Here is a 142,653-nt window from a genome sequence, read left to right on the forward strand (position 1 = left end):
CGCTTTTTGAGCAATTTTTTATGTTATGGAGTTTGGTGGCGAAAATTCTTGAAGCCCTGGGGGATACATATTAGGGTCATATAATGATGTTTGGAACTATATATAACCGTTATAAGTTGTCTAAAATGTCTGTGGTAGGCTTCAATTCACGAAATCAATGCAAGTTTGGAACGCGTAAATTGATCGTTTTAAGCCATATTGGATGGTTCCACCCACCCAATGGGATGCCCGGATGGTATTAGGAACCATGGTAAATATCTCGGTAATATTTTTTTCTGGGCGAGAAAAGGTCAAAAAATTCCAAAATTTAAGGCTATTATCCACGCTTTTTGAGGAATTTTACATGTAATGGGGTCCGGGGGCGAAAAGTCTTGAGATCCTAAGGGATACATCTTAGGGGTCATATAATGACGTTTGGAACCATATGTGACCATTATATGTTGTACAAAATGTCCGTGGTAGGCTTCGGTTCACGAAATCGGTGCAAGTTTGGAATGGGTAAAATGACCGTTTTAATGCATATTGAAAGGTTCTACCCACCCAATTGGACACCCGGAGGGTATTTGGGACCATGGTAAACATCTCGGTAGTATTTATTTTCGGAAAAAAAAAAGGTAAAAAAAATTCCAAAATTGAAGGCTTTATTCACGCGCTTTTTGAGGAATTTTTTATGTTACGGACCTACGGTGCCGAAAAGTCTTGAGACCCTAAGGGATACATCTTAGGGTCATATACTGACGTTTTTTGGAATCATATGTGTCCATCATATGTTGTAAAAAATAACCGTAGTAGGCTTCAATTCACAAAATCGATGCAACTTTAGAACGGGTAAATTGACCGTTTTAATGGATATTGGATGGTTCCACCCACCAAATTGGACTCCCGAAGAGTATTAGGGACCATACTAAAAGTCTCGGCAATTTTTATTTCAGAACGAAAAAAGGTTAAAAAATTCTGAAATTGAAGGTTATCATACAGGCTTTTAGAGGAATTTTTTATGTTACAAGGTCCAGTGGTGAAAAGTCTTGAGATTCTAGGATACATCTTAGGGTCATGTAATGATGTTTGGAACCATATATGACCATTATATGTTGTCTAAAATGTCCGTGGTAGGTTTCATTTCATGAAACTGGTGCAAGTTTGGAACGGGAAAATTGACCATTTTTAAGAAATATTGGATAGTTCTACCCACCCAATTGGACTCCCGGAGGGTATTATGAAACATGGTAAACATCTCAGCAATTTTTATTTTTGGGCGAAAAAAGGTCAAAAAAATTCCAAAATTGAAGGCTATTATCCACGGTTTTTGAGAAATTTTTATGCTACGGGGTCCGGTGGTGAAAAAGTTTTGAGACCCTAATAAATACATCTTTGGGTCATATAATGACGTATGGAACAATATATGACCATTATATGTTGTCAAAAATGTCCGTGGTAGGCTTCGATTCACGAAATAAGTGCAAGTTTGGAACGGGTAAATTGACCGTTTTAAGGAATATTGCATGGTTTTACCCACCTAATTGGACTCCCGGAGGGTATTCGGGACCATGGTAAACATCTTGGCATTTAATTTTCGGGCGAAGAAAGGTAAAAAAAATTCCAAAACTGAAGGCTATTATCCATGCTTTTTGAGGAATTTTTTATGTTACGGACCTCCGGTGCCGAAAAGTCTTGAGACCCCTATGGGATACATCTTAGGGTCATATAATGTCATTTGGAACCATATATGACCATTATATGTTGTCATAAATGTCCGTATTATGCTTGAGTTTATGAAATCGGTGCAAGTTTGGAACTGGTAAATTGATTGTTTATAGGCATATTGGATGGTTGTACTCACCTAAATAGACTCACGGGGTGTATTAGGGTCCATGGTAAGAATCTTGGCAGTTTTTATTTTCGAGTCCAAATAAGTGGACAATTGTCTAAAATTGAAGGCTTTAATACATGATTTCAGATCAATTTTTGACATTTTTCAAAAAATGAACTGGATGTGTTGGATGACTCCCGTTGTCATATAAGGAGGTTTGAAACCATAAGATACCGACATAGATGTCCATATAAGTGATGTCATATAAGTATAATAATGTGATGTGATGTGACTTGGCTATAGTGCTGTCATTTATTTATAATGATGTCATATAGGTGTATTGGAATGATGTGACTTGACTATAATGATGTCATATAAATGTATTGAACTAATATGACTTGACTATAATAACATCATCAAAGTATATAAGAAGTGATGTGACTTGACTATAATGATGTCATATTATGTAAATAAATTTTTAATAATGTGATGTCATAATATGACATAAGTTGACAATAATGATGTCATAAAATCATAATTATGATGTATAAGTGATGTAATATGGGTAAAATAGTGATGAGATGTGATGTCACCATAATAGTGATGTGATTTGACAATAATAATGAAAATAAACACATTATATGATATGATAAATGATTTGACAATAGTGACATTTTATTGCTACTATTCACATGTGTGTGTGTTTTGATATGACGTGTGATGTATTATGGGCCTGTTCTCATTGATTGAACTCAGCTGAACTGAACTGAATTGAACTCAGCTGAACTGAACTGAAATGAATATTTTATAAGAGAAGGAAATTAAGAGCTGAACTGAATTGAACTAAACTGAGCTGAGCTGAACTGAACTGAACTGAACTGAATTGAACTGAATTTCAACGTAAGAGAACAAGCCCTATATTGAGTAGATTGATATATTTGAACAAACTCTTCATGTTCGATCTGCACATCTAGTCAAGTCAGTACGTTGTAACTTGCAAGCTTGTACTCCCTCTGTTTTTAAATATTTGCTCCACTTTACTTTTTCAGTCGTTTTTAAATACTTGCTCCATTTACTTGTTTGGAAAACTTTTACAATATTTAATTCATTTCTCACATTTAGTGGACCCAACTTAATATTCTCTCTCCTCATTATCTTCCACTACTTTTGCTTTTTACAATTTTTTATTTTCTCAACTACTCCACTACCTCCATAATTTATTACTTTCTCCGATTTCTCCTAAAACTCTGCGCATGGAAAAATGGAGCAAGTATTTAAAAACTGAATGAGTAACATGTTACATGTATATCTTTATTCTTTACTTCACTTGCCTAAATGGAAGGGTCCAAGATTGCTTCGTCGAATGGGCTGGTTTCAAGTGCACTGTATATTGATGTGGTTCCCCTGACATTTCTCTAGTCGGGATACTTGCCTACACGAGCAGTATTTCAAAAGTTGAATTGTTTGCCTTTTTTTTTTTGTTTTTCTTTTTTTATGTAAGCTTTTTGTCAAGTAGAATTGATAGAGGAAAATGTGGTATCTAAAATAATGTTTATGAGAAAAATTAAAGTCTCTTATGTACATGCATGTTGTGGAACAATTTTTTAGGGACGTATTAAAAAAAGGAAAATGGGGCCTTTCTGTTGTCATAGATTAGTATAAATAGAAATTACATAAATATGCAAAATATTGCCCTGTACACACTAGCTGACAATGGGGGAAAGACCAAAGAGATTCATTTCCATTTGGCATAAAATTTCTCATCACCACTCAATAACATTTTCTTCAATGAAATATGGACACTCCTTTGCATCAAATGCATATGCCTAGGAACTATTCTTCTTCTCAAGCTAAATGCGAAGTACTGAGGGAACTCTTTTAACTCGTCAATGCTCCTTTGCATCCCTTCTACCAAGTACTCAACCTTCGGCGCCATGTTATTCTCAATGCTATAGCCAAATATTGCAGGCAACCGCGCACATGCTTTTATTGACTCATCATGGGTAAACCCAATGCTCCTTAAGAAGTCTAGCTTAGTCTCAAACTTACTAACACGCGTATTAAGAAGGTGGGCGTTGAGATTAGTTGGTGAATTCAGCCTCTCAAGACCTATGCTTGTAAGAAAGGCGAGGGTTGGTCTCAAGCAGTAGTCGACATTGGAGAACAAGAGATCAGGACAGCAAAGAATAAGTCCACAGGATTCATGAGTAGACGCAGCAACATCAGTAGCCAAGAAATTGAATACAGGTCCAATATCAGCTGGTTCAAGATCAGACAAGAAGAGTTTAGGGCAACTGGAAGTAAGTTTTGGAATATCACTATCTGAAAACCCTTTAGATTTTAGGAATTTGATGATGGTGAGAATTTTATCCAAACTCGCATGAGAGGGCACATTGGTGCTTTTGGGATTCGTATCTACAATGCCCAGATTTCTTAGGTAGGCTAATTTTTCACGGTATGTAGTGCGGAAGCGGATGGCAGTGGCAGGGGAAGAAGACAGAGAGCAGATGGCACTGGCACTGGCACTGGCACTGGCACTGGCAGGAGGAGATGACGAGGACTGGTAGTTCAAATTTCGAAGGTGTGAGAAGCAGACCGTAGACGTTGGGCAGAAAGAAAGTAGCATCTCCAAAATTTCAGTAAGAGTTGAACATTGAATTCAGGGGTAAACAGGATATGATAAGATGATAAGATAATGGTTGATGCAAAAAATTTTGGGTGGCCCCAAATAAATTGGCATTTTATGAATTTTCCAAATTGCTTTGTACTAAAGCAAAATGATAGAAACATAAAATAGCTGCTTACATGAGTTGAAATTTATCTTATTATATCTGGCCAAATAAACTCAAACGAAATGCAACGGCTAGCAGAAGTACAGAATGCCCAAAAATTTAGCTGACAGAACATAATTAAACATAACAGAAAATAATTATGCGATTTGTTCTTATCATTTCTTGACATAAATTATAGCATTACTTGTGAGTTGTGACACAACTCAGTAGCCATATAACACGCAAACATTTCATTCAAAATAATTTTGCACTGTGATGCAAGCTAGAGATGCAATGAAAAATAAGAGAGCATATGAGAAATGATATCAGAAAGATTTTTCCATTAATTTTGTATGCAAGATATGCCAAATGCTGTCTGTAACCACAAGGTGAAATTTATTCGGCTACATAACTACAATTTCATTTAATATATTATTCAACAGTTCCATTGCATTAAAAACAAACAAATTTCAGAAGAGGCTCGGGTCAAAACAATGCAGCCTTGAGAAACACTTCTACTTCAATGACAACGCATTTTCTTTCTTCAATTCTGGAACCGGATAAGGACCCTACAGCAAAACACAAACAAGCTTAACATAAGTTGGTGCAAACCATAATTTATCAGTTTAAGCCGTGAGAGCTAGAATTACAGAGTAGGTTAAGCATCCAGCTAATTATTCAGAAAGGAATGCATTCCTTGACTCCCACAATGTTAGTTCAGCATAAGCATTTCAAACTGTAAACACAGAGAAGTGCCTACTAAATAGTAAGCCACCCTTCCCTTGTTCCACAAACACAACATCTAGTTAACTCAGAGATTATTATAATAAAGCATTGTCACAAGGATATAGGTTCCCTAGAGTTGTCATAAAAAACCATGAGAAAGTTACACTAGAACCAACAATATTTTTACTCACATTACTCACATTATCATTCCATTTTCACATCAGAGAAAAAGTCTAGATTAAAAATTTAAAATACATACCAATCTGCCAGATAGACTGCTAAAAGGAGAAGACAACATCCTAACCAAAGTTTATAATCTAAATGTCAAGGTATTTACAATTAGAATTTAAAATAATGTTCATGTAATCATCATGAATATGAGAATGGAGTATAATTTAACAATATCGAACAAACATGTGCACCCTTCAAAAACCCTTCATTCATGTCAATCAAAAAATTTGGCAAGATCATCAAGAAATTGAATAGTATTTAGTAATCACCAAGAAATAAATTTACTACCCAAGAAACATCCGAGCTAAGAAATTAAACCCACCCGTCAAAATCCATTCATTCATGTCCATCAAGAAAGTGAAAAAAGCTAAACAAGTTTACAAAATCATCAAGAAAATGAGTATACTGTAATAGTCTCCAAGAAACAATTTTACTACCCTAGAAATATCCAAGCTAAAGAATAAAATCCCAATGTAAGTATACTGCAATAATCTCCAAGGAACAATTTTACTACCCTAGAAATATCTAAGCTAAAGTATCAAATCCCCTTGTAACATCCCTCCATCTGCACCAGTCAAATCATCACATAAGCCAAATTAGTAAGCTGTAACGAGGCTAAATTACGAAGTTGATGAAACGTATTTTTAACAAATGTCAAGGTATTCGTAATAGGCATATGCTAAGAAAACAACAGCAACAACAAAATCAAACCACCAAATCCCAATTCCTACATGGATGGGGTCGGCTGCATAAACCAAGAATATACTATACTCCATACCTCCAATGGCTCCAATAGTCAGCAAATGCCAAGATTAATGAAGATAACATCATAAAGCAAATTCAGTAAAAATAAGCTTTCTTGAATGTTTATAATAAGCAAACAACAACTTCCATCTCAAATCATCTACTATCTTCTCATTCAAATCATCAAATAAGCCAACTATATTAATCAGCTAAATAAATCAAAATCAATGAAATAACATAACCTATCAACAACAAATATTCAACTCATTACAATATCATTATAACCCTAAAAATCAATTCTTTAAACTATATAACAATTAACAACCACCAAGGTAATTAAACAGAACAACTTCAAATTCAATAATAATTTCAAAATTCTGATAGTTACGGTACAAAACTAAAAATCCGTAACTCTACGAAATTGAAATCGTAATTGTAAAGGTAAAATCAATTAACATGATGAATTGATCAATCAAAAAGTCAAATCTAGGGATGAATTAGAGGAAGGAGGAGAAAAAGACTAACTTTGCGATTGAAGAGGAGATCTCCGAGGGCGACGGCACCAACGATTCCGACGGTGGCTACCGCGGTGCTGCTGAGCAAACTCCATTTTCTGTATATCATTTTTCTTTTTCTGTTTTTTTCTCTCACTCCTGATTCTTTCGTCCTGTTTCTTCCTTTGATCGTGGGATTTTATTATTTAAATCTTTAATTTATTGGAGCTTTTTCGAGTGCGGCAAGTAGGTGTTACTCGTAGGATGTTACTTGTATTATGGGTCTACTTTTAGGTGTTAATTGTTACAAGTAACCTCTGACTTAAACCAGTAACACCCATACAAGTAACCCCATAAACACCATACAAGTAACCTCTGACCTAAACCAGTAACACCCATACAAGTAACCTCATAATACAAGTAACCCCTGACATAACCAAAATCACCCTACAACCCCTGCCGCACCATGTGGCCAGCCGCATACAAAAATTTGTGTTAATTTATACACTCTCATACTCCGTATCTTTTTATAACATAGTTTACAGCATGACGTATTACAGTGCGTATTTATCTTTTTAGCCCAGCTTTTTAAACGAGGTCACCTCAGTTAATCAATATGACAAATAAATTTCGTTTATCATGATTATGGAGTACAGTAATACATTACTCCCTCCGTCCCTTAATTAAATGCCTAACTTCTGTTTATTATGTAAGTAATAAATGTTTGAAATAAACATTTAATAAAGATAAAGAGACGGGAGAAATTTAAAAAACAATAATCTAATGAGAGATATGGCTAGGTTTGTTAAAATTTGTTTCATTTGTTATCTAATGCATCATGAACTTTTTTATTCAAACATATGTTTTGAAGGTTGCTTAAGTATTGATCTATTTTGTATATTATTAAATGGAATATTGAATCAAAGAAATTTTGTTGAATAAGGGCCTGTTCTCATTTACTAAACTGAGCTGAGCTGAATTGAACTGATTGGAGCTGAACTGAACTGAGCTGAGCTGAAATAAATATTTTATGAGAGAGGGAAATTAGGAGCTGAATTGAACTGAACTGAACTGATTAGAGCTGAGCTGAACTGATTAGAGCTGAGCTGAACTGATTAGAGCTGAACTGAACTGAAATTAAGTAAATGTGAACAGGCCCTAAATCTCATTTTTTTCACAACTACTTACAGTTTGTTTATCAGATACCTCTATACTAATGTCAACATTACAAGATTCAACTTCAATTTTGACCAACTTTAACCAAATTTTAAAAAGCGTACAATTGGTTAACACAATGGACCAATGTACAGTTTAACGAAAGTAAGCTTATGGAATAGATTTTATTACGCATCACCAAAAAAAGAATTTCATTTATTTAACATGAAGGCCAATATGTCATCACATCAAACACAAAAAGTTCAAATACACACAACATAGATGCCTTAATCCAAATGACAGGGTTCAGATTCTTCAGAAACCATTGTTCAACAGTTTCAAGACTGGTAACCGTAAACATTTTGATCTCCTTATGCTTCTAATGGCGGGATTTACACAAGGCTGCTGTTGCAATTTTGTCAGTCATAAGTTCATAACAATTTAACAAGCAGAATGCATTCACGTCATATATTACTTCAACTTTATGATAATTGATAAACCAGGGATTCTTGCCATTCAAAGCTCATTGAGCAAATTTTCACACCAAAATTCGCATTGTTGTGACTAAAAGATAATTATAACTAAATCATTAGCATCTCCATGAAAGTTTACAAGAAAAGAGAAATACAAAGGATTAATTTACAATATATGTGAGAGTAGAATTGAACATGTTGATTCAAACAGTGACGATGAGTCTGATAATTAATGAGATCATTTAGCTGCCATTAGAGATTAGATCACCCGCCTATGACCACCAAAAGCCCAAATCTGCGGAAAAAACAAAAAAACAAAATTATCACTAGATTCAATTTCAGATGAATTAGAAGCTCAGTTAAATAAGAAACGAGATAAAAACAGATCTACAATTCTTAGTGATTAGGAGTTTTCAAACAAACAGAAACTAATGAACAATTTTGATTATCATTGTACGCAAAGAACATATAAACTGTAATAGCAAGAAATTTTTAATAACATGAAATCGATGATAATTAATGACCCAACAATTACAAGTACCCTTGCAATGACAGCAAAGATACAGGAATGGAGGAAGTAGGATATGTTGGGAAAACAGGAAGCACTCGTATGCTCTTTGGAGTATTCTTATATAACAGGCATGTACTTAGATTTCAGAAATCTCTCATACATGGTATGGTTTAAAAATGTAGCCAAGTAACTGGGGTTCTAGGTTTTTTTTTTTTTTTTTTTTTTTTTTTTTTTTTTTTTTTGGGTTGGTAAGGAGAGTCCTCTCATAGGTCCTCCCAGCCCGGGTTAGCGAGCTAGGCACTCTGGGAGTGGGGGGTGGTTGGTTCGTAAGGAGTCTCATAGGTCCTCCCGGCCCAGCTAGCGGGCCAGGCACTTTGGGAGTGGGTGAGAGGGGGGGGGTAAGGGGATCCCCTCCCCAAAGTGCCTCTAGTGGGGTTTGATCCCACAACCTCAAGGCTTTGAGATGCAAACTTTACCTCTAAACCAAGCTATGCTTGCTTGGTAACTGGGGTTCTAGTTGCTTAGTGAAGAATTTTGTGGAGTACTTTCTTTGTGGTAAAGTTTGGCTTAAAAGACTTAGTCTCCTCTCAGGGAGCTGAGTGGAGTCATGATTTGTCAGCAGCTAGTAGAACTAGTATGGTATGGACCTCAGATTCTAAGAATAGATCCTTGAGCGATTAGGATCTTTGTTGCTGTTCTAATCTATCAAAGAAATATAATTCAATACTTGTAGTGTTTTGTAATGTTATTGAATCTAGAACTAGGTATAGATTGCCACAGGCCTGATAGTATCTTAAAACAATATATAACATTCTGGCTGTTCTGACTTGGTATTCTCTATTTTGTTGCTTCACTTTTTCCAAAACTAAGCTTGATATAAATAGGTGCTGTAGTTATTTAACTCAATAAATAAATTCATTACCAGTACCACCATCAGTTACCTAGATCGGTACGGTTAGTTGTAAGACAGGAAAGCTCAAACATGTTTTCCCTCGTCATTGCAAATCAACTAATATCAAGGAGTTGGGTGGAGAGAGTGAACATAGTTGATGGATTCTCTAGGTGTTTGGTTCGGGTTATTACTCCCCATCCCCCTTTTCTCCTTTTTTGGGGGTGGGCGGAGGATAGGGAGGCTGGTATTTAAATCTGTGCCAGTTTTTTTGACCCCTGGGGGGGGGGGGCACTTCTATTTGGTATCTAGAATCTAAATCAGTATTTGGAGCAAACAGAACACTTTACAGCTCTACATGATGGAAATAAGAGCTGGATATTAAATAATTCTATAGGATGAACTAAATAACAACTTTACCCTTAATCAATCAAGAGTACCATCAAAAAAAAAAAAAAAAAAAAAAATCAAGACTCAAGAGTAGTGGATTGGGTTACAGAAATGACCCCGTAAAAATAAAGGGCAAATTAAGGTTCCGCAAACACACACACACACACACACACACACAGAGCTCTAACCTTTAGGTTTGTGTCCCAACTTCCAGTACAGAGGGCACTCCCATCCGCTGACAAGCCCAGACAACTGATTCTTCCACCATGCGTGTTTTGAAGAGACCCTAAATTCAGAACTACCTGTGATAACAAACGCATAACATCTGTCAATTATTACAATAGAAAGCTATTTATATCGCAATTAAATATAACAGGTCAGATCGCACTCAGAGTATACTGAGACTGGCCAAGTATGTGAAGCAGATAAACACATCTGCTCAAGGACAGCACAGGGATAGCAGACAATAGGCTATAATCTAACGCCCGGATTAAGAAATCTCTTCATTAATGGTAGATTTTCTGCCATGTATTTTTGTCAACGGTAGAATTTTTTTTTGTTCATATGGTTCAGTTTATGATCATTAATCTCTAATTTGGTTAGAGAAAACTAGCTATAAAACAATAGGTCCCAGGACCTCAGTTATGTGGTGCATCATGCTGGCTATCCCTATAAATAAAAAATGTAAAAACAAGGACAGCAGAACTTCATACCTCTGCCAGTAAAGTGTCCCAGACATAGCAATCACCATTCGAATACCCTGCAAACAGAAGTCTTCCTGAAACGGAGAAAGCAATGGTTTTCACCTGAGGAACTTCATTTTCATCACGTGGCTGGTGGTATACTTGCAGTTGATGCCCAGTACGAATGTCAAACAATCTACATGTGCCATCATCTGATCCAGTGCCAAATCTGTTACCATCTGGAAAAAACTTCACAGTATTTACATCTCCCTCATGGCCATAGAATGTTCGCACAGCGCGACTTGCAACACGAGTATCCCACAATCGAGCAGTTGAATCACATGAACCAGATACAAACATTTTACTGTTTGCTTTACTGATCGAAATGCTGAAATGTACACAGAAGAACAGGTTTCATCTGTAGCACTACTAACAATCAACCATAGCATTCTATTTCATAAAGTTTAGCAAACAGCAGGAAGATAAATAAACAATATACATGTCCAAAAGCAGACAACAAGGTAATAAAGCAAACGTTTAAAGTGACAAGAAATGAAGCCGTCATATTCACATGCTTTTTAGCAGGATATTTCATTTGCTAATTCTGTTTTATAAGAATCAATGCAGCAAAAAAATATCTAAACTTTTATACGATCAGGAGGTTCCATCAAATAAATTTACATAGGCTCTTTATATGTTTGTTTGTTAGCAGAAACTAATGGTTATAAAGTAATGTAGAAGAGAAGTTGTTAATTTTGATTCAGAACTAGCTTGTCTGACTTATTTTCTGTTTATTATTACATACAATAGAACTATGCATGTTCCACATACAATGATTATAATCTAAAGTGAGCTTGAAAATAGTTTATACTTTATAGTTGATTCTCTCAATATTTGAAAAATAAGAGAATGCCAGCATGAAAGCTAAAGCATAACTGCATGCCAATTGTGTACCGAGCATCTTTTATTTCTCCCACAGCTAGGATAGTAGGATACAAACCCATAAAAATATATAAGAAAATTAATTCTTAGTTAATGCCTTAATGGTGAAATTTCTGGTTTCTCAGCGTCAATAAATTCCAGAATCTATCTACAGCAATCAAACCACAAAAGGAAGCAGGCGAACAATTTGAACACCAGAAGAACACTAAGGCAGAGAAGGGCTAAGTAAGACTTCACGGTAAAAAGCACCACAAGCAACTATTTTCAGAAATACACTCTTTCCATGCCAACAAAGTGGAAAAGAAAGTCAAGCTTTACAGAATACAAAATTCAACTTCAAGTACCTCAAGACATCAGAAGTATGGCCAGATTGAAATTCACCTCCAAAGACTGATGTTCTTAATCCCGTAGTTGTATCCCATAGAATGCAGGTCTGATCACCGGAACTGGTAATCAAGTGGGTATCTTCATCTGGAATGTATTGACAGCATGACACATAACCCTTGTGCCCGCTAAGAGTTTTTGAGACAGGCAAATTCCCATCTTTATCGGTGGTAGAATTAAGGTTGAAGATTGAGCAGACACTATCAAGGCCCCCACAAGCAACTGATTGACCAGTAGGAGAGAAAGCACATGTCATCACCCAAGCACAAGGCAGCTTGATGGCATGAGTCTTTTGGCTAGTGAGGGCATTCCAGACAATTAATCGTCCATCTTGAGATGCACTAACAATTCGGTTTTTATCAGGGGTCCAATCTAGTGAGTAAACCTGGCATGCATTTTACAATTAATGGAAAATTCATGATTGTAAGGAGAAAAAGATATTCAATGAAAAATGCAATTCGCCAGATCTGGAAGCTATCTTTGTGAAATACAGATACAGTTAGTTACTAGCAGCGAATTTTACCAGCAAATTATGGTTGAATTGAATCAACAACTCACACAAAGAGAAACCTATATATGTCCTACATTAAGCTGCTATCACGGCATAAAATTTCCTCTCCTCACATTCAATTAGCCCCATATAGAGTTTGAAGTAGACTTTATATGACACTATGACAGTTTACAGCATCGAAAGGCAAAGCAACACTGTGAAAAAATTCTTTGTCCATAAATGGTTCACATAATAAAAAAAATATGGGATGTTTGAAAAAGCCATATCCTATCCTAAGATAGTAATCTATTACTTGTACGTAGTATTAAATTTTCCAATCGACTCCTACTTAAACTGAGGAGCGTTGGTAAATGGAAAGTATAAGAATGCTCCATCTTATATAAAGGATTTTCTAGTAAAAGTATTTTGTATGTCATTAAAGGGTAGGACAACGTAACAATCATTTTCTGATTAGAGTAGAATTAAGGGCCCTAGAATTCCCTCACAACATCATTTTCACTCTGAATAGCATTCACAGTGCATTACATGCATCCAAAAGAAACCACAAGTTCCCATGTTAACAGCATTTTGGCTAGAACTCTAGAAGCATGCATTACATGTCACTCAATAACATTTTTTTTTTAGGCAAATGTCACTCAATAACATAATGGTAAGATTATTTTCATATTATTTAATACACCATATTACCAATGCAATGATCAATGTCAAATTAATTTTCCAATACAATTACAATTGAATAATCCAAAGTTTTAATACAAGTAAAATTGGTTAAATTCCTCGCAATTTCTTCACAAAATCAGCATTATGCTCCACAAATTAGAGTACCAAATTTCATTTTGTTCAGATGCCAATCACTAAACCTTGAAATCAAATCAATCAACTTAATACAAGTATATTATAAAACAAAATTCCTCAATTTTATTTAAAAGGTGAAAAAGAAAGAAAAGGCGCTACCTTTCCGGTATGACCCTGCAATGTTCTACAGCACACAAGATCCGTCTGTCCAAAGCTCACCGCCGTCTTCCCTTGCGCCGCCGCAAAACTCGCAACTGCAAGAAAATCCACAACCAATACATCCTCAATTCACCTAAAAATCTCTTACTAAAAATAGAAAACTCACAATTTTTTTTCCAGTAATATCAGATACATCCATTTTTAAGAGAGAAAATTAAGGAACAAACCATCAGTATCAAGAAGAAGACGACGTCGTTGCTTCAACTGTTCTCTAAGAGAATTAACTTGCTCTATAGCAGCAACATGACGTTCCTTCAATTCCGTCACCGACATTTTCTCTTTCTTCTCCTCCGCCGTCGCTGCAACCGCCGCCATCTTCGTTGAATTCACACCAAATCAATCAAAAATCCAATCTCCACGACATTGAAGCAGAAATACCTCGAATTCAAACCCTAATCTACTAATAAATTGCTAAAATTAGGGCAATTTTCAAGATGATACTAAAAAAACAGCAGAATGATTCTGGAGCTGTAAATAATCTCACAAACCCTAATTAAAGCCAAAAATCGGTGAAATTAGTTGAAATGTAGCTAATAAAATCTGAAAATCAAAATGAGAGAGAATTGGGCGTGATTTTAGGGTTCTGGAAAAATGTAAGAAATGGAGGAGAGAGAAAAATGGAAGCATGTAAGAAGAAAAAAAGTGGAAATGTTAAGACAATGAAATGGGAGAAGAGAGAGAAGTTTGGTGTTTTTGTGAGAGATGATTAGCTGACAAAGTTGTGAAGAGGAAAGTTGACTGAAAACAGCCGCCGGGGCCCTGGTATTAGGCCTGTGACGTGGACATAATTAGGGAGGAATTGGATGACATGGTGTCAATACAAGTATGTGTAGGGTCGAGATTATTACAACGGTTATGCTGTGTGGATATACATTCTTTAGGGTTTTAAAGTCTTAAAAAATTAGAACTTTTGGAAAATGATTAAGTGAAAGTAACGAGTTTTTAGTAAATTGATTGGTTAATCGGTGATTTGGATGCATTATGTGGGATATACAACGGTTGCATAAAATATTTTGGGAGTTAATAACTTAGAAATAGTTATTTTTTACATACAAATAAGAAAGGATGGAGTAGTTGACATTTGACTTGGGTTGAGTTTTTTCATTGAATTAAAGCTCCAATGGGAGTAGTTTATTCAAAGAAAGATATATTCAAAGGACATATTATAAAAGTGTGAAAAGCCGAGGATAATTGTTTGTTGAATATGTCACGCGCTGATGTATGTATTTTATTACTTGCACTTAAAATATGCATTTTAAATAGAATCTCATTAGCACTATTATCATTTTACAATTCCTTATACTAGTACTCGTATTACTTTTGACAATCTAGTGCTAGTGAGTGAATAAAATTTATAATTACGCATATAGATATACTAATACAATTGTATGTAATCTCATTTGTCTAATTGATAATCTTCCAAAATTGGTATTCAATAGTCTAAATATGCATATACATAGTAGGGAAGGTTATTTCTCTAAATTTTGACCACTCTTCTTTGTTCTTCTTATTTCCTTTGACCTTTAGTATTTGTTTTTCTAGATTTAACTCCTACTAGGACGACTTTTATTTTCTTAAACCAATAATAAGTCAGTTTTTTTTCTCTTTATATAGGATGTTGTACCTTTGACACTATCAATTCAAATGATACAAATTAAAAAGTACGTAATTTTATATTCAATTCTGTTCAATATATTATACTTGGCATTTAACATCCACAAGAATGCACAACGAAATACTTAGTATTGTTTGATGATGCTATGGTGTTACACTGCCTGTTACACTTGGCAAAACAATATTGAAAATGAATTGATGATAGTTATACTAGGCATATAAGATCTTCAAGAATTTCAGCTTCAAAAATATATAAAATAAAAGAAGCAAACAAAGGTTACACATCCACAAATAAATCTAACATTAATTAGAAATTTTAGTTAAAACACCCATGAGAGTGGATATTAAGGAGCAAGATTAACCTGCATACAACTTTACAACCACAAGCTAGTGCAAAAACTCAAAAGTTTGTAACTAAATAAGTAAATATATAAAGATTATAAACCCTATAAAATATGTAGCTAGTGACTCATTTCAGTCACCAAATGTTCATCTCTTTGCTAATTAGCAGTGAATCCTTCCCAGTAGGCCTGGGGGTTGTAAAGGCGGTGCTGCCAGCTGCAAGGCTAGAGTGGGTAAGCCGCGAGCAAGAGAGAAGCGTGTACCAGGGAGAGGAAGGTAGCTGAGCTTTCAAAATTCAAGGAAGAAAGAGGAAAGAACGAAACATAAACACCACCAGCATGACCAATGCCAACTTCTAGCACTAGATTTACTTAAGCCAGCTCCCAACGATACTCTGGCATTCCCATCACTAGGATAAACACAAGAACCATAACCTACAAAAGTGTTAAGGAGAGCTTTAGGCTTGTTTATAAGTAAGCACAAAAGAAACTAAGAGTATCACAAAGTATTGAGTGCATGAATGATTTAAGTGAAATTCCGAAATAAAAAGGTGAGTATAAATTATATAGAGCTTACTAGGATTAGTGGATGTAACTGTAGCTGTCTGTGTGAAGTCACAGCTTCCGGGAGTCCTGCCAGCCTTCTGATACAGGAGATTCATGGCATAAGCTGCATGAGAAGCCACTGTGTTGGGCTCATAACAAGGCCCACCAGCTTGGATCTTGCTGCAGTCAATGCCCTGACTACAAGCGTAGTTCAGATTGGCCTGCAATTGGGTAACTGAGACGCCTTTCTTTGGCACACACCACGATCCTGAAGATTTTGGAGGAGTCCCTGGTACTGCTGTTGGAGTTGCTGAGGGAGCTAATGGAGTTTTTGAGGGAGCTGATGGAATTTTTGAGGGAGAAGTTGTAGTTGATGATGGAGCTGGGCTTGTTGAGGAATTTGCTGGACTTTTTGATGGAGATGATATTGGAGCCTAAAAGCCAACAATGCTCAATCAGTTTCTTAATCAACTATTTACTACTAATAAACACCGAAAGTTGACTACATTTCTATGCTACACAAGAATATTAAACCACAAAATCAGTAGGATGTGATTTCAGGACCAACTTTTGGGAATTTCTGACATGATTTTTCAGACTGCCTCAGCACTTGATAAATCCAATATAGAGTTTCATACTCTGATCAACATTGACCCCCTTTTAGTTTAAAATATTGAAAAACAATGTATAACAAAATCATATGGCACACCAACACACATGACTACAATACTGATGAATGCTATGTTAAAATTAGATAACATACTTCGTTACTGGTTCATGGACATGATACTTGTATTGGTTATATTCATATATCCAATTTCCAATGAATACTCACTTCCTTAATTAACCCACACAATGAGGCATAATAATCCATACGATGCATGATGATGTACTTTCATTACTGAGAGTGAACGAAAATATGTTCCTGTATATTTTTGCAATGAAAATGAAATTCTGTTTCTACACTAGTATATTTTTTATGACAGTAACTGAACAATTTACCGCCAAAGGATTAAGCTAATTCTCAAAACTCAGATTATATCAGAAACTGATGTGAATAAATTCTCACCTGGCTGCCGCCCTTGGTGAGGCCGATATCATAGGTCATCGACAAGTCAGGCTTAAACAGACCAAATGACTTCTCAGAAGTTGGGCCAGGCTTCAGATCCTCGTCATACAGAGCAAAAATGTATGTATCTACTGATTTTCCAGGCATCAGTGGGGTCCCTGCCATGGATCTGAGATGTGAAATCAGGCCTCCGTTATAAGCCTTAGCATTCTCAATGCTAGGACCAACTTCGTTGCTATCCCCACGGTATGGCCACCCAGTCTCAGCAACCACTATATCGATGTCTTTAAATCCCAATGCATTCAGGGCAGAGCGTATTGCATCAACCTGAAATTCTCAACTGGTAAGCCTCAACAATTTCAATACTACTAGAAGTATATTACTTCTACTACTAGCAGTGCTAAATTACTTTAAATACTCTATATTAATTCATCTGTCTGCACTTGATACTCGAAAAACTGACATAGGTAACAACACTTACAATTCATTTTTGAGGCAAAAAATATGCAAATTTTTTTCATAAAATGGGGCTTAGTTTGAGACCAGGACGCGAACTTGAATGCAACATCTGTATCCAAATCCAAGCAACATAAATTCAGGGAGAAAGAATAGTATTATGTCAATGAGTAAAATCATTATCGCTCATTCTTCAAATATTCTTAGTTTAGGAAGTAAAATCATGAAAATAAAATGAAAGGAGCAACTTCCAAAATTGCATGAACTGAGAATCAACTTTTAAAAAAGATGATTTACTGATATATATTTTTTTTCCCTAATTACTTTCCACTGATTTCCACACTGTATTTTCTTCTTTTCTTTTTCCTCAGATGGACAGCTTAGTAATCAATCACTTTAAACAGGACACATCAAAAAACACAAATGTTCCCAATAATAATGAGGTGAAAAGAACGGAGCCAAATTTCAGGGATACTTGCACATTAAGTCATGCCTAAAAGACAGATTCAGCAAATTATCATGTGGACGAGGACCACGAGGTGGAGCACAAGAGATATGTAGGTATTGCTGCAGGTATGGGATTACAGATTTTCATGTTAAAGATTAAATGATGGATATAATCTCTCTAAGTTTTTAAAGGGATATTCATTGAGTAACACTACTCACTAGTTTACCAAAGATAAAGGATAACACAGGGCTGTTATGTACTCTACCAGTCAATTTAACATCAAGATTAAGGGGAGTTAAAAGGTATTAGAGAAAACTTATCTAAAGTTTATGTTAATTTACATGTGTAACATCTTAAAATGGATGACACTAAGTTAAATACAGGATAGAAAGAGTGCAAATCATGCTGAAATATATATATATAGTCTCCACTTTTTTTCGTCTACTTTTGAGGTGTTACCTGGCTTTTTTGTTTTTTCTCAAATCACTATTATTCTTTTATTAGCCCATAATACCTCATATAAGTCAGTTGTTTAACAAAAGATTATGTAATACAATCAATAGCCTAAATAAACTGTTTTAAAGTCATGATTTAGATGATGAAAAAAGAAAAAGCAATGAATGTACAAGAATGCTAGCTTTTAGTTATCAATCTTTAATTACTTTAAAACTCTTTTTTATGCCAAAGAGGGAAAACAAATTTGAAGTGGAACATTGGTCCTAGTCCAAATCACAAATATAAAGTTTTCGTCTTTATTGCTATAATGCATATCTTCACATCATTCAAAAGAACAGATATGCTAGCCACAGAAACCATTCAAGCAAAAGAAAACGCTAAAACTCATTAGCCCAACTACGATAGTAAAGTGTGGTATGTTCGTCGCATTATCAGTGCACTTTGATACTACATAGAATCATTCAAAAGGACAGCCAGACAGTGAAGATGTTAGGCAATACTTCAAAGGAATTCCAAGACAGCGTATAGCTAAACCCTGGCATAATCATCTCAAAAGCAATTGATAAACTGATGCGACGTATAATATAATGAATGCTGCTATTACAGGATGTCAGGATATATGGATGATTTTCATAATTAATAACTACACGGTTATGCATACAGTACAATGTCATCATCATGCATGAATAATCAACTCTTAGATTAGATTCATAAACACATGATTAAGCATAAAATGTGTACGTGTCGTCTCAGTGTATCACAATTCTTTTCTTCCAAAATAAGCTATTCTGAAAAAACTAGACTTGTATGATATCATTTATATTAAAAGTCAAATACTATACTAATCAAACCTAAACATGATTGATGAAAGAAATTAATTAAATAGGGTCACTCTTGACTCTAGATTGGCTAAAATAAGCTTGTTGACTCTTGTCCTCACCAAATATGATTTTTTGGAAACACCACCTAACACCTAAGGGAAAAGTGTACCGTGCACATGGGTCTATACTGTATAGTAAACAACTTGTGCATGAAATATGAGACTTAAAATAATACTCCGTAAAAAGAACCCGTATGAAACAAAAACCTCACCTGGGCATCAAACATGTTCATGTACTTAATATTGGATCCCGGGTCAACCCGTCCAGCATTAGGTTGAAACAGGCAAAATGCAAGAGTGTCAGGCCTTGGATCACTCTGGTAGGCAAAAAACGGATACGGGTTAATGGTAAATGGGGACCCATTTTCTTTCTGAAACTCAAGTAATGCCTTCATGGTGTCTCCCAATTCTGAGACAAATGCCCCAGATGATGGCGGGTCGGACTGACCCATAACAGCCATGGAATGGACCGTTGAGACCTGAATCTTCCCACCTAGTTTAGCTGCAGTAAGAGCATCTTGAATATTCTGCATTGCTGGTACTAGCTGAGATATCAAGCCTTGGTCCCCTGCATATCACAAATTTTTATCAGTAAATAATTATTTAATTTCCACTTTATTTTTTATGTTAGGGATACTCCTAATACCATCTAAATTTAGTAATTTAAAAACTAAATTTAGCACACAAACATCTAAAGTTTAACAGTACAAACAACTAAAATAATTGCCAGATTCCCAGCACAAGTTATGGTCTTTCTTTGTTCCTTCCTTTCATTCTTTCTTTCACCTTTTTTCCAATTGAGGCTATAACTTAATTGAGTCACACAAGTTGTTAGCTTTATACTTTTACCAAGATTAGATTGATTAATTTGAATCATCATGGAATCATTCAGCTTTATAATATTACCAAAAGATTTCTTCTTTGTTTTTTTTTTTCTTTTAAATATTTTTTTATTCCCACCATGTCATACCAATATCTTCCCATTAATTTCCTAACAGCCATGAAATTTGAATTTTATCAAGCAATTAGAGACAATTAAGTTTGTTGTGTACAATAGGTCGTTAGTTCAAATTCTACTCTCCTTTTGTAATTAATAGTGCTCTCAAAAATCATTAGTTATTGTATATCTAGCATACAATGAACCCGTTGTATACAAGTGTAAATAAATAAATTTGTACAAACAAACTAATCAAAGCAAAACAACAAATAGAGTACCTGGCAAAATTGATCAACAACAATACAACATATATTAAAAAATTAAAAATCTACAACTATCCAGATTACCAACACATAGCATTATAATTAGTCTCTCAAATACTCGTCATGAGAAATTATATATAAATAATGATATTAATATTAGCATAAACTATACTTTAAGTACAAGAAAAGTATAAAAAAAAAAAAAATATAGAATTGAACCAAAGAACCAACCTGAGGAGATGACCTCATTACCGACAGTAATGAGAATGATCTTACTATCAGGGAAAGCCAAGACGTTGGAGTTAACCCACTGAGAAGCATGACTTGGATCAGAAGCAAGAGCAGGAATATCACCATTAGCAGCACCAATAACAATGCCAATTCCAGTATTACCAAGTGCTTTTATGATACCAGGGTCAGCTCCATAAAGCCTAACCTTTGTAAACGGTGTCGTTTTCAGCAGTTTCGCTGTCGCTTCCGGTGGCGGGAGGTTGTCCGCTAACAGCCCGTAGTTTATTCCTAAGTAGGATTCAGCCTCTGCTGTGAGAACAGAACAGAGGAGGAAGGAGAATATCAAGGGAAGTTTTAATTGAGGATGAAGAAGAAGATGGGTTTTTTGAGTTTTTTCCATGGTTTCTTTGGTTATGGGTTGTGGTGATGATGATATGTTGTTTTTCTTTTTCAAACTTGATGGCTGAATGTGGGTATATAAATACCTTGTTTTTTTGGTCATATAATACATGTTTTTTTTTTTTTTTTTCTTTTTTGTTTTTGAAAGATATGGTAGAGAGATTGAGAGAATGTAATGGTTGTGTAATCTTGGTGATAAAATGGTCATCAAGTCATAATAATGGTCAATTTTAAGTATTTTTTAGAGCTTTTTTTTTAAAAAAAAAAAGTATGCATAATCTAAGCATAACAAAATTAACACTTCTCGTGTAAGGATACCGATGAAAAGAAAGTTTTTTAAGGTAAATAATAAAAAAATTTACGCGTATGATCGTATAAGAGGCAAGGTCACAAGTACAAGCATTTGTCTCGCTTCTTTTAGTCTATAGTTAATCAATTTTAAATTGATGAGTTGTAGAAATTAGTGCAAAAAAATTTTAAACTGACTATTCAATTTTTTTTTGGTTTTTTATTTAATTTAATTTTGGTGCAGAGTACGGAGTATATAACTTTATGATGAATGAAATGGTGGATGATTTAAAAATAGGGGACCATATGGTGGCTAAGTTCGTTTTAAAGTGTTGTCGGGAACTAAAACTCAGAAACTCCAAAGTTAGAAACTTAGCCGTTAGCTGTTTTTAACAGCATATGAGGATGGCGGTAGAAAGACTTTTTGTATTCAAGTCTTTTAAGTCTACCTAGAAAAGGATATTGCTTGGATATTTCCTTAGCTACGAAGGGAATGGTAGTTTGTCATTTGGAAAACTCTAAATTATGAGTAGCTTTTTGACTAATGAGGTCCCTCTAAATTCTGCCAAGAATCTCCAAAGCAACCCCTATTTTTTCGCTAAATTCTTAAACATAAATTCTTATATTTGGCTGGTATGGCCAATCATCATAGAGGTTACTTCATTTGTGTTATAGGGGTTACTTGGACAGGAATTACTTTGTCAGTGTTATTGAGGTTACCTAGTCAGTGTTATAGGAGTTACTCGGTCAATATAATAGGGTTTAAATAGTCAATATTATAAGGGTATTCGGTCAGTGTTGTAAAGGTTACTCGTTTTTTACAAGTAGTTACATGGTGTGATCAGTCACACAAAAATGCACCGAAGTAGCCTAACTATTTTAGAGCAAAAAAAGAAAATGAACCTAACTCTCTTCTCTTTTCCTTTTCCTTATTTTTTTATAATTAAAAGTAAACCCAGTCAATTTCCTTAACATACTAAACTTTGAAGCCTACCTAAAAAAGGTCACACTATGCTTCCATTAATCAATCACTAAAATGAAATAAAGGTCCACATATGACCCTTATTCTGAGGAAATACACATATAACCTCAGATTTCAACCATAAAAACGTGGAAACTTACATCACTTAACAGATGTAAAGGGCATTCTAGTCAATATACTCTACATAAAGCCCAAAAGGCTAAACTAAAATCATACCAATACCTCTTTTTATTTACCTGCTTACTTTTGGGAAGGTGTCTTACAGCTTCTACCCCCTGCTTTTAATTCAAATTGGAGGCTGCACCAAATGTGCAGAATATCAAGTATTCCAAAAAAAAAAAGAGAGGATATCAAAGACAACAAGGAGGCGAGGCAGAGAGCTACGAATGAACAAAACTATTCCAAGAACTTTAAACACACCAAAAAGACACTATTAATAACAGCACTGAAGAAACAACGATACAAAGTATGAGTCCTTACAGCAGTGCGCTTGAAAAATCAAACAAAGGCACCTTGTACAAAGCAACAACCTCACCCACAAACAGCATGCATAATACAACAGCTGAATCAATAAAAGAATAAATTAGAGGAGGGGTGGGGGGTAAGAAAGCCGAATGCAAAACCCTTTGTTTCAAAAACCCAGTGGCAACATATTCAAAACAGACTGAAAGTATGGAATATGCACTTCTTAGCCTTGACAAACAAAAACTTAATCATGAGATGACTCAAGGATAACCTAAATCTGCAGCGGGAGATTATAAAGTTTAGCCACCAGAGTGGGAAACTGGAGATGTCACAAACTGACCATCCTTGAATGTGTGAATGTACTGCTGCGGAAGGGAGTGCTCTTCCTACAAGTTTAAAAATAGAGAAAAATGTTTAAAACTTTACATTTCAGATATAAACTTCCATTTAGTAACTTTATAAATAATTCAGTGTCTTCAATCACATGATGTTTAAGAAACAAATGAAGATGCTCAACCTTAGAAAGAATATGAAAGTCTTAGGCTCCGTTTATTTAGACAGAATACATTTCTTGAAAATTGGTTTTCCTAATTTCCATTGTTGGTTTGTAAAGGGTGGATAACAACTTTCCCAAAGGTGAAAAAATAATTTTTCCCATGAGTGAAAGCATTTTTACACAAAATAAAATGAAAGGAATGTCACATTTCATTCCCTACTACTAACATCCCTTTCCTCTTCTCCCATCCACCCTGTCACCCTTCTCCCTCCCACTCCCATTTTACTCTGTCTATAATTTCTCTTGTAAAGAAACAAAAGAAAACTATTTTTGCCTTGAAAATTGTTCTCCAACTAAACAAACGAGGCCTAACAGAAAAATTCCTCAGCAGAAAGTTGCTAAACCAACATCGTAGGCAAGTTTACCACTTCGACAGAAATGTTTTAATGGGCACTAGGAGAGCAAGAAACATGCAAGTCTCACGTACACTGCAAGGTTCCATTTATGTGTCCAGACTCTCTAGAGATCCTATAGGGTTGGGTAGGCTTTACATTTCAGCAGTTGGTCACTGCAATGTTCGCTTCCGTTGGCCATAGTCTTAGCATCTTTCTCTAGTACCCTCAGCTGACGCTTATAGCCTATACCAAGCTAAACTCTTAATGGGTTAATTTTATACTTTGTTTGGTAATTCTCAAAAAAAAAAAGTTTGATATGAGACGTATGCCAAGAATTATCGAGCAAATTAAAGGTCTCCTTTATTTAGGGAGCAAATTTGCAAACGGGATTCCCTTCCAATGTTATTTGTCACTACAAAGGGGTGTCTATGTCGAGTTGTCGACCTTGGCATGTTTGACTAATTTATTGATGTTATATACTTATATTAACAACCATCAATACTTGTCCTCTCTAACTACCAGGAATAGAGCACTAGTATCCTAAATTTAAACTAACCTATACAGCTATAACTCATCCCCACCCTAAACTCTTTACAACACAAACTAAGGTTTTTTTTTAAAAAAAAAAAAAAAGCACATGTACCAGACCAAAATTTACCAAAAAAAAGTACTAGACCAAAGAAGTAGATTTATGCTGCATACCCAATCACCATCAGCCTCAGAAGCAGGTACCATCACGTTGATCTCACTTGACTTGGCAGTGGTTATAGATGCCTCCAAAGAATCTTTGCTCAGATATAATTGACATCCAGCAGTATTGTCCACTGAAATTGATGGAGCTGAACCCTGCATTTCAAAATTACCAAACTCAGAATTCCCCACCACTTACGAAATTCATTTTTAGTTATGTCGAATTCTAGTCGAGCGATAAAATTACTATTGCTTTATGCCATCATCATTTCTTTATATTTCATTTTTATTGTGAAACAATTACCTGGCACTGGACCTCCAAACCATTACAGTTAACAATCTCACAGGCTGCTACAACATCCTGTTATACAAGTCATCACTTGCATAAGTCAACTCAGCATAGCCTAGTATGATGTAGAAAGATTTACACAAGCAAAGTTTTCAAAAAAAATCACAAACTGACCTTAAATAAAATCCCCGTCTTAGTGCATTTATCAACAGTGATATTGTTAACTTTTCCTGTAATAAATTAAAGATAAAATCTGAGCATACTACAGTTAATTAGATACAGATAAGAGTCCCCAAACCAAAAGAAAGTCAACTTGTAAAAACTCAGCAAACCTTGTATCTGCAAAACTGAATCTTTACACCCAAAAACATAAACTGACTGCTTTGAATCACATTCACTAATTATCAAATCCTTCTTCCCAATTTGATTTTCAACAGCCCACCTACCAAATCAATTAAAGATAGCATCGATCAGCAATGACTGAAAACAGTAAAAGGGACAGCACATGTAATAAAGATAGTAAGACACTCACTTACGACCCATCTGAAGCTCCAGCTTTGGAGGCCCTGTTTTGGAAAATGCTGAAGATTTAGCACGAGGTTCCTTATCCACAACAGGAACAACACCACTTCTGTCAGCCCGGTTCTTTGACTTCATATCATCTGTAACCTTTCGCAGGCCTAGAATTGAAAGAGATTGGTCACCAAATATTAACCAAAAAAACAGGAAAAGGGGAAAAGGAACATGCAGTAATGAGATACCTGATGTAGCAGCTCCACCTGAACTGATTTCTTGAAAAACAGCAGACATCCCTACCTTTGGTTGTGATGATGAAGGTTTTGCAGAATCAGAAGAGAACAGTGAAGCAGGAGGAGGAGGTGGTGGTGCAGGAGCAGCTGGTCCTGGAGCTTTAGGAGTAGCAGCAACAGTTGCTTTGCTAGAGGTACTCCAGACTGGTCCCAGTGGATAGAAACTCTTAACATAATCCCTCAAACCTGGTAAATAGAGCTCCTTCAAAGCCTTGGCCCATTCCACATGATTAGGATCCTTATTTTTGTACTCAATTAGAACCTGAGCATTAAAGAAACAGTAACAGAATCTCGAAAATCAGAAAATGCATACATAGTACTTCCTTAAAGCCCAACCAATTTGAATCAGATCAATGTGCACAATGACAAGACATCCCTTAAAAGCAGATTAGGCGAAAAAGAACTGGAAAAAGAATCTATATACAAACTCATCCAAAGATGCTCATTTGTTTTTTGTCATTATAGTATCATTGAGATACTTGCAAAATAATCTATATTCATAAACGCAAAAAAATCCCAAAAAAAAAAAATCAAGTAGTACCTTGTTGCTATAAAATTCAGCCATTTGCCAACTTTCTTCCACATGTGCAATAGGCATACTCATACCTATAAAGAATATATGATTTATGAGACCAGGAAAGGATGGAGGGGATAAAGAAATAAATCACCATTTAAAGGCTAAAGAGTATTAATTACTAACCACAGTCTTTGCCAGTATACGCAATCCATGCCAAAGCTGCAAGGCTGTCAGATATAGATTTCTGATGGTTGAAGAAATCAGACCGTCTCCCCTCCGTCAAGGCATTAGCTTTCATAATCACTTCATTCAGTGGTTTTAGAAACTCACCCAAACCGGCCATGTCAGGTTTCTGCAGTAATTAATAAAAAAAAAAAGTGCATTCAGTAAAACAAATCTTAGTACAGTGCACAAGTTGTTTTGCACCCCCTAGTCTAAACCTTCAACACAGTACCTAGTACAAGTTTAAGCCACATAAAGAATATGACACTTGGGCATCTCAAATCAAATAAGACCAGTCTCGGCAAAGATATCCAGCCATGCCCATATATGTTAATTGTAATTCTCTCTATTTTATATTTTAATACAACTGATATTTTAGGCTAGCAAGTCAAAAACAAGGGTGATGGTTAACATCTTCAATTTTTATCTTATTCAAGGATATTTGAATCTCTCCAATACTTTTTTTATTCTTTCCTACTATCCCTAATTATAACTGGAGATAATATGTTTCAGCTCTGAACACACAAAAGGAGAATCTCCTAGCTCTATAAAGTGAAAGTTGCAAATTTGAATATTACGACTGAATGCAAAATATCAATTAAATGACACCAAAAACCTCACTTATTAATGAATAAAGGGAAGACAAGTTTGTAACATAACACTTCCTTCCAATATTTGTGTCCACTAGGGCTACACATACATATAAAACGAGCTGTTAGTTACACTATATTGGAAAATTAACATAAAAAAGGCAATGTTGCATAAATATTTTACACAAACAAGACATAGTGCATTCAAACCGTAAGCAACAAATAACATGAAGTTAATCATATACACAGCTTGGAGTATATTATTATTGATCTCCAAAGAAAACCCCCGAGACAGCCTAATGGATTCAGCCTTGTTTTTAGAAGAGAAAAGTGCTTAGAAATTGTGAAAAAATCTAATGAGATCTCTAGATATACGACATGCTGAATTTTGATCCATTAACACATGCAAACTTCAACGCGCAATTTCTCTAATTTAGGGCCATTGCCATAATCACCTTACTATTTTAACAAACTCCATAACATTTTCTAGCATAATACATAAGATTAATTCATAGCTAATCATCTTTTGGGTCAATTTGACAATACACATCCCCTTATATTGATGCTAGTATGCTACTACAGCAATCTATATCTCTATGCTACCACTCTCCCATATTCTCATCATATTACAGGTCAAAATGTCAAATCCTTCAACTCCAAAGCTCATTGATTGTTAACATTTATCCTAAACAAATCTAACATGCATCAAAATTCCATGATGACAGTCCAATCCCCCTCACATAACATTCAACATTCAACATATATATTGTTCTGTATTTGCCTATAAACATTGTTGATAGTCCAAATTGCAAGCTTGGTGAAGAATATAAAGCGAGCACACAGCACAAGTAAGGTTCTTAAATTACTAATTTCAGATATTCATTACTCAATACAAAAAACAAGATCATTTCTGTAGAAATCAAGAACTTCGAAAAAAATCTCTCAGCTTCAATGATTCTTCATTGAGCAATTCAATACATTCAACACATTACTCATCCAAAATACGCAATATTCCAATTTAAATCAAAACAAACAAAAAAATCGATTTAAATCAAATCAAATCAAGCTTCTATAAATCTATAATTGTGAATTCCAAAATTTGAACTATCGTCCTCATTATCATCATCCTACATCCACATTACACAACAATTTCCAATCAAAATCAGCAAAAATGCGCTCAACCTAAATCTATAATTAAATTGTCAATTCCTTAAATCAGACAGTTCTCCACATTGCACCAAATTCACAAAAAATTCGCTCAATCAAAATCAAATCAAACTTCACAATTCAATCCAAAAATAAAATCAACAAAAACTCAAAAATAAAACATCAAAAATCCGAAATACAATTACCTGAGTCTGCTTAACTTTAACAAGAAGCTCACGCAAAGCAGAAAACGCATCACGAAGAATCTCCGTAGATTCCAACACTTTACCGCCGATCTTCTGAGCAGCGTCGTAAACCCTACCAACATAATTGGCGATCAGATCATCCAAAGCGACGATCGAAGGATCCAACACCGCATCTTCGCCGGAAAAATCGACGCTTCTAGAAGAAGATGATGAAGAAGAAATCGCCTCCAATCGAGCAACTGCCTTCTCCAACCTCTCAACAAGCTGCGCCTCCATTGATTTCTCTCTCTAAAATTGTTGATTATCAGATGAAATGTATGAATTTGTAGATCTGAAGGTTGAAAATTGAAGGATTTGGTATTTATATGGAAGACATTGTTGAAGAAAAAGTGGAGGAGAGAGAAAATGAAGAGAAATGGAAGGGAAGGGAAAGGAATGTATGTGTTCAGGTTAATTTTTGGGCGGGGTGTGTTTGGATTAGGGGAAATTGGAGAATTTTAAGGACACGTGTCAATTAAAGGATTTGATTCCTATTTTTATATTTATTAAAATTTGTGTAGACTTATTATTAAAGTGAATCCGTTGTAGTCTAGTTGGTCAGGATACTCAGCTCTCACCCGAGAGACCCGGGTTCAAGTCCCGGCAACGGAAATTTTTTTTTGGCAAATTTGTCAAAAAAAACCTTTTAAATGCGCCATTTTGCGAAAAAAACCTTTTAAACGCTTTTTTGCAAAAGAAAACCCGAATTTTAACATTTTAGCAAAAGGAAACCCGATTGAACTTAATGCGACTAATTCACTTAATTAAGTTCTAATTTCTTCTAATTATCTTATAACTCTCACTTAACTATTTATTAATCAACTTAATTTATAAATCTATAACCCTTATAAATATGGAAACTTTGCTACAGTTTTTTTTGAGGATATTACATTTTCAGCCCCGAAATTAATGAATTGCCTAAATTACCCTTTGCTCCCTTATATTGCTTTCTCCTTGCCACATAGCCCCTCTTTCTCATTCCCCAACTCTCATTTTCACCGACTTCCTTCAATCTCTCTCAGAAACCTAGAGAGAGAAACCTTCTACACCTTCAGCAATCACCGATCATCCATTCGATGATGGTTATGGGGCTTCGGTTCTTCATTGGGGTAAGATCTTTATCCTTTTTATAAGCATCTAATATCAATTTGACAATCTAGGGTTTAGCTTTAAATCCATAAAAGTCCACTAATCCTTTTTGGTCCTATGTTTTTTTTTTTTTTTTTTGGTAATTCTTCTTAATTAATTATCTGAATTTCGATTGACAATCAAAGGCAATTCTTCTTAATTAATTTTCTGAATTTTGATTGAAAATCCGAACTTTTTCTTGATGAAGGAGTGGTGATTTCGCCCTTTTGATTTTGACCTGAGAAAGGAGAAAAGAGGAGAGAACTGGCTGAGTTTATATCTGCCGATGAAAGGAAAATGCTGCTGAAGATACTTTGAATGCTTACAAAGCTGCTCAGGTTTGTGTGTTTTCTTTAGTTTTGTTTGATATTTTTTTTCTTCTGGTTTTAGGGTTTAGATGTTTTTTTCTTCTGAATAAAAAAAATTAATTCGATTTGTATTTTTTTATTTTGAATTTATTTTCTGATTTTGCTGCTCTATATACTGAGATATGGAAGAATAACTGAGATTCAAGCTAACAATCGCTAATTAAAACAAGTGCATTTTGTATAATTGGTCGAATGACTGAGATTTGATTCTTGAATATGCATATATTTGATGTATTTTGTATAATTAATAAAATTCCTTCAGTTTTATAGGGGTATTTTGATGTATTTTAAGATTCTGGCATTTTAATCGGGGTTTGGATGTATTTTAGATATTTGAGTAAATTTCTGCAGTTTAAAGTGAATTTTTGTGGGTTTCTGAAAATTTGAGGTTTTTGTGGTTTAATTTAATTTTGTAATTGAATTTTTCTATATATCCTCTCTTTAATTTAATTTTGTAATTGAATTGAGGAAATTTAAATTAGAAATAATCTGAGTAATCCATGAATGAAGGAGTGTTGATGAAATTCTAAAATTTTCGCCCTTTTGATTCAGGTTTTCTTTTTTTAATCTTATTCAGTTTAATTGCTTGATTTTTTTGGCTTGAACACTCCAATAGTGAGTCCATAATGGAAAATGGGTGTGGATTTTGGGATTCTTACCCTTGCATTTCTGATTCTGATGCCTACAGACTTAAATATGTTTGGTAAGCATTGAGACTATAATTGGGTGATACCTTGCAATTGAGTGGCATCCTAGAATTCCCCTTTTTTCCTTGGGGGTCTGTAGGAAATGTATAATCTGGAGCATATATATCAGGCTGCTTTTGAAATATATTTCTGAATCACCCTTCCTTTTTTCAGCTTGTTTCAGATGTATAATGTCACTTTATGAAGTCATGAGTATTGTTCAGCAAAAGTTGTCTGCATATTACAGTCTTGATAGTTTTGGTGTCAATAGGATCTCAGATTTCTTGAAGTTCTATTTACTGTTTATCATGGTGATATAAGCTGAGTGCCAGAATTCTTAGATTAATTTACTCACACGTTTTTATCACTACCACTCCTTAATTTTATTCTTGATAATCTTTTTAGACTCTCTTAAAAGTTTCATTTTTACTTGGGTGCTCTTTCTTTGTCGGACGGTTCCTTATAATGATTCATGTTAGCCGAACCCAAATTATTTTGGGACTAAGGCGTTGTGGGCTCCCTAATATTTTTTTCAATTTTTTCTTGGATAAAGGCTCTATATCTTTTCCATTTATGTTGCCACACATTCGTGTTAAATGGGTGTGTAGTACTCCTAAGTTAGTGTTTGCCTTTGAATGGTGTTTTGTTTTTATTATTTATTGTTTTAATTATTTTCTTCTTACTATTCCATTCAATAGCTATGCTTAGCCTGGCAGATAGTGCCTCAACATGTATTACAGTGGCTAAAGTAAATCATTGAGCTTACATTATATTAAAATTTAGAGATGTTTCTCTAGCTCAGACCAACTCCAAGTCCTTTTTGTTGCTGATGTTTTCTCTGAAATTGATTCTTCAAGCTGAATGTGCTTTTTTTTTCAACGGTATTTTGTGTTGTGCTGGATTATTCTTCCTATCAAGGACACATTTGGTTGTGAAATTCTGATGAAAGTTATTCAACAGAGATAATTTGGTGGAGGGAAGCAGGAATGATTGGATTACTGAAGTGACGTTGGTGGGGTTCACATCATTTGAAGTTTTTGCACCCCAACATAGTTCTTCAAAATCAAAGGAGGTTAGTGAAAGAGTAGATTCATCAATATATTCCTGTTTCTTAGTAGTTTCCTTGATGCATTGTTTTTGAACATCAACTATGGGGTGTGACCACCACTTCCTCCACCCTTCCTCTTGGAAGAATAAAGATTAACTAGGAAGAAATTTTGTGCATTGGAAAAATATATGACCCTTTAAATTCTAAGCATTCTGTGGAATTGTAGAAAAGAATTTAAGCAAGGTCCCATAATCCCATTATTGAGGATTTGAGCTGGAGAAGTTTATTATAGTGTTAAAAGTTTCCATGCTTTGTTTTTTCTTGTGGTGTCTTGTTGTAGCCTGTAGGGCTTTATTTCACTTTTTGGAAGCCCGTGGAGTCTACTTAAACTCAATTTAATACTACTCCCTCCGTCTCTCTAGGGTTGCCCCATTGGCCATTAGAGTATTTGATAGTTTTAGTTTTAGTTGGGCATTAGAGTATATATCTTTAAGCTTTAGTTGGGTGGAGTTGATGTGAGAGAAAACTGGTGGGTTCAGATGTATGTGAGAGTTATGTGGCGGTCACTCTTGACCATTTGTGGTACGGGCCAAACTTAAAGTAATACACCAAAAAGAAAATTGGGGCAATCTTAGAGGTTCAGAGGGATTACTATTATTTACTCTTAGGGACATAATTGAAATTACTTTAGTTATTGACAAAACCTTAAGCAGTATAGCCCCTGTGATTATGGCAGACTGAGTTAGTTGAGCATAAATTCCCAGGAATTTTTTTTTTGTTTAACCTTTTGATTTATGTTCCACGATTACATGGTATGCTCACTATGTTGGCATCATCCATTGTAACTACTAATCAATGTTGACATTTTGGCAGGAGGAAAGTCTAGAGTCTAGGCATGTTTGTTGCCTCTTATATTATTGCATGCTTCTTTGCGTAAGACATCTTTGTTGCTTCTGTTAGGTTGCTAACCTTTGATAATTCCGAGAGCATTGCATTATCATTTCCTTGAATTAATGGCATTGGCTGCTGTATGGTTTCTCTTTTGAATTGGGTTTGTGTGTGTTCTTATTAATACTTCATGTCCAAAATTTGTCTTATTTAACTTTGCAAATCCAAAATTTGTTAACTTTAACCATATATATATGAATACAAAAGTCCTCCACATGAAATCTTATTAGATTTGTGTCACATACAAGTATATATTAATATTAAAGATTTTACATATTTAATTAACGGTCAAAGGTGTTTTTTGTAAACCGCATAAAGTCAAATGTTAAAATTAATTTTAATTATATTAGTTATATTATGTTGATGTCGTAGTAGTCTTAATAGATATGATTGGCTGATAATAATAGACTTGTCAAATTATTTAGGAAATTTGCTTGTTTAGTGGTTGGAATTTATAGATGACCCGTTTAGATTCGTTGGTGGAAACTGGAAAGGTTCCTTGAGTCCTTTTCAATTTCATGTCACAATAATAAAATTAATATTTTGTAATAATTATCAGATTGAAGTCTGGTTGATAAATGATGATCCAGGTAATATCAATGAAAGGGAGACTCTTAAGTTTTTGCTTATTTTGAAGTTTTCAGCTGTTTTAAATGCTGTTGTCTTCCAAAGAGTTGGTAGAGTTAGACCAGGTATTTGCTTGGGAAGCTGTCAAATGGGTATGAATCTTGTATATACGGGCTCTAATGTACGAAGTATATGTAATTACCACGAGGAAGCTTATAACTATTTATTCTATTTTTTTTAAAGGGTATCTATATTCTCCCATTGCTAGAACAATATCTTATGGACTAACTTTTTTTCGATTTTGCACATTACTACTTCGTATTAATTTTGTTAGTAAAAGCAGGAATATCCGTGTTCAATTTTCACCCCTTTACAATTTCGGACATGGGTTTGCTATCTTACTATCTATGACCATATTAATTTGCCTCCTTGATTTTTTGTTTGTTGTCGCAGGTATAGTTGTTGGTATGCAAAATTCAGAGGCGAATGACATAAGAAACTAAATTTACGAGTATGAAATAAGAAATTGAAGACCATTGTAGAGGCAAATGAGATAAAATTTGGCATGCTAAAGGTTTGTAAATGGCATTGTTGCTGCTCTATTGATATTACTGTATGCCTGCACTCAAGTCACAACGTCGTCTGCAGCCACCTATATTCCCATACCCAAAACCACACCCTTACTACTTCAATTACCCATCTTCTGTATGCCTTGTATACCCTTAAATCTGTGGATTATACAAGGCACTAAACATGTTTAAAGGAGTTTCTGATGGTAAAGGGATCAGCAATTGGTACTTAAGAATTGGGTGGTAAGTGATCCCATCCATCTCTAATTTTGGTCTAATATTCAACCAATTGGTTTGGAATATTTGCTGTTAAATTTCCCCCTTAATTCATAGTGGTGGACATTGGTGTTTTGTATCAGCCTAAGATTTATGTTCAGTTATCACTTTGCTAATTCAGGTGTAATAAGCACCGTTATTATTTCCTCTTTTTTTTTTTTTGTATGCCTACTTGATCCTTTTGGAGCTTTCAGTATGTGACTTTGTATGTGTTCGTGTGTTTTGTTTCTGGTTAGCAGAGCCTTCGAGTTCTCATTTTGCTTTTATTAAATTTTGGTATTGATGGAGTAAAATTGATATACGAACAAACAATGATTAAGTACTCAAACTATCAATTTTGCAGGTAAAGGGTAAAGAACTATTTTAAAGAGATCTGCCATCACTTGATGATTCCCGTGCTGAACAGCTTCTGCCAAGATGTTCGACTTTGAGGAGGTAAGTTGTTTCAGATGATTATAGCTTGTGGTGGTTTTAGAAAGGAGATTCTAGATCATTATCTCTCTCCTCCGTTCCCTTGATATCTGAATGTTGAATTTCCTTCCATCTTGTTTGGGTTTTCATTGTGGCATACTGGCATTTTAACAAGGAGTTGGTGTTCATGCTGGGGTTAAATAGATGTTAGAAAATTGCTTTGTGGTTAACAAATTTCGGCCTCACACATCTAGGATTTCACTAGGTTTCTGAGTTGTGTACTTTGTTGTTTGATATGGGCTTTTCACGAATTGTTTTGAGTTAATGTAGGATTAATGGAAAAATGGTTAAGGATCTTATGTATGAACTTAAGCTGAAATTTGATCATTATCATTGAAGCCTATTGGAAATTTGGACTATGCAACTGCTAAGTGGTGTTTTGGACTTAGATTTCATGTTGGGAGTTCATATGGAGCTTTCGTGACTAGGTAGTGAATATGAGTGTTAGGTTTTTAATCGGCTACTTGCACTGTGATTTCTTTGTGTGCAAAATGGCACACCCTTGCTACAGTCTGCATAATTATTACAACCCCAAGATTATAAAATATACTTGTCCATTGCTATTGCCTATATCGATGAGTAAATTGTAGAAATTAAGGTTTAACAAAAAAATATAACTTCTAAACATTATTGTTGTTCATTTGATGGTTAATTACCCAACATTTGATTTATTTGGTTGATTGTGAAATGAGGTAGATGGGAATTTTTGTGGGTATTAAAATATTTGAGGTTTTTTGGGGTTTAGTTTAAGTTTGTAATTGAATTTTTCTGTGTTTGTTGAATTTTTTCTAAATAAATGAGGCATTTGGTGAAGATTTCGTGCCTTTTGAGATAGAAATTAATTATAGTGAAGTAGGTTTGAGAAGTGAGTATTGGTTTTGAACGATTTTTTATTTTCTCCACTTTTAAGATCTTAGACTTCCACTAAACCATAATTATCTTGTAGGTAACACCTTTATCGAATTCTGAAATGGATTATCATTTGACCTTCACATCCTTGCAAAACAATTTCATTGTAAGTGCCCAAGTATGTTCTGATAATATGTATCTTATGGGTGTTTAATTTCCATGTAGATAAATCTCTGATATATTTGTTAAGCATGTATAAAGGACCACATGTTACACAATTTGGTCCCCGGTATTTGGTATATTAATTTGATTGTTCTGTGTAAAGATAGAGTTACTACGGAGTATATCAAACTTGAGCATCTTTATTCAGTCTCTGTTTGGTATTTTTTAAAGCTCACTTTCAAGATTAATTTGAACTTATATTGTACTTCACATGTTTTGGGTAATCATGCTGGTTTCCACAAGAAGGCTATGGAAAATTCAGGTATTGCATATACGACATTCTTATATTTCAAAAATATGAGAGTGACATAATCATAATAAATCATTAAAAAAAATCATAATAAAGCAGGAATTAGATGTATTTGTATTTGTTCACTCCACCTGTGTGAAAGTAAAAACAACCCTAGCTTGATTTCTAAATTGTTTAGTAGCACTAATTTAGGCTTGGGTTTCACAGATTTGTTAGAAATTAGAGGTAGATTGGTGCTTATTGATGGTCTTATTTTCTTTTAAATGTGTGGCTTCTCATATTTGTCTATTTTTTATACAGCTTGGTAGGTTGAACTCTATGTTCGTTGTTGAGCATACTCTTTCTACACCACTAATTTCAAAAGTGCCCACAATAATTTGGGGTGGATGTATCTCATGGATGCTGCTGTAAATTTCTACACTCCCCTTTCCTCGTCATTTCCAAAAAATTGAAAAGGAAAATTTGCTATTACCATTAGTTGATGTTGTTTGTTCTTATGCTTTTTAGGTTAACTCCAGGCAATGGTCGTTGATTTCACAATATAGGGCATCTAAGGACTTAGTCTTTTAAGGTCGAAATGATTGACAATTTTGTGTCTTAGGTGAAAGCATCATGAGATATGTTTGCCGAAGATGTTACTCGTGTAAATGTTCTCTTAACCTTAAGCAATTCTAAAATGGGTCATTATAGGCTCTGTTTGATTTATATGTCAGTTGAACATATTATCATATTTTGGTATGCGTTGTTACTTGATTATTAGTTAAGCTCTTTGTTTGTTTTTTTTTTTCCAAAACCATTTAGGGTTGGCCATGACTATCATCCTTCGATAATTTTCAACTTTCGTAACCAAATATATTCCAAACTTTTAGCATGCGTCTTTGATGAGAAGTAGAACCCAAAGTTTGTGGTGATTGTGGCTCAGAAGAATCAACAAACCAAGTTTTCCTGCCTAATGCTCTTAAGAAATTAAAAGATGCTACATGTTTGGTTTTGTTGGTTCTATTCCAACACTTTAATAAAAAATAATTGGTTGTTGGCTTTGTAGATTATTTCGATATAGCTTCTAAATTATTACTCAATAAATGTAATTTTAATTTACTTTACATCATACATGTACAACTGTACCCAATACATATATATTCAAAATAAAATAAAGTTATGAATAAAGAAAACAGATCATTTTGCACCAAAATGATAAGTTATTACGGAGTGAAAAAGAAATTTGGGGTTTACATTTTGAAAGGTATGACCTATGAATTTTGTGTCCATAACTTTGAAATGCGGATGTTTTGATCAAATGGTTTTGCTTTTAAGCTCATTATAAATCTTGGGTTTATTTCCTATGTGTAATTTTTTGGTTCAAAATCTGTCAGTAATAGATAAATGTTATATCTTGTAGCTTTGTGCATTCAAAAATTTGAGATTTACGCTCTATTTGGATAGCAAAGAAGGAAGAAAAAGAAGGGAAGGGAAAAGAATGGGAGATGGAGTTGAGAGTCTTCGAGGAAATTAAAGGGAACGAGATGAAGAACTTTTTAATGACTATCTTTACTATGTAATGATTGTAATCAAGGAATACGTAAAATACTTTTTGATTAGATTTTAACTTTTTAAAACTTATCTATTATGAACTTGAAAAAAATTAGTCAAGTCATTGTAGTGGAGAGAGTTGATATCCTTGAAGAAGATAAAGTGGTTTTGGGGACGAGGTAACAAATACAAACAATATTTGGAAGAGAAAGAAGGACTGGGACAAAAAGAGAGTAGGAGATAGAGAAATAGGGAATGGGAGGAAAAGAGAGTAAGATACAGAGAGAAAGTGAGATGAACTAAGGAAAAAACATAGTAAGAGAGAGAGAGAGAAGGGTTGTAACAGGTGATTTTCACCCTCAGTTCCAGTTCATCTTACACTATAATATCAATTCTGAAGTGGCTTGGGCATCAACAGTGACCAAGAATGGAACTTATTTCTAATGAGTAAAATTACGAAACACGTTATGAACATGATGTTAGCCGTAAATAGTCATAGTTACATGAGTAAGGTGTTGATAAATTGATTGATTATTATTAAGTGCAAATTAATGAAGGCGTTGTGCTGAAGCTTAGGCTAGGGAAGGTTATTATATTTGATGTTTATCTGCAACTTAATAATGATTCTTGATTTACCTATTTAAAATCATTAATAGATGAATTTCTTTAGTTGATCTAATTCTGGAGTTACTTTTAGAGTAGTATAGGTGATTAAATAGATTTGAGATTTGTGGAATATTGATAATTTTTTCTATCATGTATGTTGATTTAATAAAATTGTATGATTTTGATGTTGAATTAATTGTGTGTTTACATAGTATAAAGTTTCCGGAAAAAATGGAAATATATTACAAATCTGTTTAAAATACTATTCCAATTTAAACTCTAAATATAATCTTTGGTAATGATGCTTTCTGTAAAAGCATGCCTTACTTTATAATGCTACATCTATTTAGTCAAAAGGCTGGTCTCCTAAACGAGCTATTTAAATTTGCATTGTTTTAAATATAGTATGAAGGAACAAAATCAAAAGGATTAAATCTAATCTGTGGGTTAGTGAATAGAAATCCGCTCTTTTAGCTTTTTGTTTGTAGCTCTAGAAACAACTGAATAAGCTTAAGCAAAAACGCATTTTTTTGATCAATTGTATATACAACGCTCTATTTTTACAGCGCAAATAAATCACATATAAAATTACTTTTAATAAACGGTTTGTAAAATATACTCTATAATAGTCTTCAGTATTTTATTACAAAACCGCAACATAATAACGAATACTACATGGACCATACAGATTCGCGAAAATTACTTATCTAACCGTCGAGGGGGCACGCGCGTAGCGCGTGCACCAACGACTAGTAAGTAAAAAAAAACCCAAAGACCACCACCCCACTCCCTCCTTTTTCCCCCTTCCATGGCAGCAGGCAGCAGCCCCACCCCCAACTGTACCGCCGCCTTAAACCTCCAACTTCCGGCGATCCTCCTCGACCACCAGCCGACCCTCCTAATTATCAACTTCGAGCAGGTTCCCTCATGCTTCTTCCCCCTCTTTCTTGTTCTCCTTGACTCACTCTCTCTCTTTCCTTCTTTCTCGCCCTTGCTGCCACATCCCGACCACTCTAAGGATCCTCCGCCACTTGATGTTGATTCTCTAATTGAAGAAAAAATCGTTGGTGTTTGGGTGGATGGTAGGGGTTAGGGTTTAGGGAAGGGGGAGGGTTGCAGCGGGGGTATGGTAAGGAGGAAAAGGAGAGGCCGGTCGGCGGTTCAGGGCGACTCAGTTGGGGGGAGGGGGGCTGCCGCCATGAGAGGGGGAAAAGGAGAGGGTGTTGCTGGCTGGTGGAGTGGTGGTAGGGATGGTGGGTTGAGTTTTTATTTTTGTTTGTAAATTAATTTAATTATTAAATGGATAAGAGAGAGTTAGGGGTAATTAGGAAAATAGTAGAGCTTAATTAGGTGAATTAGAGGCACACATTGTCTTCAACAAAAAAAAATTATCTTCGGGTTTTCTTTTGCCAAAAAGCTTTTAAAAGGTTTTTTATTCGCAAAATGGTCCATTTAAAAGGTTTTTTTTTTTGACAAATTTGCCTTTTTTTTTAAGGATTATTTTTTACTACATTTTTTTTTTCTATATATTTCATAATCCTATAAACAAATTGTTCGTTTAACTCCCTCTAGTTTGATTTTTTTTTTTAAAATCATAAAAGATTTTGAAAACGAGAACAAAAAGAATAATATGTATGTATATGATAATTTTATTTGAGATTACTACGTTTTTTTTTCCTACGTATGTCATAATCCTATAAACAAATTGTTCGTTTTACTCCCTCTAGTTTGATTTTTTTTTTTAAATCATAAAAGATTTTGAAAACAAGAACAAAAAGAATACGGTTCACATTTACTTAATTTCAGTTCAGTTCATCTCGGCTCAGCTCCTAATTTCCTTCTCTCATTAAATATTCATTTCAGTTCAGTTCAGCTTTTATCAGTTAGTTCAGTTTAGTTTATATGATAATTATATTTGAGTCTATCTTTTTAGTATTAGATAAAAAGATAAAATTTTATCATTGTTAGGATTCTATAATTTTATCTTTTTATGTTCAACTTAATTTAGGTATCATTGTTAGATAATTCTAAAACTTATGTTATTTACTTGTTACTCCGTATATGAAGCGCTTAATATTTGATCTAATCTTTTTTTTTTTTTTTGACAAAATATTTGATCTAATCATCATATCATTTATTTATAGTTTCGTCTACTCTTTAATAGTTAAATTGAGTCCAAGCTTTTGTAAAAGTTAGTTTCACATTACAAAATCAAGAGTAATAGGATTGAGGATATTATATTTTAGGAAATTATATGGTAATGTTTAGTTGTTATATATTGTGCTCAGAATATAATCTTTTGATATTTCCTAATTTTATCAGATCAGATTAGGTTAACCCTTGTATTATCTATTGGCTGTATATGGCCGTGATCAATGAAGTTTAAGCAATTAAGTTTATTCAATTTATCATATTCTCATAAATAATTTGTCAAATAGTAAGGATTCTAACCGATTCTTGAGTAAGCAATTATCGATACGACAAGATGGAAGATTGGGGCAGAGAGATTTGACGTGTTGGCCGGTATAATCAACAACGTTATAGAAGAAACAGACGAGTGTGTAATGTTTCAAAATGAAATAGAGAATAAAATCAAGAAGACAAATCTTGAACTTAAAGAGGTTGAATCGCAAAAATGGAACATGAATACAATGCTAAGGTACAACCTTAAGAACTTTGAACTTTTTACCAAACAACACGAGCAACTTCGTGAGGCACACAAGGATCTAAGTACCAAGTGTGTGAACAAGTTTAACGAAGAAGAGAAGGTAAAACATATTGATAAGCTGCGTTTTTTAGATAAAATAGTAGGGATGTTCGATAAGGAATTTAAGTACATCGAAAGGATTGTTAAGGAGGATGCAGAGTCTCTTGGCATGGTTGAAAAAGAAATTAAACAAGTTAAATCGAGGCTTCACCAACTCGAATTTCATCGATTGTACACAGAGAATATGATGGAGAAAAACATCGCAGTGTTGGTTGATTTGGTAAATAAACAACGACAAGAGATCTTCTTCATACGTAATTATACAGAGATGAATTGGAACAAGTCTTGATGTGTTGTGAGACTTCGAGTATGGTAAAGAACAGCAAAACCTACGGATTATAGTTTTAGATTATGTTGAGTAATTTGCAATAAGCTATTTTTTAATTTTACTTTGAATCTTAAATTGTTTAATTTGTCAAATTACTGAGAAATTGATTATCTTATTATGTTTCATTGTTCACGTTTTTTTTTATTGATGATTTGTATATTTATGTTCTTTACTTCTTTAAAGCTCGAATCATCATATTATTTGAGCAGCAGGATCTGTTGGAAATGGGAAGAGTGGAAGTAGGCACGTAGTGGATTGCAAAGTTGAGTATTATTGCATGAAGTGAATTACATTGCTTTGCATGGCTACACCTACTCCTTTTTATAGTGGGTGTATGTCGGTTCTTTGCCACCGCCATATACTACTCCTCTACTCTAGATTTCTCTAGTTACTTATCTAGGACTTTCTAGGCTTAGATTTTTCCTTAGATATTTTCATAAGCCTTCTAGAACATTACAAAATATCGATTAACTAGTTGACAAACTTTTAAATAAATCGGATGTACAATAAATATTGAACATCCGTTATAAAGTTACCCCTAAAATGAATAAATGTTACCCTAATATGAATAAAAGTTACCTTGACATAAATAAAAATTACGAAGTATTTATGCTTTACTGATAAAAGTTACCCAAAAAATTGTAAAAGTGACCCCCGATGTACAGTAAATTACTGTACACCGGATGTATACAAAAGTTATTCTAACTAGTTACTTCAAGATGTTTCTTGATTATCTTTTTTTAACAGGATCTAATATCTAGCTTCAGTACAGAGGTTGGGTTTGTATTGGGAATTAATTGTTCCTGATTCAGGTAGGATTCTTCCACATATATTGTTTATACGGAGTAACAAAGTAATACGAAGTACTAAAAACTAATTTCCGACAGAAGGAGTAACAAATTTGTTAAGATGTCGCAAGATAACTAGAAATCATAGCCTTGTAAGCATTAAAGTCCTTACTAATCGATTTAATCGACTTGGGAGCTTTGAGGTCAGTTGTACAATTATTTTCTAAGCTACTGCAGCTATGATCAAATAATACCAGAATTTTGACATAAACACTCGCATCAATTTCCTGTAAAATATTGAAACAGTTACAAATTTTCGAAAAAACAAGTGCAGAAAAAATTCTTACTTCTAGAAGTCGATAAATACTACTATATACTGTACATACAAGGCTCATTTTATAAAAGTTCTTTCTAACCAGATAAAAGATAATGTGGAAAAAAAAGAATAAACCAACAAAACATGCCACCCAAGGCTCATCACCTGTAATCTTGTTTGTATAAGCTAAATATACAAATTTATCTGCCTTACTTGTGTAATGGATACTAAATAGATCCTAATAAAACTCCTCGAGAGTCTCTGTGGATGATCACCTAGAGAAGCCTTTATCAGATATCTGAAGTTTCTCGGTAGCAGAAGTCAGAGGAGCATCCTGTCGTGTAGGTCGATAATCCTGCAAAGTCGCATAATCCAATCAGAATAATGCTGGCAGTTTGAGACAGAGCTTCATTCTTCTCTAGATTTATAATTAATTCACAGCATAATTGTAGCTTATGTAGCATGGTGGTTGTTTCATATATGGGATTTTCTCATTTTCAGGATAAGTTCTGGTGTTGTAGCTAAATACTATTTCGGACTAATTATTTAAATGATTAAAGTAGTCCTACTAATAGTCTTATTGATATTATCAGTGATATCCAATTAGAGTGATGTTAAGGCAAAAAATGGTGGTTGCACGTAAGGGCTGATAACTATTGAGTGAAACCAACTTTGATAAGACTAGCAGGATGGAGCTGTCAAAGCAAAATGGTTGTTGGGTAGATGAGAATATACACATTTACAAACGGAACACCCTACCAGTAACTATATAAAAACTTGAATATAGAATATGACTCACAGGACGAAAGGGAAATTCATCTGCCTCGAGCATATGCACAATCTGCCCCATCTTTGGCCGTTTATTAGCATCCAGATCTATACACCGAAGGCAGATCAATAAAACCCGCTTTAGTGCCCTAGAAGAGGGTTGAACAGTAATCAATGGATCCACCACTTCTTCTGCACGTCGAGTTGCTACCATTCCCTTGAACCAATCAACCAAGTTCATCTGAATATTTGAGCAATGTTAGAGAAGCGCAGATGAAGGTTTCACTTTACAGACTATGCAAACAATAAGTCAACAAACCTCTCCAGGGGGTTTAGAATAATCAACTGGGCACCTTCCTGAGATCAATTCCATAAGCAGAACACCGAAACTGTATACATCACTCCACTCACTAAGCATACCTGTGCTGGCATACTCTGGGGAGACATACCTGCACAATCAATTCCTAGGATTAGAAACCTAGAACTAGAATAAACCATTAATCGCATTCCTATCCCAAAGTGTTTAGTTCAGTTTACAAGACTACATATGAGCGAATAGAGGACGAACCCAAATGTTCCCATTACTCTAGTAGTCACATAGCTTGCTTCAGATCCCAAAAGCTTGGCTAGCCCAAAGTCGGATACTTTTGCATTCCAGTTTTTGTCAAGAAGGATGTTACTAGACTTGACATCACGGTGAACAACCTTGGGTTCCAATCCTTCATGCAAATATGCCAGTCTGTGGAAGAGATTAGTTACAAACTGGTAAAAGATGAAAATTTTCAGGTAAATTAATTACAAGGAAATTGTAGCTACCAAACACCAATGTCCAACATGCATTGTCCATCAAACAAATGCTGAAATGATTCAAATGAATCTTCGCATATATAGCTCTATTGTGCATGCAAGTCTTACATCATCACACAAATGCATAACATAATTTCAGCTGGGGAGCACTGCCTTTCCCCGCCTCACCCCTTACCAAACTTGCTAGTTTTTTATTACTTGAAAGTGATAGAGCAACTGTATTGTGGCGGATTAACTGCTGCATTAAAGAGTGACCGGCCATGAAAGTTGGACAATCATGCTGTAGTGAAATACTAATTCCGCCTGCAATTAATCGCTTTGTTCTGATCTTTCATTAATCATAATTACTAAGTTGACATGTTCTTACACAAAGGCCCTTAAAAGAAAGAATGAAAGTTGGGGATGAAATATATCTTCTCTTCATCACTGATTCTAAGTAGTGGCATATTTGAATGTCTAAACATAAACCAATTATATTTTAGGAACGATGGCAACTTGTTTCAGACATTCTAGAAAGCTATATCGAGGAAGGAACTCAAGTTAGCCCCAGGCTCACGCATCTAGATATTGAATTTGAGCACACAGTCCAGTTATTGGCTTGACAAGCTGAACAAGGGAAATGTTCAATATGGACATGAATATCTTACCCTTTGGCAGTTCCAATGGCAATCTTCATACGGATATCCCAGGTCAAAGGGCTTACATCCCCAACATCTCCATGCAACCATTGTTCAAGAGTGCCATTATCGACATATTCGTACACAAGAATCCTAAGTTGTCAAACAAAGAATATGTACGAGCAATACATTAGTCATTTACAAGAAATTACAACAGAGTGATGAAAGTGAAGTCAAATTGCCACATAGAATAAAGGGGCACCTTTGAGCTCCATCTGCACAGTAGCCAACAAGACCAACTAGATTCTTGTGTCTTACTTTTCCTATTGCTTCTACTTCCACCTTAAACTCCTTTTCCGCTTGCCCCCTACGTTTCAACTTAGTATAATCAGAATTACATTTGGGTTTACATTTTTATAACAAATGCTTTTAAGATATGCACACACATACTCGAATTAAGGAGGTGCTATCTAATTAGTTATTGCATTCATGCATTGTTAAGCCACAGCTTACATTAACACACATTTATTCGTAATAATTAAGGAGGTGCTATCTAATTAGTTATTGCATTCATGCATTGTTAAACCACAGCTTACATTAATACAGAACAAGAAAACTTTAGTTTATGGTCAGATAATGTTCATTGAGTGATCAATTGAAGGGAAAACAGAATCATATCAATGTCACTTGATCAATGTATTAATTTCGTCTTCATAGGTGAGTAGTTTGTTTCGTGTTCATCACTGCTGATTAGTTTCTTCACGGGTTTAAAGTATCACAGTAGGTCACAAAAGAAGGCAAGTAATAGTAAATGCAGTGTTCAGTTAATGGCATCTTTGAGCACCCTGTACTACTCTAGGAAACATGTCATAAATGCAACACCTCAATGGTCCATCTTTTTTTGAATTTTGAATACCATTAATTAGTAAAGCAATATAATTTCCAGCATTTGAAAATTTATTTTCAAGAACCATGTTTTGAAATTTTGCATAATCTTACAACAGATCAGGCCATCAGGGTACTAAATCGCATCACCACATCGTGATCATGATACATAACCCTGATAGACTAAACACCCACATTGCCCATAAAAGTGGTTCCATGGCTGTGACTACAAATTGCAAGCTGAGATCCAAAAACCACAATGCAAATAAAGTTCTTACAAGCCATAAACTGGTTAAAAAGTTTTCAGCCAATTATTCGGCCTATAAGCTTCACTACGCGAAAAATGTTCTCTAATTCTTAAAAGAAAAGAACTTTGTCAAGTAAAGAGTTCCATTAAAGTAGGAAACAACTAATTAAGATCAAATAACACATGTGTAAGAACAAATTAAAAGAAAAAGTACAAAGAAATTAAAAGAAGAGAAAGCAAAAGCTCCAAAAACCATATGATGAAGATGACAAAAAGGGGATTAAAGATCTCATACAGCATTATACTTTCTCAAGTAGTCAAGTCCAAATATGAACAAAATAACAAAAAAAAAGATAGATAAACATTATTTAAATTTTTTCAACCTGCTTTTCTAAATTTTTTCATGAAAAAATAAAATAAAGAAATTGCTATCAAGTACTGACACATGGAATTGCAAGTAGCACCGTTAGATCTAAGCAAAGTTAAAGAGTGCCCCATCAAAATCTTCAAACCGACATGATGACTTTGAGCACAAACATGTAAATAACTAAATATCTAATAATATTTCACACAAAAAAATTAAGACATAAAATAAAGGCCCACTAAAATTAAAAACAACAACATGATGATTATTTTGCATTAAAAAGATTGTGAAAATTTGTTTACTTTACCATAAACATTAATACAAACATATTCACATTAATATAAACATAATCTTGAATTCTACAAAATATATATTCATGAAATGATGAGAAAAGTTTGATGAATGTGGCACAAACAATTCCAGAGTTACTTGACAAAATTAGTAGTAATCCCTTCAAGTAAACTTCAGCCCAATTTTGAAATCAAACATTTTAGCTTAAAATTGGAAAGCAAGAGAAGAAAGATTTCACATTTTCTCCACCAAACACTTCACCCCCAATTAAACAAAGAAAGATGCTAGATGTAGCTTAAAGGGCTACAAAATTATCGCACATAAGTGTTTAATTACTCCGTACATTAATAACACTGATCGACACTTGATTTTATACCCATAAAGTTACAATTAATACTGTACTGTAATACGAGTAACCATTAATAACACTTATCGATGCATGATTTTAGAGCTAAATAGCCATACTCCTATCAAATTTCACACAATTACCAAAAAAATTCAAAGTTTTAAACGACCAAATTCATAGAAAAATGTGCAAATTAAAAACATACTTGTTGTTTAGAAGATTTTTGACAGCAACAATAGACCCATCTTCAAGAACACCCTTATAAACAATTCCATAACCACCTTCACCAATAATATTTTCATCGGAAAATCCACGTGTCGCAACCTCAAGCTCCCTCAAGCCATACCAACGACCCCACCCAATATTTGGAATATCCGATGAAACTACCGACGCTTTACTTGAAGAACTTCCGTCGCTACTTTCCGTCGATTTACTTCTATTTTTCTCTCCTTCAACCAAAATTCCAATTTCCTCTGTTTTATCTCCCTTTAAAATGTCCCCCATTTTCTTTGTAACCCCATTTTCATCATTCATTGCTTTAATTTCCGACGAAAACAGCGGAAGTATACCCGAATTTTGTCGCAAATAGACCCGATTTTGACCACCCAGTTTGTTTTTCCGTCTGATTAAACAGATGAAAATAAGAAAACAAGAAAAAATCGAAAAACCCACAAAAATTAAGATCAAAATGTAGAGTTTTATGCCGAGAATTGAGGTTGTAGTTAATGTTTGAATCATGGTTTTTTCTGGGTTTTCCGTCACCATTGTTGAAAACAGGGGAACTTTTAGAGAGAGAAAAAATTAAAAATAAAAACAAAAACAGGGGAATTTGTAGGTAATTCAGAGGGTTAATTCTTCTGCCATTGGAAATTCAGGGGAAATCAGAAGATCATTTGGGAGAAGAGAGAGGAAGATGGAGTCATTTGGAGGGTATCTCTCTGAGAAAGCAACTGAGCTGAGCTCAGAGAGAGAGAGAGTGAAAGGAGTAGTGAGTGAGTGAGACAGAGAGAGTGTGAGTGTGTGACTATGAGAGAGCGGTTTCAACGGATATAATAATGAAAGCTTTTGTTTTTTTAGTCACTTTGTCCCTAAATATTAAGTTGTGTGCATAACATTATTTTTGCTAAAATTTGCAATGTGGTTTGCTAAAATAATTAATAATGGCTTGTGTTCATATTAGATTGAGTACCAATTGAATGTTGATGTAGTGGTGATTCGGACTACACTAAGTAGAGAAAACCCGTGTTCAATCCTCCGCAACAACAATTGGGAGAGGACTGGAACCTAACCACGTAGTTATGATCCTCGAATCGAGATTATCCCAAAGGGTGAATCAGGTGGAACAATAAAAAAAAAATATTAGATTGAGCCAAATTAGTTTTCATTTGCTAGGATTTTTAGAATCAATAGACTTTACTATTGATATTATCAACCAACTAATTACTATTATTAGGAGTTGATTATGTCTAAAACGAACGCAGATCATTGTGGATTAAACCTTTCTCTAATCCTTATACCCTTTCGAACTTGTTACTTACCAACCGTGATGCTAAAATCTGTGACTCATCTATATATACATGTTTATGGATGTCATATGCGCCAAATGAAGATGAAATTGTAAAAGTGATAGAAGTCAAAGGCTACAGATTGAACTACATAATCGGTATTTTTGTAAATTATCATAGATCAACTATTCAATTTGTTACTTTAGAGTATTGTGTAAATTCATATGTTGTGTAAATTCATATGTACCAAGATTATTAGACTAGACCATTCACAATCTAAATCAAACAACTATATATTTTCGAAGAAGGGAAAAATTAATTTTGCATCCATTTTCAATTGTTCATACATCAAGAAAGAAAACCAAGGTAAGGTAACTAAATTTAGATTTGGCTATACATTAAAAATTAATCAATATAAGGCTAAATCCAATTCAAAGTACATTTGCATTTAGAAACATGGGTTGAAGAGGAGCAATCAATGAAGATAAACAAACATCCAAAGATAAATGAATCCAAAGTACTCTAGTCAGATCAATCAATGAAGGTAAACAAACATCCAAAGCTAGCTAAATCGATCAATTAAATAGGGAAAGCAAAGATCTTCCACTTACATAAATTAGAACTTAGTGATTTAAAATAAAATTACGCCATGTTTGCATCTATTTGTATAACTGTTATACATATAAAAAGGGTTTTTTTTTTCATACTAGTTATCAATTATCCTTACTTTTTTTAATGTATGATCAAAGCATAAACAATTAATAAAAGAGATCTAAACCAATCAACATGTACTAAATTATTGTTGTTTTAAATCTATAGTTTCCAATTCTTTAGTCATGAGTCATGACCGTTTTAGTCAGCTGAGAGCTAATGAAGCCAAGGAGGTCCAAATGGATAAAAGGACGAAAATGACCTTGGTTTACGTGTAGGGTGGTCCAATTAAGGGGGAGTATATCATGGCTAATCTTGTCTTTTTCCACGTGGCATGGGTAAATAGGAGCATTCTCTAACGGCATGTAAAAGTGGCACTTATTGACTAGTATGAGCTATCAACTTCTAAGCTTATGTAGTTGTGTCTTTACTCTTTATAGTCTTAAACTATGTCCCACCTTCGTAATCCATTCCTTAACAAATTTGAATTTAATTTTGTACGTGGCATAAATTATTTTGACATGTTAACAACGATTTGATGGAACCCTAACGTCTTAAACTACGTATTGCAATTGAATTCTTATAGCCTCTTAGAGCATTAGCAAATGGCAATATTAGGGTACTACTCTCCCCAACTTTTTCTCTTCTTGTTTGGGCTTGCTCGCTATTGTGACAAGCTGTCTAGTGATTAGGGAGTGAGTACCATAAAAGCATATGCCAACGTAATAACATTTGGAGAAAATGACGTGAGTGCAGGAAAAATTTCTTGTCGGCCTTAGCATCGCTGATGCTTTAATGTAGTATATGAAGTGGTAAGGTTTGCATCTCACAACCATGAGATTGTGGGATCAACCCCCACTAGAGACACTTCAGGGTGGGGATTCTCATAGTATTATGTTATTCGTTATAGATTCCTAGATGAACTGCGTGCTTGTTTAAAACTTCAGCAATTAACGAATTTCATGCGTGATGTAGGAGCTTTGGAAGTTAGCAATATAATCTTTGATTTTGACATTCATTTTTCATTAATATTCAACTTATTCTGCTGTTTACATGTGACAATCTGAATTTATTCTGTTCACCTAACACCCAAATTACCCTTATGAATTTACGTTGACGTATGCTAATTTTATGGGTTAGCAAGTTTCCAAATAGCTAATCTTATCTGATAAATAATTGAGATCGAGTTGAAAGTATTATCTTTCGAATACGGTATTGGTAATTACGCGAGCTCTACTATTTCAAAAAAAAAAAAATTTAATTCAACCGTGTTTTCTTTGTAAATTATAAGGTGCATTTAGGATTATATTTGTCCCTAATTGATGACTAATGAGTCGTGACTTGTACTTTAGGACCACTGTTAATTAAGATAAGCTATAATGTAACATCATCTTGGAAAAAATGTCAATAATGCTCCCTGAAGGTTGTGAGTGTACAAGGCCTGGTGTTATATGTCTAGCTTGAAACTTGATGGCAAATTCAAAAGTGCGGATTTATAAGCTTGCCTTGAAAAGCTCGAAAGTTTGTTTGGATAGAGTTAGGGAAAGGAAAAGAAGGGGAGGGTGCGCTATAATTTGTAGTCTTAGCATTCAAAATGAATGCGCCAATTATGCAAAACCAAAATTAGAAAACGAAACAAGTTTTCTCATTAAAAACCATGTCCAATTTACAAATGTACATAAGTGGAATCAATGCATCATACCACAATCTAGCTCATTATCAAAGTTATAATTACATCTATAGTCTATACAGGACTATCAACACACGAAATGAAATCCTAGCCAGTCCAGTCCACACAGAACATTAAGACAGGAGAAAAACATGAGCAAAGCATTCTATGAGAAACTTGTTGACAAAGATGGTCGGGTTGCACGGCGAAACCAGGTATTGAAGGCTGTGATTAAATGGGGACAGTCTTCTGAATCTCGGGTTGAGAAACTTAGGCATTGCTGCAATAGCTCTTGTGCATCGTCCATGGGCAATGTAGAGATTATCTTCAAGAAAGTCTCTTCAAGCTCCAAATATAATGTAGTAGAACTGTGAAGAACAGGCTTGTGGCTGGGAAGCACAGGAGAAGCATTGTCTTTGCATATAATAAGCACCGGAAGCCAATCTTTCACGAATTTCATTCTAACCTAAAAAGATAGTCAAGAAACATGTTTTAGTATAAAATATAAACATCAATGAGATATTGAACTAACAAATGAAAGCCATAATCTTTGAAAAGGGATGCAAATGAGTACATGAAAGTGCAATCCAACCCAAGAGCAGCAGACGTACTAAAATAGACCAGCAAAACAGAAAGCACACAAGTCTATTAGCACATAAAATCGATTACGAGTAGTTTGAAATCAATATGTTTAATCCAGCCAATCATCACATGTTACAAATTACTTTGACTTGCTTTCAGATACAAATTCTGATCTCTATTGGACGTTCTCACCTCAAATTTTCAAGATACCATCATCACCCCAGCCAGTTGCCATCAAAATTTCTCACGAATAAAATAAAATCAGAAAATCAGAACTTCTGATGTCCCTCTCTAGCAGATTAGTCTTATTTCCAAGGTTTAAATATACAAAGCAGTTTCAGCTTCAGACCCCATTTATTCAGAGCAAACAAAAGCACAAGCTGACAATTATGGAAATAGCCAAGGCAATAAGGATAAATCTAGGACTCAAAAACACAAAATCCGACGTTAATCATACCTCCTGTTACAATAAAGCAATAAAAAACAGTCACTCTATATAAACAAACCCATCATGTGCAAACTCCGAACTATAAACCAAAAGCATCACTAAACAAGGTTTGGAAAACTTCCATTCAAGCAGCTTCACCTCCAAATTACAGTATTGATCACATTAATGCGAACAGAAGCATAAGTAGTGAGTATGCCATTATAGATTTGACCAAATCGATATGTGCTAACTTCAAACTTGATCAACAACCAGAAGTAAGGGATAAACAAGGTCGGGAAAAATTAGAAACCAGTCTCAAAAAGCTAGAACCAGTCTCATCTCAATCCAACTACCAAAGGCATCGGATATACAGGGTCCAGAAAAGCAAGTATCACTAAACACTAAACAAGGTCTATTCATCTTAGTTCCTGCGCTTAATCTTCATATCACAATTTCGATGACGAATGATCATCTAATGAAAGTGTGTCATATATAGCTAGCAACAATATTCAAAAGAAAACAATGGATCAACCGATCAACATTAACATTATCAACTAGAGTGTATACCTGCCGAGCAACTAAAATGTTCCCTGAAGCCACAGCACAAGCAAGCTTCGATGTACATTTCAAAACAACAGTAGGAAGCCCGGGCACAATATTCCTCCAAGCATCATCGCGAAACGCCCTCTGTAAATCAGCAGCAAAAGAATCCTGCTCACTCCACTCCTTAACCGCCATTTCCGCAACTCGAAGCTCAATCATCCTCTCCACAAGCCACAACAAGTGTTTCCCATTAGTCAAAGCAGTATGCAAATTCAACCTCTGAATAGCCTCCGTCTCAGCATGATCCCCTCGAAAGTCGGGACTCGAATACTCCTCCAATGACCCCTTCACCACCTTCAAACTCATCAAAAACGCCTTCTCCAGCACTCTCCTCGCCGACTCCCTCGACGAAAACTCCCTCAACAACCTCGCAACAAACGCCTTCACCGGCGCCAAATTCGGATGACTCTGCTTCGCTGAAACCAGCAAATTATCAAGCATTTGCTCACATGAATCCGATTTCGATGTCGAAACCCTAGCTAATAGCTCCTTCGATTCCTCCTCACTCAAAAACGGCACCAAATTCAAAATCTCCTCTTCCTCCTCCTCACTCCAAGGAACAGCTTCCAAAAACCTAACACACTGCTTAACCAAATCATCAAACAACAATTTCATCGCAACCGGCAAAATCGAAATCGCAGTAGCAGCAGAATTAACCGCATTCGACAAATCCTCACTATACAGCAACCTTAGAACAATCAAATGAGCATTAATCGAACCAGATTTCGGCGAAACCGCTAGATTTACCTTCTGATAATTCAATTTCTTCCGATCATCATCGTTTTTGCTCCATCGATCGGAGAACAAAGCGGAGAAATACTTGGCCCTACAAATTGCAGAAGAATGAAGGTAAACCTGGAATTCATCGGAGGAAGAAGAATCGGATGTTTCAACAATGGAGGAGAGAGAATCGGAGTCGTGGAAGAGGCGAAGGAGGATGTCGGCGGTGGAAGAATCGTTGAAGCCGCCGGAGATCGGCGAAGAGAGGAGTTGAACGGAGGAATCGGCGGCGGAGGAGAGGGAGGAGAGGCGGGTGGAGCTGTTGATACGGTGTCGTTTCTTTGGGATTGGGTTGTTGCTGTTGTTGTTGTAGGGTGACATTTGGAGGGATTTGAAGAGGAAAAATGATTTTTTTGAGAAAAAATTGAGAAATGAAGATATGGTTTCGAACTTTTAGTTGGGTGCTGATAGCATTATCTAGAAACTGTATGAAAGGGTTACACGTGGAATAGGCCATGTTTAGTTCATTTTACGGTTATTGATTGTTAACTAAGGCGTACGAGTAGTATTTAGCCCGTGCCTTGCACCCTTGCACAGGTTAATTTATATAGGCCTAGCAAATGGCTTTTAATGACTTCTAATGATTGGCCGGTTCACTTGGCTTGTTTGACTAGTTAGAATATTGTTGATAATTTGTGGGCCAACAAGTCAAATCCAAAGAAAAAAGCTACTCATAACAGCTTTTTTCATTTTCGCTTGAAAGCCAGTTTTTTCGATGATTGAAAAGTCAATTACCAAACACTTTTTTTTTGCTGTTTCACCACATAAAAAAGCCAAAATTATTTTTTTTAACCCTAATAATCACAAGGTATATCGGATTTGGGGCTTCTATGCTTCTTAACTTAATATACGACTCCCTCCTTACCAATTTACACTTCCTCCTTACACTCTGACCATATACATCGGACCATAATTGAGGATAGATTACCATAAGTAATTAGTGTTTTTTTGTTTAACGCTAATCACAAGGTATGTCAAATTTCGGGCTTCCGTGTTTCTTAACTTAAAATACTTAAATACGACTCCCTCTCTATCAATTTACACTTCCTCCTTACACACTGACCACATATATTGGCTAGGCAGCTCATGTATTGGGAAAGTACTGCAGCAAAGAACTGTTTAAAGTATATGCCATATTTTGTGATCAAAACTATGAATTTGGCAAATTGTCATTGTCACTTCTATGCTGCAACATCTAATTGGATTTGTAAATCGTCAATGAACCAGCGAACATGAATTGTGAATTGATATCCAGACTGAAAAACCCCAGAAAATGCAAATAGTACAAAGGATAACAAGACTCTGTTTTAGGAGTAAGTAAATCTGTAGAAATTGATAATTCTGGACCATAATATACACACAACTAAGAAATCTACAACTCAAAAAACATGTCCATGGAATTTTACACATTTCCAATCTCATCAACAAAACTTGTCAGCAATTGCGTCTTAGAAGATAACTATGCATTTTGAGTGTTACACGACGAAACAAGCTAACACACCTATCCAAACCAAATAGTGTTTCATTAGCTGAGCCATAAGCTTAGAGCACTCAAAGCAGGTGGTCTTTTGTATGCAAGTTCTTGACGCGCGATTTACCATGTATTGTCAAAGCAGACACATTACTTGCTGCACGATCTAAAACATAAATTCACAGCAATTCAAAGAAAGGGCAGGTGAGAGAACAGCTATCACTGAGCATCGGGGTCATGGATCAGAAGAACCGTCTTCTGAAAGTGCGTGTTGTTCCTTGGTAAGTTTTAACCAGCAAACCAACGCCTATTCCAATTCCAAGGCAAACACTAAGGCCAATTCCAACACCAACCCTTACTCCTGCATTGAAAAATGAGAGCTCACCATCTTCACCTTCAAAATACTCGGTACCTGGATAATAGTTGCTGTATCCTTCATTTTCCACCTGTAAAAAACAATAAACACAACATGGAGTGATCTATCGTCTTAAGAAAGCAAATATTAAGCATGCTACAATCAGTATTTGCAGTCTATTTTCAGCTTCACAACGAGGAGAATAGAACCAGAAACAAAATCAATAGTTGAGGTCAACAAACATCCACCCAAATTACCAAAACATATAACCATCTAGCAGTATATGTTCAAGCTAAAAACGTAAAGGAAAAGGTTAAGTGTGGTTGACCCTCTTTTCTAAAGGATTAAACTATCCAATTTATCAGGGCCTTATGTAGGAGGCTATTAATAAAGTAATAGAGAACCTACAAGGTTTAAGAGGAGGTCAAAGTGCCAATGTTGTCATAATCTGAGGGAGGGAAGGGAAATAATCACCTTCAGTTTCGGATAGTGTAGTGGTGGCCTGGTGGGTAACTATAACCCTCTACCCTCCTCTCCACCCCCCCTCCCCCAAAAAAAAAAAACACCCTCCGTCTTACACAATCATTATCTCAATTCATCAGCCGCCATCTCCAAGTCCTTCATCCACCTTTATTTTCATAATGCGAGACAGGGAAGGAGGGAAGAAAAACAAGCACCCTCAGCTTCAGGTAGTGTAATGGTGGGTAGCTATTACCCTCATTCTGAGGGTAATATATTCCCCCACCCTCCATCTAACACAATCAATATCTCAATTCATCTGCCACCACTTTCATTCTCTTCACATATTCATGTATTAACCCTTGATACAATACCCTCACTCCAAGCACACCCTCAACAGCTATATAGTGTATAATTAGAAGGCATATATTCCCAATCCAACTAATAAGATAACATTTCATCCAAAAGGGACTTTTATCCCGTACTAGGTGGTACTTTTGTTGAACATATGAAGTGAAAGTTTTTGGGAAGTGAAATTTCATTGGAAGTAAAAAATGCCGTTTCGTTGAGAACAGGAAGTACAACTTCCAGTAAAAAGTTCCACATACATAGGGAGGGGGCCTAGTTTAGCAACTCTTCCATTTTGTGGAAAGTGTGACTTTCCATGGTTTTGCCAACCAAACAGTACCGCAATCTTTTGCTTCCTTGGAAAATCTACTTCTCATGATTCTTTTATACCAACCAAGCAAGCACTAGGTGTCTATGTATCATCTTATGACCCGTGATATTTGATTATGCAATGTCACTCACCCACAGTTACCAATAAGATTTCCGATTGGTTTTAAGTTGGTGACATGTCAAGGTAAGGAGGTGGGCCATGGGGCACAAGATGGAATATATGATCTCAAAGACCCAAACCCATGTAAACCAGGGTTCAACATGAAACCATGTTGCCATACAACCATTCCTATTCCATAGTACCCACTTCAAGTCACATAAAGTTACAACAAATATTAAGGAAAGAAATGTCCGATGACCAATGTCACAGAGAACAAAGAGTTTACTATACCATCCCTAATTCCCTATTTCATAACATGTGCTAGAAACCCATGTAAACTAAATTCATTATGTAACCGAAAAACCATATAGAACCATCCTATTCCACTCCACATTACCCACTTCAAGTCACAAAAAATTCTTTAGTTATGAAGGAAAAAAAATGTCCATTGTCACAGAGAACAAAGAGATTACTATATCATTATTACCATCCCCTACATCATAACATGTGCTAGAAACCCATATAAGCCAGGGTTCAACATGATACCAAGTTGCCATATACAACCATTACTATTCCACCATACCCAATTCAAGTCACAGATAGTTTATATAAATAACAAGGATTAGAAAAATGCCCATTGTCACAGAGAACAAAGAGAATTACACCATCACTATATCATAACAAATATAGCATGTGCTAGAGCCCATACCACATCGACACCTTAAAGATAAGGATTTTTATTTCAAGGACCGACATTTTTCTACAAGAGTAAACATTATCATGCAAGTATATGACACATTTGTAAAGTGATTACAGCAGGGTCATACTAAAATTCATGGAAAAAATACCTGAAGAGAAACATGTTCATTTACAAATCAAACCCTAAATTAGTCCAAGAAATACCTGCACAGGAAGCCGAGGTGGAGACTCTTTCTCGCTTTCAGTAGAGTCATTCTCAGGAATTGAATTTAGCATTGCCATTCTTACTTGCTTCCTCCGAGAATTAAGATGCAAGCTTTTAGTTAACATTATAGGTGTCCCCATGAAACATCCAGCAACATACACTTCTATGGTCGGTAAAGCTAATTCAGATCCGATTAACTGTTTCCCTTTTAAAAAGCCAGTCCCCACTGTTGCATCTGTTTCACAATTCATACTCCACATCCGAGATACATGATCAGATTCACTACCATCAATATAACCATTGCTCTCACACTTATTTAAATACCCAGAAAGGACAAGAGCATCCCTATCAAGTACCTCAAACTTCACGCTACCTGTTATCCTAATACTGTCTGTGCTCACATATGTAGCCTCTTCAGATTTCTTATCAAGTCGATCCCTTCGGAGAAGAGTTGATACTCCATCAGAATATATACTAGCTCTTACTCCATTTACTTCAAGAAGGGTGTTGGGATCCAATGGGATATGGTTCAAAGTGAGGTTCTCAGGGGTTGAATCATCAATCTCACACTTGCTAATTCTCACATAAAAGACTCGTAAATCAAGCCAAGATAGACGGGGTGAGTGTCTCGAAGTCAAGTGACCATTGTTGCCCAAGAACCCATTGCCATTCACAGTCACATCCATTAAAACCAGAGAGGTACTATCCTTCTTGCTATTTGAAATCCTTCAAGGATGTTGGATGGAATGACTCGAGATACACCATAAAGAGAAGATGAAATTTGTGAAAACATAGGAAGCCTGTAGGCTGTCGCAATACCAATAAAGGAAACCACAGTAAGAACACATATTCTATAATTAAAAACTAAGCATAACACCACCCTAAACCAAATATAACACCAAACAAGAAGAAAGTAAATTCATAAGCTCAAAAGAACAGCAACAACAATACCAACAATCCCATAAAACCTCTCAAATGCTTAGCGAGGTTTAAATGTACGCAACCTTACCCCCTAACCAATTCAGACTACAAGAGACAATTATTCAATTCCAAATTCAAACAACCCAAAAGGAGATGAAACTGGATTATTCAGCTCATAATACACAATTTAAATTGCAAGAATCTAGATAAATAGTGATATAGAGAGCTAGTTAAGCCCCAATTGCTAAAACCAGAAAAAGAAGATAAGAAAGCATGGCAACTGCAGAAAAAACACAATAAGAGGAAAAAGTGTCAAATTTTGATGTGGGGTTAAATCCAAAAATAGAGAAAAATGTAAAATCAACCTCAAATGGAAAAACCCGGATAATTTTCAACTGAGGTTTAAATAAAAACATAAATACAAATATACCCAGATAAATAAAATTGATTATTAACTAAATTTTACAGCAAGAAAATTGGTACCAAACAATTACTAAAATTTAATCAATCAAAATAAAATCTACAATTGAATTCAATTATATGATCAACAATTTTGCCGAGTCAGCCAGCATCATACAAAGAGACAAATTTCGTTAGGTGCATAGGTGTGATCAAATTGGTAAATCAAAACAAAAATTATAAAGCAAAAAAATCAGTACAAATTTCAGAAATTCCCAGATAAATAATATAAAAACTGACCAAAAATATCAAGGATTTGGGTGCTTCCTGAGCTATACCCACTCTTCAATTGACTTGTATTTGCGCGCAATTGAAGTATTTTGGGCAATTTATATTTGAAGAGTTAGGGTTTTTCAATTAAACAGATAAAGAGGGAATTGGATAGAAACTGCCCAGATCCTGAATTTGGTAATTTGGTTGTTGTATTTGTTGTTTTTAATTTTATGTAAATAAATATGTTTTGTCTAAAAAATAAAAATCATGTGTTTTACTTCTTTCTTTCTTTTTTTTTTTTTTTTTTTTTTTTTGTTTTACTTTGTACGTGCTCCTAGATTACGTACATGGTTGATATTTGACCCTTCCCCTTTTTGATAAAGTTTGACAAATGATTATTTTATTAATACACTAGTAGTGATAATTTTGTAGTTTGATTACACTTTGAGTTTTGTTAAATTAATGTAATACAACCTCTGGTTCATGTTACTTATTACGATTACATTTTTATTCTTTACTTTATGTTAAATTGTGCAAATAATATGAAACAAATGTAGTAAACAAAATACCCGTCTTTTTATAGGTTACACTTTTATTTCCTATGAGTAATACCCCCATCTTTTTACTTAATTTATCTCGTGTTACTGTACCAGACTCTTAATGTCACAAAACATCATATAAATATATTTTATATCTTATATAAGTCTAATGTAAATCGATTTTCCACGAACACAAGAAAAAAAATTACAACAAATGTTCACTAAAATAGTTTTTGTTGTAGATTAAGGGCATTGTGGACTAGTGGTTATTCCTTGTAATCAATTGGTACGTCCATAATTACAATGAAACACATATATTTATTTTCCGATATTATCTCTAACAAAGTTATTGCACTATTTTTTTGTTTTCTTTAACCGCATTCATTTTAATTATGTATCAATGTTGATTCATAGGATTTATGGTACGCATTTCAATATTTAACTAGTGTGTGTCCTTGGCAATGCCCCGGAGTGCTATTTTGACTTTGAACTTTTTTAATTTGATAATTATGTTCAACTGAGTGTGATTCGGGCGTTGCTTCGGACGTTACGGTTTTTTTATCTCATACGAAGTATGTATTTATTTTCTAATCTTGTAAAAAATAAATAAATTAAATAACCTCTAATTTGAAAGGAATATATAATGTTAATTATGTGAAATTTAAAACACTAATAAAAGTTGGTTAAGAAGGTAAGTGTACAACCTTTATTTGTTGGAGGTTGCAGGTTCAAATCTAGATCAAACCATAATTTATTTATTTTGTTAAATGAACTTGCAAGTTTAGACATGGTTTCATCTACGTTGAAGAGTGAAGAACGCCTTTTAATATATAGTCATTTCTTCATCCTATTTAAGCTCTTGGATACATTTTCACATATGGAATGGGGAGATTAGACGACAATTTTTGTTTGTCAAAATTGTCAACATCGCATTCTTCATTTCTTTGTTAGAAATATTAGGACTTTAGGGGGATAATCATGAGAATGATTGCTAAACATCCTCATAAGTTTTTTTTTTTTTTTTTTTTTTTTTTTTGACAAGTCATAAGTCATTATTAAAAGAGTGCATCATCGCATCATCTATGGTAAATCATCTTTCATTTATGTAAAACCCATTGGTTTGTATGCCTCAATTCCTTAAACTTAGTTTTTTTTCCTAGTGAAAGAATAAAGAATAAGTAACGATATATAAATGTAAAACCATTACTGAACATCAATTAAAACTACTTCGTTAGTTTTAGTATCAATATTATTATAACAGAATACATGAATAGTAACTTTCGTTCTTCCATTTTAACTTATGAAGTACTATATGTCTGTATATGATTCAGAAGTCAAGTTTATGCCAAATTTATTTTCAATACATATGCTCGCTAATTATAATTTAAAACAGTAATTTAATAGCTTAACTTGGACAGTGGGTAACATTTGATGAAAACTTAAGATTAGTACATACAACTAATACAATACATTTCAAATGCAAGGATGCAATTTTCTCATGGAAATGAAATTACAAGGAATTTTGGTAAATTGAGCCCATGCTTTCAGACAGTGATAATAGAGTTCTGTACTTTTAGCAGTAAAATCCTCGGAACAAAATTTCAGGGAAAAAAAATCCCTCGCCATGTCACGTGAAGTCCACGGAAAGTAACAGTAGTTCACGTGAGACATACATGGAGGTTAGAGAGGCCAAGCCTCTTTGCCCCCAATTTAGGAGCAAACTCTGCTTAAACACAAGCATAAACAGAGTCCTCAATATGAGGCCATAAACAAATCTGATAATGGTCAAAGTAACGTCTCGGTAAATGTGCCGGTCAAACTGATACATATAAAAAAACAGAGGGAGTACTATTTTTACTGATTATAGTAAGAGTTCAATGCAATATGGTACTTCACATAAATTGTCTAATGACAAAAGTCGTACTTCACTTAAAACCTCTTTATTAAAAAAAAATAAAATAAAAAATTAAAAAAAAAAAAAAAAAAAAAAAACCGTCAATTTTATATCTTCATATATAACCTCATCATAGACACCTTGACAATTTCGTATGTTGGTGAACTTATGAATTAAACTAGTTAAGATTTGGTATAAAAAGATGTTAATCACTCTGAAAATGACATTAAAAGCTTCTTAATCATATACAAACTACCCACTAATTACACCAGCTGAATTAGTCTTGCCAACAAAACATCTACTCCTTAGGCCTTATCCAAAATCCCCTACTAAAAATAAATAATAAAAAATATGGAGTACTAAAAAAGAGAAACAAAGAGGTACGAAGTAATATACTAAGTACTTCGTATTTGACAATGAGATTACTTGCAAAACCTTCTCAACCACAACTAAGTTTCCTTATAAACCAAATCTAGTGACCATTAGTTTCCTAACCCCACAAGATTTTGTACTAAATTCGTGGCTGAAGATTGTCTTTGTGCCTATTGGACTTTTCCATTCAAGTGCTCTAAATCATCCACTGGAAGTAATTGCAACAATAATACATCATACACGTTTGAAAGGTTGCGAGGAGTGCTTTCACACCTCACATAAACATGGTACAGTGAGCGGTAATGGTCGGTTGCATTTGTAAGGTCACAACGGGTGATTTCACACCTCACATAGACATGGTAAAGGGAACAGTAATGCTTGGTTACATTGTCACTCTCTTCTCAGTCTTTGGGATCCTCTACTGCACACAAGATCATATAGTATGCACGAGTGAGTCATAGGAGGACATGGACCCCAAAGACGGAGTTTATTTAGCCCTCAAGGGCCCTGGCCCCTCCTAAGAAAGGTTCCCGTATTTAAATTCAAAGGATCACACTTCATAGATTAGCCTTGGAAACAAAAAAAACTCAAATTCTGCGATTTATGGGGGCCTATTTTTGTACAAGACATGGCACAACATGCGCTGCTGCCATGCACAATTGCCCAGCAGAAGATTTATTTTCGAACTCTGGCTTTCCAATCTATAAAAAGAAAAGACTTCTAAGCCCCCACCATACCCCCTACTTTCTAATGTTTCTATAGAGATCTGAGGTCACAAATAAGTCTCATAACATAAATCCTGTGCTGCTCAGAGAACAAATTACATGCTCAAAGAACAAAATACATAAGTGTACAATGACCGACCCGCTTAAAAGGCATATTTGAAATTCTACAGAAAAGGGCTGCAGGCAGCCACACCCGCCCACCAGCACTAAGAAAATCACAAATAAAATATAATAGGTGCTGATAAAGATAAAATTAGGAGAGAACTATACATAAGTTTTCACCTAGCATTAACACTGTTATTTTGCATATACTTGTCGAGATCATAAAGAGGATAGATGTTAATACTAAACTGAAATGGACAAGGAAAAACGATGAGCAGAGAGTAGCAAGAATGGGAACCAGACATGCCTATTCTGAAAGAAGGAGGGGGGGGGGGGGGGGGGGAATATATCCATACAGCTGTAATTCTTGCTCCCAGCCTATAATAGAAAGAAGTTCAAAGGAGAAAAATGCAATGTTTAGCTTTTTAGCCAGCTTGGATGACTTACATTAATGAGCATGGGAGAACAGACATAAAAATAAAAAAACAAAATTGCTAAAAAGGTGGGAAAGACTGGGAACCTAAATAAATATTCGGAAAAGAGATTGAACCACCGGCAAGAGAAACAAACTAACACATCATCTTGATTCTGGTCACCGAGGAACTGCAAAGTCTATAAATCCGAAGAAAAGAAGAATAACAGAAAATTAGTGGACTGTTCAGACCATCCTATGGTAACATCTAAGAAAAAACACTATAACAGAGAAAAAAGGCAAGGCAATAACAAATAACAACGATCAAACACAGAACTTTTAAAGCATCAGGCTAATAAGGAAGTGATGATTAGTCGGTTAGATAATATATTGTGTCCAATTGAAAGGCTAATAAGGCCTAGTGCCACTCCTGCCCATGCAGTATCTTCACTGCAAACAGACTATTTACCCACAAGGCCACAACTCCTAGAGCAATAACTGAATGGTAATTGAAAAATGAGATCATATGATTCACTTGAACATCATGGTACTTCGTTACACATTATTAATAACCATGTCAGATTGTCAAACTCGTAAACTCCAAGCTCAACAATCTTTCCCACAATATTGTATGAGCCACATTCAGCTCAAACCTCAAAGTGCACATAGCTATCATATCCTGTTTTTTCTTTTCTTGTTTTTTTTTTTTTTTTGGGTACTCCTCAATCCTCATCCCTTACTCAAAAGACCAGCACAGAAGGTTCAACAAAATCATGTAATTCCTCAAACCTAAGAAATCAAGCTACCTAGATAGCAATCTATAGTAATATATAAAGTGAGAAGGGGTTTTGGGCGATAAATTTCTTTTTCCCAAAATACCCTTCTCATTTTCTTTTTTTCTTTTCTTTTTTTTTAAATTAAAAAAACTAATCTTTATAAAATAACTACCACCTTTTAAAAAAAAACTACCACCTTTTTTTTAAAAAAAAAAACTACTATCCATTTTTTTTTTTTTTTGAGATAATCACACTCTATTATTTAGCCTCATGAACTCATAGTCATATATTTTTTAATAATATGGTTTTATAATAGCTATTTCTTTTTTTTGACAAACAATTTTTAAATCGAGCTTGATAAATTTTTTTTTAAAAAAATATATTGCACACACACGCATCGCGTGTGTCTCTTAGCTTGTAAACTATAAAGTGAAAGGGGGTTTTGGGTAATAAATTTCACTTTCCCAAAATACCCCTCTCATTTTTGTCTTTTTTGTTAAGAAAAAAAATACCATCCTTAAAAAAAAATAAAAAAAAAATTACTCCCATCTAAAAAAAACTAACACAATACCATCATTTTGTAAAAACTACCATCTAAAAAACTAACATGTGAAAAAAAAAAAAGAAAAAGAAAAAGAAATAAAAATTCTACTTGAAGAAACCAAAGAATTATACTTACAGATTCACACGCACGAATGTTCGTGCGTCTCTAAACTTGTATATATAAATATAAAGCACCATAAGCATGACAAACATTGTTCATCGTACTCATCATTTCCTTCAGTATAACATGTTTCTGTATTTTGTAGAAAATAGTAAAAATATGACAAGCTTAAATCTATTGAAAGGTAATAGCAACATCATACAGTGCTCAAAAATTTTTATAAAAAAAGGGCAACATGTTAACTCAAGTAACAAGTCCAAAATTTCAAACAGTCCCTCACAATAATTTCAATTATTACAAGAAAAAATTCAAAAACACCTAATCATATAGTTGCTCCAATAAGGTCTTGTAGAGCTCGTCACAAAGGCAAAGAAAATCCTATAGAAACAAAGAGATGAACCAAGTCAGTGGACTAAAGGAAAAATGAACAACATCATCTTCCATCCATAACCAGCAAAACACACAGTACCATCACTAATTCAAACACACAAACCTTCACGCTAATTGCTAAGCCCCCTTCTTAGAATTCATGTAGAAAATAAATAATTTTCTTCTTCTTTTATTTTTATTTTTTTTCTCTTTGTCTTTTTCCATTTGCATAAAGTGATTAAACAACTTTTTCTACTGAAAATACTGGAATAGCGGCATTAAGTTTTTATGGTTAGTAGCTCAGCACCATAAACAATTATTCTTCCCCCAAATTGAACAAGGGCTCTACTTAGTAGGCATAGTCCTTAAAAAAGAAAAAAATGAATTTAAAAGCTTTGTTTAACTTCACAAAAACAATAATCTAATCAAGCCATGCAATTTTTATTTTTTTTAAGAAAAAAAAAAAACAGGCATATTCATATAAGGGTTCACCGGACAATCCATATATCTTCAGGATGATGTATGTAAACTTACGCACCCACAAGTATTTGACACTGCAGTCTAGTCTAGTTTGACCATTTTCCAGCCACTCTAATCAATAAGAACTTCCTATAAACAGGCCTTACAAATCTAATCAAATTGCTGCTATAGACAACAAAATTAGAAGCCAGCTGTAAATAATATTTGAACTTTCTAAAATTTAAAGAGCCATCGGTTGCGAGCCTGCAAGTGAGTATACAAAGTAAAGTTTAGGCTGATGGTTTCTTGGAAAGATTCAAATACAAGGTAGGATAGACTTTCATAGACTTTTTAGCCAGTGGAAGGTGGCTAGATGGCCATCAAAAGAACTCAATATTTTGGAGCCAAAAATGGTAGGATACTTCTTCGATTATAAGCGCCTTGTTACATGCCAATTTGTATGAAGAGGTTTTCATGGAGCTGCCACCTGGCCTAATCTTGGTTTTAGGAAGGGGGAAAAAAAAAGGCAGCAATGGTTTGCCAGGTATGTTCAGTCTAGATTTGATCACCACTAGCACAACTTGCCATTGGTTTGCCAGGCAAACTGAGCCCTTACTGTCACAAGTTATGTCCAATCACGAATTGATCACTGCTCTAAAATCTATTACAGAAAACTAGGTATAACGTATATGATGTTATAGCGACTGATTCTAATTTTGTACACATCTCAAGTGGGATCTTGATGTTCACCTTTAATACTTTGTATCAAACATATAAAGAGTCAATACATTATGCTCTAGGGTTAAAGGTTGGATACAATGGTATTATTAGTCACAGTAAGTTTGCTAGTGAATTAAATCACAACAATGATATCACAGAAATAGAATCACTTTGCACCCTCTGCTACCCGATCCCTCGTTTTGCTATTTCTTCACTTTCAGATCCTAGCCAATCAGCATGGTAACTAGAAAATTATATTCAACAAGACCATATCCCTCTTGTACATTGTACTATTCAAAGTCAATGTCAAATTATGCAAACTCAAAAAAAGTCAGACAAACTTATATTACAAGCAGGCTGGAGCTTGTACTGCCTCTATGAGGAGAAGGTACACTGATCCATTAAGGGGTCTATGGTCCAACACTCCAACTTGGAAAATCACCTCTCAGTCAGAATCTTGAGAATAAAAGTGCTATTCCCAAGTCTTCCACAATCACATAATATTGAGCTATGGTACACGGAAAAAGAATCCTAACAAAGTCACACATATTAAGATAGACTTCTTTCACTCGCTGCAAACCTAGAAGGTATGTTACAGCTACTCACTTACTGCCTACTAAAATGCTAACTAGAAACTCCACATAACTTCTTGTCCACTCTCTAGCAAATTACATTTCTAGTAATTAATTATGCTAAATTGCTAGACACTTATTCAACAGTTACGTCTTACATATAGCCACACTAATTAGTACAGTTCCAACATATAGAAAAACTTATTTCCAATCTTTTCCTTCCTTCCTCACTCCTCTCTTCAGTTTTCACTGTGCATAACGTTAACTACTTAACTGAGTGTCATTTCTACTCATTTCATCATCCATGGTATTTCACCACCGTACATGCTCTCAGTCTATCGCTAGACTTAGTTATTGGGCGGGTCGGTGCGGGTCGGTTGCGGGTCCGGGTCAATGAGGGTCACATTTTATAGGGTCAATATAGGATCGGGACAATGCGGGTCGCGGGTCAATAATGGGCGGGCCTACAAAATATCAATTAAAATAAATATTGGACAAAGCCATTATTAAATACATATGAATACAAATTAATCTATATAATTATTTTTACATTATGTATTTTCTTTATCAACTAAATTGGAAAAACATTCTAGCCCTATATGGACCCTATTATCATTGGGCTACCCTGTCCAATAACCACCTCTATCTATCGCCCAGCCTCCCCCGCCCCTCCCATCCTCCCCCTCCAACCTACCAAATAGAGAGACCCGAAGAACTATCGAGAATCAAGGCATTGACTATTAACACAATTGCAAGTTACAACAGCAATCAATCTTACCATACAATCAACAAGTATCGGGCAATTTTTAATCAAATGTATATCCCGGAGATCACACATGAATCAGAATCAAATTAGCAAATTACATTCATACAAACCTAAACCATAACTAACAACTTCCATAATTACACCATAAAATTTAAGATTAGCCCACAATCCCACATTTTAAAATCTATGAAAATAAACTCAATCATAAAATTTCAACAACAAATTCAACAGTTAAATCAAATCACCTAGAGAAAGGCAACTCCAGCAGCTTGAATCAAGAGCAAGAATCGACGTAAGACGAGCCGAAGCAATTGCACTATGAAGCGGCTTCTGTGACTCCACCATTCCCAACATTGATGCCAACCTTCAACAAAATAACAAACCAGCCAAATTAAATTTATAAAATTACCAAGAAAAAAAAACAGAAAATCCAATGAATGAACTGAAGTAATGGGGTACCTAGAAGCGGAAGAAATGGGTCTGTTTGAAGATGAGGAAGCTAAAAGCTGCTTTGGAGTGAGAGAAAAAGAAGAGGGTTTTGATCGAACCGCCATTAATCTAGCTCCGGAAGCCATGGCTGATCGTATTCCCGTTGTTGCCATTATTATTTTTACAGATTGAATAGAGGGAAAGAAGGGGCTTAAACCCTAAAAAAAGCTGAATTGAAGTGGGGTTTTGGATTAGCAAGAAGATGGTGTTTGGGGCTTGACTTCAGCCTAGATGTCAATTGGAAAGAGATGTCAATTGGAAACGACAGTACGGCGTCGTTTTGGTGGTAATGATAGTTTTTTACAAAACTAAAAATCAAATCAACTTTTTTTTTATTTTTGTTTAGGAAATTTAGGAAAAGGATCTGACCACACCTCGACCTTCATGGTTGTTTTGGAGTAATATTAGCGGATCAAACGCTTTGAGAGTGAATGGAGAAGGGTAAAGCTCTCCACCCTCAAATTATCACTAATGGAGATTGAACTTTCAACCTTTTCCACTAAATCAATCTTAGCTTGATAACTCAAATTGTAATTAGCAAAATACAAGTAGTATAAAAATTCCACTGATATATGTCAACAATGCTTTTGTAAAACTAAACAAACTCACTATTAATACAAAAATTAGTATAATCATCATGAAAATTGGTTATATTGTGTACATGGTACAACCAAATGTATTTATCGACTACATTTAAAAGAGATTTTCATATGACTTTGGGAGTAAACTCCACCCCAATTCGCATATACCAATAAATAGTAAATAGTCTTAATTGTACCATAAACTTTTTCAACACACGTCAGTATGTCATATTCACCTGGTATGAAAACAAATGTTATATTTTACATTTTCAAGTTTGTGTTAGTACAATTTACACTTTTTTTTAAGCATAAACTCTATAATATTTTACTACATTAAGCTTTCCACTATCTAAAGTTAGACACTATGCACTTCCGTTCTTTATTGAATCATTGACTCTTATTCTATGTCATTTCTTAGCCTAAAAGGGCACACTCTGTCATTCTTCGTCATTGTAAAATTGATCTAGTGGATTTTGCACAAGCGTGCACACTGCACAGACACACAATTCAAATTGTTGTTCACCCCTACCATCAATTAATTTAATATAGTGTATCACTTATATGCTCTCCCTTTGTAGATTCGGCCATTGAGTCACCACCATCAAATGTCGAGAACGAAACCGATAAAGGGCAGAGTGAAATTTAGCAACTAAGGTTAGAATGATCATTATGCAAATAGGTGCACGTGAAAAGAGGACAAGAGAGGGGAAAGGAGGTTTAAATTTGAGATGCATAAAGGGTGAAGAAATATTGCACCTCATAAAACTTTTGACTAGTTTTTATTTTTATGCTTTAACTTTGCAAAATTAAAAAAGTCAAAAAAACTTTTTTACTTCTCTTACACTAATGTATGCGAAGTAATCTAATTCATTTTCTCAATATCCTAAATAGTTGATCAAATGATCATACAAAGTGAGTCAAGCTTTATTTAACAACAATTATAATAGCGATTCAAAAAAAAAAAAATGCCATCACATACAATTCAAAAAAAAAAAAATGTATGAACTACTTGCAAAAAAATAAAATACTACTAAAAGAAATAAAAAATTGTAAATATTTAGAACCATAAGTAAAACGCAGCGTTTATAGGACAAACGCACCAAAACGCATCATTTGATGTTCCATTTCTTTCCTTGGTCCCAATCTCCGAGTCGGTTGCTGGATTGTCCCTCTTAACGTCACTCACTCTACCACCTTCAAAACCACCCACGTCCCTCCAAAGAGAGAAGCATCGAGTCGTCGATCAATCGATCGTAAATTTTCTCTCACCATTTCCTTCAATGGCGGCGATCTTAGCTCGGAAGTCTCTTCTCTCTCTTCGTCCTCGTCAGCTCGTAAGTTTCCTCCTCATTTTTGAAACCCTAGATTTTTCAATTGAATGATTCTCTTGAAACTGCTGAATTTATTCTTGTATATATTTTATAATATTCTGCATTGCTTTGTTTCACATTTATTTGTCTTCGAGAATTTGTAACTTAGCTCATTATTATGTGGAATGCTTCAATTTTGTGATAATTTATTTAATTTTTGGTTGTGATGTTGAATCTAGTTTGATTTATATCAATCAATTTAGGGCATAGAGGTTCAGAAAGAATTGAAATTTAAATCAAGAAATATGATTTTTGGAGTTATGATTTTAATGTCTTTGACCTTTATGTGTTGTAGTTGATTGGTGTGGAAGTAGTTGGTGCTTAATTTAGAGAATTATAATTTTCTGTAATTTAACTTGTTAACCGTCAATTCATTTGAAGATTGCTGTAAAAAGGCTCCATACGATGATGTTGAAGCTGGGATTGGGATAATTTTGTAATGAAGTAGTATCTGCAGCCTTGTTTCCGATTATTTGATTTGGACTCTTTGGAGGTCGTTACCCTAGTATTTCGGATCATCAATTGCCAAATGATTGGCATGTAATGATCGGCTATGAGTTTTTGTAACCTTTGTGCTAACTGTGTTATTCTTACTTCTCAGTTCATTTTGTTGCCACACGTATTGAATTCATCGATTTGAGTCCTGTTTATTTTCTTTAATTTTCAAGCATGTGGATATTATGAATAGATGGATTTTTCTATGAGATGTTTGAGGTTCGAATCGCACATTTTCATCAATTGCCTTCATTTCTAGGATGATATGGTCAGTTAACTCAGTTTGTGCCTGCTATCATGTATTATGCTATAGTGCTATACAATACTATGCCTTATGAATTTTCGAGTTATGGAAGGATAGTAGATGTGATTGCGAACAAAGGTGTACAATCACTCACCTCTTTGCCCTATAAGTAGCAAGTTACATATATCCTAAACTTCTGTTGCCCCTCCGCGAAAAAAAAATAATCTGAAAATGTATTAATTGATTTACTTAGATACCCTCTCCACTTTAGTCATGTATACTTCTTTGTTTTCTTTTGATGTACCCATTATTGTAGACTCATGTTTTTAGAAAAAAACTGGGTAAACTAAGAGATGTAGTAAATTGGTGGTTGAGTGTTAGAAAAAGGTTAATAAAGTAAGGAAGAATGAGTGAAAATGTGTAAATGTTATGGGGTCAAGGGGTAAGGTAGAATACACATTTGCCTAAAATAAAATAAAATAAAAGTGTGTGAATCACATAAAAACTACTCAAAATGAAAATCAATCAATCAAAGCCTTAATCCCATAAGTGGGGTCGGTTACATGAACCAAAATTTGATTATTCCGTGTGGTCATCAACAAAGATCCTCCTCCTCCATGACTTATGATCCATTGCCTCATCCTCATGCACATCCATATATTCATATCCTTCCAAACTCCTTCTAACCAAGTCATATTCCGTTTCCTTCTCCCTTGTTTAACCCCTCCATGGTCCCTCTTTCCACTCTTCGTACCGATACACCCTTAGGCCAACGCATGCGATTTTCCCTTAGTTTGTTTGCTTTGCCTACCACACCTACCTTCTTGTGAATAACCTCATTTCTGATTCTATCTCTTAGAGTGTTCCTGCATATCCAACTTTACATTCGCATTTCCGTAACCTCCATCTGTGGGTAATAAAAAATATAGAAGGAGTATTATATCAATATGTGGAACTCATCCTTAAGTTATTATAGTGATTGTCTTCTCCATAATTCTCTTATTAAAACTAACTTGGGGAGTTTGAGAATAATCACACGATCATAAAAGATCTCCTAGTGAAATTATGTTGTTATCTAAATAAAGATGGGTTGAGTTTTTTTTGGGATAGTTTGGCAATTAGTGCCATTTGCAGAAGTAGTTGGTATACATTGTCATTTGCAGTTGCTTTTTTTGTTGTTAGACTTGTGATTTTTGCTTATTTATTTCTTTATGTAAATGTAAACCTTTAACCCTTTTGCTTATGCAGGCTTTGACTGGACAAGCATTCCAAGGCTTCAACCAGCAGGATAGATCATTTGCCACCAAGCATTCGTTTTCCACTGATAAAGGTGTGTCGAATTATGTTTTGTATAAATTTTCCTTTAATTCATTTGATGAATGGAAATTCTTCTGAAATTAAATAAACGGTTGTTGAATATTGGAATCTTTGATGGAAAGTGACTGTAGGATAAAATTAAGGATCAATTGATGTTCTAATTGTACTTGGTATGCTATCATGCAACATAAGCTTTCAGGTCCTGGTTGTTTTGTTATCTTTCTCATTAGGATTGTGTTTCTTTTGTACGAGGATAATAAAGATCTCTCTACATTTAATAGATTTATGATAAAGTCATAGATGGGCTATGTAGTAGAAAAGGATACATCACACTTTTTTCAAGAAAGTTATTCCTCGGCCATTGAAATCCTCAAAGGTGTTTAATCTGCTTGCTCTCTATTACCTACCTACCTACCAAACATTGAGAATTGGGGGCCAAGGTGTAAATAGACCTTAGTGAAGGAGAAATTAGTACAACCATACTATACTTCTTTTGAGGCCTTCTACACGAGAAAATACTATGTTGAGATTAGGTCTGCAGTTTGTAAGTTTTAGCCTGTGGTGATTGATGCACATTAGTTGATCTGTGATGATTAGTTTTAGCCTGTGTTGATTGGTGCACATTAGAAAATACTATGTTGAGATTAGGTCTGCAGTTTGTAAGTTTTAGCCCTCCTCCCCTCTATTTGAAAATATCAAGTTAATCATACTTTGCTTGGACAGTCATGATGCCGTCCCTTTGGTTAGGAATTTGTTTAGAAAACTCAGATGAAGTGGTTTTTAAGTTATAAAGGAAATTGAAGCTTTTTATTTTATTTCAATTTTTTTTTTTAATTTTTTTTTTTATTTTTAACTACAACCCCATTGGGCCATTGCATATTGTTGTGACCACTTTGCTATCTTTGGATTCTTCTTGACCCAATTACTGCAATCAAAGTGATTATGTCAATAGGTGGTGAAATATTGAGTATCCCTTTGCCCTAGAAAATTGACTTCGTTCATTCAGGATTTTAGATTTTAGCTGTGTGAAAGGCTCAATCATAGGCAGGCATTCAAATTCTGTAGCAGATTTTCAGACATTTATGTATTGGGCCTCTGATAGGCTTGGATGCATCTGATTAAAATTTCCTGGTGGAAATTAACACTTGAATATGGACAGGAAGCATGACATTTAAAAAAAAAAAAAGAATTATACTAGATTGCCATTGTTTCTGACTCTTCTTATGATCTGCTTCTTACAGATGATGCTGAAAGACAGCAACTTGTTAAAGAGATATCAAAGGATTGGAGTTCCGGTAACACAACAGTCTCGACTCCTTATAATTTATAATAAGTTTGTCATTTGGCTTTGGCTAATGTATCACTTTTTTTTGTCTAGAAGGTTTTTCTTTTTTATTTTTTTGCATGTGTTAAGTCCTGGAAATTTAATTTTGCTTGCAGTTTTTGAGAGAAGCATAAATACTTTGTTTCTCACTGAGATGGTTCGAGGATTATCTTTGACTCTCAAGTATTTCTTCGATGACAAAGTGACTGTGAGTGTCTTCTTAGTGTTTTTTATTATATATTTACTGCTCAATTTTGGAATATGTTTTGTCACAGCTACTTTCAGATGGCAACATTTTTTATACACTTCCATTTTGCAGATCAATTACCCATTTGAAAAAGGCCCTTTGAGCCCTCGTTTTCGTGGAGAACATGCTCTACGCCGGTATCCAACAGGAGAGGAACGCTGCATTGCCTGTAAACTCTGTGAAGCTGTGAGACCTACAGATCTTTGTATTCTCTCCTTTAATGATATGTTATCTTTCTATGATATATTTTTTTCCGTAGGGTACTATTTAGTACATATCCTGCTGCATATTTAAAAAATGGAGTTCTGGACCTTGTATAGGGAGTGCATTCTCTATCATTTGACAGTCATTTATAATATAATTACTCGAAAAATATAACTGTCTTGTAGGGCTGTATGCCTTTTAGGTTTATGTGCTATAATGCCTGTACATCATACACCCTAGCTCGAAAACTATAAAAATTGATGTAGATGAAGGTTGAGACACAGGTTGAACTTTTTTGCTAATCTAGGCTTCCTGATTGTTCATATGATCAGGACAAATTATGAATCAGTTGAATGTCTATATTGAGAAAAAGCTCTTACCTGTCTCTTTTCTGTTTCCATAAGAATATAAGGTGCATTGGGATCTAGTTGGTTTGAAAATTCTCTCTTATTTGTGTTGTTCAGTTTGTACTGGAAGTTTACGCATTAGATGCGAAAATCTTGTAATCCTGTCTTCCAGTTATTGGTTCCTTGCTTCTGCCTTTCGCTGTTTTTGTCATTTCCTTCCAGTAATACATGATATAGGAATGCATATGGTTGTTGTAGTATGCGCTATGATTATGGTCTAATTGATCTATGATATGCTTACTAGCTTCCCCAATCATGAGCTGTTGGCTCTTTGATAGTTAAGGTGTGGTGAAAATTAAAATTCGAATTTTTGTCTAATCTTAGGTCTGCCCTGCTCAAGCAATAACTATTGAGGCAGAGGCAAGGGAAGATGGAAGTCGTAGGACTACCAGGTAAATACATATACTTATTCTGAAAATCTTATGTACTCGGAGACTTTATTTTTGAAGTGTCTCACTGATGATGTATTCATTGAAGGTATGATATTGACATGACAAAGTGCATCTATTGTGGATTTTGTCAAGAGGCATGCCCTGTTGATGCCATTGTTGAAGGACCAAACTTTGAATTTGCAACAGAAACTCACGAGGTGAGTAACTTCCTGATAAATTCCCTGTCGTGTACAACAGATTGCTCAAATGAAAGAAGCATTTAGTTGTCGACAATAAACCAAATCCTCTCCCTCCTTTCTTTTCTCTCATTGTGATGTTTAAAAGCCATCTCTGAAGCCTTCCGTTCATCAAATTGTTGCAGGAGCTTCTGTACGACAAGGAGAAACTGCTGGAAAATGGTGATCGATGGGAAACCGAGATCTCAGAGAATCTGAGATCAGAAAGTTTGTATCGCTGATCTCAGTTGGTTCCATGAGGCTATGATGTTTTCCTTTTTTGTGGCTTCTGAATCAAAACCAATAAATTTCTCTGTTTGGAGTTTCAGAGATCATTTTGTTGTTAATTGGCCCTTGTAAACATTGTTAAATTGCAATCTTGTAGATTTTGGTATATGTTTAGCCATTACTCCATTAGTTCTGGCTGCTAAATTACTCAACTTATATGCCAGGGTTCCCTAGGCCATTTTTCATTCCTTGCTGGGAAAACACATTGGGCCTATATATATTTTTAATCAGAGTCGGATTTTAGAAGTAACTTTCATTTTGGCATTATTAGACATGACCAAATTCTACCAGGCTTTTCTATAGGTAAACTTTTCATTTTGGCATTGTTAGACATGACCAAACTCTCCTCCCAAGGAGAATAACGGGTTGAGACCAATTGACAGTTGGTGTAGTGGTGATTAGGACTATACTTGGTAGGTTGAATTGCGTGTTCGATCTCCCACAATAACAATTGGGAGGGGACTGAAACTTTACCACTTAGAACTGATCTCTGAATCTAAATTAGCCCCAAGGGTGAACCGGGTGGAACACCAAAAGAAAGAATAAGAGGTTGAGGCGTGAATGGGTCCTATATTATTTTACCGGTAGATTTGTCCCATACACTTGAACTCTACCTCAAAATTAATGTATTAATTCGTTAGATTTGGTGAGTTTGGATTGGGTGATTAGAAAATACTTAACCATGAGGTTAAAAAAAATAGTATCCCCCTTGAACTGCACAATTGAATATAATAATCAAATTAAAATGGTACAAACTAGCAATCTGGGATATTGCTCTAATCACACACTAATTAAATTATTATACCATGAGTCGAAATCTAAATCGGATTTTTTTGGATTGGATTAGGGTCGGGACGGGTCGAAAACAAGACGAAGTTACGATTTGTATATTGTATCTATAAACGGAAAGCCACATTGGTAAAATGACAAGTAGAGTGAGCTCAACTAAACCCATGGCGCCACTTTATCCAAAATGAAAAAATCATCATGTTTTGCCACACCACCACTTCCACCACCTTCCTCCACCTCCCAACCCACCATAACCACCACCATCACCAATCTTCTCCTTTCATCACCTATTTTTCTCTCTCCTCCTCCCAAAATCCTCCACCTTCCGACCCCCCAAAACCCCCAATCTTAAACCCTAACACCCAACAAATTCTTCGGACCCACAACTCCAAATCCACCTCCTTCCTCCTCCTCAACCCCAACCAACAACAATGGCTTCCAACCCACGAGAAAAACGACGACGTTTTGTTATCAGAAGAAGAGAAAGCAAGAATTCTGGAATTGACCCTTGTTAGAAAACGCCCACCTCAATTTCCGGGTTCAATTTATACCCGCCCACCTCATGGAAATGACCTTTCTCTCCCTCCTTTGAATACCCTTTTGAAGGGAGATGATGATGGTGAAGAAGGCGAGATTTTGATGAAGGCTATTAAGATAAGGAGGGAAGTTTGTTTGGAGATTTTTATTGATTTTATGGTTAGAAAGGGTAAATTTGGTATTACTTATTCTAGGAATATGGGGTCTAATTTGGGTGATTTCATTGATTTGGTTATGATTGAGGCTGCTGCTTTGAAGAAAGTTCCTGAATTTTCGAGTTTTTCGTTTAATGCTCGAGCTCGAAAATTTATTGAGTCGTCTAATGTTGTTCCTCTTATTAGGTGAGCTGAATTTCTAACTGTTTTTTGAATTTTGGTTATGATTTGCTATTGAATTGCTTAATTGTATGTTTATGATCGTTTATGTACGGATTTAATATTTGTTACTTTGTACCTTTTTAAATTGCTAATTTTGGCGCAAAGAGAGATGCTAAGGGCGATAGTGTAGACGAGATTTGATTTCGAGTAACAATGTAACATCCTATAACAGTATAACTTTACCATATAACCCTGTTATTTGAGTGAGTAGGTGGATGGGTTTCATGATTATTTGTAATATTTGATTTTTTAAGGCTTATGTATGATTTGATAGTTGAGAATCTTGAGATGATGTTTTTGTACATTGTTGATTTTAGTTCCCTTCATAGGTTAGCAACTTCTTTGATTATGTTTCTGGAATAATCATAAGTTGCTCAGTAAATTCCAGAAGGGTAGTGTATTGCACTAGCAACATTAATTTGATTTGCAAAGTCTTATTGAAAAGTTCGTTTGCATACGAAAGGTCCCAATGAATTTGTAGTTGATAAAAGCTACCTTAGCTTGTTTAGCTGTAGTTTTGAGGAGGTTGATGTGAGAGAAATCAATGTGTTTCTTTAATTATATTGTAGGTGGTTGAAACACAATTCATTGTCACACCCTCAGATTGGTAGAATCATATGCATGGCAAAGGGGGGTGTCCCATTAATAAGAGAGCATGTAGAGTGGCTGAAGTCATTTCATGTGAAGGGAAGATACATAGGAGTTGTGCTCACAAGAATTGGAGAGACCATTTTGAGGCGTAGCATAGAAGAAATGGATGAGACTGTTGTGTATCTAGAGAACAAAGGTGTGAGGAGGGAATGGATGGGTTACGTCATCAGCCGATGCCCAGAATTATTGGCTTTTAGCATGGAAGAAGTGAAAACTCGTGTGAGTTTTTACACAGACATGGGCATGAACAACCATGATTTTGGTACGATGGTTTATGATTTCCCCAAAGTTCTTGGCTATTTTACTTTTGAAGAGATGAAGCAAAAGGTATAATGACTATGCATTTCTTTTTGTTAGTTCTGTAATAAAAAATGATTATGAGAGCCATATTAGGCTCATTAGATAATAGGAGTAGTAATTAACAGCCAAATGATGGTAAAATAGTGCTCAAAGATTAATAATGTCACCATGTTTCTTTTTTCAATGGAATAAAAATTCATGAATGGTTTCAGGTAAACTATCTGAAAGAATTTGGGCTAGCTGATAATGATGTTGGAAGATTACTGGCATTTAAACCTCAGTTGATGGCATGTAGTATTGAGGAAAGATGGAAACCTCTTCTCAAGTTCCTTTATTATCTTGGAATCGATCGAGATGGCATGAGAAGGATGCTCGTCATCAAACCAATGGTGTTCTGTGTTGACATGGAAGCTACTATTGTTCCAAAGGTAGTGTATTTATTTTCCTCCTCAAAATAAGTGAACATGCCATCTACGAATCGTATTGGATTAGTTCTACTATAAAAGTATTTTTTAGTTGTATACTAATCTATAGTACAGTATTTTTTATTTTCTTTTGCTGAGAAATGCAACTATAGTTGAATGCACCTGCTGTCATCTAGCTTCCTTGACAGGTGTCTTAATATCTTTTGTAGGTACGGTTTCTGCAAGACTTAGGTATCACAGATGATGCCATCGGTCGCATGCTTGTTAAATTTCCTCCGTTGCTGACATACAGCCTTTACAAGAAAATTCGGCCAGTGGTTAGTCCTCTCTTACATTGGTTGATAATGTTATACTTCCATAGTTCCATCTGCCTGCACTGTTTAGGAGTTGTATCATTGAAGTCTAGTGATAGAATACAGATGAGCTTTTCCTTTGTGCCGCTCAAACAACAAAATAATTCTATGCTGGAGTACAGTGCTGTTTAATACTTTAATTCCATTACTTGATAGTGTCAATATAGGGAAGACTGAGGGGTTGGTCCTGCAGTTAGACTTTTTGTCTCAATTATATGGAATGATACTCCTAATTTCGGCTGTTCTTTCTTCCTTTCTATTTTCCTCTCCTTTAAGCTGGGGCTAGATGATAATGAAGTTGAGCTTTGTTACTCTAAGTTCAAAGCTGTTTACTATGAGCTATGGAAAGTGTTGAAAACTGCTCCCATCACTTAGTATTAGCTTTACTATAATGTACCTTTGAATCTCGACTTAGTATTAGCTTCTCATGATTTATTGTGACTCTGGATGTTGATTTATTGGCATTGAAGGGCCAAATCTCTATCTTATGTATGACTAAGTCATGATTCACTGCCAGGTTGTGTTCCTACTTACAAAAGCTGGAGTCACACAGAAAAATATAGCGAAGGTAGTGGCTTTGGCACCAGAGCTATTGGGGTGCAGCATTGCACATAAGCTGGATGGCAATGTAAAGTATTATCTGTCGCTTGGGATTAGTCTTCGACTGTTAGGTGAGATAATTGCTGATTTCCCAATGCTCTTGCGCTACAATGTCGAGCTTCTCCGACCCAAGTATCGCTACCTGCGAAGAACAATGATCCGTCCTGTAAAGGATCTCATCGAATTTCCAAGGTAAAATCTTAATTATAGTTCTATATGTGAAGTACAATACTTTTGAAATCCTTACTTTTAAAGTAAACAAATTCACCAGATTGTAGATGACAAATGTTAGTTTCGCTTGCTTGCTCCTATTACTCCATTGTCTCCATAGAAGGAACTTTTATAAACAAAATTTGTCATCATTCTGTTGAAGTCCTCTCCAAACTCTCTTAAACATCCCCAGTCAAGTGCAAAACTAGAAAAAAATGGTTATGAATTGAGCAAACACTCCATCATATTGACTAATTCTGACGGCTGTTATCATTCAGGTTTTTTAGTTATTCTCTAGAAGACAGAATCATACCAAGGCACAAGGTTATGCTAGAGAATCGGGTGAATTTCAAACTCCGGTATATGTTGGCAAGCAGTGATGAGGAATTTAAGGAACGAGTCCAGGCTGCAGTTGAAAAGCGGCAGAGATTTGAATCAGGCGCTATTGCACTTCATGAAGAAGCTTCAGATTCTGAAACTATGGATTGTTCTTCTGTTAGTGAACTTGATTCTAGCTCATTCCGGAGTAATGATCCTAATATTGTGCTGTTTGATTCGGGTTGACTAGCCCTTGGTCCCAACCCATTGTATACAAACTAGCCAACACTTATACTCAAATAGACTGTACTATTGAGATGTATAGATCGTTAGATGGAGAAATTAGATTACATAATTACTATATAAACTTCATTCATTTGGAATTAATTGTCTAACACGAAGAATACTACAGTAGGTCCAAAAAGTTGTCACCATTTCTAAATTACCTTCGATTAATAATTAATTTTCTCTATCAATTTAAATATGTTGTAAATTTAGTATACATGATGAGATAGCCCCATGCTGCTCATGTAGTCTCGCTAAGATGTCGTGTTCATCGTTTTTTTTTTTTGGTGCAAAGATGTCTTGTTCATTGTTTTTTTTTTTGGTGTAAAGATGTCTGGTTCATCGTAATGACAGTATAAGAAATTGTGTTAGTAGCCTTTTTTTTTTTTTTTTTTTTTTTTTTGTTTCGATATAATACCACAGTACATGCACAACATTTTTTTTTACTCTGTTATAAAAACGATACTCTAATTTATGTGAAGTACTTTGTATGTCATAAGATATCGAGTTAAAAAATATTATTTTGAAGAAATTTAATAAAAAAATAAGGGGTGGTTTACTGGTTTAGGCAGACGCCAAACTCAAGAGCTAGCTTACTACTCACAAAAATCTTACTCGTATCGTATGTATTACAAGAGGGTGGTACGACATTCAAAATTTTAAAGTTAGCTTGATGAATTCAAATGGTTACGAAATTCTGTATCACTGCATGTATGATTAAGGATTCAAGGGAGATTATCAGGGAAAGTGTGGTTTAAAAAAAAAAAAAAAAAAAAAAAAAAAAATCAGGGAAAGTGTTCTTTGAAAGCAATAAATATATAAATAATCCATCATAATACAACAAAAGGGTCCTATGGTCTAGCGGTTAGGACATTGGACTCTGAATCCAGTAACCCGAGTTCAAATCTCGGTAGGACCTTATCTTCTTATTTTTTTTATCCTTTCCAAAATTCCAACCTTAAAAGAATAGTACAACAAAGATGAAAAGAATGAAAAGATTCATTGTGTACATAAGTACATTATTATAAACAAAGCTAACATATTTTCAATACCAGAGTTATTTAAATTAAACACTTCGTAGTAAATAAGAAGAATTAAAAAAAATGAAGTTATATTGTGTTTTCTTGTTTCTTTTCCACTTCTTTGCACCCATTGATCCCACCAAATTAGAAATCTAAAAAAATGAAAGAAAGCAGTCAAGAATTCTAAACATCTACTAATTACATCTTTCACGATGACGACCCGAAAATCAAATAGATCAATAACAGAAAAAATTGTAGCAGCTTGTTTTTTCTGGTTGACTGTCCACAAACAAGCTCAAACAAATGAGAATTGGCTGTCAGGAAGTGCTGCCTTTCTCTCATACAAGAATGCATCAATCAGTTAGCTCGATAGCAGTCGCAGCTCGTGAAATTGAGCACCCTTCCAACACATTTTAAACTATCATCACTGAATCACAGGTAACGGCTGTACACCTCTGAAAACTGAAATAAATCGACACCAAAACTGGCCCCGAAAACCCACTAACTGTAGAAAGCAATACATGATGCGCTAAACCAGTGAGTCGGGAAGAATGTGAACTGAACAATTCAATTGACTTTCTTACTCGAAATGTTCATCTTGTCTCTGGTCTCTCTATATCATGCACGTCTACAGGTTCTGGGAATATCTCCCTAGATTGCCGTCGTTGTGAGGACGAATTATCATTCCCACCAACTTGCCCACTGCCTTGAGACCCTGAAGTACCTGACCGTTTAAGACTGCCTGTTCCCTCGACTCGGGGAGCAGGAGGGGCAGCACCCACATCCAAGCTTTGCCTCCAACTTCCAAATACTGAAGCATTCCAAGATCCTCGGGAAGATGTTGTTCTAAGCCTTCCAGAACCAATATTTTCTTCTCTTACCACCTTTAATGGGTTTTCCAATGCTCTAAGAATATATCTCATGAGGGGCCGCCTTGAAGGTTTTGGATTGAGGCACGACCTAGCAACAATAGCCATTGCCCAAACTTCTTCAAGAAGGTCTTCGTCATATATCAAAGAGGGGTCCACAATTTTTGTTACGAGTTCCTTGTCATACATATTTATACATGGCAATGTTTGATCCATCCATTCCTTCATACTGGTATCGTTTGATGAGCTTATGCCAAGTTTGCCAGTGACTAGCTCAAGTAACACCTTTCCAAAGCAGTAAATATCATATGCACAAGTTGATGTCTGAGAACCTGGAACGAAAAATGTATGTTACTGTCGGAAGTCTCTTCAGATTAACAAGTCAACAGAAATTTCATGCAAATCTGATTAAAGGCAATTGTTCAATTTGCACATCCTCCCCCCATCACAAAATTGAACAAAAAGGCTCATGTGACTATCTTTTTCCTTTCCAACTATGCCAGACAACTAGCGACCTGCATTTCCTATTTATTATCCGATTGCATTGCGAAACTACAGTGGGTAGAAATTACTCATTTACAATGACCAAAGATAGCTAAGTGAAAATAAGAGAAGTATAGAATGCCACAACAACCGAGTATAGGAAACCATCAATGGCCCATAAAACCTTCATCTAACTACCAATGTTCACGAAGACTATTTGCTCTTCATCAAAAAAAAAATAATTGAAAAAGGCAAAAGACAATCGGTCTAAAAGATAGCAAATATTCCATAGGGATAGGGTCAAATGCAACCTCACTTTGCTCAGTATTCTTCTAAGTTTTAGATTTGTGAAATCAAATGTTTACTAATCATCCATCCTAACATCAATTCATTTCAATTGTGTTGTTCACTGGTCATAAGGCATAACCCATCTTGAAAGAACAAACCACAACAGCTAAGGAAGTAAGTCGAGTGATTTTTAAGAAAAAAGGAGTCCACGTAATTTTTATCATACGTGATAAAACTAATTAACTATCTGTTAGACCAAAGTGGCATACAGAAATCTCCAACAAAATCGTAGCTCTAATCTCCTATCTCTTAATAAACTGACAGCAGGGAAAACTAAAGATAATAAAAGTCAAATGCGGTTGACATACCTGATGGCCCTTGTTCAGAGGTCCTGCAGATAAATAAGCAAACCAAAAGTCAATATAGCTTCATCTTAAGTCTTTCAAAGAACACATAAAGCAGCAGATGAGGTCCATGGACACACACACACACACTTGATCTTGATTAGTAGGAAAAAAAAAAAGGATACCAGTTAAAAAGAAGCAATGACTGAAATGCTTCTGAAGAAGAGAAGACTAGTTTAAAAGAAGCAAAAAGACCAATTATAAGAAGCAAAATCTGCAGATCTTTTGTGACCCTAAATATATGAATTTTAATATTTCAGAAGAAGCAAAAAAAGAAACAAAACAGCATAAAAAAGGACATATAACATCATTTTTAAGTAGCCAATTCCCAGATGATTCCAACAACAGAATGTGACTTTGACTTAGGCCAAAGTCCATTGTAGTTTTGCATGCATATGTTTTGAAGTTCAAAAACCCTAGCATAAAAGCTGACAGCAGATGTGCTAATCACACCAAAAAGTATACTTACTGTGGTAACCGCAACAATCTTGTAATGACTCCAGGCTGACTATCTCCCTCTTGAATGCAAACATCATTGAGACTGCCAAGTCTTACTTCAAATTTATCATCAAGGAGTATGCTGCTTGCTTGTATATCCCTTAAAGAAGAAAGATTAAACAAGGTTACAGTTTGCAACAAATTAATGATATATTACCAGTACATAAACAGGACTGCCTGAGGTCAAGGCACAGAGACTGTTCTGATCTACTTACTGAAGCCTAAGCCTGAGGATTGAGGCACACCTCTGAACACCTAAAAGTTGTTCTACAAAATATATGTTGCTACTAGTGAAATTTTTAGACGAGTCAAAGGGAGTGAAAATGTAGTTATTCTAACCTCGTACAAACCATGATGAAAAATTCAGTGATTATATTGTGTATGATAAATATACAATCTTCATCTTTTTAGGCGCACTTTTTAGTGTATCTTTACAAAGAACTAAGGCTATTTTAAGTGATTCTATAATTTCTTGAATTATATGATGTTGATGAAGAAAACGGTAAAAGAAACAGTGGCTCTACAACAACTAAACCAGAATAACATATAGAGTTAAATTGCCACATGGCAATAGCAAAAGTGAATCCTCATAATGCCCTTAATTCAGAAAAGGTCCATTGATTTTGATGGATGTAGAGACACATCACCAAACAAGAGAGCACAGTCAACCATTGTGGCACCTAAATATAGTCATAGAGGTGAATAGATTGCTATGTACTAGTTTCTAACTACTAAAACCCAATCAAACAGATTGAAAAAAAGAACAAAATAATCAGGATAAAATCCTTTCATAACCGAATAGGATATGCTCATATGCCAGAAAGAAAACATAGAGGTGCCTAAAAGAACACAATCCGAGGAGATTAAAAAAATAGAAAAACAAGTTACCTGTGTACAAATGGCGGTGTACATTCATGATGTAGGTAACATAGACCCTCTGCTACTCCTATGGCTATCTTTAGTCTTGTTATCCAATCAAGGGATTGCAAAGTGTCATCGGTATTGACCTTCCTGAACAAGGAACTTGATAAATCTGCATTTGGCATGTACTTGTAAACAAGGTATTTCTCATTTTCCTGATCCAAGCAGTACCCCAAGAGCGGAACCAATCTGGGATGTGTTATTTTACTGAAAAAGTCCAACTCTACAAGGTACGACTCCCTTTTTACTGAATTCAAGTTGATTTTTTTAACCACCACAGAGATGCCACCTTCAAGTAGACCTCGGTACAAGTCACCAGAATGCCCATTTTTAATGAGATTCAAATCACTGAAGTTGCTTGTAGCATCAACCAGCTGCTGATATGTAAATGATTCTCCCAAACTTGAAAAATTAATAGCAACTCCTGGTGAAGGAGGAACAGCACCAGTAGGAGGAATTGGACCCACACCGTTCCCTCTTTGCCTTGTACCGTTCCTTCTTCGGGTGCATATGAACAGTATCAGTAGCAAAAGCAACACTAGCAATAGACCAACGCCCCCTAATACTGCAGCCAATATAATAGTGCGCTTGTGACTCTTTTTCTTAGAAACTTGTCCTGCCCCCGGGGTGACATCAGTACTTGGAAGCCCAAAGTTATCGAAAACCAAATCTTTAGAAGCATAAAACGAAGAACATTCCTCCGTTGACCTCTGACCTGTAGCATGTTGCAGACAATTGGCTCTAACTGATGCACCATCATTCACATATTCTGGTAATTTGCCCTCAAAATAATTGCTAGATATATCTATTGAACTAAATGTCTGGAGCACTAAATTCAGTCCCCCATAAAACTCATTATTAGAAAGATTAAGCACTGCAGCAGTGGCATTGCGACTCAAGGTAATGTTCGGAAGAATACCCGTAAAGGTGTTTCCAGAGATATCAATAAGCCGCAATGCAGAGATTGACCATAATGCATCAGGAACAACACCCGTAAAGTTGTTGTGGCTCAAATCTACAATCTCTAACCTGGTCAAAGCTGGAAACAAATCATCTGGCAGTGACCCTGAAAGTTTATTGTTCCCCACAACCATTGTTCTCAAACTCCGCATTCCTCTAAATTCCACAGGCAATGAACTCACCAAAGAGTTAAAGCTCAGGTCAAGGTCAACCAGACCTCTAAGGTCACCAAGTTGAGGAGGAATAACAGACATAAGACTATTATTGGATAAATTCAAAGTCCTGAGATTCTGCAAAACCCCAATACCACGAGGGATCGGCCTGGAGAGGGAATTTGACGACATATCAAGAAACGAGAGGTTCCTAAGCGAGGAAAAGGAATCCGGAATTGACCCATTAAGCGAATTGTGGGAAAGATCAAGGATGTTAAGTTTCACCAATTGACCCAAAGTAGAAGGAACATCACCACTAAGATGATTATTAGACAAATCCAAAGTTGTTAACCTACTCAACCTCCCCAAGCTCAAAGGTATACTACCATTAATAGAACAAGAATGAAGATCAAGCACCTGCAAACTACCCAACCTAAAACCAAACCATTCGGGTATTCGACCCGGGAGCTCGAACAACGAGGCATTAAACGACTCCAAATTGGTCAAATTACCAAGTGCATCAACATCAAATTGAGGGTTTAGACCCCCAATTCTAGTCCTTCTAAACCCTGAAATATTAATCCCAATAACAGAACCATTACTACTACATTCAATTCCTTTCCAAGATGTACATGGGTCTGGCTTAATCGGCCAGTCCCTTGCTCGGAGACCGAGTGACGATCTGAGTTGAATCAGTGCAACTCGCTCAGACGGCACAGTAACTCGTTGTTGCTGCTGTTGACCAACAACCAAAACCAATGTACTCCCAAATCTCAACAACCAACACCACAATAACACTAATTCTATAAAAATTAACAAATTGGGTTTTCTAAATCCACCCATTTTCAAGCAACCAACAACAACAACAATATACAAAAATTAAGTTTTAGTGATCTACACATCTTTTTTTTTTTCTCTTTGTTGTTGCTCAACTCACTCCCATTTTTATGCAACAGTTTTTGATAAACAACAACATCAACAACAATGCTCAATTACATAGAAAATGAACAGCAAAAAATTATAAAGATTTCAGCTTTTTTATTTCTAGAGAGAGAAATAAAAATTAGAAGAAAAAAAATAATAAATTATATAGGTGAGCTTCTTAAATTACCTCAATTTTGAGAAGCTTGAGTAGTGAAAAATCAAGCTTTACTTCTTTCCCACCAACTATTTTCTATCTCTCTCTAGAAAAAATTAATTAAATTCTTGGAATTTCTTGGTTGACAATGGGGTTTTGTGAGAGAAAGAGTATTTTCAGATCATATAATTATTTTAAAAAAATCAAAAATTATATGGGTATTAATATAAATATTAATGGGAAATTAATATTGTGGGAAGAGAGAGAAAGAGAGGAAGGAGAGAGATTTGGATGGCTTGATAACTTGATTTGAAGTTGGGCTGGTCAAGCCGTCTGTAAAAAAAATTAAGAAAAAATTAAGAAATTTATTTATTTATTTATTTATTTCATTTTATCAAATTTTTATTTTTAAAGAAGGTGTCACTCTCTAACACACAAAGGCACAGCCAACTTTTATTACCAAAAAGTTTTTTAAAAAAGAAGACTCTTTTTAAGATGATGACATGCAACTCTTTCGTTTATATACTCTTTGATTTTCTCTTTGCTTTGTTGTTGTCGTAATTGGTTGGAGGACTTTAGAAAAGTCAAAAACTAAATAGAAAAAATTTAAAATTGTGAATTTTTTTTTAACAAATTAGTAGTCATTATTTAAATTGGCAATTTGTTTTTAGTAGTATTGACAAGGTCTGTACTTAAAAAAATTTAACAAGTTTTGGGTTGTATAAAAATAATAGTGAACTATTTGAATCAAAATATATTATTGTAAGTGAACTGTAATAATCAAATTTTATTGTTTGCCTTTGACAGGGTTTATCTAAATTAGGGCTGCATAATATTTATTTTTTTTCTCTGTAAAATAATACTATGTAGTTAATTAGTGTGGTGCTAGCTAAAATTATATAGCCTTTACTTGCTATTATCGAAAGAAAAGTAATAATTTAAACATGTTTTCAACTAAATTAAGAGAGTTTGTAGTAATTCTTGTATGAGACGGTCTAAACAAATATTTTTAGTCATGAGAGCTAATTTCAGTAGTTACTACTAAGGACTTTCTTTCGTGTTTTTCATAAACTATATTTTTGACATCATTTCTTATCAAAAACAACATTTTGATTTTCATCCAAAGAATTCTATAAATAGAAACAAATAACAAATCAGTCAGGTAGTAAAATCATGCATATCTTTTTCTTAGGGAATGATTATCATATTAGATGTTTCCATACCTTTTAGCCAGAAAGATTTTGGAAACATATCCCTCAAAGACCACAATCTTATGCCCAAATCAATACTACTTAATGGTCATATACCCATTATATAATTGACCACTCCTAGAAAAGGGGTAGAAACTCAACAATTTACTCATATAATAAAAAAATAAAAAAATAAAAAAAAAAACACACAATATAAAGTGAAATAAATAAATTGATTATATTGGTTTTATACATAGTACTTGGTATTAGCATTTGCAGATGGCAATGAAGGAGTTATGTCTTTGGTGAGGACAAAAAAGTGGTGCAATATGCCTATTACGATGATGTACGGAGTAGTATGTTGTTTCATATTGTTTTGGTGTTTAGTCGTTTAGAGAGTCACAAATGACAATAATATTGCGAGATTGGGGTTGCTTGAGCTCCGGTAACTGGCATATGTTATGGCAACATATAGTTGACTTTCCGGTGATGCTGCTAAAGACAGCTAAGCTATGTTATTTGGATCGATCTAGCTAGTGATGGACCTTGTAATATTTTGATATGCTCTAAATAAAATAGTTTACTGTATAGTGGTACATATTTAATGCAAATCTTTGACAAAAATCATAACATTACATGCCTGAAAATTCATATAGGACCAGTAAACTTCTGCAGCATGTGTATTCCAAATTTCCAATTAATAATATTCAATAATAAGGTTGAAAGTTTGACAAAATATATTAAAACTGATGCATATTTGCCCTTCATACTCCTAACAATATTCAAGATTTCCAATTAATACTCCGTATTTTCTATGGCATGTGTACTCTTTTTCGGCATATTAATTCTTTCAAATACTTGTTTATGACGACCAAACAAAACATGTATAAATATTTGGACCAGCTACGGAATAAAAAAAAAACATGTATAAATAATTAAATATATATATAAAGAACATAATACTCCTAGTGTATTTTTATAATTTTTGGTGCAAAGAAAATTTCAAAGGCAAATGCATGAATAAATGTTATTCTAGCTGTGGATTTGTGGTAGACATGATACTTGACATCAACTACTTGTATATTCTATAATTTCTAAAGATACACATTTGTAAGAACAACATATCTTGCACTAATTTACACGAAACAATTTTGAATGAAAATAATGATCATATTCTACGGGGTAAATACTTATTATATGTCCTTTAGGCTCAAAATATAAAATCTTACAAATTTACAATACTTAGTGACTAATGTATGAGTAAATTATTACTAAAGTACTTCATATTTCGTAAGTGATAAACTAATACGTAGTAATTTTGAATGCAATGATCATATGTTCTTGCGCAACTGCGCAATAGATAATTATTTACATATTGTGGACATTGTGGTAAATTCTGATTTCTGATTTTATTTTTTCCTTCTCATAAACTAAAGCTTCTTAATTTCAATTTCATATTAATTAAAAAGGCAAAGGTTATTAATTTTTTATTTGCGTAATTGAAATTCAAAGGAGTACGTACTAGTGTACTACCAGTGCTGCAATGAATAAAGAGCTACTATCAGATTAGTCTACTGTATATGCTGTTGCAGTGTTGCTGCTTTGGTTGAAATAGGAGTCCTGCCAACAGTCTTAATTAGGATTTGTAAAAGAGAATTTCTTATGTGAATTGTTTGCCATTTTATCCATTTTAAATAATCTGTATTTCCCCTCTAAAAAGTTTAATTTATAACAATACTAATAACTTAATAAGCTACATATTTGTACTTTTAATTTTCTACATTTTAAAAATAAATAATTATTTGGAGACTTATTTATTACTGTAGTTTGTGTTTCTAATAATCAATAAATTAAGATATACTTCCTCCATTTCTTTTTATGTTTGGAGAAACTTACGACCATATTCATCACAAAGTAAGACAATAATCTTATTCTCAAAACACAAGAAAAGACATGGTCATATTGGTTTTGTAATCTGAATAAGTATTTTAAGAATATCAAGCTTTTACGATTTTTACATATACGTAATTAAGGGCCTGGCCTGTTCACATTTACTTAATTTCAGTTCAGTTCAGTTCAGTTCAGTTCAGCTCTTAATTTCCTTCTCTCATAAAATATTCATTTCAGCTCAATTTAGTTCAGTTCAGTTCAATTCCAATCAGTTCAGTTCAGTTCAGCTCCAATCAGTTCAGTTCAGCTCAGTTTAGTAAGGGCCTGTTCTCATTGACTGAACACAGCTGAACTGAACTGAACTGAACTGAACTGAAATGAATATTTTATAAGAGAATGAAATTAGGAGCTGAACTGAACTGAACTTCAACGTAAGAGATTAAACCCTAAATGTGAACAGGCCCTTAAAGTTTGAATGGTCAAACTTATAGGGAGTACACTAACAAAATGTACATAGCCAAACTAAGAGCATAAAACGAACATAAGAGGGAGTAATTGATTGCTTGGAGGCCTTGAAGCTATATACAAAGCTCTCTTTGCCCTCTCCTAAGAATTCTGCAATCTGCAACATCCTTAATCCTACCTCTATTTAATCACTCTTTTCCAATAATTTGAGAACCTATAGACTATAGTCAACAGTTTCAACACTCAACATAACAAACATTTACGAACAAAGGAAAGAGTTATTATGAAGTAACCCTTACTATCTTTTAAAATATCTTGAACAATTGTACAAATTATTTCTTAAAATCTCTGCTAATTCTACACATTGTAATTGATTTGTGATGATTATAGCGATAGAGATTAAGAAGGACAAATGAAGTATACAATATTTTGTATTAGATCTTGGATATCACCCCCTCAAAACCTTAACCAATTAAGCTAGTTAGAGTGTGTTTTTCACCTAATTTTCACTTATCTGAACTTAAATTGAACTTATTAATTAGACCTTATTAAAACTTATTTGTGTTGTAATTTGAACTTGATAACCTTTATAAAAAAAACATATTTTTCCTGAACTGAACTTATTTGAATTAAAATAAGTTAAAATAAGGTGAAAAGAAATGTCATTGTTCACATTTTTAATAAATACTTTTATCCAGCATCATATAATTATTAATTGCAGGCGAAACTCCTAAGATAAGAGGGTTTTTTTCTTATTTTGAAAAATAAGAGGGTATATTGTATACATATGTATAGGCCTCAAGTCCTCAACAACCAGTTGATGACAATTAGAATGTCCATTTTTTGTGTTTTCTATTGTTTCCAAAGTGCCCTTTTTTTTCTCTTCTTCTTCTTATTATTATAATTTTTTTTTACTAAAATGCATTTTTCATGCCAAATATTGACACTATCACATCAAAGAAATACGTGCATGGCATTTGAAAGGCATGACAAAGTCATACAATAAGTACTATTATTATACTAATAACTTTATACTTTGCTGCCATCAAAAAATTATTACTTCGCTATAAAAATTATATTATGACATACTCCCTCTGTCCCAGTTTACTTGCAACATTTTGACTGGACACGCTTGCCGATGCACATGTTTGACCGTCAATATCTTTTATTATATATTTATAAAATCTATAAAAAGTTTATATTAAAAAACTATACATTAAAATAGACCGAATAACATCTTACATGATTACATTAACTTTCATATAATAGCTAAAAAAGATGGTCAAAGTGAAATGAATGAATAGTGCAAAAAGTCAAAACGATGCAAGTAATTTGGGACGGAGGGAGTATCAATTATCCATTGCTAGTAAATAAAATGTTTTCCAATATATCCCTACCTTATAAAAAGTAGAAAGTTACTCTTATGAATAGTGTAATGCCAAGTATACCCTTTAAAATGTGTATTTACATATATACCCTCATTAATGTATACAAGTTTTTTTAATGAATAGTGTTTGGACAATTATTATACCCTCTAAAATATTTAATTATGTACTTATTTGCTCTCATGCTTTAATGTTAGTTGTCTTGGACATTTATATACTCATAAACATAGTTGTTTACATATTTTTTTGTCATTAAATATGTCAACAACTAAATTTATGATTTTAAGACCAAGCCGAAAGAGTCTCTAGATTTGACTAGCTATGTGCGCGCATCGCGCGCGTTAGCTACCCTAGTATGCTAAAAAGTTAAAATAGAAATTTGTGAGAAAATCAAACTTCATTCATTATAATCTATACTTAATACACTATTTTTAGTCGTTTTTAACTTCTTATTCATGATCGTTCAAAACATTCGATTGATACGGAATTTTAACCAAACGTCCGGACATGTAAGGGCCTGTTCACATTTCCTTAATTTCAGTTCAGTTCAGTTCAGTTCAGCTCCAATCAGTTCAGTTCAGTTCAGTTCCAATCAGTTCAGTTCAGTTCACTTCAGCTCTTAATTTCCCTCTCACATAAAATATTCATTTCAGCTCAATTCAGTTCAGTTCAGTTCCAATCAGTTCAATTCAGTTCAGTTTAGCTCCAATCAGTTCAGTTCAGCTCAATTCAGTAAATATGAACAGGCCCTAAATCCTATCATGTCTCCTATTTCTACTACTAGTAACAAAAGTTTCATAAATTACAAATATTGACTTCTTCACCTTAGCTAGCTAGTAAATGATGTTAGATAACAGTTGGTAATTTTTGCTCTCAAAAAAATCTAGAAAATTCATGAATGGTCCAAAACAAGCATATTGATTGTGGAATACCTACCAATAGATGAATCATAAATCTCTCCTGAACTGCCATTGAATGTTATAAGAGGATTTCAGACAGAATTCATGCCCTCTTCTTTCTACTGACTTTTGTGTTGTATGTGTCATGGAAATAACTAGCTAGGAATTAACTTTTGCCAAATAAGTGGAATACTTTTTTAAATGAATTAATGTGGTTCTTTTTTCATTTTATGGTACATTGTTCTCCACTAAAAAGAAATTCCCACTTTTGAAGGTAATCTACCACATACATATGGTGCTTGGTGTCAGTACATACCTAGTATTGTAAGGGGTTTTATTAATCGTTCGTGTATATATACTTTCTCTATTATCTTATAATTATATTATAAATAGAGGAATTCAATCATTAGTATGATTGTGAAACAAGATTTCCTTAATATTGAATTAACAAAATGTGAAGTTATGTAAATTGATCTAACATTTCCGGCCTACATCATATAACTATTTTCATAATCATAAACTAAATTAATTTTTTATAAGAAGTAACAATACATAACCTTATGAATGTACATACGCTAGACTTTTCAACATATGCCATCATACCTTAATAAAAATAGTAGCCAGTCATTCACTACCAAGCAAAGTTTACTTCTAAGCATGCACACTTGACGATCGATAATAAGTTTCTTATCTCAAATCTCATATACATGAGAGTTCGGACCTTGTCACAAGAGAGTGAGCTTGTTGATAGGATCATAGGAATGCCTACCTTTTCTCGGCCCCTACTTCTAATTGTCTGGCCCGTAAAAATTAAAATAAACATTCTTTTAGCTTAAATAATTCAATGATAAGTGTAAAACCTTATGCATGAATTTTACTCTTTAGGTCATATATTTCATTGTAATGTCTTTTACTTAACTCTTACTTTATAATACTATACATGCATGTATATGTAAATATGTTGGTCTTCTTCGAAAATAGTAACCTTCTGCTGTAATTCAAACCAATATTAATATACGAGTAGAAGTATATGTAGCTATCCTTGGATTCTTAAGATACTTAAGGAAGATCCTCTTTTTCTTTAAGCACAATCATTTCCAAAAAGCAAAACTTTGATGAAATAAAGGAGCATTATTACTAACCTATTACTTTTATTCATATAAGCACTATATTTTATTGTTCAAGGAATCTTTTCTTTTATTTTTATTATTTTTGGTGAACCATTGCTTTTCCACGCTTTATCAAATTATTTGTCACTTATCTAATCACACCACATAATTGTTGTATATTATTATTAATAGATGCTCAATTATATAGCATACTTTGATCATGTCTTAACATCCAATAATAATACATACTAGGCCTAAGCTAAGTACCATTATTTCTACTTTAGTTATTCATTGCTTATTATTTATAATTTTATATTAATGGGCAGTACTTGAAAGCCAACTTTTAGCTAGTCTAGCTTTGCTAGGAAAAAAAGGCCTTTGGTTCATTTTGTTACACTAGCTTTGTCGTTAAGTAATCCTTGTTTCTCTTCCAAGAGATAGTATGATATATATGCATTAAAAGAAAAAGTTTTTGAATTAGTACTTCTAACAAGTTGCATCATGTAAGAGAAAAAGTATAATATATAAAATGTTGCATCATGCTGTTGTTCTAACAAGTACTTCTAATCTTCGAAAAAATACAATTATATTAATTGATTTATATGGCGAAATACCATCATAATATTCATATATGTAATGCTTACGGCGGCATACCCAGTAAGCGGTATTGAATATGATAAAGATAATAAATGTATATGATATGATTTTGCAAAGAATATAAAATCGCCAGTGCGTCTTGTGTGCGGCTGGCCACACCATGTAACCACTTGCTAAATAATAAAGTGACTCTTATAACACTTACCCGGTAAGTCGGTAACCCATTGTAATATTGACAAAGTAATTTAATCCCTAAGTAACCTCTATAACACTAGCAAAGTAACCCTCAAAATGGATGACCACACCGTATGGCCAGCCACATATAACACTTTGTGTAAAACCGCATACTATATCTTGTATAAATGTAATAATGTTTGTCGTCTGCCACTATTTTTTTTTTTCTTTTTCTTGAAGTCTTATTTATTATTCATGAAGAAAACTACGCCCATACACATTTTTTTTTTAACACATACATTGGCAAAATATATACTTTCACATGAAATTACATACAATAATAATTTACCAGTTCAATTTTAAGAAAATCAATAGAAAAAGTCCTATATATTAGGTAGTACGTGGTCCTCTATAGTTTTGTCTTGAAATAATTGGTTTTCATGCCATTCCATTTGTCTATAGAAAGTACAATTCCTAAGGACAAACACGAACTAATAAAAAATTAAAGGGAACATGCATTCCACTTAATCAGTATCAAATCTCTTTATCACCAAAAGCCTATTTAATTTGAAAGAAGAAAAAGGACAATCTTAATAATATAATAGAATTTCACAAGACAAAACTCCATTAATTTTTTAATGGTAAATTGTTATTCCTGTGGACTGCTCTCTTTTCAAAGTAAAACTTCATAAATCTATGAACATACTTATATTCCTAGATCACAATAACTAATCCCTATTCACTGCCAAGGGGTAATATAATGATGATTTTTTTAAGGTTTAATTTTGTATTGTCTTTTTTTTACCGTTATTTTTATAGATAGCAATGAACTGTTATAATGATGGCTTGAATTTATGTGTAATTTGCAAGGAACGTCTTATAAATATAAGGGTAATGCTATACATAGCCCTTAGGGCTATATATAAGCATTGAATTTACTCTTGAAAAATGTATAAAGTTGGGAATTCATGACAAAAACACGCGCAAATCGGTGTAATTAGTGTGTTTTTGTCATGATTTTATAAATTTAAACAAATTTCAAGAGTAAATTAAATGCTTATATGTAGCCCTTAGGGCTATGTATAGCATTTTCCTAAATATAATTTAATGTTTATGACAATGTAATTTTATTTATTCTCGCGTTCTCGGCCTCTCATTATGCTGTTTTTTTTTCTTTTTAAATTTATATCATCATTCAATAAGCTGATTAGTTGATAGACTCAAATCTTATCAATAATCTATTGTTCTACCATCAAATATTTTTCCACGATTGTAGACTCAAATCCAAACTTATAATTAGTTGGGATACAATGTGACCACATGTGAGAAAATAATTATAATTAAAATATACCCACGTGCATCCAACTACTCACAAACTCAAAACTCCACATACAAATTAATTTATTAATTGTTCAAAAAAATAAAAATAAATTAATTTATTAAAGATCTAGCTACAAAGTGAGATTTAGTACTCGTACTATTTTATGAAACTAATAAAGTCCAAGAACTTTAGGGTAAAAAGTAATAAGCTCAATGATTAAAGGAAGCTAACCTAGATACAAGTGGATTTCCATAAACCACTTAATTATACGAATAATATTGCATTATAGATGACATGTACATAAATTAATGTTTTAAAATATGATGTTACATATAAAAAAATGATGACAGAAGAGCCAACTAGACTAGTGGTTAGCCTTTTTGCTAAGCTAGCTCTTTGATTATTCTTCTACATTGATTGCTAATTATGCAGGTGACTTATTAGTGAACCTTCCTTAATCAGTGATTGAACATGGAGCATTTGGTGCTTCTGACCCAAAAGTAAATTAATGGAGTATAAACACATTAAACTTATTATCTTTTTTGCCATAACACAACTTGTTAAGCTAGTACACTATTGCATAATGTGCCCTATAATCGTGTTTTTCGATCACATTAAAGGTTTTTTTTTTTAATTTAGAGGAGGATTTTTTTTTTAAAAAAAAAAAAAATGCCACATTAACAATAAGTTTATAAGTAAGTGATATATCGGTCAAAAATGATACGAAGAAAACTTCAAATATCACTTAAAAGGATAGAAAAACTACTAGTATTATATTCCTAAAAATAAAGGAAAGATATCCAACTAACTAAAATTGATATTTTTTGAAAAATTGACATAAATAAATACGTTTAATAATGAAAAAACAAGGATGCAATTCAAAGTCATGGAAGTGTAGTAATCAAGTTTGATTTCAAACAGTCAAATATTATTTATACTTATAAATTTTAAATCCATCGATTGTATTTCTTCACACTACTAATTCATGTGCATTCATAAATCATAAATTACGATTGATCTTCGTTCTCTTGATAGTACAAAAGGATTAATTACTCTATTCTAATAATAATTATTTAATAATACTAATTCATAATGATCACTTTGTATGCATCACTTGTTGAATACTTCAATTCGTATGTAAAATGTCGAAAATCTTGACCTTAAAATAGTTTAATTGATAAGTAGTATATATGGGAGTACCATCATTATGATTTATGAGGTTAAATGAAGTACTAGTATCACTTTCCATGAATCACTTGTTGAATACTTAGTATGTAATTAACATTATATTAAACTTGACCTTAGGATAGTTTAATCGATAAGTACATACCGTCATTATGATTTATGATGTTGAATGAAGTAGTACTATTGTACTAATGAAAAAAATTAAACATGGTGACAAATTTGTAGATCAAAAGGGCCTCTATTAAACAAAATTAAAGTATTCACTTGCTTACTTGCATTAATTTGCAGACTATAAAATTAGATTAATTAGTTTGTTAGTAATTTAAATTGCATGTATACGTGGTCCTTTAGGGGACATCGATAATATTGCAAGAAAATGACATCAAGTTATTAATGCTAGCTAAAATATCTAGTGTAGCTATATTGTACAATTTACATGGTGTAAATGTGTAGTTAAGTAGTAGCCCTAGTAGGTATAAAGTCATTGAAGTTTTCAAACTTAATTAATTTTTAACTTTTATAAAAACAAAATTGAAAAAATTGTTAGAAATTATATATACTCCATATATTTTCACTTGCCTTTTTCATTTCAATTCACCAAATGTGTCTATATTATAGTACAATTTACTTAACATGTTCAATTGTTTGTTTACAAAGAGATCTCTGATTTGAATGTCACCTGACTTATTATAACAAGTCTCTTTTTCTTTTTTGTAGTAGTAAAAGTTCAGTCTAATGGTAAAAACTTTAACCTTGAGGTCAAACACCATTATTTGCTTTTTGAAAATATGATTCTTTTATCCTCCTCCGCCACTTTTAACGAAAAAAACTACGTAGTAGTAAAAAGCTCGGCAATTGGATTAACCTTTTGTAGACATGAGAGATGTGAATGCAACATAGTATCAACCGATCAACGAACATAAGGTAAGTAATTAAATAACTAAAACTTAACTCAACCTTACACTAACTTGAATCAAACTCTGATAAGCTAAGTACATGACTATCATGAATTCATGAAACCCTAAAAAAATTTTAAAAAATAATAATAAATAACTAATAGGAAACTTCAAATCTACCTAGTTTTTTCCTATTATTTCGATAAGTCAAGCTTTCATCAGTAAACGACTTCATTCAAAAGGGTGGAAACTAAAAATATCTTTATCTTACACATTTTAAAGTTTTCATCATGCCAAACATTATTGTTGAACAAAGATATTTTGAGTAACATAAAGTCAATAAGCTGAAAGTATCTAAGATAAATGTTGGATTAATATTTAACACGTTTACTAGAAAAGGAAAGGTTTGACGACCTATTCTATAGAAATAGATGGACTAAAAAACTGTCAAAATCTTTTAATAAATCCTTTTGATTTTTCTTAGCTTTTTAAATACTAATTTGAATTCTCTTATAATATACGAGTACATACTCGTATATATTATAGAATACGAATTCGTATACGCTGATATCAAACCTGAGAGTCTAGAAGAGCCCAACAAAATGAATGTTGCTACGTAATAATAATTATTATCTATCTTAGTCAAATACATGTAGTTAAGTTTTAATTTCAAGCCGTTATATATATTATTGTTCTTCCAGTTAGGTGAGAAATAAGAAAACATACAATTGTTGGTTGAGAGTGATGTGCCAACAGCCTAGTATTGTCTATTTGGTTAAGAATTTGAAGCAATCTTAATATTTGTATGACTACTACAAGCAACCTCTAGTATTCAAACATTGGCCCAACAATCCTTTTTGGAGCTTATAGTTTGGAACAAGGAAAAGAAATAGCATATCAGCATAATATGCACACATAGTGCCTACTACAACTTTGCCCAATAGCAACATTTTCGAGTGTGCCCTAATTAGGTTATGTGATCACATATTCCCATCTAATCGTAAATCAATTTCATATCTATATTTTGAATAAAATTTACATGAAAATAAATTTTGATTTAGTATAGGTATCTGTCAAGATCTCATGTTAAATCAGGTATATATTTACACAAAATGACGACACACAATTTTTTTCCTTGGTGGATTCACACGATGACACAAATACATAAGCTATTCTCATAGTTGTCCTGATCACGAAGTTCTACTCATTTCATATACTACTGCAAAAGTCAAGAGTAACTTCTTTACTGATAACATTATATGGTAAATTGGTAATAGTTTCTCCTGTTTTTTCAATGTGTGAGCCAACTCACATGTGGATTTAAGTAATCAAGTGTATGTTCAAACACGAAATGGATGCTAATTTACTACATATATAACTTGTATTGTGTAGATGGTTATTATTGATTTATGCCAATGTAAATCTGTCACAAGCTCACAACTCACAAGTGAGAAATTGTTGATCAAAACAAAAAAATCCACTGAAGGCCCACTAATACAAAAACCCACTCAAGGCCCACAACTGCTTCATATTTCTGAGGCCCAAAAGGACTACGTCAATGACCCAATAGTTATAGACTCCACGATTTTTGAAGATGATTTCCATTTCGATTGTCATTAACCATTTGATTATTCAAAAATAAAATCATAAATGCTTAAAAATAATAAAATCTTGTCTTAAGACCGTAAAATTGGAAAATGATGATGTCATCTAGAATCTTAAGACCTAATAACGCTGACATCATATTATTTTAAAATTAGACACATCACACATTCACACATGTCATGGTGTCATTAAAATTTTTCACTCCAAACCTATAAATGATGTCATCATTTTGTAAATAATTATAGTACTCTTTCATTTTATTATAAAATTGGTGTTTGGTCTCTTTCATTTTTTTTCTTTCATCCTTTATAGATTTTTTTCCCTACATTTTATTAGTGATGGCATGAGTTTGAATTTTTTACTCTTTATTAATCCTTCAAATTTTTTAAATAATGAAACAAAAACCACTAAAATGATATAATGCTAACATTTCATATATTTTATTTTAATTATAAAATTTATTAGAATATTAACTTTTTTTTTGAGCTCAATATATCTAATAAGATAGATCATTATTTATTATGTTTTTCCTTAAATTATTTATATTACGCACATAAGAGCAAAAGTCATATTGCTAAAATCGTGCACTGCACAGGACTAACCTAGTTATAGGGTAAGTTACACTTTTATGGGGATTAACTTTAAATATTCTGTCAATTTTTTATACAAACCAAAGGTACACAAGATAATAAAACTTTTATACTTGGGTCCAACGCTTATTTATTTATTTTATGACAAGAACCACCATTCAAGTTTTGAATATATACTCCAACCATCATCCTAAAAGGTCGAGGCTCAATTTTTGCATTTTGTATTTTTATCACTAATGAATTATATTATGAACTTTCATTTTCTAAATAATAATGTGCACATACTTGCACCAAAATAAAAAAATAAAAAAAAGAGAGTTATTTGGCTTCCCCTTAACAAATTTTGGATAAATACTATGCATGAGATTTTTTTTAAAAAAAAATTATGTTTAGAATAGCAATGATTAGGTTTTGGAAGCTATTGGTAAAAAGTAAAGAAATGAATGTTGAGGAACTATTTTTCTTAAGTAAACTGGCCTATTAAGGCCATCATTCTTCTTTCTTTTTTTTTTTGACGAGAAAGCCATCATTGCTCACAATAACATAAGTTCATTAATCAGCTACATAACATAAGTTCGGATGTTCCCATACTGATCCACAATTCCACACGGACACATGCCGCACAATATAGGCCTACGGCCCAAATATTATCAGGGTTGCTGCTTTGACAAGATCCTCCAAAGCCCAATATTCCGGCCCATGTGACTTCATTATGTATGACACAAACTTTTAAATAAAACGGATGTTCGATAACTGAACATCCGTTATAAAGTGACAATAAAATGCGCAAAAGTTACACTAAAACGCACAATAGTTACTCAACATATAATCATATATAAGAGTTATTTATGCTTCGTTAATAAATTTGACAAAAGTGACACTAAATTTGACAAATGTGCACCCGAAGTACAGTAAATTACTGAAAACCGGGTGTATAGAAAAGTTTTCCCATGTATGATGTTGTGATACATCTTACACTAGGGGGGATTTTTTGTGTGACCGGCCACACCGTGTGGTCTTGGTCACCCAAGTTTCTCATTCAAGGGTTACTTGATTTGCTCATGACCGATCAAATAACCCCTAATCGAACCCTTCAAGTAACCCCTTACCGAGTAACTAGAGAAACTTTCATTTTGACCAAATAACCCCTGACCAAGAAACTTTAATCTTAACCGAGTAACCCATGACCGATTCCCTTAAGCAATCCCTGACCAGGTAACTCGATTAATCCCTAACCGAGTAGCTCGAGTAATCTCTGTCATACGGTGTTGCCAGCCACGTATAAAAATATGCCAAAAAAGTTATTTTTGTGGTTGTCATTTTTTATCATTCAAAATAGTTTTAAAGCTTAATATTTAAAAACAATGAATAACGAGAAGTTGATTTTCACCCGAGTAAAAGACAAGACTGAAAATTTCAATTTTAACATAACTTATGTATTAACTGAATATGACACCAATCGGTTACGTTTAGTTCACCTACCTGCTATATTTTGAGACAATATACAATGGGCCTGAGCAACCCGAACAATGAGGGAAAAGTTTGGTCCGAATACTACTAGGCTAAAGGGATTTCTATACTAAAATTAAATTAATTGGTAATAATAGGAGTAGCTCCCCTACCTTATAGAATGTAACCATCTCTCCTCATTCTTAAATTTATAGTAGAATGTAACCATCTCTCCTCATTCTTAAATTAATTATAAAAATTAATTGGTAATAATAGTAGGACGTCCACAAGTGGTGTACAATAAATTTTAACATGTAAATATATAAAATTTGGTGATTATTATGAAATAAATTTAGAAACTTATTTTTTTTGTAACAAAAACTTATTTTCCTGATTTTATTTGAAATAAAGTGAATTAAGGACTTGTTCTCTTCATCTGAAACAATGAGATTTAGTTTGATTTTAATAAAGTCTAATCTGATCTAATCTGAATTTTTATTATTTGGTCAGGTCTGATGTGATTTAATAATTTGACTAAACTTTGACCGCTTTTTAATACTAATATTTCAATAAAAACATTATCAAATGAATCTTGTTAGATTTGTCTCATTATAAACTTTTCAATTATGTAATTTTTATATTTTTTATACGCAATTAACTATATTTTCGATAAGTAAATGATAATTAAAAGTTTTGATTTGGTCTAATTTGAATGTTTCTGTTTAATCTGATCTGAATTTATTAAGGAATAAGTAATAGGAAACATACACTTTAATAATCTCAATTATTGTCGATTTGCTTCTAATAATCAATTAAGGTATATTTTTTAATAATTCGAACTATGCCCTTCATTTGTCTCTACTGGTCCCAAAAGCCGGCTACCTGTTGAAAGGGTAATTATTTATTAAATGCCACATGTCAGCACATAATTGGTCAATCCAACCCCACCATGGCACTGTGAAACCCCAGCCAACCGCCCCCCGGGTGACCACCTCCCTTGCCCCTTGAAATGGCTGGCTGGCCCTCCCAACTCCCAAAACTCACAGTATTCGATCCACCCGAACCCTCTAAACCACTCTCAGCTCCTCCCTTCCCTCCCCCTTCGTCGAAATACTGAAACAAAAATTACAAAATCAATGCCGCTCCTCCTCTCTTCCCACACCCTCGAAATCGGCTAGGGGGTCCAATTGTGGGGTTAGGGAACATCTTTATATATATATACAGACCAATCACGTGATAACACATGTATTGGTTACCTATTACAACAAGTCATTGATTTGGTGTTGACTAGTTGGGACCATTGGAGACAAACTAAGGGCATAGTTAGGATTATTAAAAATATTGTAAACCTTAGTTGGGATTTATGATTATTAAAAATAAATTGACAATAATTGAGATTGTTAAAGTATATTTTTCCTAAATACTTTTTTCGTTTCTTTTTAGTTGACACGTTTCTTTAGTTACGTTTGCCAATGCACTTATTCAATCATTAATATCCTTAATTATCAATAATAAAAAGTTATGAAAAGTTGATATTTAAAAAGTATATAACGTGACGAATTCAACAAGATCTCATATGACTATATTTTTCATTACGTATAAGCACAAAACACGATTAAAGGAAAATGTGTAAATAGTGCTAAAGTCAAAACGTGTCAACTAAATAAAAACGGAGGTAGTAATAAATATCTAAAACAAATTAAAGAAAATATGTCAACCTTTCATCGTCAAAAATATCTCTCAAGTCTCAACAATCCCAACGGCAAAAATGGTTTTTTTTTTTTTAAAACAAAAAACAAAACAAAAATAGTGAGACATCACAAACCTCTAGATCCCACGATCACGAGCAAAAAGCCAAATAATATCACGAGATATTTCCATTTTCATGTAAAAGAAAGAAAACAATAATCACAAGATATTTTATTCCAATCCCCCTAAAAATATCTTCTCTAACCATAGTTACTTCCAACTTGCACTTTTTCTTAACCCTAGTAAACCCCCAACCCAGCGTAAACGGCTAACCCACACTCCCCCAAACCCTACCTCATCTCTATATAAACACCACTCCATCAACACTCTTTTCATCGTGCTCTCTATTTTCCTCTTTCTTCTTCATTTCTCTCAATCAAATTTAGGGTTTCTTCATTTCTCTCATTAAAAATGGCAGCAGAAGTTGAGTACAGATGTTTCGTCGGCGGCCTTGCATGGGCCACCGATGACCAAGGGTTGGAGACTGCTTTTGCTCCATACGGACAAGTCATTGATACGAAGGTTTCGTGTTACTAAATTTCCTGAAAAGAAAAAAAATCGATAATTCTGTTACTTTGATTCGAAATTTTCTGCTACTACTTTGATCTGTTACTATTGCTACTATTGTTACTTGATCTGTTGTTTTTATGATGAAATCCGGAAACGGTATGTTCTCGAAAGATGAACGATCAATTTCAATTCAATTTTTCCTGTAATTTGAGTTAATTCTCGTAGATCTGGATCTAATTTTGAAATTTCGATCGATTTTCAGGTAATCACTGACAGAGAAACCGGCAGATCCAGAGGATTTGGCTTCGTTACATTCGGAAGCAAAGAAGAGCTTGATGCTGCGATCGAAGGAATGAACGGACAAACACTCAACGACCGTCAGATCACTGTTAACGAGGCTCAAGCTCGCGGCAGTGGTGGCGGCGGTGGTGGCTTCCGCAGCGGCGGAGGTGGCGGTTACGGTGGTCGCGGAGGAGGCGGCTACGGTGGTGGCGGCGGCTATGGAGGTCGCCGTGAAGGCGGCGGCGGTGGTTACGGAGGAGGCGGCGGTTACGGTGGTCGCCGTGAAGGTGGCGGCGGTGGTTACGGAGGAGGTGGTTACTCCCGAGGTGGTGGTGGTTCTGATGGCGGAAGCTGGAGGAACTAGAATTATGACGTGATATATGACGTCATAATTTTATATTATTGCTAGTGATTTGGTTATCGTTTAGTTAGATGTGTTGCGATCGAGTTAATGTTACTGGTACTGTTATGGTTGAGTAATTTTGATCTATGGTTAATTAAGGTGTTCTGGAAAAATGTGGTATGGTTGAGAGGGATGTTGGGTGTTACTTGTTGTAATTAAAACAATAGTTTCAGCCTTTGGATTAATGAAAAGAGATTGAATGCCAAATTTTAATTGTGTTAGTTTTTTGATTTGATTCGGAGTATATTGTGGGGATTTATGACATTTGATTGATGAACATGAATAATCAAAAATAGGAAAATGAAAAATTACCAATAAATTGGATGATAGTTGAATTTTTGTTGAATTTTGGGACAGTAAAAATACGGGTTATCGCATGTCAGAGATAATCACTGACCGCTTTCCAGTTACTATCTATTTCATGTGCACATGTGCATTTCACTAAAAAAAATTACTCCGTCAGATGCACTACTACTTGTATAATCCATTTAATCAAATTCGAAAGATGCCAATCCAAAATCATGATACTCTTCTGATCAATAAAATAAAAAATCATGATACTCGATACTTTTTGGAATCCGTAATACGGAGAATTTTGATTAATATCTTTGTTAATTGCAACTTGTAAGGTCTTAATTTGTCCTTTTCGATAAAGAGATCCAGATGTGTACTCCGTATAATCTTTTTAGGCTTGTAGCTGAGAATAATTAAAAAGGATCATAATCCAAAATCTAAACCTTTTTTAAAGTTGTAATTGATTTAATTTGTTTTGTTTGATTTGTCCTCTTTAAAGTTAGTACTCCATTCTATTGGTATGGGGTTAAGTAAATGGATCACTAAGAATACTCGGCAGTCGAATGAGTAAGAGTCATATACTAAAGGGGACTCCCATGGATAGATGGAAATAAAGAGCATGAAGCAAAAAAAAAAAAAAAAATTGCTGTGATTTAGAGCTAGGTAAGAATCTCCTTCTTAAACCTGACTTTGCAATTCTTACAGGACTTTAAAAAATTTAAATGTACAAATGGTTTTCATATGCGTTGAGCTTTAAAGCTATCCCTCAAAAATTAAAGCACATGATGTATTGTGTTGCACTATTTTTACGGAAGGATTATGAAGTATTTTTAAAGTTGAAGGTTCGAAGACAATTATATTAAAATCGAGTCCAAACTTCTAAAGCCCAATCCAAGGTGATAGATTTGAATTGAACTTTGGGGTTTTCTTAGTCCACCTACACCATTGGGCTGAACCTTGTTATTCTTTTCCAATTTTTGCTTTTGAAATTAGTGGGCCAATACGCCAAGATACGAGTTCTGTGTTTTTTAGGCATCCTAGAATCACACATTTTTAGTTAAAACCTAGTTCGGAAAACGCTGAAAACCCCGCTACTTTTTTGCGGGTTTGGACACGAAGATATGAGTTAAGGCATGGCCGTCCCAAATTTTTAATTACCTTTAATATGAATACATCTTCTTAACTCTTCAATACTTTTTTCTCACTAATAACTCTATCAACCATAAGAAAATCACCGTGATAGTCTAATTTAAATGCTTGTAATGGCATAAAATTCGTGTTTATTGCCATGGTTTCAATATTTTTCAAGATTGCAGTAAAATTTTCATATCATTGATACATTATACATGTAACTTTTTTAGTTTTAGGTATGTGTGGATGATTATGTGATACTATCACCGGTGAATTTAAATAGATTGTATTAAGACGTCTTTTTCCCAGTTTAGAGAACAAACCTTAGAAGGACATTTCTCTCCAAGGCTACTATTGTCTATATTCAACCGTTTAACCATATTAAATTAAATGCACCAACATGTTAGATGACTTAGATCGATGTAGACTAAGGTTGACAAATATGACGACGTATATGTATATAAAATGGTATGAAGTAACTAGCATCATATATACTATCGAAGATGAGCTATTATTAATGGACACAATGTATTATTTTTATTTTGTACAAATGTACCTAAGACTTCTATTCACCCTGTTCTTGTTAAAATAAAAAACGTTCATATTAGACCATGCCGTTTAATTACTTGTTTTTATGTATTTTTAATTTTGTATATGTCAAATTAATAAAAATTAGATATTTAAATACAATAGTTGATTAATCTTACCAGATTTCACTTAAACAAGTTTTTTTTTTTTTTTGCTCCATATTATACATCAACATACAAGTAGTGTCAAAATCCATACAAATCAAACAATTATATTAAAACAAATAGCCCCAAAAAATTCTTACAAGTATCATCATACTTTAAAAAGTTCCAACCAAAAGCCCTTAATTTAGGATAATTAGCCGTTCGGAATCTCACTCCCTTTGAATTTCAGGGTATATGTTCAAATGTTCAATTTTAAAACAAGGCTAGTTTCCTAGATCCCCTATAAAATAAAAATAATCACCAAAGTTCACTAAAATACGGAAAAATCACTTTCCTCCAAAATATCTCAACTTTACCTTATTAATCAAATCATATAAACAAATCAATCACTGAAGCCCACGATTAAAAAAAGGCCCAAATTCTGAAATTCACGAATCACGATACACAATTCACGAGCAGTCTCTCACTAGCAAACAAGATAAGATCACAAGATATTTTCCACATCCCAGAATATCCTCTTTAACCATAGTTAACTTAACCTCACCTACCCTTAACCATAGTTAAATGCACTCCAAATCTCCAATAGTCCAGCTTCACTAAACCCACTCTCCCCAAAACCCTACTTTTCTTTCCTATATAAACAGTCACATCACCCCTTTCATTTCACAGTCGCTCTCTATTTCCTCCTTTTTCTTACAAATCGAAATCTAGGGTTTCGTAATTTTCTCCTTCCTCCTCAAAAATGTCTTCCGATGCCGAATACAGATGCTTCGTCGGTGGCCTTGCATGGGGCACTGACGACCAAGGTTTGGAGGCAGCTTTCTCTAAGTACGGCCAAGTGCTTGATTCGAAGGTTTCTCGTTAATCTCGTAAAAAAATGATGAAAAAAAATTGAATATAATTTTGACTGATTAAATTGTTACTTTGAAATGAATACTATTCCTGTTACTTTGATCTGCTACTATTGTTACTTGATCTGTTCTTTTTATGATGATTTCCGGAAACGGTATGTTCCTCGAAAGACGAACAATCATTTTTTTTGAATTTCAATTTTCGGTTGATTATTGTAGATCTGGTGTTGATTTTTGTGATGAATTTTTCCCTCAGGTGATTAACGACAGAGAAACCGGAAGATCAAGAGGATTTGGATTTGTGACCTTCGAGAGCAAGGAAGCTCTTGACGCTGCAATTGAAGGCATGAACGGTCAGACACTTGACGACCGTACAATCACCGTCAACGAGGCTCAGTCTCGCAGCGGTGGAGGCGGCGGCGGAGGTGGCTTCCGATCCGGAGGCGGAGGAGGATATGGAGGAGGAGGCGGCCGTCGTGAGGGCGGTTACGGTGGAGGCGGTGGAAGTTACGGCGGCGGAGGTGGTCGTCGTGAGGGTGGTGGTGGTGGTTACGGTGGCGGAGGAGGTCGTCGTGAAGGTGGTTACGGTGGAGGAGGTGGTGGTGGAGGTTACTCCCGTGGTGGTGATGGTGGAAGCTGGAGGAGTTAGAATTTCCGATGGTTTTAAACGCCGTCGTTTATCGTGTTTTGTTGACCGGCTATTAAAATAGGCTGGGTTAAAAGTTGTGGTAATCGTTCAGTTTAGATGTTATGGTTTAATTAAGGGTGTTCTAGAGAACGAATGATAGGTTGGTTACTTTGTAGTGAGGATGTTACTGTTAGTTTGTAATTAAATCAATAGTTTCAGCCTTGAAGGAGTAATGAAGAAAAAAAATGTGAAATGAAATTTGAATGCCGTATATTCTGTGTTGAAATTATGTGCGTTTTGTTTTTGTTTGGTATTACTGATTTTGGATAAAATTGGGTTTTAAAAAGTGCATTAACTTTCTACCTAATATGAGTAATTTTTGGTGCAAGAATTTGATGACGTTAGCTTTTGGTTTAAAAAAAATTGGTTATACGAGTTTACATGATAATTTGGCTAATCGGAATATTTTAATGTACAAGAATTACAACATGATTTCGCATGATAATTTGGCTAATTGGTTTTTTTTTTAATTTTTTTTTTTTTTTTTTTATTAATGTTTATAGAATTATTATAGTACTAACTGGAAGATTGTGCCATTGTATGTAAGAAAGTTCTTTGGGACCTAAAATGTATTGTACCAGTAATAATGTTTGTATAAAAAACCTCTATAATTTTTACATAGTTTGTAGTTTCTATGTAACCACTAATGCATGTTCGCCCTAACTTAACACCGTCTCATAGTCATTAAAATTAGACTAATTTGTAGTTTTCCCTCTTATAATTTTATTTGTCTAAAAAATAATATTGAACAAATGTGAAATTATTTATGAAAATTAAACCATTACCTCACCATCATTCAATAAAAAGCAGTCGGAATGGGGGTACTAAATTTGGCTCGTGAACAAAAAATACAAAACTTGACAAACTAAAATATCATATCTATTGCTTATTTTCATCATCTAATTACATCGAATACATCCCTTACTCCGTATGTGTTCTCCATAATTAGTCCAAACAAATAAAACTAATAAAAAGTACGGAGTAGTATAATTAAAGGCCATATTTTTACACTATTAAAAGACTTCTAGAAGAAAGGCCATATTTTTACACTATTAAAAGACATCTAGAAGAATTTTTATTTTGACAAGTCAACGATTGTATGTAAAAATAAACTAAAAATATACTTGTAGTAATTTAAAGTGTAACTAATTATACTTACTTTAATTCCTTGTCACAATCTAATATATGAATATTCGGATTGAGGCATACTATATTACTATCTACAGTATTAATTATCAAAAGTAATTAAAATATGTATTCCGTAAGTTTTATTCAAAGGAAAAAAAAAAATAAAAAGCATATAACATACTTCCTCCGTTTTCTTTTACTTGCAACACACCTTTTAAGCACACAGTTTTAGGAGATGATTAGTGAGGGTAAACGAGCGATTTTATCAATATAATTTTTACACGAAAATAAGAATAGGGTTAAGTATCATTTGTAAAAATTATTATGAAAAATTTGTCCATTTACATTACATAAACACGACCTCAAAACACGTGCCATAAGGCTGTATTGCAAGTAAAAGAAAACGGAGGAAGTACTACATTTAGAAGTTATAATGCGCAAACTCTTTCAATAAGATATATCTTAAGTAAGATTATTTGATAGTATAGTAGTGTTATATAGACTTATAGCAGTAAAAACTACTTCCTCCGTTTTCTTTTACTTGCAACACAGCCTTCTGGCACGTGTTTTGAGGTCGGGTTTATGTAATGTAAATGGATAAATTATTCATTATAATTTTTACAAATGATACTTAATCATATTCTAATCTTTGTGTAAAAATTATATTGATAAAATCGCTCGTTTACCCTCACTAATCATCTCCTAAAACTGCGTGCCTAAAAGGTGTGTTGCAAGTAAAAGAAAACGGAGGAAGTATATAAGTAGTGAAGTAGGCATAATGAAAAACAATTAGTATTATATGCTCCTGGATCACGGTATTCCACTACTCCATATCTAATATACTTGTGTTATTTTGCTAAAATATTATGTTATTCACTTATTTACTTTAACACTATGTGTATATATATATATGTATATGTATATATATATATATATATATATATATATATATATATAAAATGCATTTATTAAAATAACATGTACTTATATAATAAATAACATATATATAAATTGAAATAATAAGAGGTTCACATCAAAATAACATGAATTTTATAAAATTAGAGTACATCGAAAGGATCAATGTTGAAGAAAAAAAAAACAACTTGCAAATATAAAATAACATATACTTATTTTAAAATAACATATATATAGATTGAAATAACAAGAAGTTCATATTAAAATAACATAAATTATATAAACATGGAGTACCATGCACATGGTACTCCAGGAGTAGCATAGTATTTGCGGAAAAAAGTACTACAGGTATGATATATAGTTTTTTTGACAGGAAGCAGGGCATTTTATTCAATCAAACATCATGGCTCTGATCAGCCAAGACAAAGGAAAGGAAAGGAAAAAATAATTTAAGTGTTTTGGATAAAAACAAATAAAAAAAAGGAAAGGAAAAAAGAAATAAGAAAAAGGAAAAAAAAAAAGTCTAGCAAAACAAATTCTTCGTGTATTTGGTAAAGTAAAAAAAAAAAAGAGAACAGTTGTTTTAGTAGGCGGTCGCTTTTCATTTCATATAATCTACAAAATCAACATGTCAGTCTGTCAGACACTCAGACCTGTTGTCAGCGTGGTAGTTTGTATGACAATACTTAAAAGACCGCCTGTTACAAAAACAGGTCTCTTTTCTCAACAGTTTTTTTTTTTTTTTTTTTTTTTTTTTTTTTTTTTTTTTTTTTTTTTTGGTGAGAATGGGGGTACAACTGTAACTCTATGTACCCCTGGATCCGCCACTGATAATTGCACTGTTCAGTATGAGTATTTACACATAAAATAAGATATTGGATTTTTCAATCAAATATTTTTCATAAATTGTGAGTGAATGATAATTAAAAATATTACTCCGTATTGGAGATCACAAAAGACGTCAATGATGAAATTATTGATTAAATTTTGCATTTGGGATTTTGGACAATAAAAGAGATGTTAGATGTGTTGGGTTACATACAAGAAAATTTTTATAAGTCAAGTTTTGTTGCGGGTGATTTTTGTCATAGAACATTGCCTCTTTTATACTAAGTAAGTATGTGCTAATGTGTTATTGCTATACTATTTTGTTTGTTAGTATTTCTGCAGAATTTGCCTATGATTTTTTCAACTGATATTTTGGTATAGAAGAATCTCCTTATTTCTTCACCGCGGGTTCTCGCGTAATTTTCTTGAAAAGATATTATATCATCGTGGGAAACTTGAAAATGACTAATGTTGACTATTCCATTATTCACACACACTTTTCGATGACTTATTGGCTGCCTTGCTTGAGGAAAAGTTTCACAAAAATGGAGACGAACCAAAATAACGTCCAATCTTGTTTCTGGGTTGAGTAGAAAAGGGATATATGAAGTGAGTTTTGTTCTTCTATGCATCTTTGTGATGGGTAAATTACCATGAAAAAGGGACAACTTTCATGTAGTTGAGTTAGATATACAATCATGCATTCATGCCACCATTGCCATGTGAGAAAATGAGAAAAAACACAAGTGGCCCATGTGGTTTAATCGAATAGCTCTGCATTTGGCACTCCCACTTACAACTTCGCCTTCCAACCATGTGTTAAATAAAGCAAGTGGCCCAATTGGGCTGACTGAGTCCATCAATGCAAGGAGGATATCTATCCAACAAAGCCCACTTTCGTCTAACAACAGCTAGCCAACTTGTTTGGTTTTTAAGGCTCGTGTATCACCTATTCAACTTTGGCCCAAAACCAATAGTAGCCGAGGGAGCACCATTTATACGTAGTATGATAAAATGGTAAATAATTTTTATTTTTTTTTAAAAAAATATTATATGACATTTTTGTAATTATATCAATTATAATATGATTAATTTTTAATATTAAAAAAGTTGTTGATTCACTTTTTGTTTATAATTTTATATTTTCTCATAAGAGTCCTAATTGATTTATAAATTGTCACAGTTTAACAAAAAAAGTGATAAAACAAAGGTTTAGGACGGATTTTTAAAACTAACTACTTTGCTAACTTGTCTTTTTTTCTAAAAAAAAAATTTATAATCTTTGGATAGATGTCGGTGTATTTCCCATGGAGCCTATAATACTTCGTGAAACCATGCATTGGGAGGTTGTAATCTTCCACCTTGTTTTTCAATTGACAATTTAAGCTTTAATGCACACGACACCCTTAATTAGCTCAAATTCGCCACAAGTTAGTTTCTATGTGACCGATTAGTGTGTCATATGATTCAAGATGCATCCCTTATCATTCTAGAGTTTTTGACACGGGTCCTCATTCCTCAAACCTTCAAAACTGCTCTCATTTCATGTATTACAACTTTAATTTTTGAACCGAAAATAGAGCTGATTCTCGTGGACCTCGTAATATTGTTGTGCGATGCCTTATTTTCATTTTTCAATAAAAAAAAAAAATATGAAGGATTATATACTACATGTCATAGACGATAGCGTGAGTTGTGCCATTTTATATTTTTGTGTGTTTGGTAGGAATTATATAACTCAAATGGTTGGAGTTTCCTTTCGTTTTCAAGAGATTTTGGTATTAATTTAAACACCAAACACGACATTTATGTGTGCTAGTCTATGTTGTTCAAGTCCCTATTCATTTCAATACTTTGATCAAAGAATCATACCAAGTCTTTAGTACGAATACGAACAATATATTAATGAAAATTTACAATCAAATAAACTATATGAAATAATTTATACGCAAGATAATAATTAAAAAAAAAAACCTTAAAAAAAACAGAGAAATTATTTTTTGAATGAAAGTGAGTATCTCTTGTAAGTGGTGAAAGGGTCAATTCCAATATCCCATCACTAAAGATGATGATAACGATTCATGGGTGACGAGCGTAAAGCCAAAGCTATGATAAGATAACCTAGATATTTTTATTCCCCCATAATAATAATATCTTCCTTAAACCATAGTTAACACAACTTGCGTCACATCTTAACCCTAGCCAACCTAGCCCTCTAACCCTATTCTCCTCCTATATAAACACCTCTTCATTCTCCTCCTTTCTTCGTGCTTTCATTTCCCCCTTTTTCTTCTTCTTCAATCAAAATCTAGGGTTCTTCATTTTCTCTCTCTAAAATGTCTGCTGATGCCGAGTACAGATGCTTCGTCGGTGGCCTTGCGTGGGCCACCACTGATCAAGGATTGAGCCAAGCTTTCTCTCAATTCGGAGATATCGTTGATTCGAAGGTTTCGTGTTACTATATCTCATCAAAAAAATAGGCAAAAAAAAAAAAAAATGAAAAAAATCGATGATTCTGTTACTTTGATTCGAATAATTCTGTTACTTTGATCTGTTACGTTACTATTGTTACTTGATCTGTTCTTTTATCATGATATCCGGCAACGGTATGTCCATTGGATGATGAACGATCAATTTTGATTTCTGGATCCAATTTCGATTGAATTGTTGATGTTTTCTGACATAATTTGATTTGATTTTCCAGGTGATCAATGACAGAGAAACTGGCAGATCTAGAGGATTTGGATTCGTCACATTCGACACCAAAGAAGCTCTTGACGCTGCGATTCAAGGAATGAACGGATCTGAGCTCGACGGCCGTCAAATCACCGTCAACGAGGCTCAATCTCGCAGCGGCGGCGGCGGAGGTGGAGGCGGTGGATACCGCGGTGGAGGCGGCGGAGGAGGATACGGCGGTCGTCGTGAGGGCGGATACGGCGGAGGAGGCGGCAACCGTGGTTACGGAGGCGGCGGCGGTGGATACGGCGGAGGAGGTTACGGCGGCGACGGCGGTTACGGAGGCCGTCGTGAAGGCGGTGGTGGTTACGGCGGAGGTGGTGGTGGTTACGGTGGAGGCGGTGACCGATACTCCCGTGGTAACTCTGACGGAAACTGGAGGAATTAGGGTTGATTTTTAAGATGGTTGTTATGGTTTTTTAGTTTACAGTTTTTTTTACCTTTTGGGGTAAAAAAAAGGTTGATCTGTTTTACTGTGACTGTTTGGTTGTTATGAGTTACTGTTCTTGGATTACTTTGTTACTGTTTCTGGGTACTTGATTTTGATTGGTTACTGAGTGAGGGTGTTACTGTTAGTTTGTAATTAAAACGATAGTTTCAACCTTGGAAGTAATGAAAAGGATTGAATACCAAATTCCATTGTTCGTTCAACTTTTTTGCTCCTTTATTTCCACTATTTTGCTCTTAATGTTGATCAAATTACAATTATTTTTATGTTTCTCTTTTGTAGAGATACAATTTTTCCAATTTTTACTAACTTTTAGCAATAATAATCTTAGAATTTAATTTTATTATATGTTCATACTTTAATTATTTTAGATTATATGTTAGGGTAATGCTATACATAGCCCTTAGGGCTATATATAAGCATTGAATTTACTCTTGGAAAATGTATAAAGTTAGGAATTCATGACAAAAACACGCGCAAATTGGTGTAATTAGTGCGTTAATTTTGGATATCCACATATTAGTGGAACGACTAAAAATATACGGAGTACGAATAGTATATAATACAGTACGTTATAGTAACACATTTGAAAAGCAGTGTATTGACTGATTCAAAATAAAAAATTTGATAGCCAAGTTTTGGAAGGATTGGTGTTAGGAGTATATTATTAGCAAGGGTCATGCACTAAACGTTCTCAAACGTACGATTGGTCATTAGGCTTAGGTAGCATGTTGGTTTCCGGAAACATTGGCAATAATTAGGGGAAAAAGAGATGAACGAATGGTTTGCAATTAAATTTCTAATTTAGCCTTTTAATTGTCCTATTCCTCATCCAAACTTTCCCATATCTTTCATACTTTCTCTATTTTGTTGCAATCGTCATCACGTTATTTACACTTGTATAGTTGTATTGTTTTTACCTTTTGCATTATTTAAAGGGAACCCTATTTAAAGGGTAACTATTTGTGTCGGTGGCAAAAGGGTTAGTTGCACACTTGTCTTAATGTATTATCAATGTATGGTAAGGTTGGAATTTGGAGGGCATGCATGGTAAAGTGAGTATAGTAAATGGTTATTTACTTATGGATAAGGAATTCAATAGGGCTTGTCATTCAATATTAAGGCCCTGTTTTTTGAGTGAATAGGGGGTCTAAATTGAGAGTACTTAATATTTTAAACTGATTTCACAAGTTATTTGTTGTCAAAATATCCCAATTACATGTTGATTCATGTTATGTATTATAACATTTGTCAACGTGTCTAATAAGATGAAGTTACTTAAAATTATTTTGCAAAAAACTTGAATAATGTACACACTAAATTTAGAAAATACAAAGAAAGTACATAGCTAAATGAGACTAATTAAAGCAATACATAATGTTGTACAATGGTACTAATTCGATAAATGAAGTACCAAACTAATACATGGAATGTGAAAAGAGCAAGAAATTGAACTATCTTTTGTTATTTATCGCTTCAACTTGTAGTATGTATGTTTAAAACTACAAGCAAAATTGAACCATACTAATTACATAAACTATTTGAAATCAACTCAATTAATTAATTTACTAGAACTAGACTAGTGGCAAGTGTCGTCGACCGATAGGTCGATTTCAGTTTACCAATAACCAAGCTCATATTGGATCATTGTCTCACTCTCAATTGACAATTATCAATTATCAGCGCTCTCATTACGAAAGAAGATTATTGGAAGGTCGTTGAGTATCAACTTCCAATTTCAAACTTCCCGCGGTTTCTCTCTTTTCACTCCATCAAATCTTTAATCAAATTCGGTCATCATTTGATTTTCGAATAATCACTATCTATTGTTATTAATCGTTCCAGAGTTATTCGGTAATATTTCTTCAAACCCTAAATTTTGAAATCATTGTTTAATTTTGCAAGTATTTATGCTGAATTGTATATATTATGATAATTATGCAACTGAAATTTGTAAATTGTTATGCTTAATTGTATAAAAGAGTTATTCGGTAATGTTTCTTAAAACCCAATTTTTAATGTTTGTTAAATTCTGCAAATTGTTATGCTTAATTCTAAATGTAGTATATTATGACAATTATGCACCAAAATTTTGCAAATTGTCATGCTTAATTGTATAAACTATGATAATTATGCACCAAATAGTAGGGAAATTCACATTCAATCTGATAATCTCTTGTACAATAGGATTAAGAAGATTGCAGACTAACTGTTTGATACAATGCTACATAGAAAATATAAAACATAAATTAGAAAAAGCAGTACTAATAGTAGCTGTAATTTACTTGGGGCTAGCTACTAAATCAAGTCATTAATAATTAATCGACTAATCAATTGTTTTATTGAATGAGATAGAGATCAACAAAAGAGCGCGCCACTAGATTCTTAATCCTGCATAAAACAACAAAGATTAATGTTAGAAACATAGTTGTTAGTTACTATTTAGGGAAAACAAGTGGGATTAGTTGCTATAACTTAATCAATTATTGTGGGTATCTAAATAGTAATCTGTTGTCATTATACGTTGCTTGCGGATTAATATAATGTTTTTTCATTGCCCGATGATAATAGTTGCATAATTGAATCTGTAAGATGCCTTTCTATTACAGGGGCCAAAATTTCGATTCCTTTCGTAATTATACTTTATTAGCTGCTTATGGATATGTTTCGATTTAAACAGTAATTATGTTAACATTCATGGTAGTTTCTGACATTAAGTATGCTGCTATGTAAGTACAATCGTTTTTTCGAAGAAAGTCTTAGAGTAGGCAAGTAGGGTAAAGGGTCTAAGTTTTGGGCTCTTATGAGGTCGAATTTTACGATTAGTTGTTAAGTTAGGCAACCTAAATTGGAGCAGTTTTAAATCCCATGTAATGTAATAAGTCTTCTTGGTAGGTCTCTTTTGAATCTACAATGATCTAAGACTAACTTTTAAGTGACTTTTTGTGTGTGGTTATTTTGAATAGTTTCATATCTTTTGTTGCTAACTACGGATACAAAGACTTATTCATATATGTACAAGTCAGATATGAACTAAGAAACCAAGAACAAACAGAGAACTCTGATTTATCTAAGATACAATGGGGGAGACTAGATTAGGATTATATTATACCTTTTCTACTCAGACTCGAGTCTCCATTGGTTAATTTCCCATATTTTTGTAGTTAGGAAAGGGCACTTGGCCGGACTCTATGTTTTTTATGTCCTCCAGGAGATCTTCATAATGCCTCTTAACCTCTTCAGCAGTTTTCCCACCAACTGCTCTGGCTATGTTGTGCCAGCGGTCAGGAGTTTCTTTGTCATAGACAGCCAAGGCCCTTTCGAAGGCCTTGTTTTGCTTTGCAGTCCATGATGATCCCATTCCACGCGAGGACATTGAGCCAGTTGCCATTTGTTTAGGTTAAAGAAGCTAGAACGGGATTGTTTGGGGCTATTCAGAATGCTATGAACCTGATTTTTAGAGATATTTTGGAGAATGAAGAATAGCACTTGGGAGTTAGAAGCAGTAAAAATATGCAGATGATATGGTATGAGCTAGAGTTGGCAATGCCTGCTCTTTATAGAGGTGTGGAGCTGAATGTGGGGTAATGACAGTTGGGCCAAGTTATTTTCCAAAAGGGCCTTCAAAAAAAAAAAAAAAAAATAGAGTGAAATTTCAGCGATTTGCTTCCCTAGGAACCACAGGAATATGCTGGAGGGAGGTAAAAAGGATTACCCAGGTAGAAGAATCAGTATCTCTTAATACTACTAATAATCTTGCTTTCTTTTTCACCCTGCTTACCGCGTTAAGATCCAATCTAGCAGTTCATTTGTCCATAAACTCCTAGCCAAGTTTCTACAATTTTTTATGTGTCTTTGTTTATGTATTCCAAAGTCCATGATCTTTGACTAGTAGACAGGAGTAATAGCTAATCACACAGGAGAAGTTAGGTCTGTATAATAATAAAACCAAACACTTACGTTATCTTAACTATATCATGCTGTCCAATGGGAAGCAGCAGAAAAGAAAGCGTTTGGTTTATGGATTTCATCAATGTATTTAATTAGTCCTGAAGATTATACTTTCAGAGTTTCAGGAGGGCTTAATTTGGATAAATATGTACCATAAGATGGAGCTAACTAAGTCTCAAGCATGTATTTCCTATCTTTCAGGTTTTTTATACAGAGTGCTTTCCTGTTTTATTGTGTGGGCCTAGAAAGATTCACCATCATTCCATCTTCACGAGTAAGAGTGAGCCACACTAGCTACAAGCCAGTTAATCATATGCACTAGTATTTTCTTTTGTCAAAGAAGCCATCGTGTAGAAAATCTTTTTCAGTGCACCTTATTGCAGGTGATCTTTTTTTTGTACTTTGTCCTTAACAACATTCCAAGCTCTTTAGCTGGCCAACTTAGTCCGTACAATGATTTCCCTAGGAATCCTTTACCTCATACTCTTAATAGATAATGTCATCTAGAGTAACTTGCTAACTTGCTCTTTAGTAGTTTGGTTGGCACAGTGGTTTTTTTTTTTTTTACATGTATATTCTAGTATAGTTGATAATGAGGCTGTTTATGTATTTAAGGCGAGCAACACTTTTGATAGTCGATGCAATAACATGCTTCATGTGTGATCAATGTATATTTGACTAGTATAATATTTGTATCAAGAACTTCCACAGGGGATATGTTAATTGATCTTATTATAATTGTTGGGTGGTTGTGATATCAAAACATATTATCAAATTATGTTGGATGGCTGGGATGATAATGTGTTAACATATAATATTTTTCACCCTTTTTTTCTGACTGCAGTCGCAAACATGTTAAGCCTTTTATTGTTATCCCACTTAGTTTTAAAATTTGATGTCTTAAAACATAGATTAATGCAATTCCAATTTTCCACAGCTAAGCGGATACAAAATTCATGCACCCATATCATGAAATTTCTTGATGCTTTCGTTGCCCTTCATATCATGCAGGTCAATTCCTCATTATGATATCTAGGAATATGATGTTTCTGTGATTTTGATCACTGATCTGGTTTTCGATTTTATTAAATTATCTACAAGCACGGCTTTACTAACTCTTTCGGTGCACAGACCTTTGGTGATTTTATCCAATCTTTTGTTTTAAAAATAGCCTGAAATCACAATCACTAATTTACCCTTTTCATTGTATAATTTTACAATGAGTCAAGCTGCTGCTGAATCAATTTTCTTTGTCGTTAGCTGTCGCTATGGGGTGGATTATTGGAGCCAGTTGTGCTTTCCCAAACTCGTATTCAAGTTATTTTCTGGTAAGTTCAAATTTATAGCTTCTTTTAACCATTTATAGTCATATCCCTTCTATAATGAAAAACAATTCAGAATATAACCTCTTTTAGATCAGCATAAATTTTAATGTGGGTTTGCCCATCCCCCTGTCTTTTACCTCTAACTAGGTTGTGCTGATCTAACTCCATAATCATATCCCAACAGCTACCGCGATAGTCATGGGCTACCAAATCGTACGGACACCTAATGGAATCTCTCTCATTGGACCATATTCAAGTATGTGGAAGTTCTTTTAGTCTACTTGCACTCTTTTAGTGAATTTGGTCTTAATTTCTCTATTAAAAGTGGACATTCTATTAAATGATTCCAGATTAAGCTAGAAAATGATAGTGTGATAATATCCACCTTATCTCAAAGATTTTGCTAACTCTTCACTCGGTAATTAGGTTATAGCTGCACCACTTTATATTAAAATTTTATGTAGGATATATTGGCAAACTATTCAGTGTCCAATTAATTGAGTTCTAACTAGACAATCGTTCTGCACCATCATTATGTCATGTGTGGCCGGATCATATTATTGATTTATGGGTAGGATTTTGGAGATCACAGCTCTAGTGGTGACAAAAGTACTTCCAAATCATTAGCAATACTATTCTTGTTAACCATGAGCTATAGCGACTAGATTGTATAAGAACAGAAACATACTAGGCTTCAGCTTTAACAAATTTAGCAAACAAAGCTGATGAGTAACGTGATTGAGTCATAATGAGTAGGTTGATTTTGTATGAGAATTGTCATGTTCTTAGAGTCAATTGTTTTGATAATCGAATATTTCAGCCATAAGGGACCATCCATATTAGGAAGAACCAAATTATCGATATGAGAGGTGGTAGTGAAAAGATTACTAGATGAGGGAAGACTGGTGATGGGAGAGTTTGGAGTCATCTTGCAAGTTGCTCGGATGAGCACAAGTCTAAGTGTTCTGTTGGAATAAAACATCCACTAGACTTCACCGAAATCTTTTTCATTACATTTAGAATCAGGATATGTACTCAGGGAATTGCAACTTGTAGGCTTTGAATGGATGATGATTCATAGGGTTAGGATGTTTGTATGGCCTATCCTCTTGAATACAGTTCCCCTAGGGCATGGTTAATGATAAATGTTATGATATATTTAAAAATGAAACTCTGTGGGTAAGGGATGCATCTACTCTGGTGAGATCAACAAAAATGGCAAATGATGATGTAGTAGTTTGCAATCTTCTATCCACAATGGCATGGTAAGGTCGTATTTTGTTCAACAAAATATATGTTCATAGATATAATGCTATTTGGATTTTAAATACTCATGCATAAGAAGTGGAACCTCTTCCAGTTCATTTAAGTTACAATCAGTTTAATTATACTGAATTATAGTCCCAAACATTGCCCCTCATTAGATCAGAGTTGCTGCCAGTAAAGGATACCTGACATACATTGTTAAGGCCTAGCAATCATCGACTGTTTAAAAGTTGTTTCTTGCAATATTCTAAGTATCTCATATTGCAGCACAATTATGCATATTTTCAAGGTGGGAGGGAATCCTTATCATTCTGTCCATTTCATTTAGATGCTAATGTATTAGGAATTATGGATTCCTTCCACATCTTCACTTGCCTTGTGAAATTTGTGTTTCTGGCTGGTATCAGCCCACATCCCTACTTATACTTAATTAGATGGCTTACCTAGATATTTATATTTATACAAGCATGTGGCTGAGTGTGGAGACTATTAGGATGTATGCATGAGTTATATAAAGGAACAATTTAGACTAGTGCATATTCTACCATGCTTGGGGCAAGGGACCCAGAAACCTGAACTTTACAGAGAACTTCCACTCATTGTGGCTCTTCAATGGCACAAGGATGAAATGCTGATACCTTTGAGGCGAATCTTTGACAGGAATATCGGATGCTATATCTTGATTTGTGGATTGAGTTGAATAAAAGTGGTGAATAATTATACTGTGAAACCTGCTTTATTAACACTCTACGTTTGAGAAGTATAGAGGAGTGAGGAGTCTTTACATCAGATATCTGCTGATGCAAGTGTTTTTACTGTAAAAAGTTGCATCGATATTTGTAGCGTGAAAAGTATAAGATTTTTCTCATATTTTCACATTGATTCCATAATAGTAATAAGATTTGGGTATCTGGAGGTTTAAGGTGATAATATTCTTCGAATTTCAGAAGGGTGACAATCTAATTGGTTGCTCCTAAGCTATTAGTGGTCCATTTACATGTAAAGCTAGGTAATTGGCTTAAATCGTGGGATTAAGTATGCTTCTTCCATAATGACTGCAAAGTGCTATCTGATGCTTAGATTATTCTTGTATTTCAGCCTATCAGATCTCATTTCTCAAGCTTAAGATGAGGTCAGGGCATTAAGAACATAATTGTTCCATCATTATCTGTGATTATACTTACAGAAGATTTGGCTAGACAATTAATTTTTGATGCTAAATTTGTATAGACAAATATGAGTTGATGTGGGGCATGGATTCTTCTTGCACCTCTATATTGTGAAGTCACTCTCATAATAAAAGTGCTAAAATAGGCATACTATTGTGTCCTTTAAACTTTAAAGTCCTGTTCATTCTTCTTGGATCAAAGCTTGAGAGTAGACCTTCAACCTTTTAACCCTCCCCTGCCTTTTTATCTTTTGTTTTTTCTCTCCTTTTCCAAGTTGTAAGAATTATTCTCCTCGGGAATGTAATTTGTGATGGCTACGTTGTCCATGTCTTTCCTATACGGCTTAAACAATCAAGTTGTTGCAATGCATGTTCAGAATTCATTGCTGCTGCCGTGTGCCTGGATTCTGATTCGTCCGAAATTTACACTTCTTTTGTTGCAGGGGGGATAACATGGATTTGGGACTTGAGTTTTACCTGCTAGAAACCTGGAGCTGATCATAGGCCAAGATGCATTCAAGTAGAGACGGCCACAGGCTGTATTTTTTTTTTTTTTTTTTTTTGACACAGGCTGTATTTTAAAACATACTTCGTACTATTGCTGCTGGAAAATTATGACAGACCTAATCCAAATTGGGCTGAAGATGATCAGCTGTTACTTGCAGAAGATGCGGTCTTAACTCAGATAACAACAGTTCATGAATGTAATAGGTTACAGTACAACTTCACCATCATCTTTTGCCCATGTGTTTGGTAATTTGTACATTATAATTGCTGTCAAACAATGAATGATTGAAAATGTTTGAGTCATTTGATGCTTTGCTGCAAGTCTGAAGGCGCGGTAAATTTACAGGCTGATGGCCTAGGTGCAGTTTTCTGTGATTTTTCAAACTAATGGTTGTTATTCCTACGTTGTAATCTATTCATCCTTGTTATACCACATGCTCTGTTCTGACATTGGTGGTTCGCCTTATGTTAACTCAAAAGAATAGAAATTCTTGTTTTTCATGTTCTTTCTATGTTTCTCCCTGAAGGTTGTTGCCTTCCTGCGGAAAAATGATTCAGATGTATAAAGCTATTCCACATATCGTGTAAGACCACAAAATTGCTGACAGAATCTCATGAATTTCAACTTGATTCTTAATTTTACGCTAACTTATTATGGAATATTAAATTAAATTTTATTCCCCCTTGTTTACAATCGCAAGAAGTCACTCATATCCAAAGTTATAAAGAAGACACTATTTCATAAATAGTATGGAATAAAACACTTTGCCAAACTCATAATTTTCCAAAATTCAAATCCCGTCTACATCACTTGCCCTTGTGACACTCTATACACAAAAAAAAAAAAAAAAAAAAAACCGAAATTTCCATTTCAAAAATAATTTTTTTCCTTAACAGCCTAGAATTACAATGCAACTCAAATTTCAAGTACTATAGATGGAGTGAAAACTGGTATCTCCATTTCAGAGCAGAATTGCAAAGCAACCAACAACTTTAGAATATCCAGAATTAGACAACTTAACAGATACAAGTTACAGACGAAGCATATTTGCAAAGAATAGAATATTTCTTGTACGCGAATAATAGTATTTGATTCTAGAGTACATACAGCAGAACAGTATAAAGTCATAAGTATATGTTATTAGCTTAATAAGATGCTCATAAACTACTAAATTTACAAAACATAGCATCTTTGGCTTCTACTCAACAGGAGTCGAAGAATTTTTTTCAGATTGTCTACTTTGAGACTGTTGTCTGAAGTGGTAGAACACTCTCTACTTCCTGCTGCTCAGAATTCCGTTGTGCCACTACCTTCGACATTCCAAACATCTGCCCTTCACACAAGGGCTACAAAAATTAAGTACATACGAAGTATTTTTAAAACACAATATCAGTCATATCACTTAATGTAGGTTATCTAATCAGGGGTAATAAAAGGACCTTTTGAATGGTTTTTGTGAAGCATGACTTGTGTTCATCCATGGAAGCATCGATGAACTCATTAATATGGTCCTTCAGATCTTCGAGGAAAGTCGCATCATCCTTCTTCTTCCTCCTACATGAAGTAATTGCTGGAGTTGGTGCAGTTATCGATGATTTGGTTTCAGTTTGATTCTTCTGAGCATTCATGTTGCCAACCTCCTGAAAAAATTGTGCTCAAAGAGCAACATAACATACAAGATTTTCTTCCAGATCAGAGTATGTCATTCAATTAGTATTAAAAATGAGTGATCTCTCCGGCAAATTTCAATAACCACACAAAAAATTAATCTTTAAGCACCCAGTTCACAATATCTTCAACAATTGAGTAGTAGATGGGAAGTATGAAAGAATGACCCAAAATCTACAACAGGAACATAATAACTATTTCAGCATCCAGTGCACAAAAACCTTCAGAGCATGAGCACCGAGGCATAACCCGACACATCTAGGAAAAGATGATTTAGAGATCACCCGCAAAGCTACCAGATTTGATGACATAACAAACAAATCAACAATATAAACCACTGAAGCAGGAAATTCCCACACCAACATGGACAACATATAAATCTTCAAGTAGCTTGAAACAACCATGGTGAGTAACACATCTTTGTACCCAGAAAAGCCCTCTACAAAAGTCAAAAATCTCCTCGAAAATACAGCAAGAACACAAAAGAAGGCCAAATTTTCTAAAAGAGAACAACCTAAAGTCTTCCATCCCAAGCTCAAAACTGACCGTTCTTCTGAGGTTCCATTCAAAATCCATAACTTGTAAGCATCAAGTAAAAGGAAAAAGAATGATGATTTGAACAATAAGGTGTCAAAATCTAAATTTTTGCAGCGAAGCACGTTGAAGAGCAAGTGCCTATAAGCTTGAGGCTTGTGAAGGATCAAATCAATGATGAGAATCAAGAACTCACACTCTATGTACTCATCGGCAACTGACTTGCAGCTGCCACATTTTAAGAGCCGGATATTTCCTGGTGAATATTGGATGTAGAGCTTTTCAATCCCACGACCACACTTCACACACCGAGGATCCATTTGGACACTATTTTATTTGAATCCTTAATTGAATTCTACCAATATGTACCTGGACCAAAGAAACTGCAATCAAAGCTCAGAGAAGGATACATGAATCAGGTTCAGATGGCATAATATGGCAGCTAAATGTCTCTAAGTTTAGGGGTAGACCAAACAAGAACCAATTGAATCCCAAGTGAAGAAGACTATATCAATGCTTCTATTAAGGTATTGAAAGGATAAGGACCTAGTCACTCATATATTGTTTTCGATTCAGGGAAGTAGAAGGAGCGCAAGGGATCCCCTCCTCTCTATGGTTTCACTAATTTTTTGCTTCCCTATCCCTACAAATAATCATTTTCTTAGTGTTTTCCGCGGCTACCTTGGAGCCCCCACCCAACAAAGCAGCCTTTTGCATTCACATATGGTATGCAAGGAAGTAGAGGATATTCCTAACTTCACTATGCTCCTATCACCTCAAATTCAAATCTTCTTTCTCCTATTCCACCCCCTAAGAACATCTAACCCCGTCGGCCTTAAACCTCAATCAAACGCATCAAGCATTTAACCTTTGAAAAGTTACACTCTCTAAATAACACCAACAACATATAATTGAACATAGAGAGTTCATACCGAGTTTAAGCACTCGAATCTACATTCGGCTAGACCGATAGATTGAGCTCAAATCTAATCTTGTTAGGTGATCCATACTAATGATTTGCTATGATCAATAAAAGTCAAATTACACCCTACTAAGTTCTAAGCTCTAACAAATTGAGGTGCTCAACCTCAGATTTCATATCATAATTAAAAGAAGAAACACAAACCCTTTATGCCTTAAAAAGCCCAAAACAATCATAATTGGCTCAAAAACGCCTAATTACATGAAATCAGAAACAAAAATTTTACAATTCAATTATATCATAATTAATTGTCACTGCTATAGCAAATTACATGAAACCCAACAGCAAAAAAATGCAGTATTTGCAATTAATTTATCTGTTTTTAATAGCAACTACATTAACAATTATGTTCAATATAATTCATAAACACTAACCCACAAAATTAACAAGAAATTTAGATCAAATGAAAAGAATGATATAAAGAAAAACGAGAATTACCTTCGGTAGTGTATGAACTCACAGCTTCAGATTTCCAATTCTCAAATGGTGAACATTCACTCTCTTTCTTCCACTTTTTTGTTTTTCTAAAATAAAAAAAAGGCTACACAGCTATGTTCTTTTGGGCTAAATTTGGCTACTTTTAGTATCCAAAAAATATGGCCTGGGCAGCTTGGACCTATCTAGTATCAAAGCATCGAGTATCTAATGCTATTATTTACTTCCTCCATTTTTTTTATTTTTAATTTTTATTTTTATAATTGCAACACTATTTTAAAATGAAAATGTCATAATAGTTGCAACACATTATAATTGAAAAGTATTTTATGTCAAAAGTTGTACTATAACTCTTATTATAATTTCATGGATCACTAAATTATGCTCATGACAATTTCTCTCCTCCATTTTAAGTGTTTTAAATCACATGAAACTCACTTTTTTTTAAAAAAAAAAATACCGTGGAAAAAGATGTGTTGCAAGTATTAAAAAACGAAAAAAGTATTTTTCTAGTGTTCTAATGCTATTAAATTTGGTTGTAATTTACTCTTTGTTTATGAAATTCTCACTTTCAAAAATATAATTTCTAGTGTTTGTAGTTTGTGAAAAATGGATCTCACTAATCCTTATAAGTTATAACTACATCGACTATGTTTTATTTTTGATTTAAAGAGAGTAAAACACAAATGATATAGTCTAGGTCGAACTTGAATGCTACCCAAAGACTAGACTTTGTTAGTTAATCTTGACTTCCACTACAACTCTATTCATAATGTCATCATTATTAACCTAAGTCATCTACGAGCATATCAGGAGACATGTACTTCTTTAAAAGAAAATTGAGGGTAATTGTTATGGTAGTAATTGTTACAAAGCCAATTTTAATGTTAGAATAGTGTATTCTTTATTAAGTACATACTCCCTCTTTCAAAATTTTATAAAATGATTGAAATTGTTTCACCATTTTAAGGGTGTCAATAATTTCCTTACCGATCTAAAAATAGATAATTCCTTAGCCCATAAATTGTTTTCGCTATTTCTTTTTCATGACCACCAAAAAAATTTCAACCATTAGTATAAACTGATCTTAAGATTAAAACATTGATATTGTACAAATCTATTTTGACCACCAATCAAAATAAACAAATTGTTATACTAAAATTATAAACTTTGACCATAATGGGGGAAAAAATTTAGTGATAAGATGGAGTATTTATTCAAGAACTATGTAAAACTAAAAATAACTCAACCAACCAACTAACTTTGTTTGTGAAAATTTTATGATTATGATAAACAAAAATGACAGTATGCCACTAGAGCTTTCAAAAATAAAAAATAAAAAAATGCCACTAGACATTTTTATTGTTTATTTTTATTGTTCTCATTTTTATTGTTTATTATCATGAAGTTAAATTAAGGTTCCTACCTTTCTTTAAGAAATCCCTTGACTACTACCAATTGTCAAGCCCACCACATAAAAAATTAACTTCCTTTTGTACTTGCACTAATTTACTCGTATTTATTATAATTGATAAGATACGATTAACCTATCATTCATTCATTCATTCATTAGGTGAATAAATATATAATTGAGTAGTATTTTTAATATATAATAAGAAACGAGTTACTTGCTAATGTAGCAAAGCTTATGTAATCGAAAATAGTAGCGTGTTTGATGTACAATATATAATGCAAGAGTAAAGCCACTTACGCAAGTTGGATTGTTGTAGAATCTGGCAACAAATTCGTTTTAGTTTAACAGATATCTTAATTCTTACTAGCCTTCCTCTACCTTCTTTATAAAATATTAGAGACATTGTACAATTTGTCCATAACTTAGGTTATACTTTAAACTAATTAATTGCTTTTAAGTATTGATAATCATATTTTTATAATATATTTAGCTTTCTATAGTATTATAATAATGCTAATATATATTAAGCTCAGAAATATAGACAAACTAGATTGGTGTTATTATATTATATGTTTGGTAAAGTTTTGTATTTTTCCAACTTCTTACGTACCCTTTAAAGTTAGGGTCTGCTCTCTTCACTTTATTTTCAATTTAGTTCAGCTCCAATAAGTTCAATTCAATTCAGTTCAATTCTTAATTTCCTTCTCTCATAAAATATTCAGTTCAGTTCAGTTCAGCTTTTATAAGTTCAGTTCAGTTCAACTCAGCTCAGTTCAGTCAATTAGAACAGACCCTTAATATGATTATTTCTCATGTTCATCCAAATGCACTGAGAAATAAGGGCTTGTTTAGTTCACCTTATTTTTAATTATTTTAGAACAAATAAGTTCAGATCAGATCAGATCATCGTTTTATGTGCAATTTTTTATCGCTAAATATATTTAATTTCGTAATTTAAAAAATTCTGAAAATCACATATTAATAAAATACACATTATGACGAATCTAACAAGACCCCACTTAATATATTTTTTCCGTATAGATAATCGTATATTTAAGGTCAAAGTTTGGTCAAATCTAACATTCAGATTAGATTAGACCAGATCAGATCAGATCAGACCAGTCCAGTTCAGATAAGCAAATATAAGGCGAACTAAACAGGGCCTAAGTAGGGAATGCCTTTATATTTAAAATTAACGCTCGAGAAGTCTATATATAGTGAATTTAATGGCTATGTTTTGGAAAGTGCATGAGATGTCTAAAACCAACTAAATACAATTCAAAAAGTTTAGATACAATTTGCAACATTATTTCAAGATTAGAGTGGCGCTTTTATTTTATTTTTGTACGGAGTAATTTTTTTAAAGAAAGATTAGAGTAGAGAGTTAAGCAAGAAATTCTTAAGCGGCGTTCAATTGTGCCTTTTGGAATGGATTAGAATGGGGTAGAAGCTATTCTTATGCTAGCTTTATTATTGGCCATGGCCATTGTTGCCATGCAACCTCGCTCATACTAGTGATGTCGTCTATTTCAATTTCAACTTCAATTAATCTCATACCTATGTTACCTCTTAAGGTTTTCAATTCATACCATCATAAAATAAGCACATGTATATAGCTAACACGTGGATTCACCGACCATATATATATATCGTAAAAAAATTGGGTCCCACTCTATACCACCCTGGTATGGGTACGACCGTACAATGCTCAATCTATTCTTTTTCATTCCAATTTGTTTAATAAAATGATCCCTTAAGAAATTGAATTTAGTGTTAAGATTTGGCTACCAGAAAGCTTGGGGATATAACTTCCTAAAGTTTGTTGTTATGCATGCTTTGATTGCTAGCTAGATTGAAGCTTCATTCTGTAAACAAATATGTTGTACTGTCAACTAACCCTTGTCTTTAACCTCTTTGGTGTCATGCATTTGTGAGTACGCAGCAAAAGTCTTTTTCTACCCCCTTCGTTTGTTGAAGCATTTAATTTTGACTTTTGTGCAATTAACATATACACCGCTTTGACCAATAATAGCACATTATATATAAGATTAAACATAATCATGTACTCATGTACCACTGATTATAATTGTTTCAATGTTCATTTTCAAATATCAACTTTTTATATTTTATAATAAAAATTAATAATTATTGGTACATTATACATGAGATTAAACATATAGTCATGACCAACTGTGCTCGTTATTAGTTATTACTTGTATTTTCTTTCCTTGTAATGATGCTTTATTACCTTTTTAAATTCTTATGTAGTTATATATGTAGTTTCGACTAATTTTTCTTGTGACCTTTATCTTGTTATATATGTAGTTGTAATCGGACTTGGTTAACCCTTAAATTTTCTTGAATTTTACTTATTGAGATAAGAGGGAATGGAATAAAGCCTTGAGATACCTTTCAGTTCTTTCTAAGCTCAACAAATTTTTTTTCAAAGCCTCAAACCCTTTTGTGAACTTTAATCTTTTTTATCCTTTATTTTTAAAACAGAAATCTACTTTCTGTATTTTCACGAAGTTGGAATCTTGTTCTTTCATACTGTAATGTATCTGGTCCCCCGGCCCTCATTTGTTTGATAATACCAAAACAATTTACGAGCTTAAAACTATATACGAAGAGTTGGCCTTTTCAAAGTTAATTCTCTGAGTTTACGAAACAAATTATTAATATAAAGTGTAATTATCAAGGTTATAATGGTGAATTGGTGACATAACTAGCAATATTGATTGGAGGAAAACATAATCTATGTGTATTTAATGCTTATATATAACCCTATAGAACATTACCTTTTTTTTTAGTGACTTCCAACCAAAATACTAATCCGTACTGAGAGAATTATATAGATTGGTTAACATATTACGATAGTGAGGTTTATTGGAGAGCTAAAAATACTGTAAAACAGTGATAATGATAGTTCATTAAAATATAAATAATGTGGAAAGAGATACAAATAGTAAAACAAAAAAAATGTAAGAGTTATTGAGTGAGGAACATGAAGCTGGGGAAAGAAATACGGAGTACTAGGTAATTTAGAACAGTGTAGGAAGATCAAATAAGGAAAAAGATAAAATGAATCATAGTAGAATTTTCCCACGGGTAAAAATTACCGCAATCTTATAACACCATGTCATTGAAAAAAAAAATAAAATAAAGGACTCCTTATATGTTTAACAATTGTTCATAATCATTCTATTTGGGTTAGGTTGAGTCAATTAATTCGGGTTGAAATTAATTCAAATCACTACTTTGGGTTGTTGCGGTTTTTGTTTTAGTTACTCCTAGTATCATATCTTTTTTTTTTTTTTTTTTTTCCAAATTAAATCTCGGGGTTGGAATATTTGAATTAGTGACCTATCAAGCGTATACATGCCCTAAGTGTTAAGAGTTTTTTTTTTTGAAGACACCCTAAGTGTTAAGAGTTAACTATTTGGTCAATTAAGATCTCATTGGTCAAATTACATGATTGATAATGGATTGATTTTGTCACATCTATGTTTACGTTAAACCATACAACATTTAATTTATTCTCATGGGGTTAAATTCATGTAATCAACCAAATACTCATGAGTCATGTACTCATGTTCTTCGAGATGAAGTCAACATCTTGCTTATTTGGTTAATCATTAATCGGATTATTTTGATTCAAGTACTCAAGTGTTATTATGATCTAAATTGGAGTTTGATTATACGAGGACTTTGAATTGAATTGGCTCCTTAGCAACAGGTGACTTTTGTTATATTTTGGGTTTAGAGAGTCACTAGGGCAAGGGTGAGAATCGATTCCAAGATCTTTTGGAATCGGGAGGAAAGCTCTAACCACTTGAGCTATCCCTCACTACTTTTGGTTATTGAGTTAGCTTTTGAGATGTTTAACTCTTCATATTTTTATTTATTTATTTATTTTTTTGTAAAATTAGTTTTTCCCTCTAGGCGTGGGAATTTATATAATAAATAATTGTTTTCCTTTTGCCCATATAAATAAGTCCAATACTTGTACTTCGTATAATTTAGGTTGAGTACGTATGTACTCGTAGTACTGTATCAAATTGTGTATAAAATCCATCCAATAAACGCCCCATGTAGAGTGCAGGCTGTGCAGACATATAATTAATGCATTACGCATAGTCATTTAACCATGTAAATTTGATTTTGACTTATTATTCGCATGAAATATTTTTCACATCTAAAGTTGTGAGTTGTGACATTAAACCCGCAAGTTGAATTTTCTACCATCACTACTTAAGTTGCTTGGTAGGCCAGTAGGGACTCTAGGGAGTAGCACATCAAGCGAGTATGGTGTAGTTGATGGAATAAGCATATTTTACTGTAAAAAGAGTACATGGTGCACGAGGGCTGCATTGACATTGGAGACATAGAGGTGTGCCTGTGTTTGTGGAATTGTGGGGTTTAAGCTTTAAAGCGCCCAAGACGTAAAGATCTACTCGTACATGTTTTTCTGTGGACTGGAGTACCCTAACTTTAAGCCCAGAATAATCAATTTTGTAAATATGCTCGTCATTACGAGTAGCTTTTACTTTTCAGGCGTTGAATGATGGTTGAGGTTCAGGAATATGTTTTATACTCTATCACGCCTCCTCACACGAGAGCCCGTTGGGCTAGAAGTGTGGATGCAGCATGGGCCCTCCTCATATCCTGCGCTTAATATTCCACTTGAAAGTGGGGGGTGGATGAGATTCGAACCCGTGACTTTTGTAGTGTCACGATGGCTCTGATACCATGTTAATGGACCATCTCAACCAAAAACTTAAGCTGATGGTTGAGGCCCAGGAATATGTTTTATACTCTATCACTTTTCAGCAATTTTACTAGAGTAGATGTTTCCATTTATAGTTTTAAACTTGTTGGGAATTTCATCCCAAGTCCCACATGGAAAGAAGCCCAAAAACAAAACCGTGCAGACTTGACCCAAAGCGGACTATATTGTACTAGTGTGTGTATGAGCAAGTATCGGCAACTTTACAATACTCTTACTTTGTTTTACGTTTGTCAACACAATAAGGCTATATTACAGTATGGAGTACAGAGTATATGATGGTAAAGATAACTGATAAGATGTTAAAGATATACTCGTAACACATTTTAAATGATTAAAATTGTTTGACAAACACCTTAGCTTGAATAAAAATGTGATACAAAAGATGTTAATTTGAGTACTCGTATTGATTATGTCAAAATAAGGTGCTAATAATGATGTGGTATGACTTTTCTATCAAATAACTTAATTTAAGTTTAAAAAAGTAAAAAAAAAAAAATTTAACACATTAAAAAAAGTAAAACTAATACTCGTAAAATACTCTCTCCGTCCCCTTTTGATATTCTAACATTGCTACGATTCAAATTACAGTAAATTGTTTAAGCATGACATAAACACCAAACAACTCTTCTTTGGAACAACGTCAAGCTTGAAATTTGTAACATGTGGTCAAGGGAGCTATTTTAACATGCACAGTCACATATTATCCAAAATTCAAAATATTCTTTTTTTGTCAATACCTATTATTAAAGGAAATGACCTTTTCAATTTCTTAATCAACCTTAATAATTTGAAGTTCACATTTCCAACTCGATCTCATAACCACACACTTCGCTGTAGATGCTTAGCCACATTGAGATTGTGGATTTGTGGTAGAGACAACAAATCACATTTAATTGTGATCCTTCCCATAATATGTCAATCATCGGAGAATTAAGATTAGACTCGTGTATTAAAAACCGGAAGATGCATGCTATAATGCGTTGATGTTACTCTAGTAAAAAAAAAGTTGTTTAATTAGTAAATACGAAATATATAAATATGTTCACTTTTTATTATTCATTTAGCAAGTTCAAATTATTTTTATGAACTTTAAATTGATTTACCGATTAAATCTTATTTTAACTAATTCTCTTTGTTATTTTTATTTTATTTATTTATTTATTTATTTTTGCAACCACATTAGATTTGTTATCAAAGGTTACTAATTTTTAATTTTTTTTATTGAATTGAACTACTCCGTATTATATTAAACTTGTTTCAACTAAATACTCCGTATTATATTTTTGAAAAATGTTATATACAACCCTATTTTTTTAAGGTAAAATTAAAGGCATTACCGTTATCTAATAATGTACTCGTAAAAGATAAAATTAAAATTTGAAACGATCAATGTCAACCTCAACAAAGTGGGACAAAGAGTACACAAATCACGAAAAATTAAATTTAGCTTACAAATATAGCAATCCATTTTAAAAATCAAATATAGTGCATTACTTTTCAAACTCCAATAATCAAATAGACTAAAACTCTTGCATTCTTATTAAATAACTCCAAATCAAATCAAAACAATTAATTAGTCATAAAACACCCTGATTATTACAGTATTATTATTATTTTTTTTTTTTGACGGGTATTACAGTATTATTAAACCCAATCATTCATTCAATCATTCTTCCCCTTTTCTCTGTCCATCCTACATAACTCAGAAACCAGCAGAAATTAACAGAGAAATTGTACAGGAAGTAGGAGTTTTCACCAGCATAGAAACATCAATTTTTCAGCCAATTAAAAAGGTAAACTTAACATTTCTGCAACACTCACTTCTTTATTTTATTATTATCATATCACAAATCAGTACGAGGAAATATTAAATCGACTATACCAATTTGTAACACCCTAGAATATAATTACGTACTCGTAGTTTACTTCCGAATGTGTAATTATTTACTACGGATATACATTTGGTTGTAACTACCATTTCCAAACCTTACCCACTTCGCTTCGTCAGCCATTTCCAGTACCTTCAGATCTTCTCCTTCACGCTATTTCTAACTCCTCTGTTTTTATATATTCCCGCAAAATTAGTGAGAATGTCACGAAATTAACACTAACCCATTTCAATTAACCACCTTAATCACATTTCCCACCTCCTATTTTCCTCCATTTCCATCGCCTTTAGATCTTCTCTTCTTACTGCACATTTTCTCTCTCCTCCTCTGTTTTTTATAAGCACAAAAAATTCACAAAAAACTCAAAAATCTAAAATCAACCCACAAAAATCATGCCGGAAAACACCCAATCTCCGCCGTCAAACGGCGTTCAGATCCGCCAGTTACGGCGTTTACCTGACTTTCTTAATAGCGTGAATCTCAAGTATGTTAAACTTGGGTATCACTATTTAGTGACGCACTTAATAACTCTTTGTTTAATTCCATTAATGGCGGTAATATTAATCGAAGTTTCCCAGATGAAATACGACGACGTTTACCAGCTTTGGCTTCACCTTAAGTATAATCTTCTTAGTGTTATTACTTGTTGTACTGTTATTGTATTTGGGTCCACGGTTTATTTTATGACCCGACCCAGATCCGTTTACTTGGTGGATTTCTCACTGTACCATCCTCCTAGTCAGTTGAGGGTTACTTATAAGGATTTCGTCGAACATTCCCGGTTAACCGGAGATTTCGACGATTCGTCTCTAGAATTTCAAAGGAAGATTCTAGAACGTTCAGGGTTAGGAGAAGAAACAGTGGTTCCAATAGCAATGCACTCGATCCCCCCGCGCCCCTCTATGCAGGCGGCGCGGGAGGAAGCCGAGCAGGTTATGTTTGGTGCACTAGACAATCTGTTTGCTCAAACGGGTGTCAAGGTTAAGGACATTGGTGTACTTGTTGTGAATTGTAGCTTGTTTAATCCGACACCTTCCTTGTCCGCTATGATAGTGAACAAGTATAAGTTACGTGGTAATATTAAGAGTGTTAATCTTGGAGGAATGGGGTGTTCTGCAGGAGTTATTGCAATTGATCTTGCGAAAGATTTATTGCAAGTGCATAGGAATACTTATGCTGTTGTAGTTAGTACTGAAAATATTACACAAAACTGGTATTTTGGGAATAAGAAAGCAATGCTTATTCCTAATTGCTTGTTTCGTGTAGGGGGTGCCGCGGTTTTGTTGTCTAATAAGCCTAGGGACAAAAGCCGAGCCAAGTACCGCCTTGTTCATACAGTCCGGACTCATCGAGGGGCTGATGATAAGGCGTTTAGGTGTGTGTATCAAGAGCAAGATGAGATTGGTAAGACCGGGGTTTCGCTTTCTAAGGACTTGATGGCTATAGCCGGGGATGCACTTAAGACTAATATAACTACGCTTGGTCCGCTTGTGCTACCTATAAGTGAACAATTGTTGTTCTTTTTTACCCTTGTTGCAAGGAAGTTTTTTAATGTGAAGATTAAGCCGTATATTCCCGACTTCAAGCTTGCGTTCGAGCATTTTTGTATCCACGCCGGAGGAAGAGCTGTGATCGATGAGCTAGAAAAGAACCTGCAGCTGAGTCCAGTCCACGTTGAAGCGTCTAGGATGACGCTTCATAGGTTCGGGAACACGTCTTCGAGCTCGATTTGGTACGAGCTTGGGTACATTGAGGCTAAGGGGAGGATGAGGAAAGGGCATAGAGTATGGCAAATAGCATTTGGGTCTGGATTTAAGTGTAATAGTGCGGTTTGGCAAGCGATGAGGAATGTTAAGCCGTCACCTAAAAGTCCTTGGTTGGATTGTATTGACAGGTATCCTGTTGAGATTCATAGTTAATTATAGTAATTCATGCACCAATATAAAGTTGAAAAAAAAGTGAGACAAATGTTCTTGTTAGAAATTTTTTAATCTTTTATGTATTTTTATTAGTATTGTATTCCTTAGCGATTTCTAATTTTCTATGTTGTAGAAATTAGAAAGGGTGGATTTGGTGTTTATACTATAGTGTGAAATGTCAACTTGTCACCTTATAATCGTTCACTTAATGTTGATGTTTTATTCACTTAATCCGTCTTATGTACTTGTTTTATTTGATCCACACAATTAAATGACATCAGTCATAGGCGATAGATGTGGTATTAAATTAATGTCATTTTTTAAATCGTAAAAGTCTAAATTTCTCGTTTTTGGAATAATTCATTCCATTGAGCTAGAAATATACGGCTAATTCTTAAATAATTGCGATTGTTGATGCAGCTGCACATATTGTTAACTCGTTCATCTGTGCAGGGAGTTGTGTAATTTGTGTTGGCCCATCTCCGATGTAATTTAAGCTTGTGGAACAAGAAATTTTTTCTATGTTCCAATAATCTGGGGCTGGGATTGTTAAGTTAGGTGAAAGAGGATCATGGGCCCTCATGGCTCTGAATTGTTCAACGCTTAGGAAATTTCCTTCTTCACCTAATCACCTGCCAAAAAAAATACGAAATAGAGAATTTTTTGTAAGGATAGTTTTAATCTTAGTCTTGTGCTCTCTATGTAAGAAACTAAGAATCACTTCTTCGGTAACTTGTATACCCTTGTCCAGTCAAAAATAAAAAACTTGTATACCCTTGTTTATCAGAATTGGAATCAAACTTCATAATAAGTCTTGTACAACACATAACGGTCAATTTAAAGATAACAATTTTTTAGGTAACTTTTTATTTTCTACATATAATGAGGGTTTTATTTTTTTTTTTTTTATTTTTATCATAATTTATTTTTTAATAAGTACATATAATGAGTTTGATTGTAGTTTAATGTGTAATTTCTAATGGATACATGTCATGAAGGCTACTTTTTTTTTTTTTTTTTTTTTTTTTTTTTTTTTTTAAAAAAAAACAATGAAGGATAATACGAAAATTATAATATATTATCAAATTTATAAGTACTTTTTAAGGGTAAAATTAATGTTATGAAAATGATAACTTTTATAGGGTATAAGGGTAACTGTAAATACTTTCAGGATAATTTTGACCTTTCTTATAATAACTTAAGGTTGTAAAATTAGATTTCACTAGGAGTTGCAGTTCTGTTGAATCCCATTGTAGCCCACTTATGAGTGTCCCACATTGGAGAAAGAGGAGAGGTGGTTCCACTTTATAAGGTAGAGGAGTACCTCCTACTATTGCCAATTGGTTTTAGTATGTAAGCTCCAAAGCCTTGTTTGTGGACCTAACTTTCCTCCTCCTTGTTCGGGTTGCCCAGGCCCATTTCACATTGTTAAGAGGATTATTGATCTGGCCTTATCTAGTTAGCTCTAAAGTTCTAAGGACACTGAGTGTTGTATCCCATTGTAGCCCACTTATGAGTGTCCCACATTGGAGAAAGAGGAGAGGTGGTTCCACTTTATAAGGTAGAGGAGTACCTCCTACTATTGCCAATTGGTTTTAGTATGGAAGCTCCAAAGCCTTGTTTGTGGACCTAACTCTCCTCCTCCTTGTTCGGGTTGCCCAGACCCATTTCACATTGTTTCGAAATTTAACAAGTTCATTAGGATGGAGATTCTTTCACTCATCCCCTCACTGTTAAGGGACTTTGTCCGCTAATCTGGTTTGGTTTGGTTTGCTTTGTGTAAGGTGCTGGCTAGATAAAGCTTTCTTGCCATTTCAAAAAAGGGGGAAAAGAAAACATAAATGAGCAAAGAAATTCTTTGGGCCATCGCAAGGAACATAATAAATGCTGGGCCTTCTAAAATGAAAATCGTACAGAATTTATTGGGCTTGGACGCTTGGTATATGACTTTTTAACCATCTTTCTTGAAGCAATTAAGGAAAACACCCAGTACATAATACATATACGGTGTATATCATTGATTCATTGATCGAAACATTTTCATTGAATAATTAAGGAGCCATGTATGCATTAAGGAAAACATCCAGTACAAACATAGTGTATCATTCTTGTCTAAAGATACAAGTATACAACATCAAAGCTTTACTTTAAATCATTTGAAATGTCTAAACAATCTATTTCCTCTCGTGAGGAGGACTTTCTAACGATTCTTTTTCTTAGAACGAACAAACTACATAGTACATACAATTAGCTACGATGTACAATAAAATACAAGTTAATTATTATCATCATGATCATGTTAAATGTTTAGCCATTATCTTATTCTGATTTTGTAACCACAATTGCTGCTGTTGCATTAGGTTCTGTTGATCGAATGATCCGCTCAATCTTTGCGGATCAATATCATTCGTAGTAGGAAATGACCCAAACGGATCATCCTCATTCCATAGATTACTTTGTTGATGCTGATCCATATCTATACTCGTTGCGCGAAATGTGGGGGTTGCTTGGAGCTTAGGACCCGAGGAAGAGAAGAAATCAGCACTTCCAACTTGATCAAAAGGAACAATTGCATTCATTGCATTTGCACTTCCATCCCCTGAGTCTGCAGGAAAAGTTGGTGGTACTGTTGTACTGCTATATCCGCTAAAACAATCGAAATTTTCCGAAAAGGCGGACGAATTTGTACTTAGATTACTCCCGTATCTAGCATGATGAACTGTTGGTTTACTTCCACTGGCATTCGCATTGTGAAATGAAACCGAAAAGGGTGATGAACTAAAATCTGTACTCGCGAACCTAGCATGATGAGTAGTGGGTACATAATTGGCTTGGTTATAAGTAGGAGGCATCCCAGAAGTATTAGCTTGGCCGAAGTTATCTATAACAGATGTTGAAAGACTTCGATTGTGCTCACCGTATCCACCGTGAGTTACAAGTGATATGTTTGTGCTGGAACTGAAATTACTGCTTCTACCAGGGTCATCGAACAAGTCTAGTTGATGATTATTATTATCGGTGTTGACATTGCCATGTTCAGGATGAAACGTTAATGGTAAACCGGCCTCGAATGTGCTAGTAGGGCCACTATCTGAGAAGCTTCCATTTGTACACCCGGGTCCAAAACTAGTATAACCAAAACTTCCCAACTCATTGATGGGCTCGCTGTTTTGAGCTCCGAAGGGAAGGTTTAAATCAACCGAATCCTGTAAGAATGGGTTATAGGTGTGGTCCTCGGGCAGGGGAGTAAACGATGAGGTACTAGTAGCATTGAAATCGCTGAAAAAATCAACCTCGAACCCATTTTTATTACTTGCAACACTACTATCAATATTGTCATTATTATTACTAGTTTCTGTAGAAGGTTGATTTGTTGCTGATTCAAATAAAACCAACTCCCAACCTTGTCCTGACTCACTTGAGGGTGATGTTACTCCTTCATTGTTAGACTCCTCGACGATTTGCTGTTGAAGATCGGTTGGAGGAGATGGATCATCTAATGATAAGAGATCCAACACCGCGTTGATCCCTCGATGATCAACTGGTTCAGATCTTACTGAAGTGGTGTCATTTGTACTATAGGATTCTTCGAGTTGTGGTGGCTTCTCTCTACCAGGGTCCGAATACCTCTCGGGGCTAAACCCGTGATCTCCACCTATAAGGTCCTCGAGGGAGGTACATTGGGACTCACCGTACTCGGATCTCCTCACGGAGTCTGACTCCGAGTTTGGGCTAAGTGAAGGGAGGTAGTGTCCACTTCCTCCGGGTGTTCTACGCCCGTTAGTCCCAGGGAAAGAAGACTGGTCCTTAAGGAACTCTTGTAAGGTTTCTACCAATTCTTCGGATATTTTTTGGACACTAGGATACTCTGAGGTTCTACCAACTCCTATGCTCTTGCACAAGTCGTAGAAGATGGCAAGTTCGCCGAATTGCTTAGAGGCTTTAACACAAGTTTGGAATGCACTCACACAATTGTTGTACTGTAAATGGAAGAAACTGTCTAGTAATAAGGCTAGACCATCGGATATGTCACGGTAGTGGTCGAATGTTTCTTGGACTATCGCGTAGAGGCAGGTTTGTACCACCTGGTTGGTTCGAGCTGCACCTGTAGGCTGGGTGGCAATTGCACGGTCTAGTAGCTTCTGCCAATGTAGGATCCTGTGAAATTTCAAACACCAAGGTATAACATGAGGATAGTGAGATAAATGAATTAACTTGGTTTTTGCACATTGCATAAACTAGCTAACATAAGGCTATTTTTTGCTTGTGAAAGATCTCAGTGTGAGAACAATTATACTCTTTCAATTTCAAATCAATTTACGAAGTATTACATACTACATAACAAAAACGAACCAATATTAACTCTGCCGAGACAACATTTTGTGGATATCATATAGTGATAATAAATTTAAAAAATATTGCTAATTAATTTTCCTATTGTAAATTTCATGATAATTTTAATAAACATTAGCTAATCATCCTTTAAAAAAAAATTACAGAGTACAATGGAATGAAAATTAATTAATTCAAATTGATCTTTAGAAAAGATATTTGCCCAAACCATAAATTCCCAAATTATGAACTTTAACAGATAAGTGATAATGTTTCAAATTAATCATGCAGAGAGGCAAATAAATTTATGTTGCAAACTAGATCGTAAACGCCTTAAATTGTGTCAAATTATGTACTAGTAATAGGAATACAACATTACCAACTTATAAGATAAAGGCTTATTAAGAATGATTATTAGGTTTTTGCAAAATTCTAAACTCTATATATTTTTTTTCTTTTCAGGAAATAAATTTGGAGATGGAATAATACCTGTCAAGGAGCACACTAGGCTTCATGTCACGGACAATAGGTTCATTATTCCTCGAGTAACCCTTGCTACGGCCAGATTGTTGGTACGACTTTCGCCGTTGAAGCTTGCCCGTGAGGAAGCAATCGAGACGCTCATCAAGGTAGAGGGCGAACGTGCGGACGAAGGCGGTAAAATCCCAAGGGCAAGAAGTAGAGGAGTCATCACGGAAAGAGTTGAGATTAAGAATCTTGTACCCTCGTTTCATTGCATGGAGGATCTCCTTAGGAAAATGTGGGTCCCCATCTTGGAAAACCCGGAGGACTATCATTAGTGATTTTAATGCCACGACCCAATTTCGAGTCCTACCTATGCGGCGTCCTAGTGCTCTTGCACAGGACCCCGCATAGGTTCTATTTGAGGACACGATTCTAAGGATCTCTGTAATGTATCTCTCATCCACTGGTATTTCATCGTGAGTTGTAGCCTTCAAAATTGCCACTTCGAGGGTTGAGGACTCTGCTCCCCCAACCTTCGCGAGGCTTATGCTTGTTTGATCCTTCATGGCCGCGATTGCCTTTCTCAATTTGCTCGGCATTGTGGTTAGTTGTGGTGGTTGTTTCAATAGAAAAAAAAAGGTTATTTATTAGTCTTGTTATACAAAAAAAACCTCTAGGAGAATTTCCCCAAGTTATTGTTGTTGATTGCAAAAATTACATAAAATCACAAAGATTGAAACAAGTTTGGGAAAAATTTCTTAGTTTTTTTTTTGGGATGATTGAAAATTGAGGAAGAGAGAGAAAATTTTGAAGATGTGATGAATTTGAGAAGGCAAAGAATAGGGTGGAGATTTTGGATGGTGGAGGAAAAAGGAAAAGGAGGGAAAGTTAGTGGGAGGCCATTCATGAGACACACAATGCAATTTCAAAGTCGACTGATTTTATTAGTCCCTTAAAACGTGAGAAACACTAAAAATAAAATAGTAGATACATAATATATGTACGAAGGGTTAAATAACATGAATAGGGGTTAAATTTGCCATTTTAAATTAATTTATTTTGTAGGAAATAAATGTAAAATGGCCAGCACATACCCATCATTTTCCAGAGATAAATAATACGAACTTTAAGAAGTATTAGGAAATAGGAATGTAGTAAAATGACTTGAGGTGGTCCTTATTGGACCTCCACTCCTACTAATATAAAGACTTGTTAGATAATGCCTTATTTGTGCACGTAGATAATACTAATTTCTTAGTTGTCCCCATGATTATGATATATATATCCAGCAAAATCCGGGATTGCTATCGTTATGTTTATTGAGCTCCAAATCATAGGACAATAATAGCAAATGTTGTATCTATGACTTTTACATTAAGGTTATTTTTTTTGTTTTAATAAGAATAAAGTATTATAAAGCGAATGTAACTTAGTTCAATATGATCAAATTTTGCCCTTAAATATTGTCAAATGACAAAATGAGAAACGAGATAAGTGTAGCGAGCTGAGTACACTGTAAGGAATTCACGATTTATATGCGATTCACTGGAACTTTATATATACGCTATTCACATAAGGATTTGAGAATACAACTATACAAGTGTAGATTAACTCAAATCTAATGCTCAAAGAAAAACCTCTAAACTTTATCTTTCTTTTTCTCTCTTATCCAGTTATCCCTAAATACGATTATGTAGAGCTGTAGGAAAAATAACTAATATTCTTCTCTATAATTCCTCTATTTTTACTCAAATGCAATTCAATTCAATAATATAACTCACCTTTTACCTCTTCTTCCAAATCCCATAATTTGTTTTTGGGGTTTTCTACATTATAACCCTCTAACTTTTCGTTTTCTACGATGTGCCCCACTTTTTGAGAAATCTACACTGTAACCTCAAAAAACATTTAGCAGTGTAAAGGGTTTCTCTATAACCCTAAACCATATAGAAGCTAAATGTATTTTGAGGTTACAGTGTAAATTTCTCAAAAAAGGGGGCACATCGTAGAAAACGGAAAGTTAGAGGGTTATAATGTAGAAAAACCCTTTGTTTTTTTAGTCTTTACAAAAATTGTATGAAAAATCATGAATATTTTGGATATTTAGTTTAATACCTATTGCATAACTATTATGAATTAGGAAGAAGAAGAAAGTGGCATCCAAACAAAATCTCCACTATAATCAAGGTAATTAGTAGGGTGATTATAATATGTTCATGTATTTGCCTAGCCTAAATGATTTGAATATTGTTTGATTGATTTTGTGAAATGAAAACTAGTTTTGTTGAATACATTTTAGAAAGTTTATTTCTTAATTAGAAATAGTGCTTCGTTCTGTTTCCAAATATATACACTCTTTGTCATCTACTACGTATATAATTTTTACAGAAAGACTTGCGTGGACCTGGTCCACAATAATATTATTGTGGACCCGGATTTATACACACGCAACTGACATTATATCGAACATAGTGACCCTTATTTTTGACATAGTACCTTATTTTTAGCATAGTAACCTTTATTAAAACTAGTATAACCTTAATATTATTGTGAAGTTGAAGTACGGCGTATGACCCTAATTTTAACATAGTGATCTTTATTATTTATATTGACCACTATATAAAATATTTCATTGAAAAATTAACCTCTTACAGCGTATATATTATTAAAAATGACTTTTATTTCAACATAGTGACCTTATTTTTATTATAGTGACCTTTTTTATTTTTATTAATAAAACAACCATAGTTTCTCTGATGGTAGTGGTCCATAATAAATTAGTGTGAACCAGGTCCATTTAAGAATTTGTATAAT

The 142,653-nt window shown here is 34.1% G+C and overlaps 15 protein-coding genes, 2 long non-coding RNA genes, 2 other non-coding genes and 1 pseudogene across 25 annotated transcripts; 9 read left to right on the top strand and 11 right to left on the bottom strand.

The window, feature by feature from the left end:
- Window positions 1–3,342: 3,342 nt before the first annotated feature.
- LOC145621265 (transcription termination factor MTEF1, chloroplastic-like) lies at window positions 3,343–4,451 on the bottom strand. The gene has a single exon (XM_081676005.1). It carries the CDS (start codon window positions 4,434–4,436, stop codon window positions 3,546–3,548), a length of 891 nt encoding a protein of 296 aa, XP_081532131.1. The 5' UTR covers window positions 4,437–4,451; the 3' UTR covers window positions 3,343–3,545.
- A 456-nt stretch (window positions 4,452–4,907) lies between these two features.
- LOC145621581 (uncharacterized) lies at window positions 4,908–6,955 on the bottom strand. The gene is made up of 2 exons (XR_014108450.1): window positions 6,808–6,955; window positions 4,908–5,150 (listed from the first exon to the last, which is right to left on the bottom strand). It is a non-coding gene; the product is annotated as an uncharacterized LOC145621581 (long non-coding RNA).
- Window positions 6,956–8,412: 1,457 nt separating this feature from the next.
- Window positions 8,413–14,261, bottom strand: LOC145620343 (guanine nucleotide-binding protein subunit beta-2). Its single transcript, XM_081675005.1, has 6 exons — window positions 13,896–14,261; window positions 13,669–13,763; window positions 12,164–12,588; window positions 10,908–11,265; window positions 10,383–10,496; window positions 8,413–8,699 (listed from the first exon to the last, which is right to left on the bottom strand). The coding sequence occupies exons 1-6, from the start codon at window positions 14,041–14,043 to the stop codon at window positions 8,664–8,666; spliced, it is 1,176 nt and encodes a 391-aa protein (XP_081531131.1). The 5' UTR covers window positions 14,044–14,261; the 3' UTR covers window positions 8,413–8,663.
- Window positions 14,262–15,626: 1,365 nt separating this feature from the next.
- On the bottom strand, window positions 15,627–21,580 carry LOC145621089 (glucan endo-1,3-beta-D-glucosidase-like). The gene is made up of 5 exons (XM_081675826.1): window positions 20,970–21,580; window positions 19,751–20,106; window positions 17,299–17,625; window positions 16,261–16,663; window positions 15,627–16,118 (listed from the first exon to the last, which is right to left on the bottom strand). The coding sequence occupies exons 1-5, from the start codon at window positions 21,574–21,576 to the stop codon at window positions 15,973–15,975; spliced, it is 1,839 nt and encodes a 612-aa protein (XP_081531952.1). The 5' UTR covers window positions 21,577–21,580; the 3' UTR covers window positions 15,627–15,972.
- Window positions 21,581–23,047: 1,467 nt separating this feature from the next.
- LOC145619134 (cyclase-associated protein 1-like) lies at window positions 23,048–28,917 on the bottom strand. Its single transcript, XM_081673740.1, has 10 exons — window positions 28,464–28,917; window positions 26,483–26,651; window positions 26,324–26,388; window positions 25,735–26,044; window positions 25,506–25,653; window positions 25,306–25,415; window positions 25,148–25,203; window positions 24,989–25,045; window positions 24,697–24,840; window positions 23,048–23,489 (listed from the first exon to the last, which is right to left on the bottom strand). The coding sequence occupies exons 1-10, from the start codon at window positions 28,737–28,739 to the stop codon at window positions 23,403–23,405; spliced, it is 1,422 nt and encodes a 473-aa protein (XP_081529866.1). The 5' UTR covers window positions 28,740–28,917; the 3' UTR covers window positions 23,048–23,402.
- Window positions 28,918–29,041: 124 nt separating this feature from the next.
- TRNAE-CUC (transfer RNA glutamic acid (anticodon CUC)) lies at window positions 29,042–29,114 on the top strand. Its single transcript has one exon. It is a non-coding gene; the product is annotated as a tRNA-Glu (tRNA).
- Window positions 29,115–29,485: 371 nt separating this feature from the next.
- On the top strand, window positions 29,486–36,614 carry LOC145621311 (uncharacterized). Of its 4 annotated transcripts, none has more exons than XR_014108384.1 (8): window positions 29,486–29,611; window positions 29,839–29,968; window positions 31,645–31,756; window positions 33,701–34,059; window positions 34,436–34,527; window positions 35,510–35,578; window positions 36,185–36,291; window positions 36,392–36,614. It is a non-coding gene; the product is annotated as an uncharacterized LOC145621311 (long non-coding RNA). The 4 variants fall into 4 exon arrangements; XR_014108387.1 differs by lacking the exon at window positions 35,510–35,578 and adding an exon at window positions 35,881–35,896; XR_014108386.1 differs by having other exon boundaries at window positions 33,701–33,821.
- Window positions 36,615–42,277: 5,663 nt separating this feature from the next.
- Window positions 42,278–47,473, bottom strand: LOC145619056 (putative receptor-like serine/threonine-protein kinase At4g34500). The gene is made up of 7 exons (XM_081673655.1): window positions 46,750–47,473; window positions 44,674–44,778; window positions 44,442–44,564; window positions 43,556–43,726; window positions 43,307–43,436; window positions 43,019–43,228; window positions 42,278–42,574 (listed from the first exon to the last, which is right to left on the bottom strand). The coding sequence occupies exons 1-7, from the start codon at window positions 47,307–47,309 to the stop codon at window positions 42,491–42,493; spliced, it is 1,383 nt and encodes a 460-aa protein (XP_081529781.1). The 5' UTR covers window positions 47,310–47,473; the 3' UTR covers window positions 42,278–42,490.
- Window positions 47,474–50,323: 2,850 nt separating this feature from the next.
- LOC145619055 (BTB/POZ domain-containing protein At3g05675-like) lies at window positions 50,324–53,157 on the bottom strand. Its single transcript, XM_081673654.1, has 2 exons — window positions 51,946–53,157; window positions 50,324–50,835 (listed from the first exon to the last, which is right to left on the bottom strand). Exons 1-2 carry the CDS (start codon window positions 53,080–53,082, stop codon window positions 50,536–50,538), a joined length of 1,437 nt encoding a protein of 478 aa, XP_081529780.1. The 5' UTR covers window positions 53,083–53,157; the 3' UTR covers window positions 50,324–50,535.
- Window positions 53,158–54,035: 878 nt separating this feature from the next.
- LOC145620835 (uncharacterized protein At1g01500-like) lies at window positions 54,036–58,616 on the bottom strand. The gene is made up of 3 exons (XM_081675551.1): window positions 58,349–58,616; window positions 56,728–57,535; window positions 54,036–54,678 (listed from the first exon to the last, which is right to left on the bottom strand). Exons 2-3 carry the CDS (start codon window positions 57,412–57,414, stop codon window positions 54,475–54,477), a joined length of 891 nt encoding a protein of 296 aa, XP_081531677.1. The 5' UTR covers window positions 57,415–57,535; window positions 58,349–58,616; the 3' UTR covers window positions 54,036–54,474.
- A 3,754-nt stretch (window positions 58,617–62,370) lies between these two features.
- On the bottom strand, window positions 62,371–67,417 carry LOC145621158 (uncharacterized). Of its 2 annotated transcripts, none has more exons than XM_081675890.1 (3): window positions 67,151–67,417; window positions 66,937–67,055; window positions 62,371–62,565 (listed from the first exon to the last, which is right to left on the bottom strand). In XM_081675890.1, the coding sequence occupies exons 1-3, from the start codon at window positions 67,291–67,293 to the stop codon at window positions 62,546–62,548; spliced, it is 282 nt and encodes a 93-aa protein (XP_081532016.1). In that variant the 5' UTR covers window positions 67,294–67,417; the 3' UTR covers window positions 62,371–62,545. The 2 variants fall into 2 exon arrangements, with proteins under 2 accessions (XP_081532016.1, XP_081532015.1); XM_081675889.1 differs by lacking the exon at window positions 62,371–62,565 and adding an exon at window positions 63,964–64,183 and having other exon boundaries at window positions 67,151–67,414.
- A 1,507-nt stretch (window positions 67,418–68,924) lies between these two features.
- Window positions 68,925–74,514, top strand: LOC145620522 (NADH dehydrogenase [ubiquinone] iron-sulfur protein 8, mitochondrial). The gene is made up of 8 exons (XM_081675207.1): window positions 68,925–69,095; window positions 71,119–71,200; window positions 72,429–72,482; window positions 72,628–72,719; window positions 72,831–72,944; window positions 73,694–73,761; window positions 73,847–73,958; window positions 74,123–74,514. Exons 1-8 carry the CDS (start codon window positions 69,042–69,044, stop codon window positions 74,216–74,218), a joined length of 672 nt encoding a protein of 223 aa, XP_081531333.1. The 5' UTR covers window positions 68,925–69,041; the 3' UTR covers window positions 74,219–74,514.
- Window positions 74,515–75,215: 701 nt separating this feature from the next.
- LOC145620645 (transcription termination factor MTERF2, chloroplastic-like) lies at window positions 75,216–79,306 on the top strand. The gene is made up of 6 exons (XM_081675349.1): window positions 75,216–75,931; window positions 76,537–76,945; window positions 77,131–77,346; window positions 77,553–77,660; window positions 78,214–78,488; window positions 78,785–79,306. Exons 1-6 carry the CDS (start codon window positions 75,252–75,254, stop codon window positions 79,068–79,070), a joined length of 1,974 nt encoding a protein of 657 aa, XP_081531475.1. The 5' UTR covers window positions 75,216–75,251; the 3' UTR covers window positions 79,071–79,306.
- Window positions 79,307–79,956: 650 nt separating this feature from the next.
- TRNAQ-CUG (transfer RNA glutamine (anticodon CUG)) lies at window positions 79,957–80,028 on the top strand. The gene has a single exon. It is a non-coding gene; the product is annotated as a tRNA-Gln (tRNA).
- A 94-nt stretch (window positions 80,029–80,122) lies between these two features.
- LOC145620234 (putative LRR receptor-like serine/threonine-protein kinase At2g16250) lies at window positions 80,123–86,080 on the bottom strand. Its single transcript, XM_081674871.1, has 4 exons — window positions 83,562–86,080; window positions 82,645–82,773; window positions 82,140–82,162; window positions 80,123–81,332 (listed from the first exon to the last, which is right to left on the bottom strand). Exons 1-4 carry the CDS (start codon window positions 85,547–85,549, stop codon window positions 80,725–80,727), a joined length of 2,748 nt encoding a protein of 915 aa, XP_081530997.1. The 5' UTR covers window positions 85,550–86,080; the 3' UTR covers window positions 80,123–80,724.
- A 16,538-nt stretch (window positions 86,081–102,618) lies between these two features.
- On the top strand, window positions 102,619–103,704 carry LOC145619363 (glycine-rich RNA-binding, abscisic acid-inducible protein-like). Its single transcript, XM_081674041.1, has 2 exons — window positions 102,619–102,810; window positions 103,061–103,704. The coding sequence occupies exons 1-2, from the start codon at window positions 102,700–102,702 to the stop codon at window positions 103,442–103,444; spliced, it is 495 nt and encodes a 164-aa protein (XP_081530167.1). The 5' UTR covers window positions 102,619–102,699; the 3' UTR covers window positions 103,445–103,704.
- Window positions 103,705–106,250: 2,546 nt separating this feature from the next.
- Window positions 106,251–107,350, top strand: LOC145619114 (glycine-rich RNA-binding protein GRP1A-like). Its single transcript, XM_081673718.1, has 2 exons — window positions 106,251–106,453; window positions 106,708–107,350. Exons 1-2 carry the CDS (start codon window positions 106,343–106,345, stop codon window positions 107,098–107,100), a joined length of 504 nt encoding a protein of 167 aa, XP_081529844.1. The 5' UTR covers window positions 106,251–106,342; the 3' UTR covers window positions 107,101–107,350.
- A 4,918-nt stretch (window positions 107,351–112,268) lies between these two features.
- Window positions 112,269–113,397, top strand: LOC145620831 (glycine-rich RNA-binding protein RZ1A-like). The gene is made up of 2 exons (XM_081675549.1): window positions 112,269–112,457; window positions 112,715–113,397. Exons 1-2 carry the CDS (start codon window positions 112,347–112,349, stop codon window positions 113,132–113,134), a joined length of 531 nt encoding a protein of 176 aa, XP_081531675.1. The 5' UTR covers window positions 112,269–112,346; the 3' UTR covers window positions 113,135–113,397.
- A 9,643-nt stretch (window positions 113,398–123,040) lies between these two features.
- Window positions 123,041–125,136, bottom strand: LOC145620493 (protein ARV 1 pseudogene; annotated as a pseudogene). Of its 2 annotated transcripts, none has more exons than XR_014108243.1 (2): window positions 125,035–125,136; window positions 123,041–123,997 (listed from the first exon to the last, which is right to left on the bottom strand). The product of XR_014108243.1 is annotated as a protein ARV 1 pseudogene, transcript variant X2 (transcript). The 2 variants fall into 2 exon arrangements; XR_014108242.1 differs by having other exon boundaries at window positions 123,041–123,983; window positions 125,035–125,105.
- Window positions 125,137–132,871: 7,735 nt separating this feature from the next.
- Window positions 132,872–135,207, top strand: LOC145619047 (3-ketoacyl-CoA synthase 4-like). Its single transcript, XM_081673644.1, has one exon. It carries the CDS (start codon window positions 133,516–133,518, stop codon window positions 135,040–135,042), a length of 1,527 nt encoding a protein of 508 aa, XP_081529770.1. The 5' UTR covers window positions 132,872–133,515; the 3' UTR covers window positions 135,043–135,207.
- Window positions 135,208–142,653: the final 7,446 nt, after the last annotated feature.

This window comes from Chenopodium album, chromosome 27, assembly GCF_948465745.1.
Source record: "Chenopodium album chromosome 27, dcCheAlbu1.1, whole genome shotgun sequence".
Classification (NCBI taxonomy): Eukaryota; Viridiplantae; Streptophyta; class Magnoliopsida; order Caryophyllales; family Amaranthaceae; genus Chenopodium; species Chenopodium album.

Coding starts and splice junctions, on each gene's coding strand:
- LOC145620234 (XM_081674871.1), bottom strand. CDS start 85,549: ATGGGTGGATTTAGAAAACCCAATTTGTTAATTTTTATAGAATTAGTG. Junction 82,774..83,561: donor ACACCGCCATTTGTACACAG/GTAACTTGTTTT, acceptor TTCTTCTTTAAG/GGATATACAAGCAAGCAGCA. Junction 82,163..82,644: donor AGATTGTTGCGGTTACCACA/GTAAGTATACTT, acceptor ATTTATCTGCAG/GACCTCTGAACAAGGGCCAT.
- LOC145619047 (XM_081673644.1), top strand. CDS start 133,516: ATGCCGGAAAACACCCAATCTCCGCCGTCAAACGGCGTTCAGATCCGC.
- LOC145620645 (XM_081675349.1), top strand. CDS start 75,252: ATGTTTTGCCACACCACCACTTCCACCACCTTCCTCCACCTCCCAACC. Junction 75,932..76,536: donor AATGTTGTTCCTCTTATTAG/GTGAGCTGAATT, acceptor ATTATATTGTAG/GTGGTTGAAACACAATTCAT. Junction 77,347..77,552: donor AAGCTACTATTGTTCCAAAG/GTAGTGTATTTA, acceptor TATCTTTTGTAG/GTACGGTTTCTGCAAGACTT.
- LOC145619114 (XM_081673718.1), top strand. CDS start 106,343: ATGTCTTCCGATGCCGAATACAGATGCTTCGTCGGTGGCCTTGCATGG. Junction 106,454..106,707: donor GCCAAGTGCTTGATTCGAAG/GTTTCTCGTTAA, acceptor TTTTTCCCTCAG/GTGATTAACGACAGAGAAAC.
- LOC145621265 (XM_081676005.1), bottom strand. CDS start 4,436: ATGCTACTTTCTTTCTGCCCAACGTCTACGGTCTGCTTCTCACACCTT.
- LOC145620343 (XM_081675005.1), bottom strand. CDS start 14,043: ATGGCGGCGGTTGCAGCGACGGCGGAGGAGAAGAAAGAGAAAATGTCG. Junction 10,497..10,907: donor GGGACACTTTACTGGCAGAG/GTATGAAGTTCT, acceptor TTGTTATCACAG/GTAGTTCTGAATTTAGGGTC. Junction 8,700..10,382: donor GTTGGGACACAAACCTAAAG/GTTAGAGCTCTG, acceptor TTTTTTCCGCAG/ATTTGGGCTTTTGGTGGTCA.
- LOC145621158 (XM_081675890.1), bottom strand. CDS start 67,293: ATGGCAACAACGGGAATACGATCAGCCATGGCTTCCGGAGCTAGATTA. Junction 67,056..67,150: donor CCCATTTCTTCCGCTTCTAG/GTACCCCATTAC, acceptor ATTTTGTTGAAG/GTTGGCATCAATGTTGGGAA. Junction 62,566..66,936: donor CTGGAGTTGCCTTTCTCTAG/GTGATTTGATTT, acceptor TCGGATTTATAG/ACTTTGCAGTTCCTCGGTGA.
- LOC145619363 (XM_081674041.1), top strand. CDS start 102,700: ATGGCAGCAGAAGTTGAGTACAGATGTTTCGTCGGCGGCCTTGCATGG. Junction 102,811..103,060: donor GACAAGTCATTGATACGAAG/GTTTCGTGTTAC, acceptor ATCGATTTTCAG/GTAATCACTGACAGAGAAAC.
- LOC145619134 (XM_081673740.1), bottom strand. CDS start 28,739: ATGGAGGCGCAGCTTGTTGAGAGGTTGGAGAAGGCAGTTGCTCGATTG. Junction 25,654..25,734: donor AGGTGGAGCTGCTACATCAG/GTATCTCATTAC, acceptor TTTCAATTCTAG/GCCTGCGAAAGGTTACAGAT. Junction 25,204..25,305: donor TTCAGTTTTGCAGATACAAG/GTTTGCTGAGTT, acceptor AATTTATTACAG/GAAAAGTTAACAATATCACT.
- LOC145620831 (XM_081675549.1), top strand. CDS start 112,347: ATGTCTGCTGATGCCGAGTACAGATGCTTCGTCGGTGGCCTTGCGTGG. Junction 112,458..112,714: donor GAGATATCGTTGATTCGAAG/GTTTCGTGTTAC, acceptor TTGATTTTCCAG/GTGATCAATGACAGAGAAAC.
- LOC145620835 (XM_081675551.1), bottom strand. CDS start 57,414: ATGGATGTGACTGTGAATGGCAATGGGTTCTTGGGCAACAATGGTCAC. Junction 54,679..56,727: donor CACCTCGGCTTCCTGTGCAG/GTATTTCTTGGA, acceptor TGTTTTTTACAG/GTGGAAAATGAAGGATACAG.
- LOC145619056 (XM_081673655.1), bottom strand. CDS start 47,309: ATGGTGACGGAAAACCCAGAAAAAACCATGATTCAAACATTAACTACA. Junction 44,779..46,749: donor AAAAATCTTCTAAACAACAA/GTATGTTTTTAA, acceptor GTTGAAACGTAG/GGGGCAAGCGGAAAAGGAGT. Junction 42,575..43,018: donor ATGAATTTCCCTTTCGTCCT/GTGAGTCATATT, acceptor GCGACTTTGCAG/GATTATCGACCTACACGACA.
- LOC145621089 (XM_081675826.1), bottom strand. CDS start 21,576: ATGACCATTTTATCACCAAGATTACACAACCATTACATTCTCTCAATC. Junction 17,626..19,750: donor TGAACATGTTTGATGCCCAG/GTGAGGTTTTTG, acceptor TGAGAATTTCAG/GTTGATGCAATACGCTCTGC. Junction 16,119..16,260: donor AGTTACATCCACTAATCCTA/GTAAGCTCTATA, acceptor ACACTTTTGTAG/GTTATGGTTCTTGTGTTTAT.
- LOC145620522 (XM_081675207.1), top strand. CDS start 69,042: ATGGCGGCGATCTTAGCTCGGAAGTCTCTTCTCTCTCTTCGTCCTCGT. Junction 72,483..72,627: donor ATCAAAGGATTGGAGTTCCG/GTAACACAACAG, acceptor TTTTGCTTGCAG/TTTTTGAGAGAAGCATAAAT. Junction 73,959..74,122: donor TTGCAACAGAAACTCACGAG/GTGAGTAACTTC, acceptor AAATTGTTGCAG/GAGCTTCTGTACGACAAGGA.
- LOC145619055 (XM_081673654.1), bottom strand. CDS start 53,082: ATGTCACCCTACAACAACAACAGCAACAACCCAATCCCAAAGAAACGA. Junction 50,836..51,945: donor ACATTTTAGTTGCTCGGCAG/GTATACACTCTA, acceptor CTATCTTTTTAG/GTTAGAATGAAATTCGTGAA.